The sequence below is a fragment of the Lepidothrix coronata genome, unplaced genomic scaffold (genome assembly GCF_001604755.1).
Source record: "Lepidothrix coronata isolate B3197 unplaced genomic scaffold, Lepidothrix_coronata-1.0 Scaffold101, whole genome shotgun sequence".
Taxonomy (NCBI): Eukaryota; Metazoa; Chordata; class Aves; order Passeriformes; family Pipridae; genus Lepidothrix; species Lepidothrix coronata.
The window spans coordinates 2,371,080-2,507,483 of NW_016690281.1; the positions used below are offsets into that span (position 1 = coordinate 2,371,080).

General features: G+C 53.5%; 11 protein-coding genes across 29 annotated transcripts in view; 5 read left to right on the top strand and 6 right to left on the bottom strand.

The window, feature by feature from the left end:
- EPN2 (epsin 2) overlaps nucleotides 1-10,412 on the bottom strand; it is a 42,649-nt gene extending 32,237 nt beyond the window's left edge. For 3 of the 5 annotated variants that reach the window (XM_017823199.1, XM_017823200.1, XM_017823193.1), the window contains exon 1: nucleotides 10,303-10,412. The gene's annotated coding sequence lies outside the window, so the exon portion shown is untranslated. Of the gene's footprint in view, nucleotides 1-6,350; nucleotides 6,373-10,302 lie in introns of those variants that run through there. The other 2 variants (XM_017823198.1, XM_017823197.1) reach the window with 2 other exon arrangements.
- Nucleotides 10,413-27,896: 17,484 nt separating this feature from the next.
- Nucleotides 27,897-33,127, top strand: GRAP (GRB2-related adaptor protein). Its single transcript, XM_017823256.1, has 5 exons — nucleotides 27,897-28,059; nucleotides 29,232-29,329; nucleotides 30,414-30,536; nucleotides 31,766-31,934; nucleotides 32,923-33,127. The coding sequence occupies exons 1-5, from the start codon at nucleotides 27,982-27,984 to the stop codon at nucleotides 33,106-33,108; spliced, it is 654 nt and encodes a 217-aa protein (XP_017678745.1). The 5' UTR covers nucleotides 27,897-27,981; the 3' UTR covers nucleotides 33,109-33,127.
- Nucleotides 33,128-33,736: 609 nt separating this feature from the next.
- On the bottom strand, nucleotides 33,737-73,485 carry SLC5A10 (solute carrier family 5 member 10). 3 transcript variants are annotated; one of them, XM_017823254.1, is made up of 15 exons: nucleotides 73,341-73,485; nucleotides 72,255-72,326; nucleotides 71,343-71,447; nucleotides 70,684-70,743; nucleotides 70,410-70,514; nucleotides 65,219-65,324; nucleotides 63,498-63,578; nucleotides 59,883-60,088; nucleotides 57,507-57,642; nucleotides 38,150-38,257; nucleotides 37,642-37,792; nucleotides 35,086-35,254; nucleotides 34,423-34,638; nucleotides 34,144-34,267; nucleotides 33,737-34,110 (listed from the first exon to the last, which is right to left on the bottom strand). In XM_017823254.1, exons 1-15 carry the CDS (start codon nucleotides 73,452-73,454, stop codon nucleotides 33,863-33,865), a joined length of 2,001 nt encoding a protein of 666 aa, XP_017678743.1. In that variant the 5' UTR covers nucleotides 73,455-73,485; the 3' UTR covers nucleotides 33,737-33,862. The 3 variants fall into 3 exon arrangements, with proteins under 3 accessions (XP_017678743.1, XP_017678744.1, XP_017678742.1); XM_017823255.1 differs by having other exon boundaries at nucleotides 33,737-34,029; nucleotides 34,186-34,267; nucleotides 70,410-70,517; XM_017823253.1 differs by having other exon boundaries at nucleotides 70,410-70,517.
- On the top strand, nucleotides 41,850-59,955 carry FAM83G (family with sequence similarity 83 member G). Of its 2 annotated transcripts, none has more exons than XM_017823251.1 (5): nucleotides 41,850-42,792; nucleotides 49,653-49,820; nucleotides 53,471-53,595; nucleotides 54,424-55,870; nucleotides 59,357-59,955. In XM_017823251.1, exons 1-5 carry the CDS (start codon nucleotides 42,298-42,300, stop codon nucleotides 59,774-59,776), a joined length of 2,655 nt encoding a protein of 884 aa, XP_017678740.1. In that variant the 5' UTR covers nucleotides 41,850-42,297; the 3' UTR covers nucleotides 59,777-59,955. The 2 variants fall into 2 exon arrangements, with proteins under 2 accessions (XP_017678740.1, XP_017678741.1); XM_017823252.1 differs by lacking the exon at nucleotides 41,850-42,792 and adding an exon at nucleotides 44,372-44,589.
- A 1,874-nt stretch (nucleotides 73,486-75,359) lies between the features above and the next one.
- PRPSAP2 (phosphoribosyl pyrophosphate synthetase associated protein 2) lies at nucleotides 75,360-91,147 on the bottom strand. Of its 9 annotated transcripts, none has more exons than XM_017823228.1 (12): nucleotides 91,025-91,147; nucleotides 87,944-88,063; nucleotides 87,371-87,521; nucleotides 86,248-86,300; nucleotides 86,058-86,124; nucleotides 84,967-85,139; nucleotides 83,938-84,053; nucleotides 80,405-80,460; nucleotides 77,947-78,095; nucleotides 77,508-77,578; nucleotides 76,429-76,575; nucleotides 75,360-76,039 (listed from the first exon to the last, which is right to left on the bottom strand). In XM_017823228.1, exons 3-12 carry the CDS (start codon nucleotides 87,487-87,489, stop codon nucleotides 75,881-75,883), a joined length of 1,110 nt encoding a protein of 369 aa, XP_017678717.1. In that variant the 5' UTR covers nucleotides 87,490-87,521; nucleotides 87,944-88,063; nucleotides 91,025-91,147; the 3' UTR covers nucleotides 75,360-75,880. The 9 variants fall into 9 exon arrangements, with proteins under 9 accessions (XP_017678717.1, XP_017678719.1, XP_017678715.1 ...); XM_017823230.1 differs by having other exon boundaries at nucleotides 90,863-91,147; XM_017823226.1 differs by having other exon boundaries at nucleotides 90,787-91,147.
- Nucleotides 91,148-97,392: 6,245 nt separating this feature from the next.
- On the bottom strand, nucleotides 97,393-100,171 carry LOC108501281 (chemokine-like receptor 1). Of its 2 annotated transcripts, none has more exons than XM_017823016.1 (2): nucleotides 99,505-100,171; nucleotides 97,393-98,955 (listed from the first exon to the last, which is right to left on the bottom strand). In XM_017823016.1, the coding sequence occupies exon 2, from the start codon at nucleotides 98,937-98,939 to the stop codon at nucleotides 97,854-97,856; it is 1,086 nt and encodes a 361-aa protein (XP_017678505.1). In that variant the 5' UTR covers nucleotides 98,940-98,955; nucleotides 99,505-100,171; the 3' UTR covers nucleotides 97,393-97,853. The 2 variants fall into 2 exon arrangements, with proteins under 2 accessions (XP_017678505.1, XP_017678506.1); XM_017823017.1 differs by lacking the exon at nucleotides 99,505-100,171 and adding an exon at nucleotides 99,340-99,482.
- Nucleotides 100,172-100,375: 204 nt separating this feature from the next.
- SHMT1 (serine hydroxymethyltransferase 1) lies at nucleotides 100,376-105,866 on the top strand. Of its 2 annotated transcripts, none has more exons than XM_017823204.1 (12): nucleotides 100,376-100,467; nucleotides 101,346-101,460; nucleotides 101,744-101,889; nucleotides 102,182-102,297; nucleotides 102,386-102,546; nucleotides 102,708-102,789; nucleotides 103,009-103,221; nucleotides 103,489-103,605; nucleotides 103,872-103,994; nucleotides 104,250-104,366; nucleotides 104,551-104,661; nucleotides 105,015-105,866. In XM_017823204.1, exons 2-12 carry the CDS (start codon nucleotides 101,368-101,370, stop codon nucleotides 105,182-105,184), a joined length of 1,449 nt encoding a protein of 482 aa, XP_017678693.1. In that variant the 5' UTR covers nucleotides 100,376-100,467; nucleotides 101,346-101,367; the 3' UTR covers nucleotides 105,185-105,866. The 2 variants fall into 2 exon arrangements, with proteins under 2 accessions (XP_017678693.1, XP_017678694.1); XM_017823205.1 differs by lacking the exon at nucleotides 100,376-100,467 and adding an exon at nucleotides 100,581-101,209.
- Nucleotides 105,737-114,894, bottom strand: SMCR8 (Smith-Magenis syndrome chromosome region, candidate 8). Its single transcript, XM_017823203.1, has 2 exons — nucleotides 112,509-114,894; nucleotides 105,737-110,495 (listed from the first exon to the last, which is right to left on the bottom strand). The coding sequence occupies exons 1-2, from the start codon at nucleotides 114,854-114,856 to the stop codon at nucleotides 110,042-110,044; spliced, it is 2,802 nt and encodes a 933-aa protein (XP_017678692.1). The 5' UTR covers nucleotides 114,857-114,894; the 3' UTR covers nucleotides 105,737-110,041.
- Nucleotides 114,895-115,101: 207 nt separating this feature from the next.
- TOP3A (topoisomerase (DNA) III alpha) lies at nucleotides 115,102-127,512 on the top strand. Of its 2 annotated transcripts, none has more exons than XM_017823294.1 (20): nucleotides 115,102-115,326; nucleotides 115,828-116,062; nucleotides 117,708-117,767; nucleotides 118,299-118,372; nucleotides 118,860-118,935; nucleotides 119,470-119,578; nucleotides 119,860-120,003; nucleotides 120,525-120,695; nucleotides 120,894-120,994; nucleotides 121,118-121,192; nucleotides 121,310-121,392; nucleotides 121,512-121,719; nucleotides 121,869-122,054; nucleotides 122,455-122,584; nucleotides 122,907-123,020; nucleotides 123,101-123,266; nucleotides 123,681-123,824; nucleotides 124,097-124,219; nucleotides 124,509-125,212; nucleotides 126,626-127,512. In XM_017823294.1, the coding sequence occupies exons 2-20, from the start codon at nucleotides 115,883-115,885 to the stop codon at nucleotides 126,802-126,804; spliced, it is 3,027 nt and encodes a 1,008-aa protein (XP_017678783.1). In that variant the 5' UTR covers nucleotides 115,102-115,326; nucleotides 115,828-115,882; the 3' UTR covers nucleotides 126,805-127,512. The 2 variants fall into 2 exon arrangements, with proteins under 2 accessions (XP_017678783.1, XP_017678782.1); XM_017823293.1 differs by having other exon boundaries at nucleotides 115,324-115,366.
- Nucleotides 127,513-129,783: 2,271 nt separating this feature from the next.
- MIEF2 (mitochondrial elongation factor 2) lies at nucleotides 129,784-132,516 on the bottom strand. Its single transcript, XM_017823276.1, has 3 exons — nucleotides 132,349-132,516; nucleotides 131,708-131,885; nucleotides 129,784-130,962 (listed from the first exon to the last, which is right to left on the bottom strand). The coding sequence occupies exons 1-3, from the start codon at nucleotides 132,514-132,516 to the stop codon at nucleotides 129,914-129,916; spliced, it is 1,395 nt and encodes a 464-aa protein (XP_017678765.1). The 3' UTR covers nucleotides 129,784-129,913.
- Nucleotides 132,517-133,296: 780 nt separating this feature from the next.
- FLII (FLII, actin remodeling protein) overlaps nucleotides 133,297-136,404 on the top strand; it is a 9,817-nt gene continuing 6,709 nt past the window's right edge. The window contains exons 1-6 of the mRNA XM_017823261.1: nucleotides 133,297-133,420; nucleotides 134,283-134,393; nucleotides 135,509-135,580; nucleotides 135,709-135,789; nucleotides 136,067-136,152; nucleotides 136,297-136,404. The exon at nucleotides 136,297-136,404 is cut by the window's right edge and continues 54 nt beyond it. Of these exons, the coding sequence (XP_017678750.1) occupies nucleotides 133,358-133,420; nucleotides 134,283-134,393; nucleotides 135,509-135,580; nucleotides 135,709-135,789; nucleotides 136,067-136,152; nucleotides 136,297-136,404 (521 nt within the window). The 5' untranslated portion in view covers nucleotides 133,297-133,357. The remainder of the gene's footprint in view (nucleotides 133,421-134,282; nucleotides 134,394-135,508; nucleotides 135,581-135,708; nucleotides 135,790-136,066; nucleotides 136,153-136,296) is intronic.

Sequence of the window (136,404 nt, forward strand, 5' to 3'; positions counted from 1 at the left end):
TCCTACCTACTCTTTTATCTATTTTGGATTTTTAGACGGAAAATTATTTGAGTGGGAGTCAACTTGCTCGTTTCCCAGAGGATGACAAAGACTTGTTACTCAAAAGCATCTGTGCCTGTTCCATCATTAAAGGTCATTTTCTCCCAGTCAGCTCTGGCAGAGAACATGTTATACCCTCTTAGCTTTGCTGCTCTGCAACCAGCAGCTCTGCCCATGGCCTTGGGACTCCAGATATCTTGTCAGGAGTCCGCATGGAGAAGACAATACCTACCTCTGGCGTTTCCAAAACAGCTGAGATGGCTTGGGACACATCAAACAAAATGCAAGTAAATGCCCTGGGTAGTGCTACTCCTCCCTGTACCTCCCAGAGCTGCCTGGTATCTCTGCTCTGGTGATTGTTCCTTTAACCACAGTTTTCGTGCAAGTCACTGAAAACCATTCTCTCTTCAGATTTAGAAACAGAACACAAAAGTGGCTTAAAAACTCACTCACTCCATTTTCTAACCTTTTTTTTTTTTTCCATCTAGTCCAAATGCACCGAAGCAATCCCAGCCCATTAACATCCATCAGGGAACAGCAATGAATTCATCAGTACTCTACAACACACCGTGCTGAATCATTTAGGAGCTGCATCTGCAGCCAGGAGGGCTCACCCAACCCTCCTCACACCGGCAGCAACCACCTCCCTGAAGAAGGAAAAATGGATGTATTAAGATGACCCTCAATTTTGTTATCCCTCCTGAGGGGCTTGGTGGTGTCTCTCCACACCGGTATTTCCACAGCAATCAAATCCTGCCTGGTGCTGCTCCCCCCTGGACATCACCTTCCTTTGCCAAGCCATGCTTGCAAGAAGCTTTGATTACTCTTTTTTTCTACAAATGGTTTTTCCCTGCTTGTGAATGTCCAGGGCAAATATATTAAGCCTTAAAATGAGTTTTTAATCTGCAAAGAAAAAAAAAAAAAAACAACAACAAAACCCCCTCAACACCAGGCTACTGCAATTGTTACAGTGTCACACACTTGAATCTGATTTTTCTTTGTTGTCTATTTACAGAGCTATGGAAGGGACAAACTTCTTCCTAAACAGTGGTTAAGTTCTACCAAAATCAGCCACTCCTGAGAGAAAATAATTATGAAGTGACATGAAAGTTTAGCCACCAGTAAAAAAGCCCAAACCCGAAAAGGGATGGGGAGAAACCTTACCATGGAGTCCAACGGTATTAAATTACTGCTCTCACAACACAGAAAGGAAAAGGAATTTAATCTTTAAAGAAAATAAATCAGCCTTAATAATATAAACAAAATTATCCCTAAATGTAGATTGGAAACTCCTCTGCTGGCTTTGCCTTGCCCAGGTACACCAAGGCTGGTTGGCTGCAGTTTCCCAAGGCTGGAAGTACCTTGTCCTGGTGTTTACACTCTCAGTTCTAATGGATTCTACCCTAATTAACTCCCAGAATAAAGAGGTTTTTTGTTAAGGTGGCCCTTCTAAACCAAGTACAGTTAATTCAACCCTCAATACCTTTGCTGCCTTAACACAGATGATGTCTCAGAACACATACACATGTGTCTACATATCCTCAACTCCCACAGCTTAATTCAATTAATACTATTAAATCTTTAATGCTTGGCTTCAAAGGCCTTTTTTTTTTTTAATTTTTAATAGCTCTCATAGGTTAGCACGAACGTTTTAAGTCTTCCTCCTATATTTTAAATAAACTCCTCTTTTCTTGCCACTTTGATCTTCGCCTTTCTGACAACCCCACGCTCTGCGGAGAAGCCGCTGGAACTTTTGTTTTCAGCGGAACCGTGACATTACAAGCTCCAAAAGATGCGTTAATCACCGAGCTGGAATCGGGGAGGTTTTTTTTTTTCTTCCTCTCACCTGCCCTCTGGGCTGGGAGTTGGCACCAGAACCCGCTTTCATCAAAACAATGTAGAAACCCGCGAGGAGAGAGGATGCAACTGGAGGGAGGGGGGTTGATTTGCATCTGTTTAGCACGGAAGGGCAGGCGGGGCTTAATTCTCTTTACTCTGGTTTCCCATGAAAGGAGAAAATGCCAAAATCACCATATTTTATTAAAATACTTGTTTTGACAACAGACTAGCTGGGCTTGATGGCAGCACAAGCCTCATGGCCTCTAAAGGCACATCTGTCCCACAGGTTGGATGGGCACTGGATGTTTCTTTTAACTCCTCCCTTCTCTTACTTCAACTCCAAGACCCTCCCCACCTTCCCCGGCTCACTTTCTAAGTTTTGAATTGGTGAGATGAGAGACAAAGCTTTGACAGCACATTTCAGGCCTTTCTATAAAGCATAAACTAAAACAAGAAAAGAAAATAACAACAAACAAGCACAAATTTTCCTCCTCTCTTAAAGTTTATTTTTCTTCGGAATAATAAGAAATCCCTTCTTAAAAATAAAACTAAAAACCAGCATTTCCAGGGACAGGAAAGGCACTATAGTATTATATACACTATCCAAGCTGACACACACAATAAAAAAAAAAAAAAAAAAAAGAAAAATATTAAAAATCTGGCTGTAAGCCAAAGCATCCAGACACAACTTTGTGTGGCACATAAAGAACAAAAGTATTCCTGCATTCAGGATGTTCCAGCGTGTTTCCTGCATTTACACCTGGAAAGGCAACAGTACTGAACAACCAGGTGCTGTGTTTGGCATCAACTGCCAGTCCCAGATCAACAAATCCCTCACACCTTCAAAGTCCACACACTTTGCTTGATCCAGAACACCACCTGTGGAACAGAAACCAACCCCTCACAGAGCAAATTAAAAAAGGAATAATGAAGAGAACCTACAAAACTCTCCTGCTGTTCTTCACCTCCTCAACATTTCAGCAGCCTGCAAGGAAAGCAGAGCTCCCTGCAGAGCACCCCCCAATATTGGACACCTTCAGCTGGTCATGTTCTGACTTTTAAAGCCCATGTAAATACTCTTAGAGGCATCATAAGTCTGTATTATTATGAAATTAAATATACACAGACGCTGTTGGCTGGCAGACAAGACACCAAAATGCCAGCTGAGTGTGTTTAAAGCAGCAGGCTGGGCAAAAGGAGATTATTCTCTAGGTAGTCAAATGTAAAGAAGAGCCAGACATTTCAGTCTGTCTCAGTGTTCCACAAAGGGGGCAGCGATTTGTAAATTTTAAATACAACACTTAAGCAGTTTGGAGACTAAAAATCCTTTGATGATCTACCTCAGTGCTTCTCTGCAATAAACCAGTTTAAAAGTGATTTTGCTGGACTCAAGCTTTTATACTTCAGCTTCTCTAGAAGTTAAGAATTCTGAAAGCCAAGTAAAACCAATTGTAAACATCCCTGTATTTTACTTCCTTATTAAATCTTCCCAAGAGAACCAGTAAACATATAAACACAAATATCTTTCAGAGGAATCATCCAACTACCAATAAAATCTTCAGAAAGCAGCTGTTTGGCTGAAAAAGTATAAAAAACATGGGCTGCATAACCACGGCTCAGTGCAAGTTTTCCTGTTCTTCTGAGCAGCAAGTAGAAATTTCTGCCTTTAAAATATATGTAAGTTGTAGAGATTCTCAAAAATTACAATATTAAATATTGATTTCTGCTCTGCATTTGCTCACATTAAGGAAAGCACTCGGTGTCACCTTTGCTGTTTATCTAAGAACATTCCAACAGAGGCATTATCTTTACTTTCTGAGAAACTCTTCTAAATTGGTAGACGAAGTTTAACTTAATGAACTCTGCTCAACAACAGCAGCAAAAATATAGTAACACTTCTCACTGGCAATAAGCATCCCAAGCCCTTAAAAATAAAAAAAAAAACATCACTGCAAGCAGCAGAACATTACAAGAAGCAATCAAACCCCTGCAACAAGGCAGGATGGGCTCAGAAGGCAAATATTTTATTAAATAACAGAACAGAGGCAAGTTTATGCTTTCAAATGGCCATGAGAGAAAGAGGTTTTTATCAAATAATTAAAGTACATGGGCAGAGGCATTTTAAAGATGCACCAGATCTTCCCTGGATCTGAATATTGCTGATGATGCACAATTCAGGAATCTCTGAACAGACATCACCAGTCACATTCCAGCAATGTCACCAAATGGTAGGGTGTTTCACTGATTAATTAGCTAAGTGAATAATTAAAAGCTTTAAAGTCCTGTTTTTCAAATAATAATTGAAGTGCTTTCCTTTCCATGCACCATGTGGCAGAGCACATTCTGCATCAAGGAACAGGCATGTTAAAACAGTTCTAAATGGAACTGCAGGATGAGGATTAATTAATGATCTTGAATTCTGGCTGATTTCATAGGTTAGAACAAACATCTCTGCCTTACTGCTGTTGTCACAAGGCTCATCCCTGTCCAAACAGAGCTGAAAGTCAGTAGAAAAGCAGCTTCAGCAGCAATTGGGTCAACAGATTTGGCTGAAGAAATCCTCATTACTAAAAGGAACAATAAATAAATAAAAATCAGGAGAACGACAAAACTAAGATGCTCACCCAGCCAGAAACACACACCAGGAACCTCCTGGGAACAGAATTCCTACAGGGAAACCTGTTTGAGGGGCTCACTCACGTCCGTGCCTCAGGAGAGGAAGTTACACCTTTACAAACACTTAGGTTTGCCTCTCCTTGAGGAACATCAGAACTGTCTCTACCAGTTATTTCAGGGAGCTTTGTCCCACAAAGGTCTTGTTTGTGGACTGCAGAACCCTCACACCGGTGAGCAATTCGCTCCTGGGATCAGTCCCCACGGAGCCAGAAGAACTGCTTGAGAAAGGAGGAGCTCTGCCAACCTGAGGGTTGCACAATCAGGGGGGAAAAAAAGCTCAACAAAAACCAGGGAGGGGGATAAACTGCGACTGACAAAAGCTACAAGCAAGAAAGAGCTGGTGACAGATTGCTATTTAAGTACAAGGAAGTGATTTAAACAGGAGCAGTTGTAATAAGATTATACGATTCTCTATTAAGATTCTTAAAATGTCTTTGTTCTGGCAAAGCTCTGAAAAGACCATTGCCCTTGCAAAGGTTCAGAAACTACTAAATTGATGTTAAGTCTAGAAATTAATATGATTTCAGAGAATAAAGAAAAAATTGCAAAAGAACATCCCAGACATCATTAGTGCCTCGCTGCCCCTGCCGACAGCTTTTTCTAGCAGGGGTACAACGTGTATTGTAACATTTCTTGGTAGCAAAACTCAAACCCAACTAGAAGCAGGGAGCTCACTCTGCCTGGGTTTCTGCTTTTCAATAATGAAAACTCCCAGGCTGATTTTAGAAGACATCACATTATGTAAGTGACATCTCCAGAAGGGCAGGAAAAGTCTCTATGAGGTTACACAGGAGGAAGATTAAATCAATGTCTGGCTGTTGAATTTCAGCCTTGACCCCCAGACTCCACCAGAGATCTTTAAGGAGATACCCTAAAACAGCAGCCCCCAAAATTAGCCATTACTCCTGCAACACTGAAAAGCAAACAAGGCAAGTGAGTCTTCAGATTCCTGTAGGGTGGACAGAAAACACCTCTAGGTAAGGTGTCTGGCCTAGTTTTAAACTAATAAGCAGCTTTGAACTTGCAAAAAAAAATTTTATGACTTAATTTGTTGAAGTATTGTTCGCTGAGTGCTGCACTATGAGCATAAAAGAGCAAATGATTCACAGATTAATATTTTACTGTAAGGGATAAGAACAGGAGTTCCTGCTGAAAAGAACATCCACCAAGACTTTGGGTCTAAAGGTGATCAAATCCATGTCATAGGAAACACAGCCAGGAGGAGGAACCAGGACTGCTATTCAAATAAACACTGAACAGATGCACACACCTGCAAAGGACAAGTAGTGATGAGTCAAGAAAGGAGGAGGAGAGAGAGGAAAGTCTTCTCCTGCCTGGGTCACCCTCCAAAACTCTCCTGCTCCTCATGACCTGTACCTTTAGTACTTATTATACAGCGACACGACAAGACTCAGCAACTGCAGACAACATGAATAAAACAGCACTGGGAGGAGAGGCAGGAGCTGCAGAAATGTGGAAGGGAACTGCAGAGGTCTCATGCACAAATTTCAACTAATTACTTGAGACAGCTCCGGGAACTCGACTCCTGATTGTGGAAGGAGAATTATTACTTGCAAACAACTTGTATGTCTGAGGACAACAAAACATACTGTGTTTGAGATTCCTTAAAGCTCTACCCAGCCACCTCCACCATAAACACAGATAAGTGGAGCCTCCAAGGCGGAGCTGCATCCAGGCCTGGGCTGGGACTGGTTTTACCCAGTCCCAGAGGTAGAACCAGCTGCACTCCCACTGCCAGTGGGGACCTGTTCATGCCTGAGCTCCGGTTTCCCCACCTGGAAAGAGCTGGATTTTGCAAGCCAAGGCACAGGCAGCGTGAACAGCCCAGGCCTGACCTTGGACACGAGCTCCAGGCACTCGTTAGAGGCATTTCTGTTAACAGCTCTGAGTGACACAAAACACAGAGACACACTATTAACAATTAATGCAATCCAGGGGACTGGTTCTGAGATCAGTTCAAGTTCAGTTTTTGTAACAATACCAAAAAATGAGCTAAAAATTACATACACAGAAGAAAAGCATCTCACTAGCATAATGAGTCAAAGTTGTATCTCTGCGTAAAAATGCTCAACAGCGAATTACAAACCAAATTCTGCAAACACCCCCAGTGTCCAGGGACACTGCAACCAACAGACACAAAATACTTTTATATTTTGTTATTAGTATAATCATTCATACAAACTCTACTGTCAGATATTTACAAGCATTTATCTTCTTGTGGGTAACTGAACATGTGTACTACAGTTTGAAGGAACTCAAGCTTGGTCCTTTAAGCTACTCTCTCCTTAGAAGCTGCCTACAACCCCTAGTTACCTACCAAACACACCTTACAAGTGTCTGAGGCAACTGTTTTGCTTTTATCAATGGTTTGGAGCATTGTCATAAAATCAGGCAAACGCCAAATTTGGAAACCAAAGACAAAACTGTTATTGGCAGAATGATAAATAAGGAATACCAGTTCTTCTGGAGCTCTCTACCTGTTGCTGCACTCACCGAGAGGCTCAGCCACCGAGGTCCAGATCCACCCTGGAGCTCATGGTCTCCGAAGTCACCTGCTCTGACATTCAACCAATCCTGAATCCTTTTCCCTCACAGAACAGGAAAACAACCCTGTAACAGCCACCTAAACCAACTCGGACTTTTCATGGTCCGTTATCCAGCGCACACCAGCCTGGAACCAGCCCGGGGCACGCCAACGGCCCCACAGTGAGCCCCGGCAGGTTTTATTCCAGAGGGCAGCATCCATGTTGTTCTCCTCCATGGAGTCTCCTGCCTTCCTAATGAGCAGCCAGGCTACTGAAAAACACAAAAACCCGCTGTTCTTTGAAGCACTTAAGCCAGCAGGGTACTGGTACGTCTCGATATTTTCCCTGCACAGATCAGAGCGAGGCAAAGTGGAAAAAGAACATTACAGGCGTTCCTACAAACCAGGCACATTTCATTTTCTATTAGTGCCATTCCCAAGGGACAATTTAGAGCTCTGCAAATATGGCACTGGAAGACTGGAAAGTTGCTTCCTGAGTACCAGTCATTAAATAAAGATATTAGAGAGACTTATATTCTTGTAGACCAAACAAAACCGACAGTCATTTCCCCATCCTACGTATGAGACCTAAGAAAAGCACGATCAGGAATATCATAACTGCTCTGTAATGTATTTCTCCTAAAACTGATTATCATTTAATGATTTCTCTCTCTAAAAAGAAAAAAAAAACCAAAACAACACAACAAACCCCAACCACAGAAGCAAAACACTAATTTCTGTATCAAGAGAGACTATCAGCATTTTATGAAGTAACAAATTAGGCCTTTGGCATTTCCCAGCAGTGATCCAAGATTTGAGGCTTCTTAAAAGCTCCAAGTTTGAAAGCAATCAAATGGCTGACAGCTGGAACAAAATTAGCATGATTAACCAGTTATGTAAATAATGAGGTGGTCAGGCCAAGCTGAATCCATTTCTGCTCCCTGCATTACACTGGACATCAGATGTTTGTCAACTCTTCATTAAAAGTGACTGTAGGAATAATGGAGGTGAAAACCAACCTGAACATCACCGGCCAGGCCACCTGACAGCCAGGGATCTCTCCTCTGGTCCTCACAGGACCACCAGGGAATTCACAGCCTAAATATTACCCAACATACTTGTCTCCTACCTAGGGAAGGGGGCAATTATTTTTTTTCTAAGGAGAGAAGTCCATGAAAAGATGGAGAAAGATGGAGAGAGGCTATTTGCAAGAGCATGGTGTGACAGGACAAGGGGAATGGCTCCCACTGCCAGAGGGCAGGGATAGATGGGATATTGGGAAGGAATTGTGAGGGTAGGGAGGCCCTGGCACAGGTTGCCCAGAGAAGCTGTGGCTGCCCCATCCCTGGAAGTGTCCAAGGTCGGGTTGGACGGGGCTTGGAGCAACCTGGTCCAGTGGAAGGTGTCCCTGCCCATGGCAGGGGGTGGCACTGGATGGGCTTTAATGCCCCTTTCAACGCAAACCATTCCATGATTCTATGATCCTGTTAGCATTATATTTCATTTCCTAAAGGCTGATATTAATTTTCATCCCTCAGTGCATGTAAAAGTCAAGCTGCCCTGCAGGAGAACCCTCGTGATGTCGCAGAGTTACTCCATGGCAAGGAGGAAGTTACAATCAGCACCCCCAAGTCAAACTTCCTCAAATGTAACCCACAATCAATTCAGCCTTATCAGCATCTGCCTCCAGGAATGCACACTCATGGGTCATTTGTACTTGATAAATTTTGATAACTTAGTTAAATATTTAATATAGGCAACATTATCTCTGAAATTCGGTCAAGCTAGTTTACCATTACTTCGAGTTTATAAAGGAAAATTTATCAAAAGTTTTGATTCTTCCCAATAAAACACTGTATTTGAGTTTGCTCAAAAATAACATATCTGAGAATCAGCCAAGACAAACATATTTAGAAGCAATTCCTAAATAGGCTACATTTTGCTAATAATATCACTACAATATATTTATATTTCTAATCAAAAATCATTCCAACATCCCACATTCTACATCCCCAACAATACAATTTCCTATGACCTTGTGTCTCACAAAACACAGCAACACACTGGAATTATGCAAGAGTTCTGTATTACCATAAAACATGTATTTCAGTGGAGAGAATAATAAAACTTAATCTCATGGCCTGATTTACATTCTGAACTCCTAAAGTCAGACTCCACAGCCCGTAACATCTGCAACGCCTTCCCAAGCTGAACTACTCTTCAGACCTCCTGTTGAAAATGGACGTGCACGTAGATAATTCAGAGTATTTTCTTAGTAGGCAAGAACAAGAAATATGTCCAATTGCTGTAAATTTTAAATCTCACTTGGCTTTTCAGCTCAGCGACGATGCCACGCTTGAGAAGGGGGAGGGGGAAGCATTACACACCCATAAAACTGAGACCAAACGCTACCAATGTTAAAGCCCCATGGCTCGAAATTCTCGTATTTTAATGTTTCAATATTTATATTAAAGCCTTATGGCTTTCAAACAGGGAGCTTCCATAGCGGGCAGGCTGCGATAATTACTGTTCAATACATTTCCCAGCAATAATGCTCAATGTAATACAGCTGGCTGACTACCCAACCCCAATCTGTAGCATCACAGGTACTGCAGGTAATTAAAAAAAAATAAATATATATATATATGTGTAGATAGACAGATAGATAGACAGAGATATATCACAGACCCCTTGTTAGGGTTGGAAGGCACCTCCGGAGACCATCTAGTCCAACACCCCTGTATAAAGCAGACCTTTTAAAATTATTAAAAGCACTAATACACACCTTCCAAATGGCGATATTACTGGAAACAGAATAAAATGACCCCCGCCCCGCCGCGATCGAGGCGAACAGCGCCGGGGCGGGGGGTCGGGCAGGGCGGACCGGAGCCCCCTCCCCGCCCCGGGGCCGCCGCCGGGAGCCCCCCGAGCCCGCAGGCCCCGCCATCCTCCCCCGCAGCCCCGGGAGGCCCATCGGGAGCCAGGCCCAAACTTCGGGCCGCGGGGGCCCAGCCCGTCCCCGCCGCCACCCGCCTGCCCACCGGCGACAACAAAGGGCCACCGCGGCCCCGCCGCCCGCCCCGCGGGGACCCCCGGGGGCCCTTCCCGCGCCCACCCCGCGCCCACCGCGCCCAGGGGATGGCGGGGGGGCCCCGCCCGTCCCCCCCACACCCAGCCCCGCACCCCGCGGGGGCCGCGCTGACCTGCGGGCGCGGGGCGGGCGCGGTGTCCCGGTGTCCCGGTGCCCGGCGGCCGCGGGCTGCGCTTGACACCCACACGCACCATCCAACATGGCGGCGGCGGCCGCGGGGAGGCGGCGGAGGAGGCGGAACCGGCGGCCGCGCGCGGCCCCGAGGCGCGGCCGCGCTGAGGGCGGGGGGGGGAACGCGGCGGTGCCCGTGCCCTCCTTCCCTCGTTCCCTCGCTGCCTCCCCTCCTTCCTTCCTTCCCTCTTTCCGACCTCCGCCGGGGCTCCTCGCAGCCAGACCCGGCGCCAGGGAGGAGCAAGGCGGGATCGCCCGCGGGGCAGAACCCCGGGAGAGGGTCCCTGGCCGCCTCCGAGGGAAGAAGGGTTGGGAACCCCCTCGGGGCTCCCCGGATTTCAGGGCCGGGGATCCCCCCTAAAAAACAGAGTCAAATAATACAAAATAGCGTCTGTCAGTACAAAATAACCACAGTTACGGATCAGGGAATGCTTTAGAGAGGTTCCGTGACTGCCTCTGATGGAAGGAGAAGTCTTGGGGAGCCCCCTCAGGGCTCCCTGGATTTCAGGGCTAGGAATCCCTCAAAAAATAGGGTCAAGTAATACAAAATGACGTCTATCTGTACAAAATAACCACAGTTATGGGTCAGGGAACACTTTAGAGAGCGCCCGTGGCTGCCTCCGATGGAAGGAGAAGGCTTGGGGAGACCCCTCTGTGCTCACAGCTCCCAGGGGAAACATTTCAAAGCCAAGGATCCCCCAAAAATCAGGGTCCAAGGTGGGCTGGCAGCTCCCGAAGCAGAATCACAGAATCAATTAGGTTAGAAAGGACCTCCAAGACCACCACGTCCAACCTGTGACCGATCACCACCTTACCAACTAGACCAGAGCACTGAGTGCCACACCTCGTCTTTCCTTAACCACTTCCAGGTGACTCCACCACCTCCCTGGGCAGCCCATTCCGATGTTTCATCACCCTTCCTGTGAAGAAATTCCTCCTACTGTCCAACCTGAGCCTACCCTGGCACAGCTCCCATTTCCTCACACAGCGCGGTTACTGCACTTTCCCCCTCCTGCCGAAGACAGCAGTACAAAATAACCACGTTTATGGATCAAGGGACACTTTATGGGCATATCTATGGATCAGGGATGGAGCTCTTGGGTCGCCACACTGGGCGATGAAGGGGAGCTTGGTGGGGACACAGAGGCACAAACGCAGCAGGAGGAGCCGGACGGCCTGGGTGGGTCGGAGCACACGTCCTTCCCCTCTGGGGATAATGACTAAACCTGTGTCCGGCATCGCAAGCTAGAGGAGGTTGGTGGACCCATTGTAATGCTCCCTGAATATATTTGTTCCCTTCGTAAAACTGTGAGACAATTCAAGGAAACGGGACATCGCTGCTTGGGACACGGTCGGGGCTGGCGTGGGTCAGGGGAGAAGCTGGCTCTGTTCGGATCACAGCTGGCTCCGGGCAGTGCTGCTGGTTATTTAAAACCCAAATTCCTGAGGAGTCTTGCCTTACTGAAGCATGACAAAACAATGGAAAGGTGGAGCAAACTCCAGTTTATGAGGTATTGCTTAAAAGTGAAAGCAGGGTCCAGCCGAGCACTGCAAACTTTGTTGAATCCCAGAATGGTTTAGATTGGAAGGGACCTTAAAGTCCATCTCATTCCAACCCCCTGCCATGGGCAGGGACACCTTCCACTAGACCAGGTTGCTCCAAGCCCCATCCAGCCTGGCCTTGAACACTTCCAGGGATGAAGCACCCACCAGCCCAGCCCTTTTTCCCATGGAGTCAGTATCAAATCTGCCATAGATTTGAGGTTTAAATACAGAAGAGCAGGGACTGCAGTGAAACACGGAGTGAGCTGCAGTAAAAGCAACTTGTTAAGAAATGCTGCAAGTTCCGATGCCTTGAACACCATCTGGGAGCTGGGAAGCTCCAACCCTTCTGCAGCAAGCTGCAATGCTGGCTTAGCTCTTAACCTTGAGCTAGGAGAGGTAGGCAGAATTAAATTCTGGGTGAAAAATATGAGGGATCAGCACACATCTGATGCTATCAGCGGGAGCTGAAAGAATCCTTCCCCTTTTTCTTCTTTAGAAGGAAACGGCAACGATGGAAGCCCAATGTTTCTGTGCACATTCATTAATCCTAATGATCAGGTGCTGACAGCTCTAAAGAAGGAGAAGAAAGCTCTTGGTTAAAATAAAATGGGAAGAACAGGATTGTTCCTGCTGCCTTCTCTCCTGCCTGTCTTCCTTCCAGGTCTGGGCAGACAGCTCTCTGGAGCAGGAGGCGGCTTCCTCATCATTCCCAGCTCCATCCCAGGTGTCTTTCTACAGTCTAAGTGTGCAAATCAGCAAACCCAGCAAAAAGCTCCTGCAGCTGGAACATCTCTGACAAAAAAAATCTGTTTTCTATCAACCAGATCGAGCCACTTAGTGTGCGCAAAACAAGCCAGTCAAGTAAAATTACACTTTTTTATTACTATTATTTACATGTTAATGCCTTAAATTGCAGTGTTCCTGCTATAGTGGGCAGGTATCAGAGTGACACAGCTGCACCACCAGAGATTTGCCCAGGCTGCAAAGGGATGGTCCCTTGAGGGGAGAAAGGACTCGTGGCAGTGCATCCATGGCCCTTGTTTTGCATTAGCAACAGGAGGTCACTGCATTTGTCCTGTGATTTTAAACCCAGGACCTGGTGCTGAAAACTTCCCACCCCAGCCCTGCCCTATCCCTCTTTGGAATGGGCTGTACCACACCTTGGACATCGACCCAAGCCACTCTCAAATCCTTCCCAGCCCACGAAGTTTCAGCTGCGTTGGCAGAAGCAGAGTTCAAGGCCATGATTTGCAGTGGGAGTTGGGCACCAGGAGCTGACTGCTGCGGCACCGCCCTCACAACCACCCGGGCAGCAGAGCAATCCACGGGGAGACAGCAGATCCCAGAATCATAGAATAGCCTGAGCTGGAAGTGACCCACAAGGATTGTCGAGTCCAGCTCCTGGCCCTGCACAGGACAACCTCAAGAATCACAGACACCTTTCACCAGACCAAGTTGCCCAGAGAAGCTGTGGCTGCCCTGTCCCTGGAACCATTCAAGGCCTGGTTGGATGGGGCTTGGAGCAACCTGATCTAGTGGAAGGTGCCCTTGCCCCCAGCAGGGGAGTTGGAACAAGATGGTCTTTAAGATCCCTTCCAACCCAAACCATTCTGTGATTCTACAAATCCCATCATGTTCCTGAGTGTGTTGTCCAAACCCTCCTTGAGCTCTAGTTGGTGCTGTGACCACTGCCACGGGGAGCCTGTTCAGTGCCTGCCCACCCTCTGAGGGAAGAACCTTCTCCTAATATCCAGCCTAAACCTGCCCTGACGTAGTTTCATGCCATTGCCTCAGGTCCTGTCACTGGTCACCAGGGATAAGACGGTGGCATTGAACCCAGCGAGTGGGTGTAGAGGGGCTGTAGCATGGCAAGGAAAAGCAGGATAAGGAACAGGAGGATAAGGAGCAGTGCTGCAGTGGGATGCCTGCTGTGCAGGAGGCTCTCCCAGTGAAGATGAGGAAGGCACATCCTCCCCCAGCTCCGCCCAGCCACCACTGCCCTCCCAACCAACCTAGGGAAGAGCAGCTGCCAGGAAGCCACGGGAGGGCCTGTTCCACAGCCATAATGGGAATATCGCCCACACAGCGACTACGGCCACGTGGGGCTGAGCACACCACTAATTAGCTAAAGAGTTTGTTCCAAATGTCTGGCCACGGTGCGAGTGACAACAGGGACAGCACTTGAAAAGCACCAAACAATGACAAGTGTGTCCGTCCCTCCTCGCTGACCCCAGCCCCGCATTAACAAATAGGTCACAAACGACGGTGCTTTACAGTGATCTAATCCTCCAGCCATATGGCGGCTGCCCGAAAAAACACTGGGAAAACGCTGCACCGAGGACGCCCGAAAAGCTCTGCAAAAAAAAAAAAAATCCTAAGGAAAACTTGATAAATATATCCCTGCAGTTTGAAATTTGATTTCCTCGCCCTATTGTTTCTCATTTCCTGAGAGCTGGTTTGGTGGATCGCGTTTTCTGCCTCTGTCTCCAGTGCTTGTAAGCAAACAAGACTGAATCTCATTATCCTGATGCATGGCTCTGGCTTTGTGCAATCCGATCTCTAAATCACAGTCATTTTGCTCCATTACTGATTTTCCTTCCCACTCCTAACCTACAGGTCTTCGGAGCAATCAATTCAAAAATAGAGACGAGCATCATCTAATGAAGGTGTGCTTAGTGTTCAGCGCTTCAGTCTGTATTGAACAGCCAAGTAAGAACCTGCCTCCTGTCTTGGGAGGTTGGGCACCCTCCACTCACACCAACTCCAGTGGGAGCTGGAGTTTCTCAGCCTTCCTGGGAAGCCACATGCTTTCGCATGGGGTAAATGGGGACTTAAGTCCTTAAGTGCCCAATTTGGGAAAATCTGCTAATTAAATAGTCTGGGCAAACACAATCATTATTGTCCTTAGAGCCAAAGCAGTGAGATGTTTCTCAACAAGCACAGACCCTCCTCGATATTTTCTGAGCTGTCTGCACATTGCTGACAGTGATAGAGAATATATTCAGATTATACAACTTGATGTTCACCCCGGGTTATTCCCTCCTGGATTCATGAATATTTCATTGAAATATGCAAAGTCTGAGTTACAGTCTTGTCTGCTTCAATTAGACACATGGATCCACAGGGTCTGCAGCCCTACCACATCGAGAGGCTTCATCTACAAGGCAAGGAGAACCAAAATAACAGTTGAGGTCCCATCACATTTAGCCTGGTTCCTTCAAACATCTTTAAATAATTGTAGCGAGCAGAGAGAAGTCAGAAAGGTGCTGAGTGAGGGAGAGTAGAGCCCAGTGAACCTGTGCCTGAGTTCAGCTGGAATCAACCCAAGCTGAATCAGAACAGAGCGGGAGGGGTTTCGTTTCATTGGTGATGCAGACAAACTTGTAGAACTGTTTCCAATGCAAATGTTCCTTTTGACAAGTTCAAAATTAATACACCTCTAATATGGGTATTCAAAACAGACCTTTTCTGAACACGTTTGCAGATTCATGAAAAGAGGAGAGGGAATGCAAGCCCAGCACATTCTGGTTTTCTCAAAATGAATGTGCTCTGACACGGCAAGAGGCAGTGACGTTGGAAATGTGCTTAGTTCTAGTAATTACCAAGTGTTGTGTTTCTTTAGAAGCCGGAGCTGTTCTCATCTGTGGGCACCTTCCCTCATTCCTTTCTCCTTACTGCTCCGTAGGTGCAGTTTCTCCCATACCACAGCAAGGAGCCAAGGCTACTGCACTGCTTACATTAAATCCCACTAAAGCCTCAGGGTGAAATTCCACAAGCTTTAATTGACCTAAGTCAGGGTGTTGTGGTTCCTGCCCTTCCTCCAGCACCCCTTCCCATTCCCTCCCTACCACCAACACCAGCTTATACCACCTGTGGTGAAGACTAATCACTTTTTTTTGGAGGGGGGAGTTGCTTCTCAGGCAATTCAGCTCCCTGAACCAGAGGGCCAGATGAGCACCACATGAGCAGAAAAGAAGGGGATGGGGCCATACAAGGCCTCACTGACTGGTGAGGGGGTATTTTTCTTGTTTTACAGGATACAATGAGCACATTTGACCTGAAGAGCCTGGATTTGCTGCTTGTTTCCAGGCTGGGATTACTCACCCATTAGGACCATCTGCACAGCTTTGAGTGGCAGATTCAGGCCCAGCAAAGTTGGGCTCATTTAGTGTCACCATCTGGCTCCCCAAAACAAGCCACTAAGTCAGAGCCTGTAAGTTCATGCTGGAGGACAAGTATTCCATCACACTTGGTACAGTTTGTTCTATCCCTCTTGGCTTTCTCCTTGTCATGACAAGAGGACTTCCTGCCAGGATGGAGCTGATGGACAGTGTCATCCAGAGTTCCTCCCCATCATTCCTGCAGCCACCCAAAGAATGTCACCAGAAGAGTCAGACCCTCCCTTTTGCCCCAGGCCCATCCTCAGACCGATAGAGGCTTCACAATAACAGCCAAACTGCAGGATGACCTGTGTTGTTGCACAAGGATCTCACGTGGCATGGGATTATCCTCACTCCTCCTGGCTGATCCTTGAGGGAAACCGCCCTGTGGGGTTCACCATGAGGAGAGTGTCAGGAGAGCTGTGCTCCTGGCTCTGTAGCATCCTCAGAAATTTGGGTCTCCTCTCCTCCTGGTGGGACAGGAATTTTGGCTGGAGAAGGTGGCAAAAGACTTTGTCCACTCATAGGAAGGGTGGGAAGTGATGTGTACCTACAACCAAGCACCCAGCCACTGCTCCCAGAGGACAGGGTACACTCCAGCACAAGGTGTTTCCCATTTAAGCACAAAAATCCAGAAAAGCACCTCCTTGGCCATGGGAAGCAGGTGCAGCAATTCATCCACCACTTACCCGGGGTCAACCAGGGGTACCAAGGCTGAAATCTGCACTATCACACCACAGTTATGGTGCTCACAACTGGAAGCTGAGCTGCACAGCTACACCCACTCTTAGCACAAATTTCACAGCACTGCTCTCAGACAGAGACAAAGATGGGCCCCCAAAGCAGATCAAGGACTGGAAGCTGCAGTTATTTGGGGTTCACTCTTTTAAACCAACACATTGAACAGCAGTGCCACATCCCTGGATTACAGCTGGATGCCCATCAATGATTATCCCAGCTGAAAAGCTGGTAGTTTTCCCCCTTGACAGATGAAAACTAATGGCTGTCCATTTGGTTTGTGTTTGCACAGCACCCAGCCGGTCCTTAATTACTTGGCCCAATTTCTAGGTTTCGGATTCCCACTTCTGCAAGTAACTTCCTCCATTCCCAGGCTCACAGAGCCAGTTGAAACTTTCATATCTGTCTTCACGGCAGTGACTCCAAATGTGTCTCTGCTGCCCCATCACAAAGAGCATCTCATCCTCGACAGGGCTTCCCAGGAATTTTCATAATGTAAAAACCACTAAACAGCAGTGCAGAGCTGTAAGTACATGGTCCCTGTGTGATCAAAAAGCAGATTAAAAAATTCACCAGCTGGGCTGGAAGAGATTCACAACAAGCCATCAGGACCCTGCAAAGCAAACGAACTGCACAGCACTGCAGGCAAGAATTTCCATCTTAACAGTATCTGACCAGGCTGCTCCACAGCCCTGCTCTGAGCATCTCAAAACCAGAAGGTTTCCTTAGTTGGGGAAAAATGTCCATCTTCAACAACAGCAGGTCTCAGGAACCATTTGAGCATCTTACCTAGTCAAGCAGGTTATAATGGGCTGTAATTAATACTCCTACGAGCTTCCACATTCTTATGGACTGAGATGAAGAAATACAGGATTGCTCCCTGACCCTGTGAACATTAGAGGAAGTCAAACGAACCTGTTTCCCTTCTGATCTTTAGAAATCAAACATCTCTGATCAGAGAAGGCAAGAGTTTCCAGCACTGCTGGGAACTGCCTGTGCACAGCCCAGCATCTTCTGGGGCACAAACCACAACAACCTCAATCAAAAATAACTGCAGAGCAAGTTGCTACAGACAGCAAGTTTCCTCTGTCCCTCAAGAAGCCTCGTTTATGCTTACACATCACTCAGAGCACGTTGAGGGGGGCAGGGGGTGCAAACCATGATGCAGCCACAGATTTTTAGCGGTACTGAAAGTGGCCTTCGGTGAAACGCGTCAGCTGAACAACCCAAACCAGGAGGGTGAAAGCCAAAGAAGCCCAAACTGCCTGATGTCATGAAACCCCCACATCTGTCACCAGTGGGCCGGAAGGAGAGTTTGTGACACTTGCACAGTTCAGCTGAGAAGTGCTTTGCACTCAGCAGGATCTCACCCACTTGGAGAGGAAGGGCTGTGCCGTGCAGATGGTTTCCTCCAAAAAGCCACCAACTGACCCTCTAATGAAAGCTGACAGGCACTTCCACCCAAACAGCCTGTGTGCCTTGCTCTTCATTACAGCCGTGTTTCAAAGTGTGTCTGCATCAGCTTTTCCAGCCTGCACTTGAGAAAGAAACGTGACACTCCAGTGTTTTCCCTCCAGGCAGGGCAGGACCTCTTGTTTTGCTCTGAGATCAGAGCCTGGGGGGAGGCAGGAAACTGGAGATGCTGTCACTCAATGAGTGCCTCTTTCAAGATGCATCTTGCAGACACAGCTCTGGTTAGGGAGGTGTCCAAGCCCTGTCTTGCTGCATCCTAGGAGAACACAACAAGGAATTCTGTCTGCTCACCTACTTTCAATACTTAACATAAAATCACAGGATGGTTTGGGTTGGAAAGGACCTTAAATATCATCCAGCTCCAACCCCCTGCCATAGGCAGGGACACTTTCCACTAGACCAGGCTACTCAGAGCCCCATCCAGACTGGTCTGGAACACATCCCTGGGATGGTGAGTCCACAACCTCTCTGGGCAGCCTATACCAGTGCCTCTATACCCTTATATTAGGGAGTTTCTTCCCAGTCTAACCTAACTCCACCCTCCTTCGGCTTAGGGCCATTCCCCCTTGTCCCCTATCACTACCTGCCCTTGTGACAAGTCCCCCTCCAACTATGTCCTCCCAATAACCTCCAAAATTCACTATAAACCACTACTGGTGTTCAGTTTCTGGACTGGACACCTTTGGTTTTAAGCAGGATGGATGCTCTTATCTTCCCACACGTTGGCTCCCAGCTCCAAACCTTCATGTTTATCATCCTGGAGAGCAGAGGCCGAGTGCAGCACACCCACATGCTGTTTTTCTCTCAAACAGCTCTCCCAAACAGGCTGTCCTGGGTTTCTCCCAAAAGCCCCATCCCTGTATGCCTCTCCCTAGACTCTCCATTCCCTGGCATGTTCTCCATCCTCAAGGCTAAAGCCTCCGCTGAGCCTTGTAGGCAGGTGGCACCTTTCCTAAGCCCTCAGCACCCAGGGGTGCTCAGAGGCCGTCCTACACAGGTAGATTTAAACATATGCTAAAATAATTTACAGAACCAGTAGCTGTCTCTGCCCTGGGGAGCCAAGAACAGCACAGCTGCAAACCACTGGAGGCTGCATTCCTGATCCCAGCTGAGGGAGCAGCAAGCAGGTATCAGCTTGGGATGTAGAACCTGAGCTGTTCTCCTGGTCTCCAGAGGGAGAAGACACAGGTGCCCACACTGGAGAGGGGCTGTAACCCTTTCCCAAGGTATTTTTGAGGGTCTCCCAGAAGCAACTCCAGTCCTTTTTGCTCAGTGTGCTCAGTCCAGCCTGTTCCTGTTACTCCACAGGTTCCCTGAGCTCCTCCAGCCACCTCATCCTCCACATCACTGCCAGCCCTGCTTTCCTGCACACAGCCCGATCCACTTGGAACTGGAGCTTTCTCACAATCAAACTCTTGTCCTAATTATTCATCTGAGCCCTTGCAAGGCATCCAGTGCCTTGTGGTGCCTCCAACTCTCTGCTGCCAGGCAATACCAGAGACTGAGTCACGGAGTGTCCTGAGTTGGAAGGGACCCACAAGGACCATCCAGTCCAACTCCAGGCCCTGTACAGGACACCCCAACAATCCCCCCCTGTCCCTGAGAGCGTTGTCCAAACACTCCTTGAGCTCTGGCAGCCTTGGGGCCGTGCCCACTGCCCTGGGGAGCCTGTTCAGTGCCAACCACCCTCTGGGGGAAGAACCCTTTCCTAATATCAAACCTAAGCCTCCCCTGACACCACTTCATGCCATGAAATAACACTGAAATCCCAGTTTCTGCAGCAGGGATGACCAGCAGGGCTATTCAGTGTGATGCACTGGAGACTCCCCTCCCAAATACTTCTCCAGTGAGAAGTGAGGCTTTAGTAGGATTTAATGTAACATTAATATGACAAGTAGACATAACATGTCCTGCTGCTGCAGAGGTGCTCAGCCTGCAGTGACCATCAACCAGCCACAGCTGCCCAGCAAAGCCCCCAAACCCAGCAAAACCCAAACCCAGTTCCTCTTTCAGCCTGAGAAAGAGAGGGGAGGGAGGAAGGAAGATGGCAAATCTGCATTTCAGATGCTTGCTAAAAGGAACACTGTGTATAAACACAGATATGTAACATTTTGCTAAGTGCTTTTCTCGCTGTTGCAAGTGCATCTCTGCGTGTGTGTACCATACACACACCTACATGGGAAGGGTTTTTATTACCTGTGCTAATGTTAGTGCCTTACATCACTCAACCCACGAGCCCTGCTGGAGCCACACTGTTCCTTTGCCATCAGCCTCACAGGGAGATGGCCCAGGTCCCCATTTTCCTGGGGATCTCAAACTCTTCCATTGAAGCAAATGCTGTTTCCAGCTCTACAGGAATATTTTGAGAGAAAGCAGTGCCTTGGCTTTCCATTTAAGATGAAGAATTGCCTCCTAGGAGTGCTTTTGCTAAGAGAGCAGAAAGCAAGAACACACATCTCAGAGCAAACCCCTGGGCAGTGTTCCTTTAACACAGGCCACATCCTGGGCTCATTTACACAGACAGGTATCCAGAGAGGCTTCAGTGAAATTACCCTGGATTTCCACAGCTGCTGTGTCAGAAATCACAACCCAACACAGCCCCAGGCAGGAATCCATCAGTTTTATTGCGGCCTCTCAAAAAAGTCTGCACTCACTCTTTCCTCTTGCTTTGCACAGGCAAAAGCACCACTCAGGGAAAGTGGCACGAGAGTGGCAGCTTTATTCAGCTTGGTTTTCCAAAGGGCAGCGGATGCAGCAGCACAGTGTGGGTTGGGACAGGCAAGGCTACACGTGTGGATTCTTTCATGTAACCTTTGAGGCTGTTTGCTCATTCCAGACTCGGCAGATGACAAGGCTAGGCAGAGTCTTCACAGCTACCTAATTACTAAACATTTCCTGCAGATAGTCAGCTGAGGAGGGGAGCGAGGTCACAGAGATGAGGAACAGCCCAACCCTGTGTCAGACTTCAGGGAATCCACACAGACCTGCCTCCCCAGGGCCCGGCTCTAGAGGGAAAAAGGCTGCACCAGACACTGTGGCAACAGGAATAAATCAGAGTGAAAGCAGAGCCGGGGACACTCCTGAGTTTCCCCGCAGGAAAGGGCAGTGTGGAGCATCCTGGGAATCCACAGCTGCACCTGCATCCAGACACAGAGGGCTTCAGTGCTCCATCTTCCCTCCGCTTCCTCCCTCTTGTCTTGCCCATCTCTGCCCTGAATAGGCAGTTTCAGGAGGAGCACAGTGCCCGGATTCTCTGGGGTCTCACAGTGCATCCGGCACTGGGAGCATTATCCCGGTGGGCCCTGCTCCAGGCCCTGCCTGCCTCCTCCCACCGCCCGGCGCATCGCCAGCGTGGCCGGGATGTGGCATCACACACATCCTCAGCCTTAGGAAGTGGCCAGCAAAGGAGTCTCCTCCCTCTGGCCATTGGCCCTCAGCCCTGGGCTGTCCCCAAGGCCGGCACCACCTGCTCTGGCACTGCCCAAACACCAGGAGCTCAGCCAAACGCACGGTGGCCAAATCCCAAGTTGCCTCTGTGCTGGTGGTCCCCCACAGCCCTGGGAAGTGTCACCTGGGCATGCCCCCCCCGCCATGAAGGGACACCTGCCCAAATCTCCCCTCAGAGCAGCAGGGTGGGGTACAGTGCCGAAGGAGGAACCGTGGCTGCTCTTGCCACACTGCCAGAGGAAGGCATGACGTGAGCTCTGGCTTAATTGGTTATTAATAACTTCTTTGTTAACAAGCCAGCCCTAAGGAGGAACCGAAATTTGACTACTTCCCTGGTGGAGAGCTCAGCACCCTCTGCCAGCAATCATTCACAATTTCCCCCTGCGTTTTTTTTTTGTTCCCAGGAATCACAGCCCTCCCCGGTGAGTCACGGCGGTGACAGCGCGGTCCCCTCACCTACGCACGCGGCACAGCCTTCTCGGCTGGGTTTTTCTTCCTAAATCCTAGAAAAATAACAGATGCTGTTGTTGAGGGGGAGCTTCTCAGAATCTGTTCAGGCACCAGGCTGTGTCTGGATGTGACCAAATCCACAGTTCCCCTAAAACAAGCCCCGTGGGAGCCTCGGAGCTCCCCTGCCCATGGGTGGTTACTCCTGCCACCCCATGCTGAGGGCGAGGAGCCTTCCCCCATGGCAAACACAGACAGCAAACAGCCTCCACACCCAAATCCCACACCTCCCTGCCTGCTCTCTTTGGAACTTCCAGTTAAAGGGACCCTTCTAATTTCTCCCCCATGCAAAGATGTGACCCTTTCCACCTCTATGCTGTGCTTGCAGCATGAAGCACAGTGGGTTCCAGCCTCAGCTGTCTGGGAATGGCTTCTGAGGACCCACAAGAGAGGGCAGAGAATTCCCCACTCCCATCCATGCTGCAGCACCAGTCCATCCAGGAAATTTTGGTATGGGGACCTTGCCTTCCCCATAACCTGCACAGGCAGCCCAACACCAACAATGAATATTGGACACTAGACATTACAGCAGTTGCTGCCCCCAGAAACCTCCATCAGACATCCCAAGAGCAGGATTCAGCAGAAAACATTCCTCACACAGCTTTAAGCAGAGCCTGACCTGGACAAGGGCACCCAGCAGGCCTCAGAGTTACCCACAGGTGTGTCAGGGACCACAGCAAGATCCCAGGACAGAGCCAAGGACTAGACATGGAGCACACAAGAGCTCCTGCCAGCTGAACACCAAGTACCCGTCCAGGCAGACCTGAACAGCTCCATCTTCTCCAGGTCACACACAGGGAAACCAAGGCCAGCTGGAGGGAGAACACTGTACAGAGGGACAACCCACCTTCTACTCTGGGTGTGCCAGGCTGCCAAGGGGAACCATCTCAGGGAGCAGCAGGATCCCAGAAGCATCTTCAAGACATTGCCAGAACACCTTCGGCTCACCAGCCCAAGCACAGCTGTGGCCTCCATCTCCTTTTTATAGGGCCCAGGGAGGCCAATGTGCTTCAGCTGATGCTGGTCCTGGTGATTAACTCATTAATTGTTTACACTTCTGTAACCTGATCCTGGTCCCTGATGGGTTCCCCTCCCAGTCATGCCCTGGACCAAAACAGAGGCATCACCTGTCCCAAGAGCCAGGTACCAGCACTGCTCATGTCCATCAGTCCAAAACTGAGCTCTGGGAGCCCCTCAGGAAGCACCCAATGTTTGTTCCCCAAAGGCTGCTCTGTCTGGGCTTTCCCTCCTCACCTAAACAGTGTTTGGCCCTTTACCAGGAGGCTGATCCCAGCCACTCTCCAAGGCTGCAACCCTCTTAAGGAGGCTCTTTGGGATGAGCTGCCCTCTCAGTGACCCTTTACAGCAAGTTTGAGGTTGAATTCCACACCTCAGAGTTCATGACTTCCAGTCCTTTTCCAGATCCATCCTCAGGCCCAAGTGCTGAAAGTGAGTTCCCATTGCCAGCCTCCTGCCCTCGGGCTTCCCCCAGGAGAGCACAGTCCTGCTTTCCATCCCACCTGTACCACAAGCAAGCGAGACCCGCTCTGATTTACCAGCCCAAAAACCCTAATACCAGCCCCAAACACCCATGTTGACCCCAGGGAGATGTAGCTCCATATCTGGAGGCCACCAGCACCTCAAGGGGCCTCTCACGGCCACACTGGGCCAAGCGTGGCCAACTGGCCTTGGGTCTGCGGGCTGCCCCTCCTGTGAATGTTTTTCTACAGATCCTCTGGGATGATGAGAGTTTCAGAGGGCTCTGATCCTCTCTACTCAGTTACACCAGGGCGTAAATGGTGACACAAGTTCCTCGGTGTGGGCTGGGCTTTGCAGAGAAATAGGGTTCCGTGGAAGATCTGGTGATCAGGAGTTACCGACGTGGCCTCTGCTCCAGGGGGAAAGTGCTGACTCTGAAATGCTGTTTACAGGCACTGACGTGGCATTTTCTAGCCCAGGATGTTGCTTCCCCTCCGTGTGGGGCCTCAGTGGGGCACCCACTTCCTCGAGGGACATCCGGATCGCCCTCGACAGACATCCGGATCCCCATCCCAAGGGCTGATCCCATCGCCAGGCACACAGACAGCAACATGAGTGACACCTCTGCTGACCTGCGTGCCTGGGTTTATCCACATGCAGCATCCAGGCAAGAGCTTAAATCCAGGCTGTGCTGCATTCCCAACCCCCTGTCACACTGCTGTGGGACGGGGCAGGACCTGTCCCTCTCCCTGCTCACTCCCGGGAGCAAAGCCTCCCGTGCACTCCAGGGGCTGCGGAAGGAGGCAGCTCACCTTGCCCAGCCCTGCACCATCCAGGCCCAGCTCACAGCCCCTCGGGAGGCAAAGCCAGGCTGGAGACACCCCCTGCTCTCCCGTCCTCCCCAGACAGCACCAAGGGCCATGGCACAGCACGGAGCACAGGGGCACTGGCCAGAGAGGAGCCGGGGGAGCCCGGGGTGGCTCCACAACAAAGCTCCCCAGGCCCCCAGAGGAAGGGGAAGAGGCTCCCCTCCCTCCTCTTCCTCCCTCTCGAGTGGGGATTTTTCAGCCAGGTAAACACAGGATGTTGATGAAACAGGGGCTGGGCAGATTGGGCAACCCGGGAGTCAGCAGGAGCTCCAGGCAGTTCCCAGTGCCCAGAGCAGCCATAGAGCTGGGAAAGGACAATGCCAGAGCCCTCAGCACCTCCTACTGCCTGTCCCCAAGGTCATGGAATTTCCCTGCATGGAGGGAGAGGCTACATGGGCTGGTGGTTAAACCCAGGGCAAGGTGGGCTCCCACCCACTGCTGCGTGCTCTCAGGTGATGCACTGCAGCTCCCTGGGATCCCTTGGCATCTCTTGCAGGCTAGGCTGATGCTCAACACCTTGCTCCAGGCTGCAGGCTTTGACACCCGACCAGTGACAACCATGTGGCACCTCCTGGGTCCCTCTGAACACGGGGGACATGCAGGGCACAGGGACATGGGGGCACAGATGCCCCCACATCCCAGGCACCAGATCAGGGACAGGCTCTGCCCTGCTCTGCTCCAGGGTGTGCTGCACAAAGTGTGGCTGCTTGGCAAAGCACAAGAAGAGAGATGGTGGGAAAAAAACCCTTGTTTTGATATTTCTTGGACGTCTCAGGCCCGTGGTTAGTCAACCATTGGCTCCAGGTTGGAGCCTGCAGGGCTCAGCAGCACAGCCTCATGGCCGGGCATCTCCGGGATCCAGGCTTCTCCCGAGGGCTGGTAAGCATGGCATGGGGCAGATTTGGAGCAGGCACAAGGGTTTTGCCAGGGAATGACACAGCTGGACAACAGGATGTGACAGGCATCTCATGTTTTGCAGTACCAGGATAAGGGGTTCCCTAGAGGGGTTCCCTGGAGGCAGCAGATGCTGCACAGGTACCAAACACCCCACTGGGCACTGCTCCCCTCCTGGCATCAGGGAATCCTGTCCTGCTCCCTGGCAGCAAGTTGGGATGAGGCACCCAGAAACCAGCTGGACATGGGAGTGTTTCACTCCCAACCCAGAAAAGGGGCTACAGACTGCTCTGGCATCACTCCTGAGGTCGGGGGGCTGCTGTCACCCCCACAGTGACCACGTGTGCTCAGGCAGCAGCCGGGGACAGTGAGCCAGGACTGGGACACCAGTGAGCAGGAGGGACACGGACCCAGCACAGGGACCACAAGCAGGGCAGCAGGAAGGATGGAGCAAGGGAAGGGGGTCAGGGAGGGGCTGTGATATAGAAGGTGGCAGGACAGACATGACAGAGGGGCTGCCTGCTTCCTTTAGAGCAGGAGTGGAGGAGCAGGTGGCCTGTCCCCAGTGTCCCCAGTGTCCCCAGTGTCCCTCTGGGATCTGCTGCCATCTGCTGGCAGGATCCCATCCTGCTGCGGTCCTGAGTCCAACACTGTGCCAAGGCCTGGGGACCCCTCTGTGACCCCACTGTCCTGTGCCCCACACCCACAGCTCCAGCCCGGACACCCCGGGGTGCCCCCCAAGCCTCCCTGCTCCCAGCCCCAGGAAGCTGAGCCCCCAGACTGCTCCCAGTCTCTACCTACAGCACGGAGATTGTCACCCCAAAAACCCTCTCCCTTGGCTGCAGGTTTCTCCCACACCAACCCTCCCAGTGCCCAGTCATCCCCCCAACTGCCCTATTATTCCTTACCAGGGAAATGGAATTCCATTCCTCCACCCTGGAATGGACTTCCTATCATCCAGTTTGGGCTGATGGACACAGGGACAGGATCAGGCCCTTGGTCACAGCAGGGTTGGAACAGTGGCTCTGCTGGGCTGGTTTCCCCATGGAACATCCAGCTCCATCCTCGTCAAGGCTGCCAAGGGGTAGGGGAAGCTCTAGAGAGCTGTCTTCCTGCAGCATTCCCATCCCCTGGATCTCTTCCTGCTGCATTCCCATCCCCTGGGTCTCTTCCTGCTGCATTCCCATCCCCTGCGTCTCTCCGGGACATGGGGATCCACCGAGTCCAGTCCTCCATGTGACAGGCGAGCTTACATGGAGCCTCTTCCCACAGCCTCCCTGACCTTCTGGGACTTCCCAGTGTCTCCGCTTCCCCTGGGACCAGCAGATCCCAGGGATAACCACTGGGGACAGGGGCCTCACTGGGTGTGGGGACACCCAGGGCCACCCTACACATCCCTCTCCTCTTCCCATGGGCGTGAGAGCCTGAAAACGGCCTCAGTGGGGTCTTATATGGGGTTTGCTTTTTGGATGCAGTCAGGAATTGGGATTAAGGTTTGGAGGAGGTGAATCACCGAGCCCGTGTCCCCACAGTGGCCCTGCAAGCACCACAGCTCATCCCACCCTGGGCAGATGGCAGCGGCATCCTGCTCCTCGCTGGAAAGTGCCCAAATCCATGGGCAGGGCCTGAGCTGCAGCTGTCCCTGCTTTAATTCCTCACAGCAAAGCAAGCCAGTGTCTGGCGGATTTTCCACACTCTTCGTGCCCCAGCCCACACACAGGAAGGCTGCACAGCATCGGAGACCTTCCCGCTGGGAACGATACCCGGCGGGCGAGCCCTGCACACTCAGTGCCTGACTCCCATGAGAGCTGCAGGAAGTCGTTTCAGTCTAAAAGGGATTTTCATTCCCTAGCCCTGCAAAAGAAAGCTGGGAAAAAATCAACCCACCAAAGGGACACAACCCAAAAAGCTAATGACAGTTGTGCTGAGATCTGACTGTTCGGAGCTGGGACACGGAGTGTTCAATCTGAATTCCAAAGAATCCAGGTGTGTGCATCCGCCCACCGCCCTCCGCCTCCGCCATTCCCACCCTCCGTGGTTTTTTTTCTTCTGGAGCAACCATTCCCACCAAGCCACCTTTTGGCAGCTCAGCCTTTACAAGACATCAGAGACTCCCCCCCACCAGCACTGCCAGCCTGCCCATGCCCTCCAAACACACTTCCCAACATCCTCAACCCATGTCCAGCCCATCACCGTCCTGTTTCCATCCAAATCCCCACTGCTGCCCACCATCCACCGCAGAGGGGATGCACCCGGGTCCCTTGGGAGATCCCTTTGTTCCCCTGGCACCCAGGGGGGCTGGCACAGCTCCCCACCCCTCTGAGCACATCTGGGCAGCTGTGCCCTCTGGCAGCGCCCGCGTGGTGCTCCGGCAGTGCCGTGACATCAGCGCGGTTTCCTGCCCGCCGGCACTGCCGCGCCGTGTGCTCGGCCCGGAGCCCAGAGCCCCGCGGGGTGCTGAGCCCCAGGCAGCCCCCTGGCACCCCTCCAGACCCACTGGTGACAGCCATGGAGTCAGTGGCTCTCTACAGCTTCCAGACGACGGAGAAGGACGAGCTGCCCTTCCAGAAAGGGGACACCCTGAAGGTACCGAGGGCAGGGGGTCACCAGCCGCAGGGGGGGTTGGATGCTGTTGCTTTTGGGGGACAGGGTGGGCACAGGGCACAGGGTGACACCGGTGCTTTCACTGCCCCTGGCTTTGTTGCCTCTTTGGGGCCCTCTGTGGGGTATAAGGAGCCAACTTGAGGATTTTGGGGTGCAGAGCAGCATTCCCAGCAGTGGGTACCGCTTGTCTGTGCCACCAAGCACATCTCCAGAGAGGGACGTGCCCAGCTGGGACATGGCATGTGGCCCCCATGGCCATTGGTGCCACCAGCTGTGCTCTGCAGCAGCCCCGCAGGGCTGGAACACACTTTTCCTGCCCCACTGAGGCACTGGGGGCTGCAGGGATCCAGCAGCTGGGAGCATGTGCCCAAACACCCACCCAGGCACTGGCATCAGGACAGGCTCTTAAATGCCCCCTGGGAATCCCAAAAAGCATCGGGGGGGCTCAGAATATCCCGGGGGGGCTGCAGCCCTGTGACAGGGTAAGAGCACCCACACCCTCCCCTGCTGTCCTGTCCATGGGGCTGATGCTGCAATGCTGGCAACTCCTCCTGGTCCCCCAGCACCCTGTAGCCCCCCATGGGTGCAGCCACCCCCAGGAGGGGCGAGGGCATGGCCTGGCTGTAACTCAGGGCCCCAAACCCCCCGTGCCCGTCCCTGGCTCCCGGCGTGTTTTCCCCGTGGCCCCAGACCGTGACCCGGGGTTTCAGATCCTGTTTGCACAGCTGTGCCACCCTCGGGCCCCTGCGTGGGACGCTGGAAAATGGTGTCACACACAAGTAAGTGTCAGCACCCTGCTCTCACTGGGGCACTTCCTCCCAAGGGGCACCCACTGCCACCATCCTGGGGGGACGTGAGGCCTGGCTGATGTCCCGGCTACTCCAGGGACAGATTTTGCCCTCTTCCCTCAACAGGGGTTTGGGACAATGCTGGGCACCTCCCAGCTGTTGGCATCCATGGCAAGCCAAGGAGGGCTGGGAGGAGCATCCAGATGCCCCCAAACCCCCCAGACCGTGTCACTGTTGGCAGAGCCCCCTTTCCCCAGGTTTTGGTGGGTGATGTCAGGTCTGGGGCAGCAATGGGGGTCCCACTCGGCCCCTGTCCCAGGGGAGCAGCAGCCAGGCTGATGCCTCCCTGTTCCTCTCCCACCTTAGATCCTCAACATGGAAGATGACCAGAACTGGTACAAGGCTGAGCTGTTTGGCTGCGAGGGCTTCGTCCCCAAAAACTACATCAAGGTCAAGCCACACCCGTAAGTGCCAAACCACCGTGTGGGGAAGGGGGGCTCAAGCACCCACCACCCAGGCAGCGATTCCAGCGGTGCATCCCAATTCCCAAAGGTCTACCAGGAGCCAGGGTAGTCCCACACTTGGGGAAACTGAGTCACAGAGATGGGGTCTGACTGCTCTATCAGTCTGCCATTGCCACCACAGCCCCAGGGGACAGGAGGCAGAGGAACACCCACGTACCCCCAACACACCAAAATCCAACCCTCACACCGGGCTGCCACTAAATAAATGATAATTGGGGAACAACAAAGCGTAATGGGATTACAACTGCATCAGACACAATCCTATTACCGTGTTATTAAAGCCCACTGTAATCCATCTCTGATTTAACCTGTGTTTTATGTATCATTAGCCCCCGGTAAATCACATTTAAATGCCAGAGCAAACGTGTGGGCTGGAGGCAGCCTGGGGCACATCCCGCTGCCTCTCCAGCTTCGGGGTGGCTGAGGTGCAGCCTCTTCCATGCAGCACCTGGAGGGTTGACTCTGTGCTGAAATCCGTGGCTGATCATTCATGGGACAGGTAGCAGAGGGTCTCCACGGCCTGAGGGTCCGAAATGCCCGGACACGGCCGTGGCAGGGATGGGAGATGGGGACTCTGCTCCTCCACCTCCTTTTGGCAGCTGCCACCGAAGCAGGCAGGAGGGTTTTATCCTGGCATGGAGGGTTTTCTGCTCTACACCTGGAAGGGGCCAAGGGACACGGAGGAGGGGACAGGCAGCAAAGTGGGGGACGAGGCACGTGATGTGAGCGGGCAGGTGACAGGATGCGGTCGCGGCTGTCAGCGATGCTGCGCTCACCCTGCACGTGGGAACACCTCTGCACCCACAGCACCCTGTGGTGCCTCACCCCACGATAAATCGGGAGGGGGAGGGAAGGGAGTGACTGCTGTGGGGGGCTCCCAGCCCTGTGTGGAGCCCTATGGAGACCCCTCTCCTGCCGGCAGCGGAGCTCTCGCTGCCTCCATCCTGCAGGGTGGGGACGTGGCACTGGGGTGTCCCCGGGTGTCCAGGGCTGCCCGTGTGGCTCAGCCCGGTGTCCCTCCCAGGTGGTACGCGGGCAGGATCTCCCGGCAGCTGGCAGAGAAGCAGCTCCTCAAACGCAATCACGTGGGAGCCTTCCTGATCCGCGACAGCGAGAGCACCCCGGGGGAATTCTCCATCTCCGTCAAGTGAGTGGCCCTGGGACACGTGGCAGGATGGGGGTCCCTGCAGCTCCCGCTCTGGGGACTGAGGCATCAGGCCACCCTTGCGTGGGGTCCCTGTGACAGTGCTGGGGAAGGGGCGAGCACCCTGCCCGGCCCCTGCCACCTCGAAGGGGTTGGGGGCTGCGGAGCCATGTCCCGGCACATCCAGGCACAGCCTCGCACACAGGGCTTTCCTTTCCTTCCTCTCCTTCCTCCCCCCTACATCCCCGCGCTCCGCCTTCAGCCCCGCTGCTTCCTGCTGCCTGCACCGCTGCCTCGCCCGGGGTCCCTCCCAGGGACAGCCCTAAACACAGCCCTGTGGGTGAGGATGGAGCTGGGGACAACCTGCAAGCACAGCCCAGGGGACACGGCCTGCGGGAACAAGCTGCCCGGAGCATCCCCAGGGATGAAGGGCTGCAGCATCCCGATGCCTTTGGCATCGACAGCCAGGGCAGAGCCTATCTCCGGGCATCTCATCCCATCCCATCCCTGCCCCTTCCCTGCCCCAGCTGGGGGAGCAGGAGCCGGCCCCAGGCCAGGCAGGCACTTTCTCACACTGCTAATCCCTAATGAAATGTTTCGGGAGGTTCTTGCCCATAATGAAAGGGAGCCGTGCTCTGCTGTGCGTCACCAGCGTGGCAGGTCCTGCCCCTGCCTGGGGCTCTGGCAGAGGCAGGTCCCTGCAGTGTAGACACCCCAACCTGGCACCCCCAGGTACACTCCAAGGGGTGCCAGCATGGGGGGCTGCGAGGGAAATCCTGGCCTGTCCCATCCTCCTGAAGCTTGGGGGTCCCCAGGAGTGCAGGGAAGCTGGGAGCCCAATCCCAACATTTTCAACCTCCTCTCCTGTACGTGCTGAGCTGAGACCTGCAGCTCTCACCACACGTTCCTCAGATGTGGCCCTGGACAAAGCCACCTGCCCTACACATGTCTGGCACACTGCCCTCCCTGAGCCCACGGGCATCCCGCTGTGCCAGGGCCGGGACTGAGCTTCAGCTGCCTGTGGGATGAGTTGTAGCACGTCTCAGCTGTGAGCCCTTGTTGCAGGACTAGGAGTGACCCCAGTCATCCCCACCATGGCAGGATGGGTATAATGAGACCCCTGGGCTCCTTCCAACCTCCTCAGCACCTCCAGGTTTTCCTACCTTGCCAGAAGAGTGTCTGGGTGCTGCCAGCGTCCCAAGGCCAGGATAACATCCATCCTCCTTCCACAGCTACGGGAAGCATGTCCAGCATTTCAAGGTGCTCAGGGAGAGGAACGGCAAGTATTTCCTCTGGGAGGAAAAGTTCAACTCCCTCAACGAGCTGGTGGATTTCTACAGGATGACCACGATCGCCAAAGAGCAGCAGATCTTCCTCCGGGACGAGGACCAGAGCCAGGAGGTACAGCCATGGAAGGGGCCATGGGGACATGCAGAGCTGGGGTGTGGGGTGATGGCACAGCTGCTCCCAAACCCCTGCATAAGGCCCCTCGAGCCTCAGCATCCCCACAGAGGGGGGACAGGGACATCCTTGGGACACCTGGCCCTCGGCTCTCCAGTGTGGAGCAGGAGAGGGTGCAGCAGCACTGCAGGGAGGAAAAGCCCCCAGAGCAGCTCAGCAGGGCAGAAGAGGGCAGGGCAAGGCAGGTCACCCCGGGCACTTGCCACCATCTCTTGGGCCAGGGATGCTGCCCAGGGCGGGTGGCAGAGCCTGACCAGCCCAGGACAGGGCACAGCCTGGGGCAAACTCTAGCAAAGCCAAGCCCTGGGGCAGTGGCTGTGGAGGCAGCAAAACTGGACCTTGGGAGCTGGGATGGGAGAGGCTCCAGCACCCAGAAGGGCCTGGGAAGGACCTGGGAAGGATAGGAGTGCCAGCTGCCTCCAAAGGGAAGGGGTCCCCTGAGCACCCATCTTGGCTCTCCCAGCAGCAGGAACAGGGAGTTTCCTGGGCTCTGGGGTGCTCCCCTGCACCCCAGGCTCTTCCCTGCATCCCACGCTGCTCCTCTGCACCCCAGGCTGTGTCCTGCACCCCAGGGTGTTTCCCTGCACCCCAAGGTGCTGCTCTGCATCCCTGGCCCTGCCCTGAGCCCCAGGCTCTGGCTGCATCCCAGGATGTTCCCCTGCACCCCAGGGTGCTCCCCTGCACTCCAGGCTCTTCCCTGCACTCAGGGCCATCCCCAGCATTCCGTTCTTCCCACGGCAGAATTTCCCTAGCTTCCCTCTCTCCCCTCAAAATAGGCACCCCAAGCCCTCCCAGGGCTGGTTCTTGTCCCACAGTGGCACAATGTCCCTGTCACTCTGGGGACCCAAACAGTGCAACGTGGTGCGGAGGGGCTGGTGGATGGGGACCCCTCTCCCCCCGCCAACCCCTGCTCTCAACTTCCCTCCAGGTGGGCAGACCCCGATTCGTGCAAGCCCAGTTCGACTTCCCAGCCCACGAGGGCTCCCAGCTGCCCTTCCTCCGCGGGGACATCATCGAGGTCCTGGACTGCCCTGACCCCAACTGGTGGCAGGGGAAGATCTACGGACGGGTCGGCTTCTTCCCTCGGAATTACGTCCACCCCATCCGCAAGTGACCCCCCCCCCGGCCCCGCGGGCGCGGCAGGACCCGCCCCACTGCCCCCACCCACCGGAGCCGCTTCGAGCCCACACACGGGCTGTGTGTCCCTTCATCCCCACAGCCATGAAAACTTTTCCAGGGCCACAGTCCAGTGGGATGACAGCAACAGAGGGGGAGAGCAAGTGACCCCCAAACCTTAGCTCCTCTCCGGGCCCTGTAAGCGAAGAACCCACCTCCAGGGAGGGCTGCAGGCAGCCAGGATGCAGCTGGGCTCCGTGACCCCGTGGAGGGATGCCAGGACTCCAGGTGCCAGGGGAGGCTGATCCAGGGGGGATTCAGTCCTGTGGGTGCTGTTCATAGCTGCAAATTGTGGCTTTATAGTATTTTTTTTTTATTTAGAGCTAGTAAAATTTGTTTGGGTGACAACCCACGAGTGTGACTGCTCTTTTCCCACCACTGCCACAGTGGTCCTGTCCTGAATTCATGCCCCCGCTACTTTGGTGTGGATTTGTTCCAAGTGAAGCCCCCATTTTCCCACCCAAATCCCTGTCCCAAACCCCTCCCAGGGACTTGCTGCCCTCACAAGTGCCCCCCACACCTCACACCCTCTGGGATGCACTCAGGGTCCACAGTGCTGAGGATGCCCAGCTCACTGCACCAGTGGATTTAAACATCACGTGTCCCAAGTGTGACAAATAAAAGCTATCACATAAATCCCCATTTTCCCCCCCTCCCAGCAGCTTTCCCCCTCTCCAGGGGCTGGCTGGGCACTAGGCAAAATAGGCATAACAGAAAATATTGACACACATCAGGACAACAGCGTTGATGCTGCAGACACGGGCCCAGAATGGAGGTTCTGTGGTGTCCTCGAGGGCCACAGCTGGGGGTCCCACAACCTTGGATGGCTGCTGGATGTCTGGGTTGGATGAGCAGGAACCTGGCACAGAAATACAGTGAGTGTGGGGGACAGACAGCCCTGGGGACCAGCCACCTCCTGGCAGGAGATATCTGTGCCATCCTGCTGCCCGTTACAGGCAGGGAGTGGGGGCACTGCTGTGCCTCCCCTGCCAGACACCCCCAAGGACACACTCACCATCGGGGGGTCCCTGGGATGTGCCACACACAGAGGGCTGGGGGGGCTCCTGCGAGAGGGTCCACCAGGTGAGATCCTTCAGCTGGAAACCAGAGTGAGATTTACTGAGAAACCCCCCCAGGCCAGACCCCTGTGGGACCCCCTGGCTGAGCTCAGGGTGCACAGGGTGACACTGATGTCTCCATCCAAGGAGATCTGGTGGGGGGAGAGGGTGAGGGGTCTGGGTGCCCCACTCACCTGGGCTGGGGGCGGTGGGGGGGTCAGCAGGCTGCCCCCTACCACGACAGCAGCTGTGGCAGTGGCCAGGAGCACAGCAAAGTGCAGGTAGTGGATGTCAGTGAGCAGCCAGGGCCGCTGGTCGGGGACCCCACAGCGGGGTGTGGGGTGTGCCAGCTCCAGCCCCAGCCTGGCCAGTCCCAGCACCAGCCCTGCCATCAGGCCCCAGAAAGCTCCCTGCAAAGCCAAGGTCTGTGGGGGGGTGGCTGGAGCAGGATGGTCACCCCACAGCAGGGACAAACCCCCTGGGAGCTGCTCCTTCCAGCCAGCCCTGGGAGAAGGTCCAGTGCCCCCTGCGTGTTGGGGCACGGCTGAGCCCTGGCCCCCCTTCTGCAGGGGATGTCCCCTGCCTCCCCCATTTGCCATGCCACACTTGGTGGCCATGCATGGCAGCACCTCCCACCTCCTCCTCCTCTTTTTCGCACCGGACACCCACCAGCTCCCAGGGGAACACCAGCCAGGCTCGGTTCCTCTCACCAGCCCCTCCAGCATCGCCCCCTCCCTTCCTCCTCCTTCCACCCCACAACCCCCCAGGCCCTGCTGGGTTCCTGGGAGCAGGGCAGACGGGGATGTTGGTACCACCCATGTCCCCAGGCTGTCCCCAGGGCCACCCCAGCTGTGTACCTGCTCGTTAGCTCGGGGCCAGAAGACAGCCAGGACGAAGACAGCAGTGACGGGAGGAGCCAGGTAGCTGGTGACAGCCTGGATGTAGACGTAGAGCTGGCCACCACTGGAGCTCTGCAGGATGGGGATCCAGACCACGCTGAGGGCCACCAGCACCACTGTGACCACCCTGTGAGCAGCAGGGAGGTGGTGAAGGTGATGTTCCTGTCCCACCTGCACTTCTTGGCACCTGCAGCGTCACCGTGGCAATGGGGGTCCCCAAAATCAGGGTCCCAGTGCCGGTGCAGAAGATGCAGTTGGGTCAGCAGCAGGACACATGCTGCTGGGTGACATCCTCAGGGCCACAGAGGGTGCTAATGATTCCTGTGCTGGTTCCATTCCGGGCAGGTGAGCACTCCCCAGGCCCCTGCCCAGTCCCAGGGGGCTGCTAAACTGGACCCCCCATGGGGAAACTCCAGGCAAAGGGCACTTTCACTATGAAAAGCCACCAGCTGCAGGTGTTGGGTGCTTTGGCCAAACTTGCTCTCAGCATCCCCATGTCCAGTCAAGGCACCCAGCTGAGAACTGGGGACCTGGGCTGAGCTGCCCCGTGCTCAGCTGCCCTGGCCAGGCTCTGACAGAGGGGTGTGTTAGTCCCCAACATCACCCTGACCTCATCCTCGCCCAAATCCCAGCCACACCCCACAGCATCACCCTCCTCCGAAGCACGAGGGGTTGGCCAGACCCCAGATTTTGGGCCCAAGCCCAAAATGGGCAGGACCCATCCCAAAAGCTGCCATATTTATAGCTCAGCCCGGTTTATTTACAGCTTCACAGAATTTCCTACATCTCCATCTGCTCATCTCGAAAAGCAGAAGTAGGAAAAAATAAGAGAAAAAATAAGCCATGAAAGCAGCTCTAGCCAGAGCCCCCATTGCTGCCAGGTGCTGGGGAAAAGGGAACCAGCCTGAGCGTAAAATACACACCCTGACCCACGGGATGGGAGAAATCCCTCTGTTCAGAATGTTTGTGAGCCACAGAGGAGAAAATCAGAGAATGATGGAACGGTTTGGCTGGGAAGGGACCTTAAAGCCCTTCTCATTCCAGCCCCTGCCACAGTCAGGGACACTTCCCACTAGACCAGCTTGCTCCAAGCCCTGTCCAACCTGGTCTTGATGCTAAAGGACCATGGAAAACCACAGGAGTTCTGAGTGTGGCAGGAGCTGGGAGTGCCAAGTGTCCGTGCCCTGCTCCACATGCAGCCCGAGGTGGGTGTCTGGGCAGGGAATGGGGAGCAGCAGCAGGCACAGCCTGCTGCAGGGCACTGGGGGAATTTGGGAAGGATCGGGTGTTCCAACCACCACGCCACCGCCTGGGCATGGAGCACACATCAAACACCAGCGGGGATTTCCAGCCAGGCACCAAGGCCCAGCAGGAGCTCAAACGCCCAAGTCCAGGAACTGGGAGCTCTTTCTGATCCTACAATCAAAGCCCTTTCCTCCCTGTGCTGGGAAGGGCTTGGAACGAGATGTGATCTCCAAGGACCCTTCCAACCCAAACCATTCTGTGATTCCACGATCCCTGGATGGGGCATCCCCACCCCGCTGGGTCCGGGGGGTGGGCGATTGGCCTCCCTGGCAGCTGCTCAGGAATAACCCCAGGCTGCCTGTCTCTATCTATGCTGGCAGGTAGGAAAACATCAAACTTGCAGCTTAAACAGCTTTTTTCCCTCTCCAAAGCGCTTATCGTTGGCTCTGTCCCCGCGATCCGCAGCGTCCTGCTCGCACTAATCACCCGACACGCTAATGAAGCGCCGGGATCCACCGCAGCACCGACTCCCGCCCCGGGCGGGCAAAGCCCTTTGCAAACACTCATTATCCATCCTCGGGAAAGCTGTCCTGCGTTGTCACACCCTTGTCACCGGCAGCGAAGCCAGTGCCAGGGAGGGGCGAGGCAGGCCCTGAAGCAAGAGCCCCTCTTCCCATGAGGGAACACGCGAGACCACCGTTCCCCAGCATCACTGCCCATCCCCTTCCCACCCTCCGGAGGTGGAGGATGCCCAGAAACAGCTGCTCCTGCAGCCGCTGGACCAGCCAGCCCTCCCCGCAGCCCCAGCACAGCCCAGCCAAAGCCCTGACCCAGATTCCCTCCTTGTTATTGTCTGCCCCGCGCCGAGGACGCTCCCGGCCCCGTGGCACCGTGCCGGGCATTCCGCAGCGCTGACTCCGCCGCCCCGAGCGCGGCACCGCGGGCGGGTTCCCGGGCTGCCCGCGGGCACCCGCCGTCCCACGGGAGCAGCCGGGGCGTGTGTGGGCAGCGCTGCCCTTCGCCACGCGGCCAAGTTCCCCCGTGTGCTTCGTGTGCGACCTCAGCCCCGGGAGCGGCCGCGGCTTCCTGGGGGGAACGGGCAGGAGGCGGCGGGGAGAGGCTTCACACCGGCCAAACCGTCTGCATTTCCTGGGCTTTCATACATAAAATAACACAAGGGCTTGTTTTCCTTGCATAAACCAGGCTGAGCACAGGCATTTTTCAGGCTGGACTGGCCCCACCAGTCTCCCCGAAACCCCCGGTCACTACCTGCCCACGAGGAGCAGCTCCCGGTCACCGGCCCCCGGCCGCAGCTTCCTCCAGATGTCCATGGTGAAGAGGGTGCTGCTGCTGTTGAATATGGAGGTCAGGGATGACATGAGTGCTGCCATCATCACCGCGATCATCAGACCCCGCAGCCCTGGGGAGGAGAGGAAGTGTCAGGGAGTGGCTGAACCGGGAGAGATGGCATGGGACAACCCCAGGATAATGCCTAACCCTCTGCAGGCACGCTCTGGGGTCTCCCCTGGGGCAAGGATGGGTTTTGGGAACCCCCAGCTGCACCACAGGAAGCCGAGACCCTGCTGTCACCCACAGGGTCACCCCCATCCCCTGACCTCACTTTTGGAGCCGCCCTCGGAGGGGCTGCGTGGGCTGTCCCATGCACAAACCCACCCAGACCATCCATGGGGTCCCCCCCAACAGTCAAGCCATGGCAGCAGCCCCAGGGTGCAGCAGAGCCCGATGAAGATGGGGTGACCCCCTCCCACCCACCTACCGCTGGGCATCAGCTCCACCACCAGCTTGGGGTAGGCGATGTTGGAACAGCCCACGGCGGCCCCGCAGACACGGGTGCACTCCTCGGGGTCCACACAGGCCACGGAATCTGGGGGACAGAAGCAGTGACATGTTGAGACCCCTCACAGGGCAGGGGCCAGCCCTGCACCCCCTCTCACCCGCTCCCACTGTGGCAGATGTTGACCCTTCACCATGGCCATGGTGCCCAGACCTTTGCAGGGGATGGGGTGGAGAAACAGGGAGCACACCCTGTGTGGAAATCCACCTCTGCATCCCCACCTTATTATCTCATCAGCCTCAACGCCATCTCTCTCCATCAGCGAGATCCATCCCAGCAGCATCCCCTCACCTCCTGCTGCTCTTACCTGGCTCAGCACCAGTTGGATCTACCACCACATTAAATCCAGTGACAGCTGCCCTGGGGGGACCTCCAGAGCCCCACCAGGACCTGGGGCCACAGCCAGAGGTCACAGAGCCCCAGGGCAGGCACTGTCCATCCCCATACACATGGGGCCATCCAGGTTCCTGCACTGTTGTGGCAATTTCTCAGGCATGGGCAGCACCAGCAACTCCCAGGACACGCGTGGCACCGCGCCAGGGCCATCAACACCCAATTATTTCTATGGCTCAACGAGCACTGAACCCTTTCTTTTTTTTTATTGTTATGCTCATAAAATATTGAAATGGATGGAAATTAACGTCAGGCATAAATATGGATGGGCTGCCTGGCTCCCCAGTCCACACCCGCCCTCCCAGGAGCACGGGGACGAGCACGGGTGATCCCTGTGATGACAGGGAGCATCATCCTGGTTCTCTCACGTGGTGACCCCCAACCCAAGCAGGGGGCAGCCCTCACCCCTGGTTCGCCTGAAACCCCAGCTGGTGACACCTTGGGGCTTTCCATAAAGGAGAGTGGGTGCACTGGGAGCGGGACACGGTGGGGGCAGACCACAGGCAATGCTCAGCACATCCCAGGGATGTCAAAAACTCCCAGCCTGGGCCGCCTTTCCCCAAGGTGAGAGCCAGCGCCGGGGCTCCGGTGACTCTGTCCCCCAGGAGCTGTGAGTAAAGCTGCCATCACCGTCCCTGCCTCAGTTTCCCCTCCAAACCACCACCTTGTGCTTGGCTCCATGCAAATGGTTGGTGGCTGGAGGGTGGAAGGCGCTCCAGAGGGCAAGGAGTTGTCTGGGTGTTATATTCCTGCTGAAACACCCATCCCAGGGCTCAGCTCAGCCATGGAACCCCTCGGTGGGACCCTGGAGCATGGGGGAAGCAGAAGCCAAGCCCAACGGAGCAGCCAGAGCCCTCAGGCCAGGAGCAGAGCCCAGTGCTGGGCCCCACTGCATCTTTTAGGTCCTCTGCTAGAAATGGAAAATTAATTAGGAGCTTGTAATGACTGCTCCCCTCTGCAGCCAGGAGGAGCTGGCTGCAGGAGAGGGGCTGTGTCTGCGCCAGGCGCTGCTTGTCTGGCTGGATCAGCCCAGGGACACTGGGAATGGGGAGGACTGACCTGCTCAGGCACAGCAACCTGTCCCTGCAAACAGAGGCTGAATTTGGGCGCTTAATTCACTGTGTGGGGCAAAGACTCCTGGGTGAACAAGCCCCCAGGAACTGGGGATGGGGGATCCAGGTGTCTTCGCCCCATACAGGGATCAGGTGATGCTCCAGGTGTGGAGCTCTGCCATCCCAATTCGCCCCCACCAGCTGTCTCCAGGAGCCAGTGCATCACACGATGGATGGGATGCAGCACTTACACCACAGGCAATAAATCATTAGCGCACACACCCCGCAAAAGAGCCCATAAATCTCCCGGCACAATAAAAACAGCCGGAGCGGGTGGCAGTGGCTGAGGTGGGGACAACCACAGCACACTCCAGCCACGCCACACACACCCACGCTCCATGCACCGAGCCAGGGCATCTCCCAACCTACCCAAGGGGGGGACAACAACTGGAATGAGGCCCTGGAGCCCTCCATGGGTGCTGGCTCAGTGCTTGTCTTTGTCACATTTACTGTCCTCTGCTCATCAGGGCTGGAATTTCACCTAAAACATCCAGTTTTGGCTCCAGCGCCCTCAGTATCTGCTGTACCACTCACTGGCCAGGCCACAGCATGGAAGTGACATCCCACCACCGGAAAATCCCTAAGGGGTCAGCACAGCCTTTCCATAAATTCATCAGGTCCACCTGAAGCACCCGCTGAGCTGCTATTTGGTGGGAGCCAAATGCTTAATTCCCCCCTACACTGTAGACATGGCACTTGGGGACATGGTTTAGTGTTGGACCTGGCAGTGCTGGGTTGGACTTGATGATCTTAGAGGGCTTCCCCAGCCTAAATGATTCTATGATCCCAACAGACAGCTGAAACATCCCTGTGTCCCCCAGCCCCGCTGCCGCCTCCTGCACAGGACAAAGCCGGGCTGGGCACAACCCCTCACCTGACTTGTCACCCTGGGATGAGCAGGGTCACTGTGCCTGCAGAGAGGAGCACTTTGATGGCCGAGCAGCCGGGCAGACGGGCAGCTTCGCCTCGGGAGCCTGACTCAAGCAGGGCCCTCATTTATCCGGCTGCAGATCCAGATGAGCCGCACCAACGCGAGGGAGGGAGCGAGACACAGCCCATGGCACTTTCCTTTTTTGCATTGGCGCAAGAATCTGACCCCAATTCCTGAAATTCGTCTTCATCTGAGCTTCCAGGAGAAAGGTCCACATTTCTGGCTTGTGAGCACCAACTGGTGTATCCAGGGTGGGTTTTTTTGTCCATCTCCCAGTTGTGAATGAAATCTGCCATAGCGAGGTCTGGTGACGTGACCGTGTCCATGTCCATGCTGCAAACCTTATAGAGGAAGGGACTGGACAGGACAGGACAGAATAGAATATTTTCAGTTGGAAGAGCCCTACAATGATCTGGTCCCACTGCCTGACCAATTCAGGGCTGATAAAAAAATTAAGGGTATTGTCTAAATGCCTCTTAAACACTGACAGGTTTGGGGCATTGACCACTTCTCTAGGAAGCCTGTTCCAGGACTGAACCACCCTCTTCCTAAAGAAATGCTTCCTACTATCCTGTCTAAATCTGCCTTCGAGCAGCTCCAACCCGGTGCCGCCCCTTGGGACCCACCTGGGCTCTGAGCTCCCACACCAGCACAGGAGGGGTTAACCACAGGACAGAGCTGTTTTCCTGGAAAATATTGACTTACCAGCTGGCACACCGGAGAGGGAGGGATTTCAGGAGAGAGGCGCGCTTTTCTTTTTTTTTTTTTTAAGACGAACACCCAAAGCCCTCCCCAGCCTCCCACCACCCTCCGGCACCCACAGCTCCGGGGGGTTCCCAGGCTCCGGGTCTGAGGCGTGAGGACACATCAGCCGAAAGAGTTAATCGGGGCAGGGCAGGGAATGTGTGAAGGCAACATGTGACTGCAGGTGGGGCAGGGCGGAGGGATGAATCACTCTTTTCCTTTTCCTCTTTTCACTTCTTGCTGTTACCTGTCCGGCCCCGGCACTGCGCGCTGGCAGGAGCCCCGAGCCATCGACCTGCCAGCCAGGGCGATGCACAGGAGGCTGACGGGGAGCGTTCGCCGCCGCCAGACCCACGGGCTGACCCGCTGCTCCAGGGGGGATAACCAGGGACGGCGTCTCGGCCGAGAAATCCTGCTTCTCGCTGCCCTTCATTAAGCCAGTTTTCTCTTTGTTTCTTTTTTTTTTCTCCACTTTTTATTTCGTCGGGTGCGTTATCGTTGTCTTGGGAGAGCGGAGGATGAGGAGAGCGTGGACTCGGAGGTGAAGGACCTTCCTGGTGGTGCTCATACACCTGGGGCTGTCTCTGCCCCGTCACACAGCCCCGGCCGTGGGAAGCTCCGTGTTTATCTTGCCTGGAGCCCTCTCACCCCGTGGAGCCGGGAGCAAGCCAGAAACCAAATCCTCCTCCCCGGCAGAGAAGAGCTCCGGCGTGGCAGGAGCCATTGGAAAAGGGAGCACTGCCTTTCCCAAGCTGCCCGTCGAGCCAGGGAGGGCAAAGCAAAGGGGATCGTGTGTTTAAAGACTGGAGAATAATTAATTCCTTATTTATTGCCGACATCCGGCGCTCGCTGGGGGCACAGAGCTCCCCCGGGAGAGGCGCGCGGTCACCATGGCTTTCTCCCAGGTGCAGTGCCTGGACGACAGCCACGTCAACTGGAGGTCCAGCGAGTCCAAGCCTGAGTTCTTCTACAGCGAGGAGCAACGCCTGGCCCTGGAGGCACTGGCCTCCCGTGGCCGCGACGCCTTCTACGAGGTCCTGAAGAGGGAGAACATCAGGGACTTCCTCTCCGAGCTGGAGCTCAAGAAGATCCTGGACACGCTGGAGACGTACGACCCCGGCTCCGAGTACATCCCGCGCCACGGCGGCAGCACGGGGGGGAGCGAAGGGGATGGCAACAGCCAAGGGGACGAGCAGGACATGGCTCCTTCCCTGGAGTACTGGCCCCAGAGGTCCGACCGCTCCATCCCGCAGCTGGACCTGGGCTGGCCCGAGACCATCGCCTACCGCGGGGTCACCCGCGCCACCGTCTACATGCAGCCGCCCATCGAGGGGCAGGCGCACATCAAGGAGGTGGTGAGGAAGATGATCTGCCAGGCTCAGAAGGTGAGGCGTGCCGCGGGGACGGGGCAGGATGTGCCCCAGGGCGTCCTGCTGGAAGTCCTGCTCTGCCAGGCAGTGCCTGTCCCGCGGGAAGCTGTGCCCAAGCAAAGGCAGCGCGGGCAAGCGTTCGGGTTTTTCCGTGGGACCAATATTTGGGGGTCGGGTCTCGCTGAGGATGCTGTTCGCCTGGTCCAGCGCTCCCTGGGAGGAATACAACCCTTCCCATGGTCCATATGGCCGCGTTGTTAATCCCAGGGTCCCTACAGGGCTGTGGGGGAAACCGCTGCGGAGAAAAATGGGTTGAGCTGCTTCCCAGCTGCGAGGCCGCAGTGCCGGGCACCCCACAGTTGTTGTTCCCAGTGTGACAGCACGTGGCAGCACGCAGGAACCTGGGGTCACGATCTGGCCTTGGGTCCACCAGCTGTTTGGCACGTGACCCAAGGGTCATGGTCTGGCCTCCGTCCTTGTGTCCACTGTCTGCCCAGTGCGTGGCCCCGAGACCCAGTGCAGCCCTGGGGCAAAGTAGCCAAAGCCTCTGGTCTGGCACTGACACACGAGGGTCAAGTTTTGCCCAAGATAACTGTGGTGCTCCGAACTGGCCTCATCATGGCTTTCAGAGGAAAAGGATGAGCCGGTGAGCAGGACAAGGCTGGGCAGATGCTGAAGGGATTTGGGTTGAGACTTGTCCTCCCTGTGTCATCCAACCAAGGAGCAGGGAATGGGGGTGCATGAGCAATGGGTTCAGGCTGGTGTCACGGGCAGGAGGACCAGGGAAGGAGGGAGATGATGGCATGTGTTGAAGGCCGGTGGTGGTGGGCAGAGGTTGTTGGTGTTTCCCAGTGATCTAATCCCAGCTGGGAAGTGCAGGAGGGGTCAGTACCTGCTGGTTTCTCAGTGCTTTGAAGCTCTTTGAGTTCTGTGCGTCCAATACCGTGAGCACTCCAAAGAAGGAGTATCCCAATCTGGAGGATGCTTCAGCAGGAAAACAGGGAGACACTGCCAGGGTGGCTATGGAGCAGAGAGAGACAGGCTGGGATGCATCAGGTCTGCCTGGCTCCTCCAGGGACAGGGCTGGGGTTTGCAGATCCTGTCAGAAGAGAGGGAAACCTGGTGACATGCAGCCATCAGAGCTTCTCCAGGACCATGGGACCAGAGTTCTGAGCATGAATAGCCCCAGCTCAGGCAGGAAAACTAATCTCCCAACACATCCAAGGCTTACAGGAAAGGCTGATGTGGGTGTCAGGGCTGCCCACTGTGGGCAGGAGCCATCTCTGGCCGCTGTCACCTCACGAAAGTCAAAGTGACCTGTCCTTACCTGTGACATTTTCCCCGCCAGAGCACTTTGCAGTGAGGGCAAAGGGAAGGGAGGGCTGCAGTCCCGTGGGCTGGAGGATGGGAGAATTATCCCACAACAAATAATGTCTCATCCCTGGGTCTTTCCTGCTGCCTCTGACTCGGGCTTGCAGCTCCTGTCTGGCTTTGCCTACTCACCACTTCCCACCTGCCCCACGCAAACGGCATCTCCTGAGTCATCCCACACCTCCTCCTGCTCCAGAGCCGGTGGCTGAGTCAGGCAGCTGCACATCCCCACCTCCCCTTGGAGCCTCTCCAAGCCACAGGGCCATGGCTGATGCTGCTGTGATCATCACCAGGACCTTGATGCCCCCTGAGCAGGGCTGGGCAGCAGAGCTGCCTCCTGGTCCAGGCAGTCCCTGCCAGTGGAATGAGACGTGGTGACACCACTGGTGACATGCAGAAGCCTCCTTGATGCTTATGGCACCCCAGCAAACATAGAAGAGGGTGAGTGCTTCATCCTGCAGGATGGCAGGAGTTAGGGGATCTGGCAAGAGGGTTCTTCCGTGGTCTCCCACCCCGTCTTCAAGGATCACAGTCACTGCAGCTGAATGTGCTGTCATGCTTCAGAGCCTGGGTGACCATCTGTGGGTGCTCCTAAGGGTGGGGACACTGGGATAGACCACCCTCCTCTGTGCCTGCTGATTTTAGCCAAGGCTTGAGGTCTTCACGGCAGTTCAGAGGTGGAAGAGTTTGGCTGAGGAAGCTGAGGGTGGACAGAGGGACTGTCCTGCTGCCACCCCATCAGATGTCACATAGGCTGGCCATGCACTCTGTCCTCCCTGGGGCGATCCCCCCGAATTGTCCCATCCCTCCAGACACCAGCAGTGCTCTTCATCCACCTGCAAAGGGGCACAGGCTTGGGAGAAGTTCACTTGCATCCTAGGGGATGACCCTTGCTCCTGACATTGTCTCAGATCCTTGGTCTGAAATGCTCCCAGGTGCCGAACCCCAAACCCCACCACAGGATTTGCTGTCCCGTGGCCAGGAGATCAAAGTCCCCTGACAGGCCCCAGCTGAGGAAAGTTCAGAGCCCACGTGAGAGCTGCTGGTGCTGGGAAGGTCGTGCAGGCAGAGCTGGGGTGAGGAAGCAGAGAACTGGCATGTGGGGCTGCTCTGAGGGTGCAGATGAACCCTGTTGCTTGCAGGAATGAGACCAAGCGCTGCTGAGTTCAGAGCCTCAAATCCAGGCGTGCCGGGCAGGGAGATGCAAATGATCCTCTCCTCTTTCTGGGATTCCTCTTTCTGGGAATAAATGAGAGAGAAGAGAGGCAGGATCCTGTGGCCACATCCCTGCTCTCCCTGAAAATCCCCGTCTTTGTGGCCAACAAGCAGAGGTGGTCAGGGATGTGGTGCACCCACCAGGCTTCACCCTGGAGACCTTCACCAGGTCCAGCCATGGCATGGCCATCTCTTCCTCGCTCCGGATCCCCTCAGTCTGCAAAGCTCACAGGATGGACATCAGGAAGAATTTCTTCATGGAAAGGGTTGTCAGGCATTGGAAGTGGCTGTCCAGGGAGGTGGTGGAGTTCCCACCCTTGGAGGTGTCCAGGGAAGGACTGGACGTGGCACTCAGTGCTCTGGGCTGAGGGACAAAGTGGAGATCAGGCACAGGCTGGACTCGATGATCTTTTCCAATCTCAAATGATTCTGTGATGGGCAGGAAGGCAGATTTCCCTCCTCTTCTCTAAATTTTGGCTCTGTCTGACCAGAAATTGGAGCAGGCTGAAAACACTGACCTTGGCCCAAAGCCACCGGAGGGAGCAGCGACTCTGACCTCCTCTCTGCACTTGAGGTTCCAGGTTGGGATTGTGGTGATACAATTACCCTGAGCAACTTCCAGTGAAGGTTGGGAGGCCCTATTAATTACTGTTTACAAAACCTTCCTCCATTCCTGGATGAAAGGGTCGACAGGGGAGAGCAATTATTAATGTTACTTGTCCCACCTCTCCTCCATCCCAACACGCTTCCTCTAATTGTGCCTTGGTGCCTGCCTAATTTATTAAATGCTCACGTGGTGTGCCCCAAAACTCATTATCTGATGATTCAGAGTGAGCTAATAAAGAGCTGCAACTTCCTCTATAAGACATGGTCCTGCAGTGCTCATCAAAGCTGTTCCAAAGGATCCCAGCAGCGTTTGCCCGGTGTCTGGGGGGATGTCGTGCTCACCACTCCTTGTGGTTTTGGAACCTGGCACCTGCACATCTGCTGTATCCAGTGGATCCTGGCAGCTTCTGGGACCCAGAGAAGAAAAGTATTGCCCTCGTGGGCACGGGGAGCATCCAGCTGTAGATTTGGGGCTGATTTCCTCTGCATCTTCCATATGAATGGCAAAGCTTCCTGGGATGCCCTTGGCAAAGGGGCTTTGGGAAAGGAGATGTCCTTGCAAGGAGTGCTGCCCTGGTAGAGGTGACAGGCACAAGGGTGCCAAGCTCGCTTCCCACAGCTGGATGGCACAGACAGTTCTATTCCCCAAGCTGGAACACAAATAGCACAGAGGATTTCCCTGCTCTGGAGCAGACAGACCTCCATCCTTTGCCGATTGCCCCCATGCCTGGGTTTGGCACAGACCCAGCGGTCCCAGCCCTGGTTCAAGCACAGGCAGCCCAGCAGCAGATTTCACCTCAGACAGTCTCCACCTGGGGAGCGCTGCCAGGACCATCCTCACTCTCCCAGCCCACTCCATGCCAGGGCAGTGTTGGCACACGGGCGTGAGATCCCGGAGACAAACCGAGGCCAAGCCTGTCCTGCAGGCGAGACGTGGCGGGGAGGGAAGCGGGAGCTGAGCAGTGACAGGATGCACCAGCCGAGCAGGAGGACTCGGGTTGAAAATGTGGGCAAGAGGGCGAGAGCCAGGCTGCCTCCCTGTGCCAGAGCCAGCCACCCTGGGCCACTGCCTGCAGTGCACGGCTCTCTCACCACCCCTGTGGGAGCGGGGCTTGGCATGGGGGGTGTAATCATCCCCTGCTCGCACCCCTACAAAGCTCCTTCACATCTTCAGAGCCACAGCAGCAAGCCAAGGCCTTGGGAATGCTGGGGCCACAGTGAGAAAATTCTCTTTTCCTCCCCAAATAAAGGTCAGTGCTATTGTCATCTCCATTTTATGAGCCCTCAGCTTCCTCTGGAGAAAACACAGGGCACAGGCAGAGTGACATGACCACAGCCATGTGGATCAGCGGTGTCAGAGAGAGAAGCAAACCATCTGCCACCAAACCCACCTTCTTAAACCAGGCACACACCATCCCACCACAGGAGTGGTGAGTGCCCCTCACCCAGGACTCGCAGCAGACAGCACAGCTCCTCCCCAGTTAGTTGCTGTACACAGCAAATCCAAGCCCAGAGCTCCCAGAGCAGCTTTGAACCCATCCCACTTTACATCCATGCAAAGCAGGCACCCGGTTTCCTTCCTCAGTTTCCCCACCAGGACAGTGAGGACGAGCAAAACACAAGAGCAGAGGCACAAGGGAGTGAGGATTTAGCCTTTCACAGCAAAACCTGGTGAGAGGCTCTCGGGTGAGGATAAATGGGAATTCAGCTAAAATCGAGTGGCAGAGCCATAAATCCTCCCTTGGCACTTCCCAAAACACTCGTATGTAGCCAGGGCTGGGGAGGCCAAGGCAGCATCAGAGACAGCAGGGCTGGGGCTCCACACACAGCCTCGCTCCTCACCCCATCGCCTGCAGAAAAGGAAGAGGCAGCAATGTCATAACGCGCCATCCTCTGCTTAATTAAAGCTCTCCAGGTTGTCCTGTGGCACAAACCTAATTAAAAGGCAGCTTGGTGCTTTGAGAGCTCCAGACTGGACGTGTTTGACTGTGCAAGTGCCCAGCACCATCCCGGTCCCTTCCTTCCTGAAGGAGGAGTATCCCAGGGTCTCCCTGTGTCCCCTCACACTCCTATGCTGGAGGAATATCCCAGGGTCTCCCTGTGTCCCCTCACACTCCTATGCTGGTGTCCTCCCCAGCTCAGCCTCGTGCCACTGCCAGCAGAGCCATCCTGGAAGAGCAGAGGGCTGAGAGCACCCATCTTCCCAACCCAGGGCACCTTCCAGGAACAGCCACAGAGATGGGAGCACTGACACCTTTCCAACCACAGGACAATGACGTGCCAGCACCCTGATGACAAGCTGCTCCCCCAGGATGAGGGGAGGCAGCCATCCCTGTGGAGCTCCCCCAGGATGCTCAGCTGGGCTGCAGGCAGCTGCCTCCAGCCCCTTTTCCTGCCATATCTCATACACCACCACTGCTGCTCACTGCCACCAGCAAGGCCACCTCCAGAAAGTACAAATCCACAGGCACAGAGTGACCTTTGGTGCTCAGCCATTCCATGAAATCCCAGTGCAGAACAGATCCACTTTCCTATCACCTGTGGGACTCATCCTGGCCGTGCCAGGGCAGCAAACGCCCTGGGTACAAAGGCAGCTCCAGCTTGGGAATATCAGTGACGTTGCGTGTGACAAACCCAGCTGGCACTGGCACGGCCATCCCGGCTCTGCTCCGCTCTTTACAGCCCAGGAGGGAGGAGGGATGTTGTGCAGCTGGAGCAGCACCCCAGGCTGGGCACTGAGACCAGGAGGGGTGTCAGCAGCCCCAAACACTGCCCCAGTGCTCTGCCTTGACCCCACAGCGTGGAGCTGGCTCTGGATCCAACCAGAGCAGCAGCCTCTGGAACAGCCGGGTGCGGGAACTGGGAGCTGCAAACTCCTGGCTGCTCTTAAGGAACCTTGTCAGCTCACACCCAGGTCTGGTTTTAAAGGGGATTAAAAGTCACTTTAGCTCCTGAGAGCACCTCAGAAGTATCTCAATACTCTCTGCCAAGCTTCAAGTCACTTTTAGCTGTTTTTTATGGTGTTTCTCTCAACACCAGCATGTGATTCTGTATGATAACTCCAGAGGCAGCAACCACCCCACACAACATGCCCTTGGACAGACAGACCCATCATTTAATGGTTGGACTCGATGATCCTAGAGATCTTTTTCTACCCTATGCTCATTAAATCAGAGGTCTCCCCTTCTGGTGCTCCCTGCAATGCTGATAGCAAAGGGACACCAAACTTCTCAGCCAGAAACTGGATTCTGAAATTTGTGGAGCTCGTTAAAGGCAGGAAAGTTGGATTCACCCTCAGCAAACAATTTTTCCTGAGTATATTGTGCTGAGGGCCACCACTGCAATCACAGGATCGTTATGGTTGGAAAAACATATAAGACCATTGAGCCCAACCACTAATCCAGCACTGCCATGTTCACACTAACTGTGTCCCCAAGTGCCACATCTACACATTTTGTGGAGATGAAACCTCCCACAGTGACAGCAAAGGAATGGGACTGGGGACTCCTGCTTTCCACCCTCAGGCTGGCTGGAGCCGGAGGAGATCCTGGGCTCCCCCACATTGAATCCCAGCCTCCTACAGAGATGACATTGCCTTGCCTCTCACAAAACAAGCACCGACCCTACCTTTGGGTTGTCCCCGGCCCTGCTGCCCAGACTCATCTCTCCTCTCCCCTCTCCAGGTCATCGCGGTGGTCATGGATATGTTCACTGATGTAGACATCTTCAAGGACCTCCTGGACGCAGGCTTCAAGAGGAAAGTGGGGGTCTACATCATTTTGGATGAGACCAACGTGAAGCACTTCCTGCAGATGTGCGAGCGAGCCCATATGCACACCGGGCACCTGAAGGTGAGGATGGTCCGAGGGGTCCGAGCTGGGGAACCTCTCCAATGCAGGGATGTAACCAGAGTTATCCACTCTGCTCCATCCTGTCCTGGGGAATCACAGCCCCCGAACTTTGGGCAGTGCCAGATGAGTTTAGTCCATTTCTCCTGTAGCAAAAGCTGAAGGTGATGCCCTAATCCGGGAGCAGCAGGATGGAGGGGAATGGATGAGAGACAGGGACGTGGATTTTCCACCCAGCAAAGCTCAGTGCAGAAATCCCAGGGGGCTGCTGGTACCCAGCCAGTGCTGGAATTGGGGCAGAGGGATGTCTGGGGAGATGCAGCCCCGCAAGAGCGGGCACAGGTCACACAGGGCACTGCAAAGCTCACGGCAAACCTGCGAGCTCAGCATGTCCTGGTGGGTTGAGGGAACAAGCTGGCAAGAGGGAAGGAGCAGCAGATGCCATGCCAGGGCCGGATCTGTGCCATTGCCAGCCCCATTCCTGCTGCTGCCCCAGGGGCAGGACCGGCAGGAGCAACCGCCGGCTGGTTCTCTCGCTTTCGGGCTTTCCCGCAAGCCAGAGGCTGGAATTAAAAAACTTGATTTTCCCCTTTTCCGGAGCCTCCGCCCCAGCACAGGGCCGGGAGCAGAGCAGGGAGGCACCCACGCTTCCTGCGGCCCCGGCAGCTGCCAAGGATGCCCTCACTGCTCCCATCTGTGCAGGGCAGCACACACTGGTGGGACTGATCTGCCCACACACACCGTGCTCACCAGCCCTGGAGTGCTGGGGGATGCACATGGAATAGCTCCTGTGCACAAATTCTGTGTAAAACCAGGGATGACAAAGCAGAAGGGGGGATGTCTGGCAGCACAGGGGTCGGTCCTCAGCCCAAAGTGCCCCAAACCCAAGGGGACGGGTTGGATGTGGCTTGGAGCAATTTGGTGTAGTAGAAAGTGTCCCTGCCCACAGCAGGGAGTTGGAATGAGATGAGCTTTAAGGTCTCTTCCAACCCAAACAGTTATGGGATTCTAGGATTCTCCTTACACCTCCCTGTGTGTGCAGGGGTTGCAGAGAAAAATCACCTATCAGGGTGTTCTCGTGCAAAGGCAGAGGAAGATGAAGGGGCAGAGGAGAGGATGGGGGGAGTGTATCAGCCTCAGGAGCAGCACCCAGAGTGGGGACCCTCACTCCAGCTACAGGACAAAGTCCCAGGTTCCAGCCACAGGACACAGAGTTCCAGGCTTTCCTCTGGGCACAACACTCCCCTTGCCAGCACCAGATGCAAACACAGCGGAGCAGCCCAGCAGTGTCACTCGGGGCCTGCAGACACCCCTCTCCAGCCGTGAGTCGCTCGGCCTCGCCCGTTGCTTGGCAGAAAAGTGATGTTTCTGCTGCTGACGTCACCGGGCCATGCACTGGCTGCCAAATGGCTGCTGGGAAGGCCCGTGCCTGGGCAGGCTCCCCAGATTTGCTTATGGTGAGGGCAAACCCACAGCTGAGCAGGAACACGTCGGAGCCACGACACCCTCGCACCTGGCTGGAATGAGGTGGGACATGCTGGGGCTCAGGGACCCCCACGCAGGGAGCCGAGAGCACCGGCCGGCCAAGCCTCACCATGCCCGCCAGCCCAGCTTAATTGCTGCTCCCAACAATTAAAGCAAACTCAGCCGAGCTTTTACCTGCGTCCAAACTCCCTGGAGAGTCTGGGATCCCGCAGGCTGCTGCCGCTCCGAGACCAGAAAAGCCAGCGCTGACGCACTCCGGTGTTTTCCTACATTAGCAGCCCGGTGGCAGGACTGGAAAAGCAGGAGAACATCTGCAGAGCTCGGCAAATGTCTGGAAGTTGGGATTTGCCGCACACTGCAGCCGGTTTGCTGGCACGGGAGGCAGCAGGGCAAGGAGGGGGCGAGGAAAGTAGGGCAGAGTCTGGGAGCTGCTTCCTAAGCCCCGAGATGATAACGAAACATCCCTCATTATCTCGGTGCCTTTGCTTGGCAATTAGTAACTGGCTTGGGCAAGGAGGTCGCTCCGTTGAGCAAGGGGAGTGATTCACCCAGCCCGGCACCCGGCCATCCCGCCGGGCACCCGCCTTGGCACAGGCCAGACAAGCAGAGGTACACCAGGAGCTGGGAGGAAAGGGGACTGGCACCAGGGAGGGTTGATCCCTGGGTGTTATCCGAGAAAAGCCCACGGCTGCTCCCTGAGTTTGGGCACAGGGGCAGCTCCAAGAGGGAGGGATCGACACCCAGGCTGGCGATGGGCAGAGAGCAAAGCCTTGGGTGTAAAGTTTGTGCACCCTGGGCACTACCAATCTCAGCAGCACCATGTGTAGGGATAACACAGGACAGGGATGAGAATTCCTACCCCGGCCTGCTTTCCAGCCAGCCCCCAGCACCACCAGTGCTGCTGCACACCCACAGAAACTGGGATGTCCCCCCAGACACACCAGGCAAAAAGGCAAATGTTAAGAAAAAAAACAAACGCAACAAAAAACCCCATAAACTTCTCTGCTCAGTATGTGAATCTTCCCTGGAAACACGGCCAGAAAAGCCTTTCTTTTCACATCATGCTAAAATCAATGCTGAGTCATTGTCCCTCCTGCCAGACACGGGGGAGTGGGGACCAGGGGGGCCCCTGGGCTATTCCTGATTGTGGTCTACAGGGAGAGAAGAGAGTCCAGAGAAGCAGATGAGAAAGGCTGGAGGAGGGGAAGACCAATATTATTTGTGCTTTTCTTTAAAAAAGACAAACCAAACCAAAACAAAAAGCACACAAAAACAGCCGTGGAGGGCATGACCCAGTGATAACACTGAGCCTTTAGCAATGGCATGACCAACATCCCGGCAGGAACAGGAGGAATGCAGATGCTTTCACAAGAAAATATTTGCTCCCCACCCAAGGGAGCCCTTTTGCTGTGGAAGATGCTATCTGGTGACTTTGGAATGTGCCAGTGCCCTCCACAGAGACGCTGGAGCCAGAAGCCAGACTGGAGATAGAGAAGTATTTTGGCAGAGCCAGGGCTGCCCCTCCATCCCTGGGCTCCCTTGGGGAGGACACCCCATCCCTCCACAGGGACCTGCTCCCTCATCACCAGGTTTCACTTCCTGGGGGTGAAAAGATGTTGCCCCACTGCCTTTTTTTCCCCCCTCCACTCACCCCTAAAACCAGGCAGGACTAAACACTCAGATTTTAGGAGCACAGAAAAGGGGGAGTGTGGTGGAAAGCAAACCCACTGCCACCAGATCCACGTGTGCTGTCCTGGGGTCACCAGCTCCCCCTAAAGCCCTTGTACATCTCCCGCTGGGGAGGAGGAGTGGGATCTCCTCTCCCAGGGTGGCATTTCCATAGATCACAGGGGATGGAGAGTGCTTGGCAGCACCATCACACACTGCTCACCCACGGACACAGGCAGCACGGAGTTCAAGAGGTGGAAAACAGGGCCCAGCACATGGGCAAAGCAGGAAATTCTCCAGGCTGAGTGCAGAGTTCACCCCGTGGCCTTGGGTGAGTTATTTTATCTCCCCATCGCTGTGGCCTCCTCTGAGCCGGCCATGAAGAGCGTTCTGTTCCTCGAAGGGGCTGTGGAGCATCCAGGGGGACGTTGATGGAGGGATGGATGATGCTCTCAGAGCAGCCCTTTGCTCCTGCTCACACCTCTGCCTTTGCTCTGCAGAACCTGCGCGTCCGCAGCACCGGGGGGACGGAGTTCTTCACGCGCTCGGCCACCAAGTTCAAGGGGGCTTTGGCCCAGAAGTTCATGTTCGTGGATGGGGATCGAGCCATGTGTGGGTCCTACAGGTAATCAGCACTCTCCTCCTGCCCTTTTGCCTCCCCCCATGGAGGTGTTGGTTAAAGGATCATCACAAACCCACGTGGCCTAAATCCTGGTCCCCGCCCAGCATGGCCCCAAGACCCCATCCCAGACTTGCTTCCCTGCTCCTAAACTGCTCCTAAACTTTGCAAGGAGATTTGGAATGGGCGACAAGGAGTCCCCACCACCTCCTGAAACCAACAGGTCGAGGACACCTGCCATTCTCAGAGGTGGTGTGACACACCAGTTTTTTCTGCCACTTGATGCAATAAGCACAAGGAAGGACCAAAGCACTGAACCACACCACAGCCAGTCCCAGCTCTCACACTAACCTCAGCTTTTCCAGCTAAACATTTCCTACACAAAGTATTTTCCAGGTTGTCCAAATGAAAACTTACTTTGGTAGAAACAGATCACCCCCAGTCAGCTTCTGAGCTCTAAAAGATAAGTTTTATAAACATGGAGCTGAAACATTTCCTACTTTCTGGCCACAACAAATAACACATCCATTTGTGAGTTGCTTTTCTTAACTAACCCAAGCTGAGAAAGGAAAAGCAGCCAACACTAAAATGAAAAACTAACTGACCCACTGCAAGTACCTTTTACTTCAAGTCCACTGTGCTCAAGACTTCAGCCCTTCACTCTAATTTGTGATGAGAGCTATTTCATCAATCCTATTATTATTATTATTAATGTTTACAACGAGATCATGTCCCTGCTGGCACCATCAATCCCCCAGGGAATGCCAGGGTTGGGGAGAGGAGTGTTATTTACCAGCGAGTGCTCAGAGAGTTTCCAACGTGTTTCTGTTCCAGTTTCACCTGGTCTGCGGCGAGGACGGACCGAAATGTCATCACAGTCCTCTCGGGCCAAGTGGTGGAGGCGTTTGACAAGCAGTTCCAGGAGCTCTACCTCATGTCCAAGGGGGTGAGCCTCAAGTCCATCTCCATGGGTGAAGAGCCCGAACCCGAGCCCGTAACGCTGCCCTCGGTCGTGCCGGTGACCCCCGCCAACGCCGTGGTGAAGAAGCTGATAAACCCTAAATACGCCCTGGTGAAGGCCAAGAGCGCTGACCAGATCAGCAAGACTTCGTCTGAGAACCAGGACAAGAACCAGAAGGCAGACAACAAAGGCAAAGTCGTGCCCGAGGGCCCGGGGGGCGACCGGCATGGGGACGTGGCAGACCTCTCCCTGCTCATCCACCCCGGCCTCCTGAATCTGGAGAAAGCCAACATGTTTGACTATCTGCCCACCTGGGTGGAGCCTGACCCCGAGCCCGGGAGCGAAGTCTTGGGCTACATCAACATCATTGACCCCAAGGTCAAGAACGTGAAGCTCTCGCAGATGAACCGCATCAAAGTGTGCGACGTCTCCCAGGCCAGCGCCCAGCACCGGCAGATGCTGAAGAACAGGGAGATGGAGGCCAAGAAAAACTCAGACCAAGAGCCACCTCTGCTGTCCCCCTGCCAGAGACAGATCCCACAGCCCCCCATGGAAGCCCCTACAGCGCCCACTACCAGCCACATGGAAGGCATCAGCTGGACAACGAAGCAAGCAGGAACATTTGCCTCTTCACCATTGGGCCACCACTTGAAGCCACAGGAGGAGACACTAGAGACCATCAAACCACCAGTTCCAAAGCCAAGGACCGTCCCCGTTGGTGTCCTCGTGACCAAAGTTGTTACAACCTGTGACAGCAGCACTGCCCTGGAGGGTGACACACAACCACCGCTGGCCGACCATAAGGGTGTGAAGCAGGAGCGGGAGGAGAAACCCAACGGAGCTTCCATGGAGACCTGCCACCTCCAGCCAGACCGGCCCGTGGCAGGGCCACAAGAGGACAAAGGGCCTCCCTGCTCCCACAACGGGCTGGGAGAAGAGGAGGAGGAGGAGGAAGAGGAGTACATCACTCTCAGTGACCAGGAGAGCTACTCCAGCAGCTCTGCTGACCACAGCTACCGCCGCTCCAACGCCTCCTCCATCTCAGACGAGTACTTCGAGGTGAGGGATCGCTACGGGCCGCTCCGGAGAACCAACTCGGACGTCACCCACAATGGGGAGATCCTTCCCATGCAGAGGAAGCTCAGTGACCCCCACATCAGCCGGGGCACCTTCCTCAGCCCCCTGGGCAGCCTCCCATCCCTGAAGCACGTCCGCGTGGAGGACGTGACGAAGAGGAGGAGCAACGCCGTGGAGATCAGGCGTGTGCTGCCCCGCACCATCCTGGATGGCAACAGCTCCTACCCCAGCAGTGCCACCCAGGTAGGACTTTTTGCCATGACCTTATGTTCTCCACCCTACAGAGGTTGCAAACCCAGAGGTGACCCAGCCAGCTCAGCCAAGGCGTGGTGTCATCCCGAGCTTTGGTGTCAGGTCCCAGATGCCGAGATAAGACTTCCCATATAGAATAACACCCTACACGTGGCGATGGTAGGAGTTACCCAAGAGGTTCTCCTGGTTGGGAAGGTGGTGGCTGTGCCACAGGTCTTGGTGTCTAGCAATGGGAACAGCTGGTAAAGGGGAGGCTTTTGGGAATTAAAGATTATCCCACAGCATTGGGCTGGGGATGGAGCTGAGTGGCTCCGGGCACAGCTGTACAGATGTGCCTGGACTCGCTGAGCCCCATCCACAGCCCATCAGCAGCGGCACCGTGCCCAGCCAGGGACAGACTGTGCGTGCAGGCGTGTCCTTCTCAGGCTTGTTTTCCAGCACCTTGCCAGGGCGATTAGCATCAAAGGAGAAGCGCTCGGACACATAATTAGGCAGAGCAAGACAGCGGAGAAACAGGGACGGCAACCTCTGTGGGCGAGTGCCACAGTCAGCAGCTTTGTGGCTGATCCAGCGGTGACGCCAGACCCCGTCACCGCACGGGTGCTGCAATTCCATGGGGTGCATGCCCAGATCCCGCTGCTGGAGCACGGGGTGCACGGCAGCATCCCCACCGGGGCCGGAGCATCACCCTCTCCAGGCAGGGGGATCACAGGGGCAACCCCCTGTTTCCACCCAAGCGCTGCAGCCTCTTGCACCACTGCCAAGCATTTTGGTTTCTCAAGGCTCCCCACCCGCTGTTTTTGGGGCATTCAAACCCCCAGGGCTAAATCAGCAGGTGAAGTCACTGAAACTGCCTGAGGGTACCCTGGCTGAGCATCTAATCTGTATTTACAGGGAATTAAATTTACTATCCCAGAGTCCACTTGCTTCTCCCTTCCCAGCCAGTGACAGGGAGCTCAGAGCTTTAATCCTCACACATCAAATACCCCCTGGTCCTGCAGGGCAAGGAGCACAGAGCCCTTTGATGCTGTGACCCAGGTCCCAGGTGCCACCCTGCTCAGGGTGGCCGGGTACGCTGGTGTTCCTGCAGTAACTTGTTCTGGCCCTTTGATGAGAGGCAGATAATTAACACAGCATCAGGGTTAGGAAAGCCAGTGCTCAGCTGGTGGAGGGAAGAGTTTCTCCCATATGTAAAAACAATAAACCAAAGCAACCCTTGACTAACTCTAGAAAACCTGAATCCAACAGGAATCACCATCAACCCCCACAAGCACCTTTTTCTGGGGTCCACATTTCTCATGTGCTGGCCCATGGCCCAGCATAGCCCAAAACACAGGTGGGGGCTCACTCAGGGCAAACACCATGTTTTCCATTCCATGGAGAACGTGGCACTCAAGTTCTCCCTGGAACATCACCTTCCCTAAATACACAACCCTATTCACACCTGGATGCACAGCAGGCTCAAGGAGGGCACTGGGGACACCCGTGTCTTCTCCTGCCCCTCTCCCACCCACAGAGCCCCCAGGTCTGTGCAGAGCAGAGGTTTCCAGACAACCCCCCCCTCATCCCTTAGTGACAGGGAAAATCCACATCCCACAGGCTCCACAGCTGCGTGGGGGGCCATTACCTGGGTACAGGACCCTGCTGATCATCCCTGGCATGATGATGACAAACAGGGGCAGCATCTTCAGGTAGCTGGCCAGGATGGAGCCGGCCTTGGCGTGACTGAGGCTCTTCGCAGAGAGCGAGCGCTGGACGATGACCTGTGGAGGGCCAGGCAGGAGGGATGAGCAGCACCAACACCACAGCAGCCTCCTCCTTACCAAAGTGCATCCCAAATGTTGGAGCCACTGGGCACAGGGCCCAAGCACAGCTCCCAAAAGCAGCATAGATGTGTTCCCAGCCCACAGCGAGGTTTCTCTCCAGACCAGTAACGGGCTGGTGTTACACCACAGCAGCACGTCCCTCCTGACAGTATCAACCATTCCCCACCACTATTCTCCCCACTCTTGCCCCTTCAATTCAATCTTCTCCCCAAAGAGTGCCCACAGTGACAAGGAAACCGAGTCCAGCCTCCTCCTCCCACAACTCCACTGCTCAGACCATCACACCTCAAAGCTCTGGCCAAGCTGTATCCATCCACAGCACAGCCAGCCCCGGGGTTTTGAGGCAATCCCTCTTAAATAGGCAACATCTGTAGGAATTGCTGATTTAAAAGAGCTCAGGGCCTCCACAAAGGCTTATAGAGAATGCTCAGCACCCAGCAGGATTCAGCCACTCCTGAGCAAGAACTGGCTCAATTCCCCCGATGGATAGGAGGGATGGGGTGCCAAATCCTAGGGTGGAATGCTTGGGGAAGCCATAGTTTAACTTCTTTCCAAGAGCCAGAGCATGTCAGGAGCTGCAGGACCCACCACCCGAGCTCAGGCACTGTGTGCACCAGATCAGGTACATGATGAGCTCAGAGGGAGAGGAGCTAAATCACCCTTAGTCCTTCCCACCTGAAGCCATCTCAGACCTTAACACTGATTTTAAGCATCTAATAAAATCAATCCAGAACCACCTAAGGTGAACTGCTTTAACACAGCCCTCATGGTCAGCACAGGAGGTGCCTGCTCCAGGACCAAAGAGGCCTTTGAGATATTGGGACTAACTGGCTGAACCCTGAGCTGATGCCAACAGCTCGGTGGAGATGTGGCACTGGCAGCATGGCAAGGGTCATGGCAGAGGCTGAGCAGGTTGGCACAGCCAGCTCTGCAGCCTCCTGGCCCCAGCTCATCCTGCCATCAGCACCTGCACTCACCAGATCCCATCTCACCTGGTGCATCTGCAGTCACACCCAAAGAGGAGATCACTATCTGGTGACCACAGCCATGTGTTACAGCCTTACCCAGTCCAGAATTAAGATTAGTCGTGCTCAGATCTGATCCAAACATGTGTCTCAACCCAGCTAATCAGAGCCACCCCCACAGTGCTGTTGCAGCTCACTGTTCTCTCCTCATCCCACCTCCTCCCCCAGCCCTCCATCCTTTCATCTGATCTTGGCAGTCACCTAATCCCACAGCTCAGGTCTGGATGACTGGATGCTCTTTGTGCCTGATATGAGGGCTTAGATGATTAAGACGGGTGTTGAGGCTGCTGCTGGAGAGAAGGTGTTGAGATGCCTTATCCTGGATCTCCAGGCAGCAGGGACTTGGCTCGGGACAGCCTCCAGGCTGCTTGGGAAGTGGCTGCTGAAGCACTGCATGTGCAGGACTGTGTGTTATCACAGTAAGAAATCAGAGCAGCAGCCACGGTTAAGACTTGAGGTAGTTTTGAGCTGCCACCGGTCTCAGAAGAATTTGGGCAAGGGACTACACCAAGTGCCAGAGGGATTTGTCCATGAGGACCAAGCCCATGTCACAGAGGTGTCCTTGCAGGGAGCAGCATCCTCACGACAGCCACAGCTCACCTCTTTCTCTGCTCTGTCACGAACAGGGGACGCACATCTATCGCTACCGACCCAGGACCCCCGCGGGCAGAGAGCAAGGCAAGGAGGTCTCCTGCTCCCCAACGCACGAGAAACCCCTCGGGGCCACCAAGTACAGAGGGGATGGAGCAGAACCCAAAAAGACCATTGCAGGCAGCCAGCCCTACTGGCAGAGCAAAGCCTTCAGCCCCAGCAAGCCCACGGCGCCCGGCCACCTCTCCCCGAGCAACCCCAGAGCGTCGGGCAAACGCTTCACCTCCCTGCCCGAGGGCCAGAAGCCAACCGAGGAGATGAGGACACCCCTCGGCATCCCGCTCTCCAAACTGTCCCAGTCCAAGCACCTCAAGAACAGGGTTGCGGGAGCCCCGGGTGCTTCCGTGGACTCCAAAAAGCAGCCCCCCGAGAGCACGGGCCAGAAGGAGCACTAGGGGCTGGTGAAGGTGGTCCCTGCAGGGCGAGAGCAGTGGTAGAGCGTTGCCTGGAGCCCAGGCCACGCCGCGTTACACGGGGCAGGGGGTTCTTGTTTACATTTACCTGGTCGGTGCACCAGTACCACGTGGCCATGATGGACAGCCCAAAAGTCATCCCGGTCCAGGGCAGGTCTCCGGAGACCGGGTCTCGGAAGAGGTGCATGGCATCCGCTCTGGGCAGGTGGCAGGTAGTGTTGGGAACGATCTTGGACGGCACCGCTTTTCCATAGGCCTCTTCCAGGTTGGGGTAACCTCCGATCTCATTAAAAGCTGGAAAGCACCATTGGGGGAGGTGGTCAGAGTGCAGTAAAACCCAGTGGTCTGTGAGATCAGCTGGCAGAGCACTCACCAGCTCGTTAACCCAGAAGTGCTGCCCAGAGAGGGAGGGCTCGTCCGTGATCGTGTTTTCTTCTAGTTATTTAAGAGACTCTTCTATTACCATTTTGCACAGCAGGTCCCATTGCAGCCCACTCTCCCTTTGGAGGGTGACCCGAGTCCTGGGACAAAGGCTCCTCAAGGGACCCACCTCTTTTAACCTTGTACTGTAAAAGCAACCTGTTCATTAAAGCTCCCTGGTCCCAGGGCAGGGGAACCTTGCCCAGGACTATTGAAATGCAAGATGAGGTGGCCTTCCACTCGATAAACTGCAGCTCAAGGTGCCTTGGCACAAGTGTCCAGCCAAACGTTTTGTACTCCCCTGAGCATTTCCCCAGCATCCCCCATGTGCCCCCACCCCCAAACCTCCAGAAACCAGTAAAAAAAAAAAAAAAAAGGAAAAAAAGACCCTTTTCACTGCATTTTTCCTAGGAAATGGGATCCAAGGTCTGAGCCTGAGCCTTGATGAGGAGTATGTGCCATGAACAAGCCCTAGCAAGTGAGCCTCCAAGCCCTTGGCAGATGCCCCGTGCTCCTCCTGCCTGCAGCCACTGCCAACCAGCCCTGGGCTCTGCCCTGGCCCCCCCCCACCTTCCTGCTCCTGGGGAGCACAGAATGAATGCAGCTTCCCCAGGACCTCCAGTGGGAGAATTTTGGAGCCAGAGGCATCACTTTTTGGAGGAGGGTGGGAGGGGAGGCACCCGCCCCGCTCCCCCCACACACCACGGCCACCCACACAGCAGCCTGGGGGAGACAGGCAGGGAGGGGCACTGGCACCCCCATACCCACGGCAGCTGCTGGTGCTCGGGAGCAGAGAGGAGGCTCCAGAGGTTTCATGGAGGGGAGGAGACTCCAAGCAAGACCCACGAGCATCCCTCGCTGGGTTTCTCCAGATCTGGTCCAGCTGTCACATCCCGTATCCCTTCTGCCTCTGCAGTTCAGACCCTCAGCTTGGGCCCCTCCAGTGCAGCAGCAGGAGGTGGGAATGTGCTCCTGAGCAGTTTCCCTCCCACAGGACCGTGTCCACAAGCCCTGCTGTCTTTAGACCAAATCCCTCAGGCATCAGATGCTGGGCACTAGGATCACCATCAACGCCAGCTTGAACAAATCCCAGTTTCCAAGCCACCCATCCTGCTCCATTGTCCCTTCCTGCCAGAGGACAGCCCTCCCCCTCCAGTCCTCCCATTTCCATTACCAACCTACAGCCCCCTGACCTGAGGCTTTTAGGGAGCTGGCAAAGGGGCATCACCCACCGTGTCCCCCCCTTGCAATCCATCCTCCCGAGTTTCACAGGGAGTCAGCATTTGTGAACTCCTCCTGCTCTTGCACAAGCAGCCCTGGCCCCCCTCCAGCGCTTGGTTTATCCAGGCGCCGGCTACTCCCAAGCTTTGCATGGGCGTTGGGCACCAACAAAGGCTCTCCAGAGGCAGAGGCCGAGTACTGAAAGCAGAGATTGGTGCCCGGGGGTGAGAGCCTGCTCCCTTCCCAAAGGTGCTCACCAGCAAGTCACGGCACCCACACCTGCCAAGAAGGAAGAGCGGAGCAAAATCCTCCAGGCAGCGGGAGCTCAGCCTGCAGATGTCAGGATGCAGCCCATGGGCTCTGCTGGGATTAACATTCCCGTGCTGAATGGCAGGATGGCACAGTCTGCCAGAGCTAAGCAGAGCCACCAATGGCACTGCCAAGGTTTCTGTTCAGCAAAGTGAAAAAACTCTTCCCTGTGAGGGTGGGGAGACCCTGGCACAGGTTGCCCAGAGAAGCTCTGGCTGCCCCATCCCTGGAAGTGTCCAGGGCCAGGTTGGACGGGGCTTGGAGCAACCTGATCTAGTGGAAGGTGTTCCTGCCCATGGCAGGAGATGGAATAAGATGAGCTTTAAGTCGCTTCCAGCCCAAACCATTCCATGACTCTATTGAAAGTGTCCTTTATTAGCTGAGCTTTACAGGATCTGGAGAAAACCGAACACCTTTGGGGCACACCCACCTCCAGGTCCTGAGGTCTCCTGAGACCTGAGGAAAAACCTGTGCAACCAGCAGCTTCATCTTCTGGCTCCCCTGGCTCAGTCCCTCTGCCAAGCCCCCTCACCCCCCTGCACACACCGTGCCACACTTGCAGGCAGCAAAGCCAAAACAAGCCGGGCTCTGCCGCTGCCGGAGGGGATTTTCCAGGCTTTGCCTACCTGCCCTCCTCCTCTGGCTCTGTGCAGCTGCACCAGCCAAGCCTGGCAGAGACAAGCCTCAGAGAGCCCCACGGCCAAGGACAGCTCCAGACAACGATCCACAACATCCAGGCACCACGTCTAAGGCACAGGCTGCAGCCACTGCTCTGTTCTGCCTCGACAGGCAACGAGCTCCTCTGCCCGGAGCAGCTCCGTGCCACTGCAGGGGTACTTAATTGTTGTTGTCCCTTCTCCAGGAAGTCTCTGTCCTTTCATTTGTTTCTTGTAAATACACCTTACTGTGTCCAAGGGCTCGCCCAGGAGCGAGCTCTGCTCTGGCACAGGGGAGCAGCCACGGGACTGGGCTGGTCACAGCTCTGGGGCTGCTCCCACCTCCACAGCTCTGGGTCAGAGCCTTTCCTACCCACCTGCCTAAGCTGCCTTCTCCAGGAGATGGTGGAAATCATCTCAGGAGTGCCCCTGGAAATCATCCTCTGTAGTTAAACACCTGCCTTTGAAGCTGGGACTTAACTTTTTGCTTCCTGCTCCTCGGGGCCAAGAGCCCCGATGGCAGAGCCAGGCTGATGAAAGCTCCCGTCCTCACAAGGATGCTCTGAGGCTGAATTTAGGGAGACACAACAGTGCTGGGGGTTCAGGAAGGGCTGGTGATGAACTATAATCACTCCAACCCGGAGCAGGGCATGGCACCACGCTCCACATCCCACCCCTGCAGCCGTGCCTTGTTCCAGTACCAACCTTCTGCTGTGCACATCCCCGGGCAGCAGGATCCTGTCTGAAGACCCCACCAAAACACCCGGAGCAGAACTGGGAATGCTGCTTTGCTGTCAAATACTTGAGCAGTCTCTCGGAGTGAGAGGCAAATGTGGAGCAATCATGTCCACAGGAATGTCACCACTGCTGGGGACAGTCCCACGTGGAGCACCAGGGGGATGCTCCACGGCATCTGCACCTGCAGGAATGGCACACGGGGGAAGCAGGGGGGACACAGGGGCACCACATTGAGGTGATTGCCACAGACCGAATTCCTACTGGGCATCTTGGCCAACGAATGGCTCAGACTGAGTGTTTTTATTTACCTCCACGACCACCTGAGTGAGGAGGGAAGGTCCCCCTGGAGCAGCTCTTACCTCTCACCGCCAGCACGACGGCTCCCAGGACCATGATGAGCGTCTGCAGCGCGTCGGTGTAGATGACGGCCGCCAGCCCCCCTGTATGACAGCAAGGCAGGAGGTTGGGAATACTGCTGGATTCCAGCTTGGAACAGTCAGAATGTCCCAATAAAGCTTCCCATGGGGATGTACCTGTCACCAGCCTCAACCTGCTGACACTGTGGTGGGGGGGGCTGCAGTGGGAAGGGGGAACAGCTCCTCGGTGGCTCTGGTGTTGAGGGGGGCACAGCACCCCCAAAGGTGAGGTGGAGGGAGCAGCCAAAAGCCACAGGGGCTGCAGCCTCACCGGGGGCAGGGAGGGGATCCAAGGGATTGCTGGACAGGCAGGGAAGAGGAGCCAAGGGATGGCAGGAGGGATGCAGCCCCACATCTCCACACAATCAGGAGGATGCCAGCCAGCCCCAGTGCTGGCTCTTTGGGTGCTCCAGCAGCAGATCAGACTCAGGACATTGATCTCATCATCCATCAATCTCTGCCTAACACCAGGTTTCCCCTTTGTACACCCTCAGCTCTCCTCCAAACCCTACAGTTTTATTTTTCCAGCACATGGTGCTTAGTGGGGTCCCCTTGGCCATACAGCCAGCAGCATTTCTCCCTCCCCATCCCAAGCTCTCCCTCCAGACCTGCTGCAAACCCAGCACCTGCTTACCCAGCCAGAAATCAATCACTCAGCACATCAGCAAAAGCATTAAAAAGTAGCAGAGCTAAGGAAAATGGGTCAAAAATTGAATGAGTTTCAACCCCAGTCACTGAATCACATCCTGGGAATTCAGGGCTGCACCATCCCTGGCCTTGCCTGGGATTTGGAGGGATGTTCTCAGGATCAAGGTGATGCAATGATCACACCTGCCTGAGCTCACACTGAGGTGCCTCACATCATAACAAGCCTTGTGGGCAGGAAAAACCCGAGACGGGATTTGCTTAAAACCAAAGTCTTGCAAAATCCACCCTGTTATGGATACACTTAAACTGTTTCCCCTTTTGATGGCCGGGGTGAGATAACGAGGGAATTTACTGCCGAGTGTCTCCACTGCCACTACCAGGGGAGGGAATGTCCCAGCAAACATAATAACCCAAAGGGCTGGCAGGGATACAGAGTCCCACGGTCTGAGCGGGGCTGGGAGCCAAGAACCCACGATTTCCAGCTCCAGCTCCAAACCCTCATCACCTCTGGATCACAGAAGAAACATTATTTGTTGACCCTGCACAAAAATAGCTGGTCCCACAACGGGGAAGCACGGGCAAGAAATATTCCTGAAAGCTTAGTGGAGGGCAGCAGGTTGCACTGAGGGCAGGGCAAGAGGGAGGGAAAGGAGCTGGGTCAAGGGCTCTCCGGTTGTAGATTCCATAATAATAGTCCTGTAATGGGAGAAGCCCTGATTATTGCTGTTACAAATAGGTACACACACAAGAAAGTGCTTAAGTACACGGTGGGGGAGGAGTTATTACAAATGAAAAGATGTAAAGACAAAGGAGAGGTCATGGGCTGAGTCATCACCTGAGCTGACTCTCCAGGAGGCTGCTCAGATGCTGGCTGGGGCAGGGATGTGAACCCCACTGGTATAAACCCCAGGGAACCCTCAAAGAACAACAATAGTGAAATAAAAGCAGGAGGGTAAGTGGTGTGGCTCAATAAAAGAAGCAGAAAAACTGAGGCCAGTGGATGATGAGCGACCTACCTGCGATGGTGTAGAGCCCAGTGACCACCAGCATGAGCACAGTGGAGAGGTAGAGGTCCCAGCCCAGGCAGACTTGCACGAAAAGGGCCCCCGAATACAGGTCTGTCTGTGAGTGGAAGAAGGAACAGGAGGTCTGGGACAGGTGACATCCACCACCCAAGGGCTGTTGCAAGAGCAGCACAGCAGGGAAACAGCCAGCTCTGTGGGATCAGGGAGGACACAGAACCCTGGAATGGTCTGGGTTGGAAGGGACATTAAAGCCCATCTCATTCCAATCCCCTTCTATGGGCAGGGACACCTTCCCCATCCCATCCAACCCGGCCTTGGACACTTCCAGGGATGGGGCAGCCACAGCTTCTCTGGGCAACCTGTGCCAGGGCCTCCCCACCCTCACAGGGAAGAATTTCTCCCTAATATCCAACCACTCCTCTTTTAATTTAAAACCATTCCCCTTGGTCCTATCACTATCTGCCCACATAAAAAGTCACTCTCCCTCTTTTTTATAAGCCCCTTTAAGTACTGGAAGGCCACAACGAGGTGTCCATGGGGCCTTCTCTGACATCACACGGCACATTCCAGGAGGACACTCCTGAAGCCGAGGGTCCCAGGTGGGTGGCCCTGTCACTGCTGCAGATGGGTGTCACAGCCCCAGAGGAGCAGAGCAGGCAGCTCCAGCTGTCATTGTACACACATGGGGGTTGTCATGGTTTGGAGGAAATGAGATTAAAGTGGAGACTCGGAGCTGGGGCAGCTCCTCCAACAAAAGCAGCGATGCCCGTGGCAGGACCAGGCACAGTGGCAGTGGCAGTGCCACCACCACGCCTCCACCCAGAGCTGAGCTCAGCCATCCCCACGCTCAGCTGGGCCATCTTCACAAAAACCTTGTTTGGAGAAGGGAATGAGGCCAGAAGGGGCAGGAAGAGGCAAGACAAGCCGACTCCACACCCTCGCCCGGGGCCGCGATGGGTTCCCACAGCCAAGATATCAGCTCTGATTTGACATCTCTCTTCACACACCTCCCAAAAACCATCCCCCAGCAGCAGGGCTGCCTTGCCCAATCATGCAGGAGCAGTCTCTTGGGATTAGTAAGGTGTAGGACTGGTGTTATTTCCCATATCACACCTCCTTGCCCCAACTCTGCCCTCCCTCCTCCCAGCACTGCTCCAGGATGCTCCCACACAGGAGCTGAGGACCATCCTCCAGTGATGGAGAGGGGCTATGCTGGATCATGCAGTGCAAAAGCCAAGGTGTGTGTTGGCTCCATCAGCCCAAAACCCAGTAGGTGAGCCCATGTCCAGCTTCAGCACAGCACAAAAGCCATTCCCCAGCAGGTGAGCCCACAGCATTGGGCATAACCTTGGTTAAATCAAGTCAAACCAACCAGAAGGGCACTTACATCACCATCTTGAGGATCCTAACTCAGGGACTCTTCCATGACATCTGAACTAGCCTTTACACCACAGTCATGCCTGGCATTCCCAAGGGAGGTACTACGTGTCCTCAGCTGCACCTGGGATTGGCCACGTGTCTGGGAGAGTCCTTGTGAGCACCAAGAGGGAATTCAGCCCTGCAATGACCTCTTGAAGAGGAACCAACTAATGGGCAACCATGCCATAACCTCTACCAGTGGCTCCTTGATACTTTTCCTCCACAAATGCAATCCAACCACAGCTTGATACCACCAAGAACCCTACAAAAGGACACCTAAACCATTCACACGGCACAAGCTTCAGCGACATGAGGCAGAAAAGCCTCAATCAAGGGCCCTCAGCCACCTCCTCACAACACAACCTGAAGTGGGAACACAAAATATTTTAAATCTTCCTAGCACAGGGCCAGCCAAGCATCCTTGGTGTCTTCCAGAGCTCCTCACGTCCCTTGGAGGGATCCATCACTTGTCACGTCAGCGCCCAGCCAGGAAGTTTTTCTCCCCTGTGACTTCCTGCTTCTCCAGCAACCCTTCCCCACAGCCCAGCTGGAAGATTCATCCCTGGACAAGATATTTCATAATTGCTTCTCCTGGCTTTCCCAATGCTTAATCATTTTTGCAGTCGTCTGCAAATGAGTCGAAGGCTTTGCTATGAGGAAGCAGAGGTACCTCCACCTCCCTTCCTGGTAATTCTGCAAGGGTGGGAAAAAATAAAAGCACATGTGACCGAGCTGTTAATAAGACATCCCAAACACAAAAACAAGCTAATTAAAACCAGGCATGACCTATTCATAAAATAAGTCCTTTCAACCTTAAAAGGAGGGGAGAAGCCTTTGAAGTCAGGCTTCATAATCCAGAGAGGTCCCTGCCTCCACCGGTGACCTCACTTGGAAACTCGTTCTTACCCAACGTTGTTAATGCCTTCCCAATGAAAATGGGCTTTGGAGACAGCTTGGGATTAACAATTGGTGAAGCCAAAGCCTCGGTAGAACGAGTTACCCAGGGTACAGAGGAGTCTCCAGGGGCTCTTCGCCAGGGCTGGGGCTCCTCCCGTGTTCCTACCTGAGGGTGTGACATCTCTCAGCGGGATTTTGGGCTGCCCTGCTGCAGCCTGCCATGAAACCTGGAAAGATGGGGTCCAACAAAGGGGGGATTCCAGTAGAGGAGGGACTGTCATCCCCCCTGTCCCGAAAGAGGAGCCAAGGGAGCAGCACTGGTGCCGTGTCTCAGCTCGGGAGAACGTGGAGCAGAGATCCATCCATAAATGCAACATCTGCAGGGAGAGAGGGCAGGAAAAGCCCAGCTAATCCTGGGCTTTGAGGCAGCCCCCAGCAAGGACCAAAGGAACCTCCCCAGGAGACAGCCCTGCCTAATTGCTCGAAGCTTCATACTCCCCTCCCACACTCCCCACTGCGGCCACCACCGGGGACAGGGACACGGGGACACTGGGCCAGTTTGGCAACGCCCCTGTGTCTGCAGACATTCATCCCAACCCACTGCTGGAAACAGCCATTGTCTGTGGGCTTTGCTGTGAATGGAGCCAGATGCCAAGATAATCCCCTTATTAGGCTGATTCCTCTTCTGTTGCATCCTGCCTGACTCAGAGATCACAGAAAGCTCAGCAGACCAAAGAAACTACAGCACTGGCTGAGGAAAGGCTTGGGAAGAGGAGCTTGGGAGTGTCCACCGGGCTCCAAACAAAAGGTTATGCTGAGAAGGGCCCAGAGAACAGCAGAGGTTCCCACTGGAGCAGGCACTGCCCAGGGGTCATCTACAGGGTCATCTGGTGTTAGGCAAGGGTTGACACCACAACCATCTCCCAAGGTAAGGATGAGTTTGTAGGACATCCATCCCCCTGGGCAAAGCCACAGAGAGACTGGAAACCAAAGGGACCAAGCACAGCCCCCTGCACCATCTGATAAGAGAAGAGGGGACATGGGTGATAGTCCAGAAAGAGACTCCAAGACAACTTCAAAACTACCAATGGTCTCTTCTTCAGACCATCAAGAACAAACTATCCCAGCAGAAATCCTACCCATGGTTCCAACTTTTCCTTTTAAACACCAGCAGGGATCTGTGTGAATCCCACAGATTCCCTGCAGATCACAGAACCAGGGTCCAGCACCACAGAAAAACGTGCTCCACAGAAAAACATCTCCCCCAGGCTCCTCCTGGGTCTTTGTTGGGAGCAGGGGAGAGATGTGACACAGGAGAGGAATCAGGGACAAGAGTTTACTGGACATCAGGGAATATTCAGAGCATCACTGCCCACACTTGGAAACTGAACTGGTGCTCCAGGAGCAAAGATGATTTCAGGAATGATGCTGTAGGATTTTCAACAGTATATATGATTAGGATATAAAGAATATTAGTTTTATGGGAAGAACACCCTTCAGCAAGACAGGGCATGGTTTTGTGGGGGAAATACAGGTGGCAGCTGCACCAATGGAGTCACCAGCATCACCTCTGCCACTCTGGAAGCCCTGAGCCAGCAGGGATGGGGAAAGGGCTGCCACCTCCCCTGCAACTTGTCTGTTAAATGCAAAACATAACTCCTTGCCCGAGGTCAGAGAGCAGCTTGGGAAGGAGACAGGGGTCTCCTGGAGCCGGGGACATCCCCTCAGTGCAGGGCTCTGCCCGAGGGGGACACAGCCCCTCCCTTTGCACTAAGTGCTGATGGGTGTGCACAGCGAGCCCTGTCTGTGGGCTGCTCCAGCCCCCACATCCCTCGGAGGGGGACCCGGAGGATCCCCCCACAGCTCAGCCCAGGGCCTGGGGCTGCAGAGACACCGTGCAGGGAGGGATGCTGCATCCAGCCGGGCTGATGGAGCTGCCAAGCGCAGAGGCAGGCGCTGAGCGCCTCGACGTGGGGAGACACACACCAGCAGTGCCCCTCCTGCCTCAGCCAGCCTCTGCTCACAGCCAGCCTCATGCAAAAGCACTTCTCTTGCAGCCAGACACCTGCAAAAGCACTTTTCTTTCAGCCCCAGCAGAGCCCAGGTCGGATCCACCTGCTCCATCAGAGCTCGGTTGCTCCCTCCGGCAGGTTTTCTCTCCAGGTTTTCTGAGCTGTTTGCTCTTGATCTCTGCCTCGCTGTCTCCAGCCCCCCAGGGCTGTCTGTGCCCGGCTCTCTCCTGCTTGCCCTAGACCTGGTATCACAGGCTCTTTGGCTGTTTTACCTCGGATAAACTCTTCCCATGGTTACCAGCGAGCGGAGGCTGCACACGGGGAGTTGTGAACGAGGTCAAAATGAGGGGAAAACATCCCTGTGGAAAAGTGCCTGGAAATCAGGCACTATCTGTACAGGCTTGAATATCTTACAGCTGCAGCAAGGCTTCCTTTCCTCAGAAAACCCACCCACGCTCCCTAAAGCAATGAATGCATTCCCAATTCAGTGCCTGGCTCTGCTGGGTCCTTTGGGGATGTTGGAAAGCGTCACTGCCAGAGCACGGAGACAAATCCAGACCTCAGAGCACATTTCACCCACAACCTCTGCTACAAGGCAAATTTGGGAATCCTGACATGCCCTGTCTGGGCCACAACGACATGGACATCACTGCTGGATCTGCCTAAGAACTCATGGGGTGTCACAGAGAGCACCTGCCCACAAATTCCCACTTTTTGTCCCACTGCCTCCTGGAGCATCCTGCAGCAGCTGCTCTCCCCTGATTTGGCTACACAAGGTTTGAGCCCAAAAATAACGTTTTGATAGCTGGAAATCAGCTGTGGATTTGTGACAGAGTTAAGGGGGAGCTACTCACTGAGATTTTGGTGAAGATGGAGAGCAGGAGCGACAGGCTGGAAAGGTACATCCTGATCCTCTCCCCTCCAAACCTCCGCTGGAGATACTCGGGCACTGTGACAATCTGCTGGGGGGGAGAGAGAGATCACTGCCCTGTCCAGGGCCCACCCTCCAGGGATGGGGCAAGGGGACAGCAGTGTTCCAGGGCAGGACTCAGGAGTCCCACGGGACAGTGGTGACAGTCCTCCTGGGAGCAGAGGTCCCCACAGCAGGCTCAGGACAGCTGTACATACCCCAGATGAGATGTAAACTGGCACGAACACCCAGGCGAGTGCCAGAAGAGCATAAGTGGCCTGTTGGGAAAGAGGAACATGGCACAGAGGGAAAAAAACATGGATCCTGCTGCAGCTCGACACTGACTGCATTCCTAGACCCTGTCCCTGCTCCTGACCCGGTCCTGGATTACCCCTGAGGGCACATTTACAGTCCCAAATGGCTTCAGACTGCAGGCATGGGGTTCTGGTGGAGATCCCCCAGCACCCCTGCCAGCAGGAACCTGCTCCCCTCAGCCCTTCAGCTGGGGGGACTGACTGGACATTTCCCACCAACTCCTTGAGCACCACACAAGCCAAATGCCTTTTTTTTTTTTGCTGCAGAACCCAAGGATTTTGGATTAAACGTGCAGGGAAGCAGGGAATGGGTGACCTATTCAGTCATTTCCCTGTCAGGGTCTGCGGGGACTGGATTAGGAAATGGGATCCAAAATGTCCTTTTCCCTGAGCACGTGGAGCTGAGCTGGCTGCGAACTCACCCTACACGAGCCGGAGGAGCTGAGTTAGCAGGGTTGTGCTAATTACCCCCCTGCACGGCTCCTCCTAAACCTTTCGAGAGGGTGAAATGGGCCATCTGCTGCGACAAACTCATTTCCTTAATGACACGACACATTTCTTACATTCCACTCGAAGCCGGCGACAGCGATTCCCCCGGCGGCGCCGCTCCCGGCCAGGCCGATGAAGAGCCCGGAGCCCTCGCTGCTGGCAAAGAGCGAGGCCCCGATCTGCGGGAGCAGAGGAGGGGCTGCAGGTGCCCAAACGCTGGATCCCCACGGCTCTGCACGGACCAGCTTTGGTGCTTCCCCACCAGCGCAGCCCCGAGGGGATAATTCAGGAAAAGGAGGCAGGGAAAAATAATGCCTGAACGGGAGCAACAGGGCACAGACCTCCCTTCCACTTCTGAAACGAAGCGTGGCCAAAAGGGCCCCCACGTGGGATTTCTTTTTTGCAAGAAAATCCCTTAATAGGTAAAACTCAGGTGGCTGTGAGTCCTAGGAACCAGCATGCCCATGGATCCAGCTCATCTGGACATCCCTGATGGGTTTGGGATGGACTTTCTTGCCTTCAGGAGGATGAGGAGGAGCCACGTGTTGCTGCATTTGCCATGGTGGCCACTCACCCTGCCCGGATGGTGGCCACGTGCAAGGAGCCAGTACCAGACATGGGAAGGACCTACAGCCAAGTTTGTCAAGATTGTACCAAAATGAGAAGGAAAAACCAAACTTGGGACACCCATGATTTGTTGGAGCCACCAGGAGCACGCAGGGAGAGTGGAGATGGATGTTGGACTCCAAGGATCCCTCCCCAGGCTCAGGGAAGCCCGACAAGCCCAGTGGGCTCCAGTACCCTTTGTGCAATGAGAAGGGAAATGCAGCTCCAAGGACATAAATCCTGGCAGGAGGAGGTGGGGAGGGTGGGGGAAAGCGTGGGCAGTGGAGAAAGCAGGGAAGGGATTTGGTGGGAGGGACAGTGGTGCACAGAATGTCCCTGTGCCCAGGGTGCCACAGAGGGACAGAGAGGTCTCTACTTACTGGCCACCAGGCCATGTCTCTGCCAGCAAGGAAATAGCCACTGACCGTGTTCCTGTTCACCCTGCAGGAAGACTGGGAGGAGGAAAGATCAGCACAGAGCACCCTTTCCCTAAAAACCCAGACCAGACACCAAGACCCAAGTCTCCCAGACGAGAAGCCAAGAGACAGGAGACTCGATAATTAATGGGAGCTCTGCAACTCGAGCTTAATTACACGAAAGGGTGGCTGCACCCCAGGAACCATGGAGCCATGAATGGCAAAGGGAGCTCCCTGAGAGGGGAAGCACGGAGGATGTGCCTGTCCTTGTGCCATCCCGAGCAGACAGGTTGGCTAATAGGGCCCAGCTTTGGCCAGGATTTTTCCGCAAGGCAGAATAAATGGGTTTGGAGAGTCTTTGTCTGAAACTGCTGTAGCTGAGGGTTGTTTGTGTTATCAGGGCATCTGGCTCAACACCCTGTAATAGGCAAGGGGCAGAGCTGCTCACACCCAGCACACAGAGGCCAGGGGAGAGGTTTGTGCCATGGCTGATTCCACCTTGTTCCCAAGCTATAGGAGCCTTTCTATAGGGGGTGAAAGGGGCAGAGGGTTTGCACAAAACAGAGCAAATCACAGAATCCCAGAACGGTTTGGGTTGGAAGGGACCTTAAAGGTCATCTTATTCCATCCCCTTCCTAGACCAGGTTGCTCCAAGCCCCGTCCAGCCTGGCCTTGGACACTTCCAGGGATGGGGCAGCCACAGCTTCTCTGGGCAACCTGTGCCAGGGCCTCACCCCCTTTCAGGGATGAATTTCTTCCCAATATCCCATCTAACCCTGCCGTTTGTCAGTTTGAAGCTGTTCCCTTCATCCAAAGTCCCTCCCCAGCTCTCTTGGAGCCCCTTTAGGCTCTCTAAGGTCTCCCTGGAGCCTTCTCTTCTCCAGGTGAACACCCCCAGCTCTCCCAGCCTGGCTCCCCCCAGCACAACACACAAAATACCCAAGTGAAAACTACAAGAAAATAATGGAGGCTTTCACCAAAAAGCCAGCCCTGAAAAAACCCCACCATTCAAACAAAAAAGCAGAAACGAACAAGAGAAAAGACTCTTACCCATATTCCCACGCCAACGTTCAAGGAAAAATAAGCCACTACCACAACAAGGTCAGCAACGCTGAACTGCTGCGAGGGGAGAACGGCCCCAGCAGTGGAATTGCTCTCCATCATCCTCTGCCTCCTTCTTCATCCTCAGCCTCACAAGGACAGTCACTCAATCAGTAACTCATTAGCAGCCCGAGGGCATTTATCATTAAACAACCTGGCAGCTGGAATTGCACTTCCAAAGGTGCCTGGGTGGGCAGTGTGGCCTCTGCTGCCTCCCACCCCTCCGCTCCCCAGGGAGCTGAAACACCTCAATTTTGGTGCCTCACAAATGAACAGGTACAGAAAATGTCCCAGTGACACTGTATACGCTTCAATCCTTCTCCACCACTCCAATGAAAAGCTAAAGGACCAGAAATCCAGCCCCATGGATGAAATCTGTCCCCAAATTCTTGAGCCCTCATCAATACCATAATTGCTTTGCATGAAACAGGGCAAGGCTGGGGGTTTTGTGTTAAAGGAATGATTGAACACAGGAGTTGGGTGAATGCCCGAGGTGGAGCCTCAGCATGGCAGCAAAGGGCTGACCAGGAGAAACCCTCACAGAAGGGATCATAAATCCTGGAATCATTTAGGTTGGGAAAGCCCTCCAAGATCATCCAGTCCAACCGTTAACCCAGCACTCCCATGTCACCACCAAAACCACGTCCCCAAGTGTCACATCTACACGGCTTCTAAATCCCTCCACCACTGCCCTGGGCAGCCTGTTCCAACGCTTGACAACCCTTTCCATGAACAAATTTTTCCCAATACCCAACCTAAACCTCCCCTGGTGCAACTTGAGGCCGTTTCCTCTTGTCCTGTCACTTGTTACCTGGGAGAAGAGACCACTAACTGGCTGCACTCTCCTTTCAGGGAGCTGTTGAGAAAGGAAGACATTGTTATTCCTTAAAGGCCAACACGAAACAGACACAGGAAACCTTTGAATTCCACATTTTTGGGTATTTAGCCAACAGTTTGCTGCGCTGGAGGCTTGGCTGGCTCCTTCCCAAGTGGCAGCACGCTTCCACAAGGTCTCACTAATAAAATAAACACAGTGCAACTAATATGCCCATCACCGAGTCAGGTCAGCGTTCCTCCTCCCTTTGAAGGAGCCGCGGCAGCAGCGGGAGCAGCTCCACACATCCCTGAGAGGAGCCGACCTTCCCCCTCGCTGCCCCGCTGGAATTTGACCCGCATTAACACATCCAAAGTACTGACAAGTGTGAATACATCAGCCTAGTGTACCCATTAACGTTAAGGAAAACACCTGCTTTTATCCTCAGAAGTCAATGAACCCTCCAAAGCCCTTGGAAGTTCGTCTCAAGCAGAGAATTGGTGTCGACAAAGGTCAAATTTCCCTTCTGAACGTGCCAAAAGTTTTATACTCATTTGTAGGACACGACAGGGAGATTAAACCAAACCACCTCTAAATGCTCATCAATTCCAGCGCTGTTTTCTCTGCAACAGGTGAGGAACTTCAAGTCTCCAGGACCGGAAGCTGTCTGGCAGCTGTCTGGCCATTCCACCCACACCTGCCCAGGGATGCTTGGGAAAACAAACCCGAACAAGTTCAGCTCTGCACTGCAGAGTATTTTTTAACTCATCCACACTTTCAGGCCAGGCAAGAAACCTCAGAAAAGCCCAGCTTACCTGTGATGAGCTGAGATGGATTTTACCAGCTTGAATTTCCACCCCCCACAATATTCCTGAGTCACAGAATCACAGAATGGTTTGGGATGGAAGGGACCTTAAAGCTCATCCCATTCCACCCCCTGCCATGGGCAGGGACACCTCCCACTAGCCCAGGTTGCTCCAAGCCCTGTCCAACCTGGGCTTGGACACTTGCAGGGATGGGGCAGCCACAGCTTCTCTGGGCAACCTGTGCCAGTTTCTAAGTCCCTGTTGCTCTCTGATATCCACCTGTAACACCTGCCAATATTTAAGAGGACAGAGTCTGGAAGACAAGGGACCAGCACATGAACATTTTTAGAAAGCTCACACAAAACAAGTCTTTATTCTTTTGTTGCAGAAAATAAATACAGGTGCATATTCCATATGCTTTTCTATAAAAGCACTCCTACAAAATCACTGAACTGCATACAACAGTACAACCTTTTTGGTTTTTAAAATGCAAATATTATACAGTCACTTCAGTTTGTTATCATTTAAAGCACTTGTAGCAAGCAGCTTTGGAAAAGGAATGCTTAATTTAGAAGCCAATTTCTTGCCTCAAGTGTTTTGTGGGATTTTTCCATCGTGTATAGTGCAACTAACCTAAAAGCAACTAGAACAGTTTTTTGTAAAATGTTTATTCCCACCCACCCCCCCCCAAAAAAAAAAAACCTGCAAAGAAAAAAAAAAGCTCTCAAAAACTGTTCTACCTCCATACTTAAACCAAGAGAAAACAAGAAGTGGCTCAAGGGAAAGATTAAGGTAAAGCACGATGCTTCACAGCTCATTCTCTGTTCACTTCCAGTTTGGCCCGGGGTGTTTCTTTAGAGTAAGAAGCATTAATCATCCAGTCCTATATTCCTGAAAAGGTACGACATGGACTCCCCGTTGTGGATCCTGCGAATGGCTTCCGAGAGGATCATGCTGATATCCACAGTCTTGATTTTAGGGCACTGGAGTTTCTGTATTTCATGTGGAATTGTGTTTGTAACAACCACCTACGGGAAGAAAAAATGATCAGGAGGACATAGCACCGTTATGTTTTCCACCTTCCCTATTGGAAGTGTGAAAGGGAGTTTCACAGATCCTATCAAGCCACCACTGCTGATAAGATTTTATGTTATTGTCAGGGTCAAAATCCTAGGAAAAGCTGCACATTGCCATGGATACTAATGGCACTGTCCTTCTTTCATTCATTCTGCCACCTGAATGAGCCAGAGGAAGGTACAAAATATCCCCAACACTGAGGGGAAAGCTCCACTGACACTGGCAGTCCAGCACCTCACCACTTCCCACGTTTCCCTCTCCTGCTGTGGCTTAAGGACAGGTAGATGTTTCCTTAAAGAAAAAACCAATAATTTGATCAGGATTCAGAATCCACACTTACCTCATCGATGGCAGACTCCTCGATGAGCCGGGGAGCGTCTGAAGACAAGAGGCCGTGGGTGGCCATGACAAAGATCTTGTAAGCCCCCCTCTCCTTGAGGGTCTCGGCCGCAGCCAGGAAGCTGTCGACATCATCGATGATGTCATCCTGCCAAAACACCACCGAGTCACCCACGAGTCACCACGGCCTCACACACAGCACTCAGACTGACAGGGCAGCTTTAGCAAGTACAGCAGAACCCAAACTATCAGAAGATTGCCCTTTTTTATGACAAGCCCAGAGATAACACCCTGCTTTAGAGAAACCATGACTGAATCACACAATTATGGAATGGTCTGGGTTGGAAGGGATCTTAAAGATCATCTCATTCCACCCCCTGCCATGGGCAGGGACACCTTCCACTAGCCCAAGCCCCGTCCAACCTGGCTTTGGACACTTCCAGGGATGGGGCAGCCACAGCTTCTCTGGGCAACCTGTGCCAGGGCCTCACCACCCTCACAGGGAAGAATTTTTTCCTAATATCTAATCTAACCCCACTCTCTGTCATCTTAAAGCCATTCCCCCTTGTCCTGTCACTCCAGGCCCTTGTACATAGTCCCTCTCCATCTTTCCTGTCGGCCCCTTCAGGCCCTGGAAGGCCACAGTTAGGTCACCCCGAGCCTTCTCCTCTCCAGGCTGAACAATCCCAATTCTCTCAGCCTTTCCTCACAGCAGAGGAGCTCTATCCCTCTAATCAACCTGGTGGCCTCCTCCAGACTTGCTCCAACAGGTCCATGTCCATCATCTCAGCTTCACTAAAACTCCTGGACAGAAGCACAGTGATTTTCCCCTGCTCTGATGTGCACCTGAAACCCCTCTCCTTCAGGTAAGCACTGAACACATTTTCACCTGCCCTACTCATGGAAACAAGGTCCAAACTCTGCTTTTCAGCATGGATCACTTCACAGTGTGCTCAGTCCTGCCCCATGGAATCAAAAGTCCACCAGCAACCCAAGTTTAGTGGCTGATACAGAATGTTTACTTGATTTCTTCAACTTTAACATGTTTAATATCATTGATGAGAAGTGAGGACATCTTACCACGATGATAGCTATTCTTCCTCCCACATCTCCAACAACTGTGATGGGTGGCTTTTCCTTGGGAATCAGCACTGATTAGGGGCAAATTGGTTTAGAGAGATAGAAAGGAGAAAGAAAAGAGAAAGTTTATATAATTTACTTTAATAATGTCTGCTGGGTCACCACAGTTAAGAGAGAGACATGGATCAACAACTGTTTCAACGGCATTACTGGGAAAACCAGCAGGACTTTAATACATAAATGATCTTTTTAAGCTTAGTTAAAATATTAACTACATTCATTTACACTCAAATTGTGAACCAGTTCAACGAATTCTTAATTTTAGCACAGAAACACATTGGCTGGCAGACACAACCAGTTCCTTTTTGCTGGCCCATCACTGCCAGCCCCACTCCCCAAGAAAAGAACAGGTAACACTTTCCCACACACACTTACTTACTGGGGATCTCCAAACTGGGGTGAATAGCAGCGACATATTTGGCTGTAGGTGGGGAGTGCCGACCATCCACCATGTCAGACTCGGCATCCTGAGCTTCCCCGTGGATCACAGCGATCCCCAACCGCAGGCGCTCAGCAAACGACTGTGCCCTGCAGGGAAAGGATTAAAGAACACCGGGAACGTGTTAAATTTAAAATAATTCACCTACATACAATCCTAACCTATTCCCATTTTATTTCTACCGTTTCAGAGGAAAACGAAATGATCCTAAAATTTTAGGAGAACACATGGAAGGAACCACTTGCCCCTTAATATCTTGATTCCACCAGGTTTGTGAGTCAGCATAACCCTGAAAGTGCCCACATGGGCCTTGAAGCAACAGGATAAATGTTGCAAGTCACATAATTGTGATTACTCCCTTCTGCTTTGCCCAACAGCCAAAAACCATTCCCTAGCCTTCGGCATCCTTGGGATTCCAATGCTTTAGGAATCTCATCTAACAGTAACCAAGAATAGTCTTGATGTCTAGATTGTCTACATTTCATAGGAAAAAATATATATTCACATGAAAAAAAAGTGTTCACCTATTTATCTTTAGCACTAAATAAAGACAATATCCCTGACCTGCTGACACAATCTGAGATGCCCTGTGGAAAAGGGGGTCCAGATGATCATTCTGCCTGGCAAACCACACTTCAAGCTGAACAGCCTGGATTTTATTATTAGCTGACATAAAGTTCCTTCACAGCGCGGTATTTCTTTGACTAAAATTAGAAATTTCTGGAAAGAAGTGTGAGGTTAGCTGGGGGAGTGGGCAAAGCAGAGAGCCAGGAAAATGGGAATTTCACAGACAGTGCTTGTATCCCAGATACTGGAAGCAGCAAGTGTAAATTAGCACACCTATCCCACCTTACCTTGCACACCCAAAGTTTGGGACCCTGCCCAAACCACCCCATCTCACCTCCTCTGGTCCAAGGGAATCCAGCACATCTAAAGTGAGTCACCCTGCTCTAACATCAGCACCTCAGACCTGTGCCTGAATCATCTCCTCTATCCTTAAGCCTTGTTTCACTATCCAAACAATCCAGAGTCCAGAGAATAATTTGCCCATCGTGATACTCAGTTAATTAAAAATGAAGAATCTTCCACCCTGTGGTTATCATACAGTTACAATATTCTTGCGAGTAGTTAATTACAGGTAATTATTATTCCAAACATTAAGAGTTAGGACTTAGCAGGCATAATCCTATCAATAAAACCATAATAATTACGTTAAAATGCAATATTAAACTGAACAAAGTTCAAAGTAAGAGCAAAATGATTTATTAATTTTCCAGTGAGCTCAGAAACCGCAGAAACATTCTGAACTCCACCAAGCACGGGTTCTTTTTCACAAGTAGGCATTCCTCACAAGTATTTTCCTGGATTGTTTTCAGCCTGGATTAGGCTGAGACATCCAATCACCCTTTCCCCAATACAATGTGCCTCTTCAAATAGTGCCCTTCAATGCTCGTAGGTCCACACGAAGAAGTTTAACAATACAGCTCTGGGAACCTCTCCTCCCCAAATCCCTGTGTGTGCAACTCATCTGTCTGGTCAGTTTGAACAGACTATTTGCTGGCATTGACAATTACTGGATGAGTGTTAAAATGCTTCAACAAAAGCCTGTCTACACCCAAGTGGCAACACTGACACGGTGGAAAAGAAATGGGAGAGAAACAAATGGAAAATGACTGGCCAAAACAAAAGAAATCACAAAAAGTACTGCTGGAGAACAAAGATGACACAAGTTGAATTGTTACATAAAATAACAAAAACACAAAGTATCACAAATTCCTTGGCATGAATGTCTAAATAACTCTTCAACAAACTCTTGGTTTGTCACCACAGCAAATACAGCATCTCTTAAACCATTGTCCAGCTCTTACAGCACCTGCTGACAGCAGTGTAATTCCAAAGCATCTGGGAACAGTCAACTAAAAAGCTTCATGGATTAAGAACAGTCATTCAACCACAAGGACTTCACAATAAAAATCTTCTCAAATATCAAATCCTGTTTCACCATCTGTATTTAGGATCTGATCAACCATGTTCTTATAGTTAAGCCCACATTAAGCAATTCCCTTGGATGAATGGCATTACATTTCCAGCCATTTTTCTTCATTTACAGCAGGAAATTTAAAATGTAAATGCACACAAATAGAACATGATTAAAAACCTTCTTTATCATAAGCACTGCACTGATTTACCTCATCCTTTTGTTTGTTTTTTTCAAGTCTCCTTAGATTTATTGTGATTACAGAGATGATGTAAAAACTACACAGCTGACAAGGCAGAACTGGGAGGGGTTTGAAGGCTGCATCTTCTAATTACTGGATATCTGTCCTTCACTTGATCCTAAGAACAAAATCCCGACAGAGATTTCCTGCTCTAAGGCAAGAGAGCAGATCTTACCCACCTCTTTGCAGACGCAGGAGATTTGGCCACAATTACAGCATTCCTGTAGTCTGGTATCTGTAGTAAATAACAGATAGCAATGTCCACTTCATATCTTTAGACAAATTTAAACTCAGTAAGAATCAGAGAACTTTATTTTGCCAGAAGAACTTTAAGCATCGAACATTTTCACCTAAGAAAGCAACCTCAGGAATCCATGGTAAATGATCAGAGTTGACAGCTCAGTAAAAACAGGTATTTAGAAAATTCAGATATTGGAACTGTACCTTTCATATACCCCATGTTATAGGAGAGATTACAGAAAAGTAACTGCTTTAGAACATCAGGGCTAGGCAGACAAGTGTTGAAAGAAACAGGAAACCATCAAAATTAAAGTTTCCTGTTCAACTTTAATTGTCTTTCATCACTTGAAAACAGCATTTCACCCATTTCCTATTGCTTTAGAGAGCACACCGAGAAAAGTCACACCTCTCCATCGCATAACACCAACTATTTCTATGGACAATCAGAAGGGATAGAAGTTCCATGTTCACTGCCCTCTCCTGGAGTCACAGTCTCACAGTGCTGCAAACTGTCCTCCACACTGACCAGCACGAGGAGATGCTGCTGCAAACAGCAGCAGAGGGGTAAGGCCAGGAAGTCTGGATTTCCTTTTGAGGTTTGACAGAGACTTCAGTCACGTTTCACAAACACGATCTACTCCTCAGTTTGCTGCCCCTGACCCATTTTCACACTGGTTTTTCACTCCAGACTCCTGCTCTCTGTTTAACCACCATTTTAGTCCCCATCACTCAGAAGTTTCTTATCCTCATCTCCATTTTCCCTGCAAACAGCGACTCCACATCAGACTCATCTTGCCTTGTCCATAACTTCTCAAGCATTCCACTATTCACACTTCCAGCCCTCCTTTCCACAGCAACCTACGCTCCCTCTCATATCTCATCTTACCCCATTCCTTGCAAACTCAGTAGTTTCTTTCACTGTGTTTCCCTGGGATGATCCATCTCTATGGAGAGCAGCTGAAAGAGAACCTGGCTGGCCCTCTCTCCATTGCCACAGTTCTCAGCCAAGCAAAGTCCTACAGAGCAGGTCCATCCTCAGACTCCCAGAGTTAAGGGACCTGCAAATTGATCTGTTACAGATGTAATTGCACAAATTTGGGGGGCTGACACCCTGTCATGCTGCTCACCACCTTGCTGTCAAGATGTCAAATACTCATCCCAGGGCACAGAAACAAGCAGGTTTTCTGCAAACGCAGGCAAGGCAAGTTCTTCCACAATCTTTTCCTCAAACACACAAACTGCGCTGGCTGAGTATTTCCAAAAGCTCTCCCTGAAACGAGCACGGGAAAGAAAAAAATTTGGGCAAGGACCTAATCAACTGAAAACAAGAACTTTTCCGAGGACGTTGTCGGGCAACGTTAATAACCCACAATGTTACTAACTCCACCTATAACACTGGGAATTCAGCATGTTCTGTCCTTTACAAACACTTAGTTATACAAGAGGCTACAAAGATTAACATGACGGAAGGTATGGACAAGGCAGGGCCTGTCACTTGACATAACAGAGGCTTTGATCTTGTTCAGACACCATTGCCTCATTTCTCCCCTGCCAAATTACCAAATTTGTTCTCAGCTCTTCAAAAATGAAGTCGGAAAGCCAGAAGTGTCATCCACAAAGCAGTAAGGTATCAACAACTCCTCAAAACAGAGAGCTGCATCACTCTGGGATTAACTTGTACGCACAGGAAAGAGAAGACACCAAGTAGCCAACGTTTTCTAAGCAATACAGAGGAAACCCAACAAAATTATTTTCATATCACATGAGTTTCACTGATTGGACTGTCTTCATCCCACAACACTGAGTAATTCTCTTCACACCTATGCATAAATTCCCAACAGGGAACAACTACAAGCCCTCGTCCTCTCACCTTTCAGTTAAATGCTTTTTAAATGGCCTCCACTCTTACGAAGCTGGACTCCATTTCATGCTACTCAATACATCCCATCATGACTCCAACTGCTTTGAAAGCTCTGGCATTCCCAATGAAGGATATCCAGCAAGTTGTGGCCACCAGGAACTTGGGATGAATACTAAATTCCTCCTGAGCAGCGCTGGATCACAGTTTTAAGATACTATAAATGACCTGGCTGGTCAAGGTACTTGCCAATGTAGATCCCAAGTGATCAGATCCAGTGAGTCAACTCTAGTTTTAACAAGTCCCCTCATGGACGAGCAGAGGAATGAAGACATAAAGAACTGAAAGTATCTTCTAAGACTTCTCTACACGTACTTCAGATCCCTCTGTAAATGTTCATTTGTTAGACTGCACAGCAGTGCCAGACTCAAAGGTGAAACAATTCTTTGTAAGCCATTAAAAGCTCATGATTCAAGAAGTGCTTCAAGACCAAACCAGGACCATGATCTTGCTATCGACTATAAATCACACACTGTAGCAATATATAAAGGCACAACCTCTCTTGTGTCTGCATACTTGGTTTTCCACTTTTTTTTCCTTTTTTCTAACTTAGGAAGTCCTTACAATGTGCAATACTTCTCTCCTGGAACACAGGATGAATGACTGTGGCAAAGCCAAAGCCCAGGGTTTTGTTCTGCCACCCTCTTTGATTCTATTACCAAATGAAATGATAAAGAGAGCTTCAAATGGTAACTGACTCCCCAAACAGATTTTAACACTGTCATAACAAAATCATGTGGGTTTGGGTTTTCTTAGGGGGGTGGGGTGGGGCGTGTTTCATTTTGGTTTTTAAATTGGGGCATTCATAACCCTATAAAAAGAAATAGCTTGGAACTAAAAGTAAGAGTGAACCCAGCCTTTTCTCTCACCAGGAAGAAAGCATTTGCTTTATTCCAAATTATCATTAGTCAGAGGCTTAACATGTATCTTATACCTACAATTATCATTTGCACAATTTGCATGGATGAATCTACCAGTAGCCCTTCTCAAAGCACTTGTAAAAATAAGATGGAGAAATGGAAGCTCAGAACGCCCCAAGTTAAGCTGCTCAAGTCAAGACATGCTGAACAAACAGTGGGTGAGATTTCCACACAAGAAATCAGCTGGGCTTGCTTTCAGAGCATGATCAATAGGCTCCCTCATAGTTTACAGTTCCCAAAGTGGCTTTTATCATGAGACATTAATTACACCCACACAAGCACTCCATCCTATAAACGTCAAGGAAACTGGAAACAGGAAAGGAAGAGGACATCAAGAGCACAGAAATCCTAACTTTTGTTTTTTTTCCAATATTAGGGGAATATATCTAAGAAGATAGAGCAGCGTTGCTGCACAGGTAAGAAAACACCAGCTCTCCATGGAAGTAAAAGTTAAGCACGTGGGGAGGAAAATAATCAACTGCCCCAACACCATTCCCTGCCACAAACTGGTCCTTTCCCCTTAAAATTCTGTTTGAAGAGTTAATCTTTTCAGAGGAATTTGTTTCAGATGCCTTGAGACATGACAAAAAAGGTAATGTAAAAAAAAGTAACTGTAACAGCAGGCCTTCCTCACCTCTTCTTGGATGTACTGTAGTAAAAACGGGGATGCTCTCAAGTTATCAACTGGAATGTTGAAGAAGCCCTGAATTTCCTTCTGATGTAGATCCATGGTAATAAGATGAGTTAGTCCTTAAAAAAAAAAAAGGAACAAGACATAGAGAGAAGCACATCAAGAAAAGGAAGAGAGAACAAGACAAGACAGTCTTTATTTTTCTAAGTTTCACTGAAGCTTGTCCAGAAAATCTCCAAGCTGCACGAGAACAACATTACACTCAGTGAAAGTACATAACAAATTAACTACGTCCCTCTTAAGCACACGGGCATTAACATGTTTTGAGACTTCTACAGTGTCTTTTTAAAAGAACCTCAGAACACTCCACATAACTGACTCAGTAGTGCCACACTGAGGCAGGTAAGATCCTTCTCCACGGGACAAAATGGAAGCACTAATTTGTCCTATGTCACAGACCCCGGCACACTCACCGTAGCCCTGAACTCCTGAAAAAGGGGCCCAACTCCTAAACTCCTGTTTGGTATGAATGCCTGTTTTTTCCCAGCAGTGGGAATGAAAGGAAAGGAGCAGAAAATGTGCTGAGGGCTGTGGAAATGAATAGTCTCATTCTCCCACGTCATCTCAAATGTAAAGGACAAAGTGCATTCATCCAACAGGTAAAAAGCAGGCCAGAAATGACAATGCACAACTGTTCAAGAGTGTTAAAAACATAAAGAATGGTATTAAGAGATGGATACCATGGCAGCTGAGCCCAGCAGACCCATTTTGCCAACTCAGTAGGACTCAGTGTAAAATGGCTGCTTCAAGTCTGGGTTTTTTTACAAACTCATCGTTCAGAAACGTTTCTAACTAGAAACAATCTCTAATGAGAGAATTTCTAATTCTCCTTTTTATGTGGGTTTTAAACACATGAAAGACTCAGCAGTTATTTTTAAAGAGTCCCAATTTGTGCACAGACCTCTCTAAACCTGGAAGCTGACAGCAGGAGCCCCCTTGCCCTGATAATTTCAGAACAGCCCACACTCTTACCAGCTTTGCACATCATTGAGGCCAGTAACTTAGAGACAATGGAGCCCCTTTTCCTCATCTTGCACTGTTTGCTGTATGGGAAGTAAGGGATCACTCCAATAATGCTTTTGGCACAGGAAGTTTTACACGCATACACCATGATCAGGAGCTCCATGATCGTAGTATTCACATCCCTGCAACGACAAACATCCAGTTCTGTATCCCGGGCACAAAAATCCTGTATTCAGCACAGGATTTATACCCACTCCAGGGTAGCTCAAAGTATGGAGACTGAGCAAACTTCACTAAGCTTCCAGCTCTGGACTTCAGGATGGCAAGTGCCCTGGGCCCAGCATTTGAATTCTTCACCAGGATTACACTTCTTTACTGTTTTCACTCTGCCATTTTGGACAATTCAGCTGTCTTTGTTGGACGGTGTTGCTATAAAAAAGTAGCCCATAAGTTATCCCCAATATCACTTCCTGTTGTCCACAAAATATATGTATTTTCCCATATAGATATGCTTTTTTTAAAAAATACTTTGTATATACAACAAATTCTTCTCTAGTTAAGCCAAGAGCAAGCTAAATACTTAACAGTTAGCATCTGTTCTCTAAGAGAAGTGATCATCAACTAAGACCTATTATTTCTGTTGCCATTAAAAAAATAGCCTTAGCATTTGTAAAGTTCACTTAAAATAAAAGATGCTGTTTTCTGAATCATGGGACACATTGCCCAGGAAATTTTCCTCCTATATTTACAGCTCTGTGATGGAGTTAGAGATGGGCAGCTGAAAAGGGAAAAATTTAAAGAGAATGACATAAGGAAAAGAATACACTTAGGGAAAGAATGCAGGGACCCAGGGGAATATTTCACTGATATATTCACTGAAAATTAAAATAAGAGAAGTTTGCTTATGCCAAAGTCGGCTTTGTGCACATATTAAAAGAAAAACCCAAGACAAATAACAACAAAGAAAAGACTCTATCTAGTTAATCTGAGCTTATTGCACTGTATCACATACACAAGAGATGACTAAAATTAAAACCAGAAGCATTCCTATGGACAGCCCATGTCAAATGCTAGCACAGGGTCTTTAAACAGTTACTCACTTTGAAACTGTTTGGATGATAAATACATCCTTTCCTCTCACAGACTCCTGAATCTGCACTCTTGTTTCTGCCAAGAAGAAAAATATGTAATATTTGCAATAGCAAAAATCAACAGAGTCTCAGAAAAGGGGAGCCAACACATGCACATCAGTGTTGGGTACAATTCCAGTTTTGCTAATTAAATGCTCACCTCTGTTTGGCTCCTGATAAACCTGAACCTTCCCCATCTCAACTCCCAGGCGCCTGCAGGAGCAGAAAACAAGGAGAAGTCAATATGGGGAAAGGAAGGACAAAACAAATGCAAATCCCACAATGCAATAGTTACTGAAAATGCTGTATTCCACGGCAGAAAACCAAGGAAAGAAAGTCCCAAACCATAAAACCAATAATTACAGTGGACATCTCTTTAAAAAGCACCTACAGCTTCCATAAGCTGCACTGCAGACTAAGCCAAATTCATTTTCAAGTCAAGCTCAGAAGAACAAGCAGCAGAAAAAAAAAATGCTTGAATACTAAATCATGCAACAATTTCTAATTTTTAATATGTATTTCCTGCCCTATATATATGTATATACACATGGCAACATACAACTTTTAAGTTGTTCTCCTCTATAGAAAACAGTCAATGTAGAGTGAAGAAGAAATACAGCAAGCACTATTCTGTGGATAATGAAGACTAATGCCTGCTGTATTTATTCCATGCCAGGATCAGCACAGATCCCCATCACTACAAAAAGGAGACAGTTAACAGAATATGACACAGACTCATGCCCAAATTCTTGCCACACGTAACCTGAGTTCCTTTGCACCCCCTTTCTCCTCCCGTCCACACCTAACTTTGGGCACATAAGTCTTGGGAAGAAATCCATCATGTGAAATATTCCCAGTAATGTTATGCATCCTAATTAGCACGGTGAAAATTTACTTAAGCCATAAAAGTTCTGCTGAAGCTATTCATGGATTTAAGCTAAAGGAATGTTCCCATCCAAAATATACAGCGAGCAGGAGAGATGTAGTTTTGCTGCCTAAGAAAACCCCACTACAAGGAGTAGGAAAATGATAAAGAAACTTCTGCCACGATTATTTAACACTATCCAAACATTAATTTTGCCCACGTATTTCCTAATATGTGCTGCAGCCAATCCCAGCCTGCCACGGAACAATTCCAACACAAATTATTCTCCTTCTACTCCAGCTGTTGAAATACACTGTGCAATAGAGCACACACCACGTTCTTGCAAACCATGGCAGTTTTCCCACGTAATTTTCCTTAAAGAGAGAAATCAGAATTAATAAAATAAGACTGTACTTACTCAGCAATCCTCTTGGACAGTTCCATGCACGACGAATTGGAATTAGCTGAAAACAGCACCAGCCCACCCTTGGTGATATTCATGATGGCCCCAATTTCAGTTGATGACACACAAAACATCAACCCTAAGTTGTTTTTCCACTTCTAAAAGACTGCAAGAGATCAAAAGTCAGTTAGAGCCACAATGTTAAAAACAAGAAACAAATTTTCCCCGTTTCGAAAGTGAAGAATTTCCTATAAGCCTGTATTTTCCAGCATCCTCAGTACTTGTTTTCCCCACTTCAACAGCTTCCCTAGAGCTCTCCAAAGATCCCCCTGAAAATCTCCTAACTTAACAGGTTTTTTCCTATTTTGAACTGTTTTCCTCAGGCTATCATCTAGTAACAGAGATCCTCTTTTCCATCAGCTTGTCCAGTTCATTTAACAGAACTGAGCGACATTTATTGACTTTTCCAAGATCACAAAGCCAGTCAGGGGCAGAATGGAGCTGAACAGAGCTCCTGGGTCCTGGCTAGAAGAGTCTGTTTCCATACTGTGTCTCTTTTCATCACTTTGCAATAAATGATAAACTTACAAATAGGGATGAAACGTAAGGAAGAGTTCAATAAAGCTGGCAGCTGTAAATAATGACCTCTTGCACAGTGAATCCACTTGCTGAAGCAGCTGCTGTCATTCTTTGAGATTAATAATTCTCCTGTGAAAACAGGAGAAAAATATCATGAGGAATTCGATACAATTTTTTTTTTGTTTCAAATAAAGGCACAAACCACTAATCCCACCAAGGATTTGATGGGCTTCCATCTTTTTATTACTCTTTATAAATTACATTTTCCTGACTTCTTCTGCTGTAATATTTTAGTCAAATAAAAGAAAAAAAAAATCACATTGTCCAGCAGCCCCTGACAGACCAAAGTAGAATTCAACTCAAAAAGTCCTAGGCTACTGCACTTCACTCACTTCTGTCTAAGAAATGTAATGCTTCATCATCCGTTTCAGAATTATGTAGAGGACTGGAAATATTAAATATGAATGGCTTAAATTATGAAAGAAGTAACTTCTTTCCTGATAAACATCTCTCTGCTGAGACACATAATTATCGAATAGTCACAGGTAATTAATTAGAAAAAGCTGATGGTTTATCAACTGTTAAATACTCCAAAACAGCAACAAAAAGAAAAAAACAACCATTTTTGTATTAGAGGGATAGCTGGCTGGCTCTATAAAGAAACTCTTCACCTCGTCTTTGCAACTAGACATTCTCTTGGTCAGGTTGATTTTGTCACAGAGGAACCCGATTCACTCTCATGAAGAGCCAAAGTCAAGCCAGGAATTTCCTAACAACAAATCTCTTGATGCCCAGTCTGAGCTCTGCTTAACTGCTGTGAATGAAAACCTGCCTGTCATCAGAACCTCCAAAATGTGCAGAGAGTGAGCACAAACAGCAACAATTTCAGCCTCAGAACCTCTGGATCTGGATGTTTCACTCTACTAGAACCAGGTGAACCCCCCACACCTCAAAAGCCAGACCTGTATCCCTGCCAAACGAAGTGCCCAACAATTTAAGGATAAACCTAATTCTAGGCTAGTGTTTGTTCTGCTGCTCAGCTACTCTCTGCAACTCCCAGCTGTTAACTAATGGCCATCAGCCATCAAATATTCATAACAGTGCTCAAGATCCATCTCAGCTCCAAAGAGGGCATGGACTAGAAATGCTGTTAGGTCTCAGAACACCACCTGAGAGCTTGTGTGGCTGGATGGGAACAACGTGGATACAATTTTCCCTGTTACTAAAAGCATTCATACAGAAGGCACTCTTCCCCCCCTCTTCCAGTTGTGTGTCTTCTTCCTTCCATGGATTAGGGAAATGAGAAGCATTAAGAGATCTGCTGAAAGACAAAATTGTTGTTCCCCATTATTGCTCAAGGTGCATTTTATACCACCATAAGATATTGATGTATTCAGCAACACTAAACACTGCTCTTCACATCACAGGTCAAGGACTTCTTTGTGGTCACACTTCAGCAGCTACAAGTGGGCCACGGCGTGTGTGGGGAGGGAAGGTGCATTTAAAGAGTAATCAACCTTGAAACGGGTGTTGGGATGAGAGCAAGGTGGCAGAACTTTATTAGATGTGCAAAGACGTGACTCCACATGGGTACCTGGAACCAAAACCCTCTGGTTTGAGGTGGGCAAGGTCTGGGACAACACAGGCACCACAGAGGCTGAAGCACCAACTCCTGCCCTGCCTTTTGGGCTGCACACAGTTACACAGACATGCCACGATGAACACAACAATTACTGGGTACACATGGCTTTACATCTCCATAAACTGAGCATGTCCGCACAGAAAGCAACAGAGGCAGGAATAACTGTATGGGATAACCATGGTACTAAGCAATGGATCCTCGTGGGACGGAGGGAATCTGCACCCTCTCACCCATCTCCCCACAGGGAATTTTCCCGGCCCTCCACACTCATCTATCCCCCTGGGCTAAGGGACCCTTCCAGCCCACGCCTCCCTACAATCCTTCAGCTGCTCCAGGTGGGTTACACAGGCCCTGTGGTCCCTGCGGATCCCATCCCTCCTATCCTGGAGCGGCCAGTGCACATCGCAGCCCCACGCCGCTCCTCCTCACCTGTGGGGCTGCCGGGGAGCCCGAGAAGCCCTGCAAAGGGCCCGCCCAGGAGAGAGTCCCCATCCCCTGAGGGGAGGGCGACGCAGCCCCTTCCTCAGGCGGCAGAACCCCGTGTGTGGGGAAGGGGGGATGTCCTGCCCACACAGCCAGCTGCAGCGGGCTGAGCGGGCGGGAGTGCCCCTCGCTGAAGGCCTTACCTGCCGGCTCCGGCCCCCCGGCCCCGGGAGAAGGCGGCCCGGCCGGAGGGGAAGGAGGGGGTGAGGCAGAGGGAGAGGCAGAGGCGGCGGCGGAGCTCAGCCCCTCCAGTTCTCCGCGGGCAAGATGGCGGCGGGGCGTGAGGGAGGGAGCGCGGGCGGGAGGGGCGGGCCCGGGGCGACGCCCCCCCCCCCTCCCGCCACGGGCTCGCGCCGCGCTGAGGGGACCCGGCGCCATCTTCCCCCTGAGCCCCGCAGTGAGGGGGAGACACCGGGACAGGGGTCATAGAATCACAGAACCATCAGGGTTGGGAGAGACCTTGAAGATCCTCCAGTCCGACCGCCTGCCCAGCACTGCCACTATAGCCCCTAAAGCATCTCACCCATCGCCAGATCCAGACGCCTCTGGAAAACACCCTCCAGATACGGCGACTCCGCCACCTCTCCCTGGACAGCCCGTTCCAATGCCTGACCACCTGAACAGTGAAAAAAAATTTCTGGTATCTGATCTGAACTTCCCCTGTCGCAGCTTAAGGCCGTTTCCTCTAGTCCTCACTGCATGCACGGTAGAAGATACCAGTCCCCACCTCACTGCAACCTCCTTTCAGGTTGTTGTGGAGAGCGATGATGTCTCCCATGAGCCTCCTCCAGGCTCAAACAAACCTTTTCCAGGTAAACAAACTCAGCTCCCTCAGAAAACACATCTTCTAGACCCCTTCACCAGCCTCGTTGCCCTTCTCTGCCAAAGAGAAGGGCACTTCTGGGTCCCCGTCTGGCATGATGTGGGAACCAGGACACCAACGCCGCAGTTCAGCTCCCACCCACCAAAAAAGACCCTTGCCAGGGTTGGGAGAGCCCCGGTGCAAAGTCCATGTGGAATAAAAGCTGTGGATGTCCGCAGGGTGTCCGCGTTTCGGAGCTCCTACGCCTGCAGCCCTGTCAGAGGGATGGACGGACGGGCGGCTGCCACACTGCTCCGGGCACCTCCATCGCTGTGGCTGATCCTCTCCATCTCCGCTGGTCCCCGTGGTACCATCTGGCCTTTGCCAGCAGACCCAGCAGTGTTTGTAGGGAAAGGGGCACCTCTGGAAAGTAAATTAGGAAAAGAAACAATCAGTGATGTCTCAGTTCCCTGTCACCAGCACACATGATTAATCCACAGTCCCCTGTCAGGACTCCCCTTGCCATGTACATTGATTAAACTGCATGAAGATTCTTTTGACATCTGCAGTGAGACTCTTATTTTAAACACCCTGTTTAAAAAAAAAAACAACAAAAAAACCCAAACAAAACACCAACAAAACATCAACAAACCACCGGCTTTATCCCAGGACACCCATGACAAAACTGTTCTTTCACTGCTTTGAGGAAGTTACAGTCATCCCACACAGACATAGGAGAATAAAGGTCCCTGCTTTAAATAAAAACCCAAACATTGTGGTTTTCCCCCTAACTGCATGGCTAGAACCTGTTTTAAATTATGCTTCTCAGTATGCCCAAGATGAACAGTGTTTTATGGATCAGAATTTTAGCATTTAGTATAAAGGTACAAATTAGGTACTTTTGCTGCAGCTTTTCTCACAAAAAGCAATTAAACTTGATTATTCTTGGCCTGTAGGGTGCACTGGAGCAAAGCCTAGCATCCCAGCAGGTATTTCTGTCCACGCTGGCCTTGATGTGAAAGAGGAGGAAAAGCCATTGAACGCCTCACTTAAACATGCCTGTGAAAGGACAATGTTAAATTCATAGTTTGAAACCATTATGAGCTGCATTTTCCACCTTAAATACTCATGGACGAGTGTTTTCCCTGTGTTTCACATTTCCTTCTTGCTTCACTCATTCCAAGGCTTCATCAATTGTCTCCTCTTTTTGCTTTTTTCAGCAGACTGGGAGCTGGGGAAGGAGAAGCCATTTAACCAGGAGCAGCTGCCAGATGTCGAGCACTCCACTTGCAGGCTCACACAAAGCCAAGACATCTGTTTGAAATATGTGAGCAGAGAGGCCATCAGCCTCTTTATACCCTCAGAGATACAGCACTGATCCTCTGACTTTCCTACAGCCTCTTCCAAATTACAGTGGGGGGGAAGAGAATAGACCTCTCCCAGCACCTCGCCACCCCCACTGTTCCCAGTCTGTGTTTTCCTGTTTCCAGGCTGGTGCTTCCACAATTGATTCGGGGTCGTTGACCCCAGTAGGTTCTTGTTTTGTTTCAGGGCTTTTAGGACAAAAGGGAAGGGGTTTTGAGCTTTTTGTTGGCCTCTTCACAGAGCAGAGGAGATTTCTCTTGGCATCAGTCTCTGTCGCAGGATTTCGCTGCAGCCTGGTGGGGCAGAGCAGTTTGATGCAGAACAACTAGAAACGACACTTGGTGAAGCACTGACCCGTAATGCAATTAGCAGCCTTCCCCAGAAGCATTTTTCAATACCCCAGGGCACCCAGAACTTGCTGACTGTTTGATTTGTGCTGCCCCAAATTCCTGACATTGCTCAAGCAAGCCACAGGACCAGGAACTAAGAGATCCTGCCTTCCAGATCCCTTTTATAACGGCACTGCCTTTGTTTTCTTAGGGGAAAAAAAAAATCAATTTCTCAATTTCTCACCTCTGTTTTCCTGATCAGAGGAATGTGAGTTTAAATCTCAGCTCCCAAGGGAGAGGGATTTGTTAATCTGACAATATGCTATCCAAACACTAAGAGTTTAACAAACAGTTGCTCCAAGATGAGGGCACGGATTTTATTTCATTTACAATGATTCAGTTAGCAGTCATCTAAGGAATGCTGAAAATTTGCTGGGTGTGAATACACTGGCTCACAGAGATTTGTTGTCCTTAATCCAGATGTGACCCTGGCAAGCAGAGATGTGCAAAAAAAAACCCTCCATACACACCTAGTCCAGCCAAGGTGAGGGGCACTGCTCATCCAGCACTTGGCTGGACAACAGCCTGCATCCATCACCTGAGAGAAGATAAATGCTGCTGTCATCCAGGCTCCTGTGCTCCATCCATCACTGCTCAGGCAGGTTGGCTTTTTTTTTTATTTGTTTGTTTGGGGTTGTTTTTGTTTAAAAAAAGGATGGATATTAAAACTCACCTACCAAACCACCTGACAGTGAGAACTATCAGACATGGCACGCCAAAGAAGCACTCTGATTTGATCCTGACAGAGTCCTGTGAATAGGTTTGGTCTCCCCCAACAGAAAGAGGATCCTACAAGGCATCCCAAAAGCATCCTTTACCCTACACAGTCCCTCTGAGCCTGCAGGGAGGTTCTGCAGCACAGACACCTCCACACTGAGTGCAGCCCAAAGGCCACCACCTCCCTGCTCCCCTGCCCTTGGCTTTTCTGCCTGGGGAACAACTGAGTTCTGTTTCCAGAAGATTCTGCCTTGGATATTACCCAGCTAGAGAGGCAGAACTCAAAGTGGCTATAAAATGCATTTCAGAACAGAGGGAAGGAGGAGTAATTTTATCATGTCTTTGGAGTGATTTGGAAATAGCATCCCCCACGTCTGGGAAGCAAAGTGCCTTAAAAAAGGCCCTGGAGCAGAGAACACGTCTTCTCTGTGTGAAGGGCTGTGGCAGTAGATAGCACTCATTGCTTTATCAAATATTACTGCTTGGCTATCTGCAGAAAACAGGCACCCACTCATTTGTCACAGTCTTGTTCTCCCTGAGTCACAGAACTTTGACTGAAGGACTCCCTGAGCTCAGTGTGTTTTCCTGTTTCCAACTGTGCTCCCAGTTCCGGGTCAGTCTGTAATGTTTAACAGATCTGCTACACCAGCTCTGGCACGGACACAGGGTTCTCTCCAGCCAGCCTCCCAACAAAGAGACGAGACGTTTGTGGGAATACTCGTTGTGGAACAGGTCCTGCAGACACACAGCTCGAGCTGGGTGCAAGGGTTTGGACAAACACTGCCCTGAAACAAGAGCCGGTGGTAGCCGCTCTTGCTTGGTTCCCAGACTGTCTTTGCTTTGCTGTGTGTGGGCAGCTCTGTCCTGCAAAGTCTGCATCACATCCTGCTCACATCCATCACCTCATGTTTGTGGCTGTGGTTTGCCCTTTGATTCGCATTTAGACAAAAGTGGTTGAACTGGGCAGTGAAGTCACGTCATTTTAGGCAATTTGAACAGCTGCTCACTTCGTGCCAAACACTAGTTAGTGCTCTGTTCCTCCCTGTCCTACCCACTGGGTCCTAGCATGGTTTGCCATTTACCTCACTAAGCTACAGCTCCTCTACAGAGAGCACCCAGGCACCGTGCCCTGTGCAGGCATTTCGTGAGCACACAGGAAGGACTCAGGTTGGTCACTGCAGAGCAACTTTGCAAATTAAAGCAGAATTCAGTGCAGGAGAGCAGGTCCTGTGCCCTGGGTGTACAACTTGGGGGTGTAAAGAAAGATTTGGTACCAGCCCTGCCCTGTACACTGAGCAGGAGCTGGGAGAGGTGCAGGGAAGGAGCAAAGTGCAACCAGCAAAGAGCACCCTGTGTCTGCCCCAGTTCAGTGCCAACCAGGACCAGCCCTGGATCAGGAAGAGCAGGTTAACCCCCTTGCTGGGAGCAGGACCCTCACCCGTTGGCTATGCCAAGAAAGGCTGAGGAGACCTGGGTAAGGCCCAGCCTATATCACTTATTCACACTATTACCAACATCTCTCCTGCACAGAGAAGCTTTTGACCAATACAGGTCCTCTAATTTGCCATCTTATTTCCTGCCTGATTTCAGCAAGCTGTGGAAGAGGTTCTGCTCTCAGACCACTGTGCACTGTCTTTCCTTAACCTTATCTAACAAATCAATTCCCCAAGCTCAAGAGTGAGACACTTAAAGATTTTACTCACCAGGAAAGTCTCACCAGAGGAGAGGCAGGGGGACCGTTAGGCTTCCCAGAGGCTTTTATTGTCTCATTAAGCTCTCCTTAATGAGAACTTCCTCACCTGCTGCAGTCTCCCTCCCATTCATTTGTATTCACTGTCCTGCTGCTGGTACTTTCGAGGCTGTCTTAGTTCCCACTCCTTCCTCTCTCTTTTCTCTGAACTATTATGAGCCCAGTTTCTATCTCCATGCTCCCATCCAGGTCCCAGGGAGAAAACACTTTCTCCTCTTGAGTTACTGCTTGCCATGTCCTCCTCGGCTGGTTTCCTCCCTGATACCTCTGCAGCTTCTCCCAGCTCCAGAGTCACCTGCAATAGTCTCTCCTCCAAAGCAAGGCAGCAACTGCTCCTGGTGAAATCCCTGGCTTAGATGCTTGCTAAAAACTTGCTTGTTCTCCCAGCTAAGGCTCTCCATGCACAGCTTGAACCCCCACACCTCAGTGGCTCTGCCCGAACCCCGCGCGCTCCAGTGGCTCCGCACGTCCCAGCCCACTGTTTGTAGGAGCGGGGCTGTCGGATCAGCCCCTCCGTGGGACCAATGAGGGCCTCACACCAGCAGGGCAGCGGGTTCAGCACCTTTCTCAATGACTGCAAATACTGGGGGGGTTCAGGCTGTTCCACCCACCCCGTGGCATCTGAAAGAGCCTTGAGAGCAAAGCTGCGTCAGAAGGGGGCACAGCTGCCAAAGCAGCCGCTCAGCCTCCTTGGATTGCTGGTTGGAGAATTCCTCCCCCTTTTATTTCATTCAGGCTTTTCTAGATAAGCATATGGCAAATGCGAGTATCAGAGAGAATGAACAGCCTGCCTCCTAGTTGGGAATGAGGGACTACCACAATTATCCCTGTGATAAAGAGGTAGTCTGAACATGAGGGAACTCGATACAACAGGAGATTTATCTTGAAAGAAGTCCCTTGGCAGCCTGGCCCATATTCTGTCAGCACGGTTTCCCATTGCACAAAGGGCAGGGATCAGACCGGGGATGACAGATCCACCTATATGTCAAGCACATCCTGCTCCATAGCTTAGTTACCTACTGCTATTCCAGTGGCAATTCCTTGGATCACCCAGACACTTTCCTTCATTCAAATCATGTTGTCCCTTGGGAAACTTCACACACCTTAGATTTCTAAATGACCCAGAAAATTGCTTTCTTCCCTACCACAGACCAGGTCAACACTTTAAAACCTGACTCTCGAGGCTGCCAGGATGAGGAGAGAGGCATGACAGGAGTCTGAGGTCCTGGTCCAGCACTCGTGGAGTCTCTTGTCACAAGGAATTACGTGGGATCTGCAAACAGATAAGGAAAACCAGAAAGAGCAAACGCAGGTCTGCACAACCTTGACACAGCAATCGATGCTGTAGTTCACCACAGGAGCAAGTAAATAGCCCTGGAGTTACGTGCTGCATAGCAAACATTGCAGTTTTATCTGGATGACAGGCAGCAATTTGTGGCAAAGGGTAAATCTCTCTGTTCACTCAAGCTTGACATATGGATGGTCATGTTACATTCCCTGTTCTCAGCGGGTTTGTGCATGAATTTAAGGTTAAGTACATGTGTGCCTTTAGGATCACGACCTTCATTCAATATTGCATGGCCCAGCAGACCCATAATTAATCCCCAGCATGTCCAAGTGACAGCTCTCACTCGGTAACGTCATCCATGCAGAACAGTGAGGCACATGTAAATTCATATATTCCGGCTGGGAGTCAGAGATTTTCCAGCCATCAGAGCAGCAAGGCTCCAAGGCAGATTTCTGACAGGATGAACAGGACAATTGGTGGCTTGGGCTGTTTTACAGGTGAATTGGGCACAGCAGGAGAGGGGGGTGTGATACCCTGAGGAGGGTGGGCTGGGAATGACAACACCTCAACACTACCGTTCCTTGTTACGTGACCAACATTTTCTACTCACAAAAATTTAAGAGTTTCAGAAGCTGATGAAGCCTGGGAAGAAAACCTCCACCATCTTCCTCCAGGGAAGTTTGCAAATGTGAAATTTGACCTGACTCAGCTCCGCTACTTGCTCTTCTTTCTCCTCCAAGTCACTGTTTTTCAAATGTACCCAAAGGTCTGAAGCCCAACAATAAGCCATAAGCAGGGTCTGGCAATCAGATCCATGTAGTCCAAGTGCCCCAGGCAAGTCCTCACACCCAGGTCGTGTCCTGCCTGCTTCACTCAAGACAGCTGCTGCTAATGCCAGTGGTTTGTTTCCAAATTCTGGGTATTTAATTTTTTTTTATCTAGTTGTTCTATTACCAAAGATAAACCTGCTCAGTCAGGTTGGATCAACACGTTTTATCCCACAGGCAACACAACAGGCTGGGTAAGTTTTACAGAAATTTATTGGGGTTTAATGTTCATTCACCAACAGCACAAAATATCAGATCCCCGCTATTTAAGGGCTGGAAACATGTCAAACACAAACACAAACCATCATTGCTCAGAAATAGTTATGCTGTACTTCAAACCTGAGTAACAGGAGCACAACCACTGATTTGTCCTTCCTGGGGAGAGAAAAGATGAGTGTCTTACACAAAATACACAGAGACATTGCATTTAACCCTGTTTCTTTGAAAGATGCATGAACAAGAGTCAAAAGGCACAAGGAGTAAAATGCTGCTACTTTCACCCACCTTGCTGCAGCTCCAGAGAGTTCTTTCACTTCCATTGTGTCACAGTATGTTTGAGATACCCCCAAGACACCAAATTATACCTTGCACAGCCCTTCACAGCCCCCAGTCCTGCCATTAGAGCTCTGAAATAAGGGAAAACTGCAGAGAAACACTCAGAGCCTCGGGACCTCCGCTTCCGAAGCAGACCTGGACTTCCTCCGGCTGCTCAGGCTGCCCAGGACCGACTCCTCGCTGAAGGCCCCTTCGAAGGTGGACAGGATGGACTGGCGAAACTTCTCCTTGAAATCCGGCCCCACGAAGACATACAGGATGGGGTTGATGCAGCTGTTGAAGAAAGCAAGGCTGGAAACCAAGGGGATCCCTATGAAAAGGGCCAGTTTCATCTCATGGCTGGAAGAGTTTTTGGATATCTCCAGTAAGGAGAAGACGTGATAGGGGAAATAACAGAGGAAAAATGAGACTGTGACAGCAATGATGATTCTGTAGGGTTTTGCAGAGCTGGCCAACTGCCTTCTTTTCAGCCTGACAGCAACGACGCTGTAGCAGATGAGAATCACCAGGAAAGGGATGAGGAACCCACACAGGAAGCGCGTTACGATCATGGCTTTGTGCCGCACCCTCCACAGCCTCCGCGTTGCCTCGGACGAGTAGTCGTCGGACAGCGCGAAGTTGTTATAGCAGCTGGTGACATTCCTGGAACTGACCACAGTGTCCCGAAAGACCAGGTACGGGGAGCTGAGAAGCAGAGCCAGGACCCACGTTCCCAGTGCGATCCTGGCCGCCAGCTCTGGGCTCCGGTGGTTGTGAGACCAGATGGGAAAGGCCACGGAAACGCAGCGGTCGATGCTGATGACAGTCAGGAGGAAGACGCTGGCAAACATGTTGAGGAAGGCGATGGTGCTGTTCAGCTTGCACAGCAGCTTCCCAAACGGCCAGTGGAAGCCCAGGGCAGTGTAGGCGATGCTGAGGGGCAGGAAAAAGGTGAAGATGAAGTCAGCAATGGCCAGGTTGAGGAACCAGACGGAGTTCACCGTCTTCTTCATCTTGAAGCCTGTGATCCAGATGACAAGGCCATTCCCTGTCACCCCCAGCACACAGGCGATGCCGTACACCACCATGGACAGCATGTGCATGGGCTTCTGGAGCCCGGAGTAGTAGTCCTGGTCAGTGGCATTCTCAGGCAGCTCGGTGGGGCAGCTGGCAGGGAAGGGGGAAGGGGAAGAGGAGACGCTGTCCATTGCTCCAAACCAAGACCTGAAATCACAACAGCACACGGCGCTGTTATCTGTGGCTCCTGCAGTGCAGGAGAGGTGGAAATCTTTGTGAGCAATCCTGCACAAAATGTGTGTGCAGAGCCAGGTTAGATAAATTAATATATCATTAATATAAAGTCCTTCTCTATAGCATCTGCAGCTGCATCTCACACAAACCACCACAACCAGAGAAACAACCCCGGTTTTGGTGTTGGTGCTCTCAGAGGAACACCTCCATCAACAGCCCACAGCAGCAATCCACATGGGATTGTTGGAATCCCATGGAAACCCAGATCCCCCTGCCTTGACAAGTTGTCTTTGGATGACCAGTGACAAATCAAGACAGCAAAACCCATCTAGACTGGCAACAATTATGTTAACAGACCACTTCTTCACCAAGTGCCCGCCAAGGAGGTGCACTCTGAGAGCACACCCCCACCCGAGCTGTATCCAGGTGTAATCCTCAACCAACCAACACCCTCTCAGTGAGCTCCCCCATTCTCCTCGCCCCTCCTGCTCACCCAGCTCGGCAGGTCCTGGCAGGACTCACCCTGGTGCTGTGTTCCTTGGCCGCTCTGCCCACAGCGGGTGGTCTCACCTCCTGGCTGACTCCCCTTCTGCTGCTCCTCTCCAGAGTGACTCACACTGCCTTCCCATAGCTTGGGATCACGAGGAATTTAGTAGGATCACTTATTCCCTAATCTTGTTCCTCAATTTGTGGTGTGTTGATTTAACTCCTGAATCCCCAGCAGCCACACATTCCCTCGGGCTGGTTGGCCAAGCCCACCCAACTAACTTGGACGAAGAACGAAGGAAGCACAGCCCCTCTCCTGCCTGTGCCACTCATCCCCCTGGCAGCTCCCTCCCTCCCGAGCACCTGGATATCACTCCGGGCACCGGGGCTGCCCTGCCACGGTGGGGGGACAGGGCCAGCTCTGCTACCCACGACAGTGGCCCCATGCCCAACCCCTGCCGTGGCCTGGCACACCGGCTTGGTCTCCAGGAGGGGGGCTTTGGGGGTGGCCGGAACTGCTCCCTGCCCGGTGCAGGGTGGGGGGAGCTCCCGTCTTATGGGGGAAGCGAGAGGCATCCCTGGATCGCGGGACACCCCAGGGCTGAGGGAGAGGCACCTCAGGGTGCACGGCAGGCAGGGCTGGAGCTGGGGGTGACAGGAGGGGTGACAGGAGCGGTGACCCCCGCGCTCCCCCGCCCGTCCCGCCCCGTCCCTCCCAAGGTCACCCGCGCCCCGGGCGCCACGTGTGGACCCCCCGCTGGTCCCCGCCCCCGGCGCGGGCCAATCGGGCGCGGGGAGGGGGAGGAGCGCGGCGCTGATTGGCCCAGACGCATCCGGAGCGCCGCCGTGCCTGGCGGAGGGCGGCGCTGATTGGCCCAGGCGCGGGGGGGGCGGGGCCGGGCGGGCTATGGTAGCGAGCGCGCGGGCTCTAGTGCGGCAGGGATCGGGATCGGGACTGGGTTCGGGATAGGAACCGGGATCGGGATCGGTGCGGCGGCGGTAGGAGCCGTGTGGGGCAGGGGAGGGAGGGCAAGGGTGAGAGCCGGGCAGGCAGCGCCGGTCTCCGGGTCAGGGCAAGGTGGGCGCGTCACCGGGAGCCGCTCGGGGATGTGGGAGGAGATAGAGCGGGGATGCAGGAGGTGCAGAGCCAGGTGGGGATGGAGCTTCAGGGCTGGGGTTCGCCCCTGCAGCAGCTGAGCTGCCAGGGCTGGACTGGTGTCCACCACGAGGGTGGGCATGGGGCTCTTATCCTGACTGGGGAATAGGAGCTCTGTGCCCCTCGAGCCTTCTATGGGTTTGCCAAAAGCAGGGGGTGCTGTAACATGCACTTGGGGGACAGGCAGGACCCAGCCATCCTGCTCGGGGCCAGAGCAGTGCACTCTGCCCTTCCCTTCGCAGCCCTTTCCCCAACAAAGCCCCTCTGGCAGTGGGGATTCCCACCCTGCCAGTGCAGCCCCGGGCTGGATCGAAGCCGAGCATCCCTGCCCAGTGAGGGCAGCACAGCAGGCCCACAGCGAATGGACTTCGGCAGCTTGGCACAAGGAAACCATGTGGAATTGCTTAATAACCTGCTCACGGTCCTTCGATGTCCTTGCGGGGTTAATGAGTAAAAGGATCCATTGTTTTCTGCCAAGGCAGCAGCTGGGCTGTTATTCCTCCCTGGGAGCAGCAGTGGCATCGACCAGGCCAGAGGGCTGCCAGGCCTGGGCATCACGTGGAGCCAAGCAGAGGCAGAGCTCATGTGTTTCCTTCACCCAACAGCCCATGGCTGGTCCCTCTGGGTTCCTGGGGAAGATGTGGGATGGGAGCAGGCAGGACATGGGGACCAGCCCCACTGCCATCCCACAGATTCCACAGACTCCCCTCTCCACTGGCAGGTGACTCAGCCCCAGCAGGAACATGGCAAACTCAACACAGGGCCTCCCCACCACCGAGCTCTGGGCCTCCCATAACAAGATGGTGATGGAGCCACTTGACACCAACGACCCGGAGGTGAGACCCCCTTCTGGAGCCTGCCCAGCCAGGGATGCTGGGGATGCTGAACTCCTTGGGCCAGGGACTTGCCAAGGTCCAAGGCTGAGCTGCTGGAACCCATCCATCCTCTGTGCCCTGTCTATGGGATCAGCTGCACCAAGAAGGGATCTTGTCTCCCTTCAGCACCTTTCCAGGCCCCTCTCCATGCCCTGTCCCCTCCAAGGGTGCAGATTCTATGGTGGAGCACCCATGTCTCCATGAGAGCTGTCAGGGGTGAAGCTGTTTCTCCCCTCTCCCAAAGGTGCACAGCATCATCAAGAAGGAGAAGCAGCGGCAGAGGCTGGGGCTGGAGTTGATTGCGTCGGAGAACTTTGCGAGCCGAGCGGTCCTGGAGGCCCTGGGATCCTGCATGAACAACAAATACTCCGAGGGTTACCCGGGACAGAGGTACAGGGCTGGGCCAACTCCCGCCAACCTGACAGGGAGGGGGAGGGACCACCCAGCCTGCCAGGCCTCTCCTCTGAGAAGGAGGTGATGTCTGTGTGCTGGCAGCCAAGCTCTTCCAGGGCAGGATCTGACCCTCTTGGCTTCTATCCTTGGCCACATGTGGGACAATCTCAGCAGGGTCAAGAGTGCTGTGGCTGCCACAAACAGGGCACCACCCCCTCCCCATCTTGGTCACAGGGACTGTTCTGGGTAAGGAGTTTGGTTTTACTCCCTGCCCCGTCCTTCACCACAGGTACTATGGCGGGACGGAGTTCGTGGATGAGCTGGAAAGTCTGTGCCAGAAGCGAGCCCTGGAGGCCTACCGGCTCGACCCCCAGAAGTGGGGTGTTAATGTCCAGCCCTACTCAGGTAACAGGGTGCTCAGCAGAGCCAGGACAGTTGCCCTGGTCTCTGTGTGCCCCAGCACTCACAGCCACGTGGTGGGCTCTCGCTGCAGGGTCACCCGCAAACTTTGCGGTGTACACGGCCCTGGTGGAGCCCCACGGCAGGATCATGGGGCTGGACCTGCCCGATGGAGGCCACCTCACCCACGGGTTCATGACAGACAAGAAGAAGATCTCTGCCACCTCTGTCTTCTTTGAGTCCATGCCCTACAAGGTACAGGGAGCTGCTCCAGCTGCAGCCAGGATGTGGCCATCATAAGTGTTGGTGCCCCTTAAACATTCTGGCATGGGGCTCCCAGCACTGCGTCCTGCAGGACAGCGCTGCAGCCGGTCTTCACCACACCAAGGGGGCTGAACCCTCCTCTTCTCTCCCAGGTCAACCCCAAGACTGGTTACATCGACTACGACCAGCTGGAGAATAATGCCCGGCTCTTCCACCCCAAGCTGATCATAGCAGGTAAGGGCACACCTGTACCGACCTCCCTGCTGACACACCTGGCTGGGGGTGGCTCCCAGAATCCAGTAGCACTCCAGTAATCCCACGGATGCTGCAGCGCCAGGAGGAGACCTCCAACACATCCACCCTGCGTGCTGTCCCAGCTGCAGGGCTGGAGCCGGGGCTGTCCCATTCCTGGTGCATCTGCTCCTGCCTCCTCCTCATCCCATCCCCCTGCAGGTGTCAGCTGCTACTCCCGAAACCTGGACTACGCCCGCATGCGGAAGATTGCAGATGCCAACGGCGCCTACCTGATGGCCGACATGGCCCACATCAGCGGGCTGGTGGCCGCTGGCGTGGTGCCCTCGCCCTTCGACCACTGCGACGTCGTCTCCACCACCACCCACAAGACCCTGCGAGGCTGCAGGGCCGGCATGATCTTCTACCGCAAAGGTGCCCGGCCCGGCTGCGCTGCGGGGAGAAACGCTGCCCTCAGGCTGGGGGGTGCAAGTTAACGCTCCTTCCCGCTCTAGGTGGGAAGGAGGGAGGGAAGAAAGATCCTGGGAACATCTGGGGAGCTTCCCTGGGCCGACCCTGGCTCAGATTTGAAGAGGAGCAGCCACCATACCCGCTCTTAGTGGCTGGGGGTGAAAGCAGCTCGTGGGAGGGAGAAGGGTGGCCGTGCTGCCTGATGAGTGACCCTGCCTTCCTCTCCCGCAGGCACCCGCAGCGTGGACCCCAAGACGGGCAAGGAGACACTCTACAACCTGGAGAGCCTCATCAACCAGGCGGTCTTCCCGGGGCTGCAGGGAGGCCCACACAACCACGCCATTGCAGGTATGCACACAGCTCCAGCGTGGCAAAGGTGTCCTGGCAGGGCTCTGACCCCCGGCAACAGCCTGGACATACCACGGCAAAGGGCAGCCGGGTGATCTGTCATTGCCCGAGGAGTGACCAGGCTTGTCCGTCCTCCATTTTGGCTCCTGGCGATGTCACCAGCCTGGATATGGGGAAGGAAGGGACTGTCCATCAGTTTGCTCAGCTTCCGGGATGACTTGTGCTGGCATCCCCCAAAAGCTCACTCCAGCCTCCTCCCACCGCAGGGATTGCCGTGGCGCTGCGCCAGGCCATGACCCCGGAGTTCAAGGCTTACCAGCAGCAGGTGGTGGCCAATTGCAAGGCCCTCTCGTCGGCGCTGATGGAGATGGGCTACGACATTGTCACAGGTGAGGAGGGGTCTCGGCAGTGGGATGGGGTCCGAGCCAGGCCAGGAGGGCACAATGGGCAGAGCTCTGCCAGCATGATTCCTCAGGACATCCACAAACCTGTTCTGAAGCAGCCCCAGTTCCCAAGGTCAGGCCCCCTTTAGCCCCCCACACTGGGGGCAGGCCCTGGTGCAATCCCAAGCCTCTTAGCTGATGTTTCCTGTGGGAGCAGCATTTCCCCAATCCCACATCCCCACCAAACCCCTCTCCTTGCAGGGGGCTCTGACAACCACCTGATCCTCCTGGACCTGCGCAACAGAGGCACAGACGGCGGCCGGGCCGAGCGGGTGCTGGAGATCTGCTCCATCGCCTGCAACAAGAACACCTGCCCCGGTGAGGGATCCCACCAGCTCTGCCGTGTCCTGCCCCACATGCTGGGGATCTCCCGTGGCCTGTGCAGAGCTTCCCACAGAGCTCCCAGCTCTCAGTCCACCCCGGACGCTGGGAACGAGGCTGAAATGCCACACCTGGTGGTTTCGGTGCGGGGTTTGGTCACGTGTGCCCTGTCCTGGTGCAGGTGATGTCAGTGCCCTGCGCCCCAGCGGGCTGCGGTTCGGGACACCCGCTCTCACCTCCCGCGGCTTCCGGCAGGACGATTTCCGCAAGGTGGCTCAGTACATCCACAGAGGTGAGCAGGGCTGGGATTCAGCTCCAGCAGCATCCTGGGCCAGGGCAGCTCCCCTGGATGAGGAGGCACTGGCTGGCAAGGGAGCACACCCACAAGTGAGGAATAACCATCCCACCTGCACATCTAGATGTGGGAGAGGACATGTGGCCACAGCTGGGACCGGCCAAACCCTTCCCTGTCCCTCGCAGTCTTGTCCCAGTTGTCCTCAGGCATCCCACACTGGTTTCCCAGGGCAGCAAGTCCCTCACACGGGAGGGAGGGAGCAGGGCTGTGTCCTGGGGAGCAGCAGGGCTGGGAGAGCCGTGGGATGCAGCAGCTGCGAGGGCTGACCAAGGCACCTCCCACGCTGGCAGGGATCGAGCTGACGCTGCGCGTGCAGAAGGACATGAGCCCCAAGGCCACACTGAAGGAATTCAAGGAGAAACTGGAGGAGGACAAATACCGTGCAGAGCTGAAGGCACTGAAGGAAGAGGTGGAAGCCTTTGCAGCCACCTTCCCACTCCCAGGGCTGCCTGTCCTGTAAGGGGAGACACCTGTGCTCTGCTCCCGGAACCTCGGGAGGACCCGGGATCACGGCACGCTCACACCTCAACACCCCAGTGCCTTCTCCCAGCACCTCCCTGCTGGAACTGCAGCAGCAGCTCATCCTTTGCCTCTTACTCCCCCCTCCCTCCCGTGTGGGGCACAAGGACCCCCTGAGCACAGCCCCTGTAGGGACACCAGCTCTACACCACTCAGTGTCACCACTGGGACCGAGCACCAGGTCACCCTCACCTCACAGCCAGGTGCCACCCAGCTCCCGCTGCCTGTGGGAGCAGCACATGAGGCTCGTCTGTCCACATTCTCTGGACACACTGCCCACAGCAGCCAGAAGGACGGAGGGTCCAGCTGCACAAGAGAACTCACAGCCACTAAAAGCCCTCCTGGTTTCAGCCTCAAGGATTCCCCTTCATCCTATGTGCCTTCCCACCTCCTCTGCAGGCTCTGACAAGGCCAGGCCTTGTCCCTAACATCGCTCCTGGGATTACCCTAGCCAGAGCCTCTGGTATTTTTCTCAGACCTCTGAGCACAAAGCTTAGGTTGAACCATTTTTTAATAAGCACGGTAAAATTAAGAATTTAACCACAATGTATGACAAGAATTATAAGCTTTAAAAAATACGACCGATTTTTTTTTTTTTTTTGTATTTCAAAAATATCTGAACCCAAATAAATAATTTTTTTTTTTTAAAAGTACATTTCTCAGACTAGTCATTTGGTGTTATTAACATCTGTTAAAGTCTTGTGCAGTAACACTTACAGCACGACACTAAGACATGCTTCTTGGATTTCTCCCGCTCACACTCGCTCTAACTACGGACGCAAGCATTCGGCACGCACAGGCACACACACGGAACTCAACATGCAGGAATAGGATACAGTGCTTTAAAACAAGATGAGAATTCATCACAGCCTCCTGGCAGCCCTCAGAGGCAGCTCCGAGCCCAGCCCCATCCCCGTGCCAGCGGCGGTGCCGCCGGCAGGGCCAGGTACCCTGTTTCTGCCTTCCAGTTAAATCCATGTTGGGGAGCAGCAGGCAGGCAGTGGGTTTGTGGCCCCTCCGCTACTGGGTGCAATCTGGGGCTCTGACATTGTGCTCTGGGGCAGGTGTTCTCCTGCAGCCTGGGCAGCTCCCTGAATTCCCATCACACCCTGTTACAGGAGCCTTCTCACAGCGCTGCTACGAGCCCGGGGCCTGCCCAGCTCCCCGGAATCCGCAGCGTGGGGTGTCACCCACCACCAGACCGGGGGGCTCTGGGACCCCCCCAGTCAATGAAAACCAAAGAACTGGCCTGAGGGCACAGAGCCATCAGCTCCCACCCCTGGAGTGCCTCTCCTACCCCTCCCAACACGGTGAATATTGCTAGAGTATAGGCAGCACCTCCCTGCCAAGGCAAGGCGGCTGTGGAGCTGCCCTGAAGGGATTGCTACCGGATGAAAGGAGATCTGAGCACTGTTCTCTGAGAAATGAAACCTGTGTAGGGTTAAGATCACCTACAGCTATGGCTGACCCTCCTCGGGTGGGAGCTGGAAGCGGCAGGTTAGTGGAGAGCAGAGCAGGGGCTGGCAATCGGGAGGAGCAGGGAACAGGAGCCCTTCCTCCTGCCCCGGGGGGACTTTGCTCTGATGAATTCTCGGTCAGGTTTAACACCTCCTCTCCCTGGCATCGAGGAGGGAGGAGGGAGCCGGCATGGCCGTGCGGGAGGAGGGGACATGCTGGGCTGGCAGCACTCACGGAAGCAGGCGAGGGCCACGCCAGGGCACCGCTGGCTCTGGCAGCTGAAAGGCTGGTGAGGATGGCAGTGCCAGGAACCTGCCCTGCTCCTCGTGGAAGGATGGCTCAGGCAAGCCGACGACACATGTGCCAGGACTCATGGCAGGGGCTGTCAGTGCAAAGGTGGTGACTTGTTGTAAGTCTGTGAATATCAGAAACGGGCGAGGTACCACAGCGAGATGGGGAAAAGTCCTAAAGTGCCGATACAGGGATCTGTACTGTACAGGAGCAGAAGGTCAGGCAGAGGAATCACTGAGGAAAGAGGAATTCAGCCCCAAGCATCAGTTGCACTCAGAATCCCCCCCATTTCTGCCACCACAAGCAGTGAGGGCAGGCTGGGCTCTGGCTGCACCGAGGTGCCACAGCCAGGTGTAACTCCCACTTTTCCAGTCCAAGCTCAGAGGTTACACCGCCAAGAGGAGGACAAGCACTCCAGGGCATGTTTCTCCACAGCTCCCAGTTGCAGATAACCACTGAGCTCCCATTTGGAATGGGATGATGTCCCAGCCAAGCCCCTGGGGCATCCTCCCAAATCAGAGCTGCTTTGTGGTGCAGAGGTGAAGCAGGTCAGACATGTGGTAGTGCAAGTATTGCTCAACACAGCCTTGAAAATCAGATACTACAGGTTTGACAGAGGGAGCAATGAGAAGTGAGTTATTTATCAATTTGTGAGCACAGCTGAACACCAGAGGTCGAGACCACTGTGACTAAGAGATGAGCCACCACTAATCATCCTCCCGCTCTGCACTGTCAGCCTGGAGGAAGATGGTGAGTGAGTCAACAGGAAAAAAGTTCCTCCCTCCCTCCCTCCTCAAACCCAAACAGCACCAGGTTGTTTTTCATCAGGAAACAAGCTCCTGTTCTGACCATAGCTCCAGAGCAGGACGCTGGGAGCTTTCATCTGCCTGGTGGCACCTTGCATTACTCATTTGCTGAGATGCCTCTCCCCCAGGGAGTTTGGGTGCACATGGATCAACAACTTGTCACTTCAGGAAGCAGACAATTTGATGGACACAGAGGCCTTTCACCAGCAGACCCAGTTCACATGCGACAGGAGGGCAAAGGTAGGACAGAAAAAGGCTTTAAACGTGCTTTAAAGGTGAGCAGCCCCACGAGAGACACACAGCTCACCTTAAGCAAAGGCCACACCACACTGCTTCCAATTCTGACCTTAAAATACCATCACAAACAACCTCTGGCCTGGGAAATCCCTTTGGAGAGTACCACAAGCTCAACTGGCTCAGCTGAGCCACCAGAAACAGCAATAACCTTAAAACCAGCCTTTTTGCACTGTTGGCCTATACCCCAGAGAGCCCTTTCCAGGGGAGAGGAAGAGGTGGCAGCAGTACTGTAGAGCTGGTTCCAGACAACAGCCTCCCCAGGGAGCCTCCCTGCCTTTGGGACACGGGTTTTGGAGCAGTGCAGGTCTCACAGCAAGTCTCAGCCACACTGGGGAACCCCAGGCTGTACACAGAAACTTCCCAGGCTCAGAAGGAAGATCACATTCATTTCCAGCGCTGCCTCAAATCGTCACCAAACAGAGGTTTAAAAAAAAGCAACAAACCAAACAACGCATCGGCTCTTGTACAATCTCAGCTGTTCTTGCCCCAAAATCAGTGTTAAAAAGAAATAAAACCAAGATTATCTTTCCTAGCAAGGCTTTTCTGGCTCAGAAGGACCACGGGGGCTGCTACTGCCACATGGCACCGGGCAGAGCAGCCCGGGCTCAGCATCTCCGATGAGACTCCGGAGGGAAGCGCTGTGCCCGGGCACAAAGCTTTCGGCACTGACGGGAACAATCTGCGAGTGTCACCACGCTGGTGGCACATCCTTTATGGCACAGAAGCTTTAAAAGGAGAAGTTCTCAGTATCCAGGCTCAGAGAGCAGTAGTTCTGCCCTGTCCAGAGCCATCCAGGAGCCCCAGGAGAGGTAGTTGTGACACGGCAACGGCTCAGCCAGGAGCGGCACGCAGCAACGCCAGCCTTGTTTTACCACAAAGCACAAACGTCAACTACCCAACAAACAAAAAAAAATAAACTATTACAGATACAACGTGGAATCCAGTACATTCATCCCTGATCTCTCCTGAGCACTAGTACCTCACCAGCCAGGCAGCCTGTGCTAACAGCCTGCTGTTTCACAACATAGCTCCAGCTGAATCGCATCACTTCCCCATCACAAAAAGCACCTAAAAATGAGGGCACTCACCCTCATTCAGTTCCCTTCTCTCCTTTGAAAGCCACCCCTGACATCACATGCTTTGGGGAATCCCAGTCTCCCTCCAGCCTTCTCAGAGGTCGCCCAGCAAATAGGACGTGACAAATGAACAAGGCACAGTGCTCTACATTCACGGCAGCCGGCGCCTCGGGGCCCAGCGTTAGGGAGTGCTTCCGCCTTCCTGATTTTAACAGAGCTGGGGAAACTGGCAAACACTTCCTGGAAAGATGCACGTGTGCCTTCACTGTGCTCCCACCCACCCAGGAACAACCTGTCCTGGGAAGTGCCAGGAAACTCAGAAAATGCAGGAAGGGACACCGTCCGCACGGCTGCGCACAGACCTGCAAGCTGCCACTCTGACAGGGAGCTCCGAGCTACACTCACATGACACACCACTGGATTAAAAACTTCACGTGGCCTTGACATCTCCCTTCTGGTCTCTGCCCTGTCTCCAAGGAAGGGACTGGCAGGGCTCAGGGCTCTGGCAGAAGCATGCGGAGCACTGTGTTATTTCGGGGGCTGCACACTAATAAGTGTTGATCCCCGAGACAGCCCACCTCTCTCCATGCCACAATCCCCCCGGGATGCTGCCAGGATCCTCTTTAAAAGTTAACAGTGCCCCTTCTAACGTTTACAGAGTGCCCGATGGTTTATGCGATGGAACACGTACGCTCTTGGCCACAGGGAACACCCAGGAATCGGCTCCCGCAGACACGGATTTCTGCGGAGCAGAGACACAAACCCCTCGGCCCCTTCCCGGCGCGTGAGAGCTACTGCAGACAGCGGCAATGTCAAGCACGGATGAGCTCTGTCAGACTCCGAGCACGCAGGCACACGGCCTGGGCAAGGCTAGATTTTGTACAAAAAGCTGGGGACATAGTCAAATCTGAGCAGGGGGCTCCCCCCCCGCCCCGGTTCCTGAATGTAGTGCAGCTTCAGCAGCTCGGCCAAATACTGCACGATTTTGACATCTTCATTGGCGAGGCCCAGCTGAAGCTTCAGGAAGTTCATCCTGCGGTTCACGACGGATTCCTCCGGTTCCCTTTCGCTGATGGGAAGGTGCAAATGATGGCAGAAGGTGAAGAGGAAGGCTTTAGAGCACAGCTGGGTGAGGATGCTTTGGACGTGCATGTAGTAGGTGCTGCCCCGCTTGATCTGGGTGCGGTGGTCGGCCAGCCGGGCCACCACGGTGCCCTTGTAGAGGGGGCAGCGCAGAGTCTTGCTGTCGGCGTCCAGGATGCTCAGGTAGCGGCTGTACCGGCTCAGGGCGTGCAGAACATTCACCCCCGCGGGGGACACCGTCCTGGAACAGCAAGGAGAGAGGTCACGGCTGGAGGGAGACGTGTCTGTGCCCTGCATCCCATGAGCTTTCCCTCTAGTTCATGAGCTGGTGTGAGAGCCTTTGTGGGAGAATGAAGTCTAGCATGGAAGAGAGGGGACAAACAGCCTCTCCAGCCTGCCAGATCCCAAACAAACCTCGATTCCCTGGCCCCCACATGCCCTGATCTGCACTGTGTGTGTGCTACTGCATAAACTGCCCCACTTAGGGTCAGCTTCCTTCCTCAGCAACACAGACAGGGAGTGATAGGACATCTATGGTGAATAGACACAAACCCTGCAGCAGCTGGAAGCTTCTGGATGTGACAACAGGGACTCAGAAACCCAAACCAGCCCCCTCTTTCCATGAGCTCCTCTTTCCCCCGTATCACTTTGGGATGGAGCTGCTCTGAGGTGGTCGAAGACCTGAGTTGAGCAGAACCTTCCACCTTTCCTTTACAAAAGAGAATAAAACCAGAATATTCCCTGGCAGATCCTGTCCATTTGTGACTCAGGTGCAAACCCACAACACACAATTACCCACCAAGCTTAGCCTGATGTTATTTAAATGCAAATCACGAGCCTACGCAAACCTTCAGCTCCTCCATTCTCTGTCTCTGTGGTGACAGTCGCTGGGCTGAGACAGCTCCCAGCCCCCAGTTGGGAGCCCCAACTGGTGTAAGGGCTGCCCCCATGCCCAGGCAGCACCTGGCTTTAGGAGAGGCAGGATCCTTACCAGAATAAATTATTTAGCCTGTAAGTTCCTTCCCAGAGCCCTCGTACAAATGGTTTGCTGAGAGCACCCACATTAAACCCAACACTTAATTAACATTCCACGGAGGAGAGCTGAAATGACTGATACACGTTACAGGCAGTGCTTAAAAAAAGATTTCTGTTTATAAAAATTGCATCTAACCACAAACATTGAGCAACAAGTAAACACTCGTGGCTTTTAAAAACCTCACTGACAGACAGAGAGCTCGTGAGCAGCTGTTGCAGAGCTGTCATCCCGCCTCACGAGCACAGAAATGAGGGTAAACTCACAGCTTTGGGTAATTTCACCATCCACAACCCCCAGCAATGCAATACTCTGCAGCCCAGAAAGCAGCTTTCTGGGGCTTAAGTTCCACACTGCTCAGAACACTTTCAGGAGCTATTCCAGCCCGGCTCTGAGCACTGGGCTGCCACTCTGACTCATGTTTTCCACACTGGTAACAGCAATGGCCATTCCCTGTCACACCTGCACCCAAACACGTCCTGCTAAAACACGAAAAAATCCTTTTCATAACAGCAACAAAGGCAGGGCTGAAATCTTGAGCTGAGCAATCACTGTTTGCTAATAATGAGCTGTGAAGCCACAGTTCAGGACTGGGTGTTGGGAAGAGGTGCTTGGTTTTGGGATGGTCCTCGCCCCAAGCAGAGGTTTCCTGCAATCCCAACATTGCACCTGCACAGCTCTGAGGGCCTTTTTTACTCACCAGCACAGCCCAAGGGGCTGCACTCCAATTTCTGACCTACAGATCTCAGCACTCTTCATTAGGGTCCACAAGGAAAAACTCTCCCCCACAGCAAAGCACCATTTAAACCCCAAAAGTCCAGCTAGAAACATCAGAAGGGTTCCAGCAGGAAATGGGAAAGCAGAGCACACAAAGGACTCCGGGAATACTTGTATCAGGTTGACCAGGAACCCAGCAGGACTCAGGTGTTTGTTCTCCACTTTGCCAGGCAAAGACCTAAACCAGAAGGAAACCTCCTGGCCAAATAACTCACCTGAGGCAGGCAGCAAACACCCAGCAGACTTTTAAATATTAACTTTCAAGTGAGGCTGGACATAAAGAGACAAATCTACCCCTTTTCCAAAATAAATCCCACAAGCAGAAATTCGTGGCAGCCGTGTAGGTTAATTAGAGACCTCCCCTGCACACCCCTTCCTCTTTGAGATGGGAGTTCTTACCACACACCTCGACACCACTAAAGCAAACAGATCCTTGGATTTTACCTCTGGAGTCCGATCAACTTCCACTTCTGGAAATCCACCAGGTGCAGAGGGGAGGTGACCCAGTGCTTGACAGGCTTGGCGTACACGCCGCAGTTGGGCACGAAGATGGAAAGCGCCGTCACCAGCTTCTTGACCATGGCCTCGTCCTCCCCCAGCACCACCAGGGTCCTCCCGCTGAGCAGGGAGTAGATGGCGGGGTGGGCGAAGGGGTACTGCCGGATGAACCGCAGCGCGTTCTGCCCGGCCCTCTTCCTGTGCCTCTCTCCGGCCTGGCAGGCGGGATGGGCGGGAGAAGGGGTCCTGTCGGAGCACGTGGAGGCGGCGCTGCTGATGTAGCTCGTGGAGTCCGAGCACTCGTCCAGGCTGCTCTTGCTGACCTCCCTGCTGCCCGACAGGTAGCGTGAGTCGAGCTCGTAGGGCAGGAGCCCCCCGGGGACGCTGTCGTGGGCGGGGAAGCCCCCGCGCAGCCCCTGCTCGGCCGCCCGGTACGGCTGCGGTGGGATCCGCACCACGCCGTCCTCCTCGCACGGCTTCTGCCCCAGCTCGGGCAGAGGCTCCAGGAAGTTGGGGCTCTCCTTTCCAATACAACAGGCAGCATCGACCTGCACCAAGCTCTCCTGCTTTGAGACGTCGTCCTGCTCGTCGGCGATGCCCGGGCTCAGTCTGGGGGCGAAGCGAAGGCCGCGCTCGTCGTCGTTGTCCGCGTAGGGCTCCTCGTTAATGGCACTTGGGTAGCTCGCCTTGAAATCCTCCGGGATGAGGGACTCGGAGGGACACGTGCTGAGCACCTCAATGCTGTCCTCGCTGACCGTGCGCCGGCTGCCCACCTTGCTCCGGCCTGCCTGGGGGCTGGGCATGACAGGCAGGCTGGCCTGGCTCTCTGACTTGGTCAGCCCCGACCCTGACTTCTCCGTGCCCAGCACCTCGATGCTCTCCCCGCTGCTGATGCTGCCTTTGATGTCTGCATCCAGATAGTCCAGGTTCTCCTGGGGCTCGGACGTCACAGACTCGGACATTTTGGGTTCTTCGGAGTCCTCCATCTCCTGCTCCATCTTGATGGGCACACACTCCACACTGGACTTGTAGGAGCCCAGGCTGACGACCACTTTAGGGGTGAGTGACTCTTCCAAACACTTTCCATCCATGGCATCTTGGCCAAGCCCCTGGCAGCCTCTGTACTGTTTTTCAGGAGGTTTTTCATCCAGAAAAGACACATCCTCGAAGAGGAAGTTGGTGACACTCTGCTGTTTCAGGAGTGCCCGGCTAATCTGCTCTGTCAGGAGGTAACACACGTCACCTCGGAAAGTCCTCTCGATATGGTGCAACTGGTCAAGGGTTTGGGTGAAAAAATAAACATCACAGAGCTCCTCCAGCGTCTTCAGCTTCTTGTCAAAGCACTTGGCAGACTTGGCTTTGATGAGCTTGGGGGTGTAGGATGGGATGTGGGTGTAAAGGTGCGTTTCACCGGGCTCTGCAGGGTCAGAGGGAGCCAGGTCCTGATCACAGCCCGCGTCAGCCCGATCCAGTGCACACTCCGGCTCATAGGGGTGGAACTCTGACTCCTTCAGCTTCCTGTAGGGATAGGACCGGATCTGTCTCAGCAGGTCTTGGTGCTCGATGATGGACTTTTCCACACTGGCCAGCTCGTTGGCCTTCTCGATGGCCTGGGTCGTGTAATACCCCTTGTCGTTGGCTTTCTTCTGCGCCTCGGTCTCGTTGTGCAGGACAGTCCTGGTGTAGTCGAGGTCTTTCAGTTTCTTTTCCAACTCGTTGGCAAAAGCTTTCCGGTTCCCTGTCTTGAGGCATTCGGAGGCTTTGGAGAACTCAGCAGAGAGTTCCTGAAACTGCTGCATGATTTTGTGCTCGTCAGCAGAGATGTAGGCCATGCAGAAGGGCCTCACGAAGCCACGGGCTTCCAGGTCATACAGGGTCAGGTGGTGGACATAGGCAAAGGCCCCTTCCTTGGAGTCCCCCAGCACCACCTTGGAATCCTCCACGAAGTTCAGCTTTGGGTAGGCAGAGCCAGGGGGGTGCCCCACGAAGGACGCCTGGTAATCCACAGACATGATCCGCAGGGAGAAATAGTTGAGATCGAAGGTGCCCGACACCTTGGCGTCATCGGGGATGGTCAGGAGGGGCTGGGGCCCCACTTGCTCCGAGAACTCGGAGATGAGGATGAAGTCCCGGGTGAACTTGGAGCCGGCGACCTTGGCCCAGGGGTTGGCGCCGTGGCCGGCGAAAGGGAACAGCGGCACCGAGTACTCCTCGGGCAGGGGCGGCTCGCGGTACAGATCATCCTCCAGCTCCTCCTCCTTGGTGAAGGCCACCACGTCAGGGGCGCTGATCATATTTCCCGCAGGACGGGGCCGACATGGAGCGGCGCCGCGCCCCCGGTCCCCTCCCGCCGCGGGAGGCGCCGCCGCAACCCCGTGTCGCCCTCAGGCCGCCACCCCGGCCCGGCCCCGCCGCCGCCGCAGCCCCGTGTCCCGCTCACGCCGCCGCCATGGCCGGAGCCGCCTCCTCACGGCCCCGCAGCCATCTTGGGGTCACATGACGCGCGGCCTCCGACCCCGCCGGCAGAAAGCGACAGCATCGCCACCTCCCCCTCGCCCGCGGCTGTGGCTGATATTTCTACCGTGGTCGTCCTTTGTCGTTACCGATCCAGGGACGGGTCCGGCGGCGGGAAAGGGGAAAAACCGAGGCGGGGCGGCGGCGGGAGGACACTGAGGATGAGGCGCGGGGGATCTCGGGAGTTGTAGTTCCCTGGCGCCGCGCGGCATCCCGGGAGTTGTAGTTCTCTTTGCGGCAGGACGTGACGGTGAGGAGAGAGCGACCGGGAGAGCGCGGGAGGGAGGGAGGTGAGGGAGAATGCGGGAAAAGGGGGAAAGGGGCAAAAAAGGGAAAAAGAGCAGAGCCGAGGGGAAGAGGGGAGGGCAGGGGCTGCCCTGGGTGAGGGGGAGCCCGGGGCGGGCCGAGGAGGGGCTGCCCCGGGTGAGGGAAAGCCTGGCCTTAGGGGGAAACAGAGCGGGGGAACCGCGAAAAACTGGTGGGAAGAGGAGGGGAACCGGGGAGGGAAAGTGCTGCCCCAGGTGAGGGAGAGCCCGGGGAGTATCGGGGGGGGCTGCGCTGCCGCGGGTGCGGGAGGCGAGGGTAGGAGAGGCCCGAGGCCCCGCCGGTGCCCGGGGGATGCGGGACCCCCGGCAGCGGTGTCTGGAGGGGGTGACACCTTCCCCAGCCCCATGCGGCCCCCGGGGGGCTGCCCTGGACCCTCCCGGCGTGGCTGAGCGGGGACATCAGCGATCTCTCTCCATGCCCGCAGGGACGCGGAGCAGCACCATGCCCTGTCCCCGCGGGAGCCGCCCCTGCCCCCCGTGATGATCCTGCAGGTGAGGCTGTTGGCCAGGGGCAGGATGCTGCCCCAGCCCTGGCGCCTGTTCTCCCGCGCCGCCGAGGACCGGGCTCTCCAGAGGATCCGGAAGGTGCTGTGCGTGGCCGAGAAGAACGACGCTGCCCGAGGGATCGCCGATCTGCTCTCCAACAGCAGGATGCGGCGGGTAGGGACATGCCACATCCCACTGCTCCCTGGGACATGTGGAGACACACCACATCCCACTGCTCCCTGGGGCACCTAGGGACTCATATCCCATTGTTTCCTGAGACACCAACAGGTGGGGCTCAGCTGGCTGGGGAGGGGCAGCAGCACAACCCTGGGCTCAGCTGTGCTCTGTGTCCTGTGTGGGAGCCTCAGGTCCTCCCACCTTGCTGAGGCTTGTGGAAGTTTCTAGGTTGTGCCTTTGTTGCTTTTTTTCTACAGGAGCAGGATGGTTTCTTCCTTGATCGGGACTGTCAGCGCTCAGGTTCTCAATAACACCTTGCAGTCAAATAAAGGAGGTTGTATGAGGTGGGGGGGTTGCCCTCTTTTCCCAGGTAACAAGTGACAGGACAAGAGGAAACGACTTCAGGCTGATTTTTGTCTCTGGACGCTTATGACCACGTGAGGGTACAAGAATGGCCTTCCTTGTTCTGTGGACAAACCCCACTTGGCCAAATGTTTTTGGGAGTCTCAGATCCCTTTTCCTTGCACTTTAAGTGCTGTTGGAACTCAGCTCCCTCTGCCCAGACTACCTTTCCCAGGCACTGATCTCCGTGGGAGGGCTCCTTTTGTCATTCCTGGATTTGTGCCAAAGGCTTCAGGAACTGAAACCATCTGTTGGCATTTCCCAGTCAAAAAGCACCACTTTTGCAGCATCAGCAAGTGTCAGGGGTTTACTGGAGCTCACAGAATAAAGCAAAGACGACCTGTGGTTTGGAGAAGAGGAATTCAAAGATCTGTCCTCTCTGCTGGTCTGTTTTGTGACCTCTAGCAGTTTGCATAATCACTTAGTTTCCAAACTAAGGAACTAGAAGGTGATTCTAGACCAGAATCAGAGAATCATTAAGGTTGGAAAAGACCTCCAAGATCAAGTCCAACCTGTGACCAATGCCCACCTTGTCACCCAGCCCAGAGCACTGAGTGCCACATCCAGTTTTTCCTTGAAAACCTCCAGGGATGGTAACTCCACCACCTCCCTGGACAGCCTCTTCCAATGCCTGACCACTCTTTCCAGGAAGAAATTCTTCCTGATGTGCAACCTGAACCTCCCCTGGCACAGCCTGAGGCTGTTTCCTCTTACATGAGAGAAGAGCCCAACCTCATAGAACCTCCTTTATGTTATTGAGAACCTGAGCACTGACAGTCCCAGTCAAGGAAGAAATCATCCTGCTTCTGTAGCAAAAAGCAGCAAATACACAACTAGAACATTCTGCTAGTCTCAGGTTGGAGGTAGCCTTGGGGACCCGGAGCTGGGACACTACTTATCATTTGGAGCAGGACAGGTGTTTGTCAGGAATTTCTGTGATTCTATGGTCACTGGCCAGCACTGTTAAACAAATCAGTTCTTCATTATCCATGGGGTGATAACCCTGGAATCACCTTCAGGGATGGTTTAAAATACCCTTACCTTGAAAATCACCATTTCAGCGTCTCCATAAATGATAACAGGCAATTTCCATTCCTCTGCTGTAATTCCCATTAGCCCCAGGTCCTGGTTCTCCATTGCCCTGTATCCTGTGCTCCATCACAGCGTGTACAAAGCGAGGCAGGATGGATTTGTTTTCTGTTAAAGAACCAAAACTCAGGAACTCTCCTTTTCCTTCTAGAGAGAAGGGTTTTCCAAGTTCAACAAGATCTACGAATACGATTACCAGATGTTTGGCCAGGTAAGAGTTTCCTTTCAATCTGCTGCTGGATTAATGAAATGCAAATACTAATTAATAAAAGCCATTTGTCAGGAGTTGTGAAACACATCTCCAGTGCTGGAGATGTTCTGCCCAAAGATGAGGAAATGTCAGATGTTGTTTTCTTGGCTCAACCACCTATTTTGTTGCTTTAGGTCTTTGAACTTTCTGGTTTTATATCCATTAAAAATACATTGTAGTTGTTTAGAATTGGGAGCTTCCTGTAAAAATTGAGGATAAGGCTGTGGACTTACCTGTCAGTAGAGAGGAGAGCTTGTTATGATGTATTAGTTGTGGATGTCCCATCCCTGGAAGTGTTCAAGGCCACGCTGGCAGGGGATGGAACAAGATGAGCTTCAAGGTCCCTGCCAGCCCAAACCCATTCTGGGATTCTGTCATTAACAGGAGAGAGGTGTCACTGGTGGTGTCAATTGAGAACTGGAGGAAGATTTTGGGGCTGTGGGTAGTTTTTAGTGAACATGGGCACTAATTACCTTGCTCTGTCTCTTGCAGAACGTTACCATGGTGATGACATCCGTGTCAGGACACTTACTGACTCATGAATTCAGGATGCCCTTTCGCAAATGGTTGGTACCTCGTGCCCTTGGCAGGGAAGGGTCTGTCACCTCCTGCTCCTCACAGGAAAGGGTCTGTCACCTCCTGCCCCCCACAGGAAAGGGTCTGTCACCTCCTGCCCCTCACAGGAAGGGGTCTGTCACCTCCTGCCCCTCACAGGAAGGGTCTGTCACCTCCTGCTCTTGGCCCTGAGCCAAGCGGGGCACTGCGAGCTCAAAGACAAGGGGGCACAGAGGGACTCTGACACAGAGCAAGATGATGACATCCAAATTTTATGGAGAATACAAAAATATTGTTTCAAATTCCTGTTTTCAGAGCGCTGTTTTTTGATTCTGTTGCTTTTAAGTGTTACTCAGCATTTCACATGAACTCTGTGTTGTCTCAGATAGGCCTGTAATAAAATACATTATTAATTCCAGTACTTAGGCAGCACTAATTATGTCTCACAATATATGTTTCAGGTTTTGTAATGCACACTGTTTATCCTGTGTTTCCCAGGCATAGCTGCAACCCTTTAGCTCTTTTTGATGCTGAAGTTGAGAAGTATTGCCCTGAAAATTACCTGGATATCAAGGTATGTTGTGGTCAAGAGTTGCCCTGAAACTGAGTTCGGGGGTTGGTTCAACAAATACTGTCCCAGGCAGAAGGATGATTGCACCTTTGTCCTTAACATCCAGATTTCTAGTTTAGCAGATTCCTCCTGCATTTCCTAGGTCTACTAATGCTGTTTGTTTGAACATTGAAACTCTCCTGCTTGTGCACAAGTAGTGCAGTAAATGAACAACTACTTTGCTAAAGATAGAAATGTTTTTTTCCAACAAGGTGGGATTGGCGATTGTGTCTCAGTTTTACAAAAAATTACATTTTTAGAAAACAGATTGTGGTACAACCCGCTCCTGGCCAAGCTTTTTAACGGAATTAGATATAAATAAATGACTCAATTCTTTTGAAAGCTGCCTAATCTCATGAGACACACAATTACTGAATGTTATTGCAACAGTCCATCTCCATGGATACACGCTGCATTTCGTGTGCAGTGAGTCATTCCAAAATTAAATGACAAAGCGAGTGGCCTGGAATGTCTCCCTGTGTTGTTTTCTCCTCTCAGAAAACCCTTGAACGAGAAATCCAGCAGTGCCAAGCCCTGGTGATCTGGACTGACTGCGATCGGGAAGGGGAGAACATCGGCTTCGAGATCATCCACGTGTGCAAAGCTGGTGTGTAGAGTGTCTTCATCAGTCTGAGTTCCATCAAAGGTTTAACAGCCCCTCAGGGATCTTTTAGCAGAGGCATATTGTCAGTCTTCCTGTGCCCAGGTTGAATGCTGACTGTAGTTCTGATAAATAAATGTGGCTCTGATAAACCAGAAACACATTCAGCTGTTGGAAAGCTGTAGAGCAGGTTGGCAGCACAGTCTTTTGAAGGCAGCTGTTTATTAGTTGCTCCTCTCCATTGGTGTTTGAGTCAGTCTGATTTCTTTTTCCTGTGTATCTGGCAGTAAAGCCAAACCTCCAGGTTTTCCGAGCCCGTTTCTCGGAGATCACCCTTCATGCCGTCAGATCAGCCTGCGAGAACCTCACCCAGCCGGACCAAAGAACCAGCGACGCCGTTGACGTCAGGCAGGAGCTGGACCTCAGGATAGGTCTGTAAACATCTCTTCCTGTGTGCTCAACACGAGGCAGAAACACCCTCTGTAGTGTCACATACCTGATTTTTTGATCAGATACAACTTAATGACATCTCATATTTTGCTGGAAAACGTGCTCTTTGAATCAGAGAATCACTTAGGTTGGAAAAGACCTTCATGATCATCGAGTCCAACCTGTGACCAATGCCCACCTTGTTACCCAGCCCAGAGCACTGAGTGCCACATCCAGTCCTTTCTTGAACACCTCCAGGGATGGTGACTCCACCCCTCCCTGGGCAGCCCATTCCACTGTTTAACAACCCTTTCTGAAGAGTTTGTTTCCCTCCCAAAAGGAGGAAATTGCTCCTTGAAGCAAATATTAAGTTCATAGGCCACACAGCACTGACAAGCCTCTGCAACTGAGTATTAAACAAAGTAAAATTAATACTCAGAGTATGAAAGAAAACCATCTCAAGTGCTGTGATTATCATTCAACATTGTTGTATTCAGTTCTGCTGCACATTTTGTTTTCCCAGGTGCTGCCTTCACCAGATTCCAGACGCTGAGGCTGCGGAAGATCTTCCCTGATATTTTAGCAGATCAGCTGATCAGCTATGGTAGCTGCCAGTTCCCAACGCTGGGATTTGTAGTTGAACGCTTTAAAGCCATTCAAGCCTTTGTTCCTGAAACCTTCTACAAAATTAAAGGTGTGTTTGGGGCTCCATCTCAGAGGGTTTGATGTGCATAGGAAGGAAAAACACTGGAGTAACAAGCATGCAATGCTGCAGAAGTGGTTTCCTCTTCCTCTGCTGTGACCACTGAGCAGAATTGGAAGGTTTCCAGGTGCTTTTGTGATGTTTCCATTTTGTGACTGCTCTATCAGCCAGCTCTGTTGTTCCCCACAGTGACCCACAACCACGAAGATGGCAGTGTGGTCTTCAACTGGAAGAGGAACCGGCTCTTCAACCACACGGCATGCCTGGTCCTTTACCAAATGTGTATGGAGGTAAGAAAGCTTGTAAATAGTTCTGTAATCCAGATTCAGCCAAACATTCCCTGTATCAAGACATTTAAAGAACAGTTTGTGCAAACTCCTAAAGGAGATTTGGGTTTTGCTTACTCTGTTCAGGATCCGGTGGCGACTGTTGTTGAGGTTGTGAGCAAGCCAAAGAGCAAATGGAGGCCCCTGCCCCTGGACACTGTGGTATGTCTGAACTTTGGAAAGGAATTCTCTGAAAGGAGCTGTGAACAGATGTTTTACTCACCACCCTGAATTATGCACTAATGCTTCTGGGTTTTTTTCTGGCCCTTCCCACCGCAGGAACTCGAGAAGTTGGCTTCCCGCAAACTGAAAATAAATGCAAAGGAAACCATGACAATAGCAGAAAAACTCTACACTAAAGGGTAAGAAAGCAAGACTTGGCTCGGTAAACTTCATTATTTTAAAAGTAAATGGCGTTTTGTCCAAACTGGGAAGCATTTTGGAGCACCCCTTTAAGTGCTCTCCTGTCTTTCTTCCTAAGGTTCATTAGCTACCCCCGAACTGAGACCAACATTTTCCCCAAGGAGCTGAACCTCTCTGCCTTGGTACAACAGCAAACACAGGACCCAAACTGGGGAGCATTTGCACAGAGAATTTTGGATCAGGGTGGGCCAACCCCTCGGAGTGGAACCAAGTCCGATCAGGCTCATCCTCCCATTCACCCCACCAAATACACCGCTAACCTGCAGGTGGGTGAAACCAGAGCTAACTCACTTATGTTGCTTGATAAATAAAGATAAAAGCCTTAATAACGTGGTCATTAGCACAGGATCCTCACCTGAGATCCCACTGATTTCTGGATGGGAGGACTCTGACTCTTTTCGCTGTTTGGTGTCAGGGCAATGAGCAGAGACTCTACGAGTTCATCGTGCGCCATTTCTTGGCTTGCTGCTCTCAAGATGCCAAGGGGCAGGAAACAACTGTGGAGATCGACATTGCCAACGAGCGATTCATTGCTCAAGGGCTAATGATCCTGGCCCGAAATTACCTGGAAGTCTATCCTTACGACAAGTGGAGTGATAAGGTAATCCCCTTGAATAACATAGGTGGGAGAGGCTAAAGTAGCATTTCACTGCCGACTTCAGACCCCTCTGCAAAACGTCCTTTGACCGTTTCTGGTTGTTTCACCGAGAGCTTTCTCTGCTGGAAACCTGTGCAGGTTTATTGTGCCAGCTCTGGGTAGATTCTCCCATGTCTGACACCACAGCAGAAACCATTCAGGTTGTAGGGTTGACTTTACCCACCAAGAGCAGCTGTCCCATGGTCTCTCTGGCAGCTCATTGCTGGCTGATCCCGAGGCCCCTGAGGCTGGATTCCCTCCAGAACAGGCTACTGCTCTCTGACTGCATTGGCTGTTGGTGTAGCATTTTGTCCTGAGTGAATGGACCAGGAAGCAGTTTCAAAGAGATTCTCTTTTCCTTCAGGTTATCCCAGTGTATCAGAAAGGGTCTCGCTTTCAGCCCACCACGGTGGAGATGGTGGATGGGGAAACCAGCCCTCCATTGCTCCTCACGGAAGCGGATCTCATTGCTCTCATGGAGAAACATGGCATTGGTCAGTACTGGCAGCGTGGCCTCTCACTCTTGGCAGAGGGAATTCTCTAAATGTCACTTCAGATAAGAAATCACTTTAAAAAGCAGAACAAAGGGTTATAGAGACCTGTGGGCAAAGTCCAAACATCCTACGGAGCCCGCAGAGTGCCTCCAGTGCCCAGGGAGATGGGTGATTTCAGGTCCAGGCCCCAGTGCCAGTGGGGGATGAGGGCAGTGCTCACCATAAGTTGTGTCCTTGTCCCTTTAGCCCCTTGCACTCTCCCCCAGGCACAGAGGAAGTAACTCCTTGGTACCTGCTCCCACTGACCCCTGTCTGTTTCCAGGGACCGACGCCACTCACGCCGAGCACATCGAGACGATCAAGACACGGATGTACGTGGGCCTTACAGCAGATCAGCGGTTCCTGCCCGGCCACCTGGGCATGGGGCTGGTGGAAGGTGAGGGCAGTGCCCACCAGCAAGGTGGCAAGTTCCTTATTTTCACCTTCCTTTCGCTTACCATTCCATGTATTCCTCAGGCTATGATTCCATGGGCTACGAAATGTCCAAGCCTGACCTTCGGGCTGAGCTGGAGGCTGATCTAAAACTGATCTGTGAGGGGAAGAAAGACAAATCTGTAGTGTTGCAGCAGCAGGTCCAAAAGTACAAAGAAGTCTTCATTGAAGCTGTGGCCAGAGCCAACAAGTGAGTCCTGTCTTTGCCCTTTTCCCTTTGCTTTGCTGTTCTGGGAGATGCTGGCTGCTCATCTGGGGCTCAGCCTGGAGTGGGGGATCCTGTCACACTGTTTCCCTGGAGCTCTGCCCGGTGTGTGTGGGCATTTGCACAGCAAGGGATGACTCGAAGCCTGGCACACTGTCATGAGTTCGTGCCAACTAAAGGTTTAAACCAAGATGAGCAGTTAAGTTTGGGGATGGCAACATGCACTGACCTCTTCGATGTTGTTCCCACATCTTCCCTGTTCCAGAAATGTGGTGCTGAATCAACGTGCACATGGAGAAGCTCGGAGGGGCTGTGTGGGGGGCAGCAGGTGCTGAGTCACTGCAGCACCTGATTGCTCCTTGCAGAGACACACAGGATGCTCTGCCTGTTTCATTACAGGCTGGATGAGGCCCTGGCTCAGTATTTTGGAGAAGCTGCAGAGATTCCAGCGCAGGATGAGGTGTACCCAGCAATGCCCGTTTCCGTTCGGAAGTGTCCACAGTGCAACAACGACATGGTCCTGAAGACCAGGAAGAACGGCGGGTTGGTGACCTTCTCTCTTGTAGCACCTTCTGTGCTGGTTTGTGTTTTCCCATTTACCTCCTTTGGTAAAAACTTGGAAGCCTTGGGCTGCAGCTCGCTGACTCCACCAGCCCCATAAGCTGTGTGGACTCAGCTGAACCTCTTCTCAAGTAGGTATTTGCCCTTAAAAACTGTGGGTTTGACAATTTCTGATGGCTCAGAAGATGGGAGAACGGATCACCAACTGTCTTGACTTTGCCTCTTCCTCATCTGGTGCCTTTGTCCCACGGCAGGTTCTACCTGAGCTGCATGGGCTATCCAACCTGTAAGACTGCAGTCTGGTTCCCTGATTTTGTGCTGGATGTGACCAGGGATGAGAGCATCTGTGATGTGTGTAAACCCCATCCGGTTCACAGGTAGGTCATACCAGTTATCCCTTGGGGAAACACAGCCCCTCAGGCATTACCTGAGGGTAATCAGACTTCCATGGGCTAGGCTGGGAACCATTTTCCATTCCAGTCTTGGAGAGCTGAAGCATGGTGTGTAATCCCCAGGGCCTGGGGATGGAAAGAAGAAAGAGGGGTTGGGGAAACTGGTCTGTGTATAGCAGAATTAAAAATATATGTAAAAGTTCAAGCCTAAATTGAGGTCTGCTGATGAGAAATGAGATGAACTGGGAGACTTTGACTCCTCCTTTCCCTGTAGACTGAAGTTTAAATTCAAGAGAGGCAGCGTTCCGCCCGTGATGCCCCTGGAGTTCGTTGGCTGCATTGGGGGCTGTGATGAGATGCTGAAGGAGCTCTTGGACCTCAAGTACTTACACAGACCATCCCAACCCGCGTCGTCAGCCGCCCAACCAGCGCAGCACCTGCAGGTCAACCACTCCTTGAACAGAGCCAACAGTGAGAACAGGCAGGGGAGGGGGACCACAAACCCAGCACGGGGACACGTGATCTCCAGCAGAACATCCAGGGATGCTCCTCCGGCCGCTGCGGAGGACGGGAGCAACGCCGTGGTGTGCAACTGCGGGAGCGAGGCGCTGCTGCTCACCGTGCGCAAGGACGGGCCCAACCACGGCCGGCAGTTCTACAAGTGCAGCTCCAGCTCCTGCAACTTCTTCCTCTGGGCCGACGAGCAGACAAAGGACAGAGGCACCGCGGCTCCACGGGGCTCTGTGCTCCCCCAGCCCACAGCAGGGAGGGGCCCGGGAGGAAGGAGAGGCCCGGAGCCGTTTGGGAGCGGCAGCTCCGGGCCTGGCGGTGGCACGGTGTGCAGGTGTGACCAGCCCGCCGTGACTCGCACCGTGCAGAAGGACGGGCCCAACAAGGGCAGGCAGTTCCACACCTGCCCCAAGCCCCGGGAGCAGCAGTGCGGCTTCTTCCAGTGGGCAGATGAGAACGTGGCACCAGGTAAGGCTGGGCTTGGGGTGGGACACAAAGGCTGGAGGATGTTCTTAAGCTGCTGGAGAGGGTCCAGCAGAAGCCAGGAAAATGATGAGGAGTCTGGAGCAGCTCTCTGATGAGGAGAGACTGCGGGAGCTGGGCCTGGTTAGTCTGAAGAAGACAGAGGGGGTCTCATTAATGCATATAAATATCTCAAAGGCAGGTGCCAAGAGGATGGTGCCAGACTTTTTTTGGCGGTGCCCAGCAACAGGACAAGGAGCAATGGCCATAAACTAAAACACAAAAAATTCTACCTCAACGTGATTTTACACTGAGGGTGGCAGAGCACTGGAACAGCTGCCCAGGGAGGGCATGGGGTCTCCCTCTCTGCAGACATTCCAAACCCACCTGGACATATCCCTGTGTCACCTGCTCTAGGTGACCCTGCCTTGACAGGAGGGTTGGGTGATCTCCAGAGGTCCCTTCCAACTGCAGCTATTCTGGGATTCTGTAAACTGAACACACCTCTCACACATGCTCGTGCTGCACAGATCTTGTGGCACCTCGTACATTTAAGGCGTCAGGTTTGTCTTCAGAACATCTGTCAGCAGCTTTATAGCACTGCAAATGTGGCTTTTAACAACAAAGTCTGGCTTACCTCTCCAAGTGCTGGCAGGATACATCCTCACAGCACACATCTGAGCTCTGAGCAGGATGCTTGGCTTCTGTGTGCAGTGAACTTGACCATCTGTCTGTCCATGACTCATTGGATAAAGCCCAGGACTCTTTCCAACAGTCTGATTGGGAATTTGTCCTCCCAAGTTACAGTGCTCAGCTTTGTGAGAGCTGTTACCGACTTGGTGCAGAGTTGAAGCAGTGGCACCACTTCTGGAGATCTTAAACCCCACCCTGGCATGCCAGGGAAACTCTGCTGCTCCCTCTGCCCTAGTTTAGGGGTGTAGGGAAAGGCCAAGTCATTCTGGAGCTTTGATCAGAGATCAAAGTGTGAGAAGATGCTGAAAACAAAAATAATGACAAAATGAGGATGCAAAAGAGAGAGCAGTGACAAAGGGACAGTAATGAAGTACAGAAGGGGAGATGTGGTCTGTGAGGGATCTTCAGCACTGACCTCCTCCTCCTCCTCCTTAGAACTGTGGGCCTAAAGGGGTAGAATAAAGTTTTCAAAACTACTTAAATCTCAGGTTTTCCTCTGGCATGTTTTGTTTCTGCTTTAGCTGTAGACCAGAGCAGCTTCCCCTGTTCTGTTCCCACATGTCTCTAATGCTGCAAGACAAATGGGTTACATTTAACTGTTCAAACAAGTCTGAAGCAAGTGCAGGTTCAGGAATAATCTGAGAATCCTGCTGTTTTGAACTTACCTTCTGTTTCTCACCTACTTATATTTTCAAAGATGCTTAAATTCAAGTCATTTCTCTCTAGGTCCTTCTGGAGATGTCTCTTTGAACAACTTTGGCAGCAGTGAATACTCAAGAGGGTTGGGAAGCAAAGCCAAGAGACCAGGCAGTTTCTCCTCAGGATCCACTGCCAAGAAACCACGGACCTGTAGCATTTGCCACCAGCCTGGGCACAATAGGAAAAACTGCCCTCAGGACCACTGAGCTGGGATGGACCCCTGAGAGCCTGAAAGGACCAGGGTTGTGAGCTCCTACAGGAGCAACTACTGCCACAGGGAACTGGAGTCTGGAAACAAGTCCCTTGAGTGTTTTTTGGAAGAGCTGGTTGCAGGCTGCTCCTGCCAAGGGATGCCATCCATTACAGCAAGGGTTCCACCAGCTTGCAAAAGTGGTTCTACTACCAGTGTCAGCTTTTGTTTTCAGCTGCTCTTCTGCTGAGCAGATTGGGATAGTCTAAACATTTCAAGGAAGCACTTGGATGCTGATTCTGCAGAGAGGACTGTGCTGAATCATCCCCCCTGCACCATCCCGGTGGTTGTACCAGCATTTCCACAAGGAAGAGCTGGACTGGGGCCATGAGGACAGACACCAGGGCTGCTGAGCTCTGCTCAGTCCCTGGCTTTCCACACTGTGGAATTTAAGTTCCCCTCTAAGTTGATGTTACCTGAGCACCATTCCCCTTTTTTGTCACCCTTACCTGGGGTTGTCCCTGCCAGTGAAGTAGGGCCAGGTGCTTGTCCTGAGGGAAGCTCAGCTGCAGTGCTCAGGAAAAGCTTTCATTTTAAATTTGAAACAGAGTTCTTCCTCAAACTTTGAGACATGCCTTTGTCATGCTGCTAGCTGATGTAAACTATTTTTGTCAAACAAGTTTCTTATTAAAATACTATTTAATTTTTAAATTTGATGTGGTGACACCTTAACTCGGCCTTGTTATTTCTTCCTTCTTAAAACAGTGAAGCTTTACTGCAAAAGCATCCACCCAAATCTTGCTCTTTCCACTCACTGGAACAATACAGGAGCTTTCTTGGCAGACACTCCCTGCAGTAATTTAGAAGTGAACTGCAGAGGGGTAGGAAAAGTGGTTTTATCTCAGCAGCTGCATCTGCTGCTGTGCTGCTGCCCCAGGACAGGCAGAGCTGGCTGAGCTGAAGGGAGGCTCTGTTTTCCTGCTTGGAGTTCAGGCTGAACTCCCTGGGAAGCCAGGATGTCTCTTCCCTCCCTGTTGGGGCTTCCTCTGCACATCAAAGGAAAGAGATCTGCAGGATTCCTGTGTGCTCTGCTGCTCAGGATCCTGCTCAGGACTTGGGCACAGGTCCCAGCAGTTCCCAGGGTCAATCCTTTGGGAACTGGCAGCACATGGGGTGGGCAGAAGGCTGGAGCACCTGGAGGGCAGCAGAGACGGCACCAGCACAGGTTCACTTGAAGGTCTGCACGAGACAAGAGAGCCTTAAACCCTGCAGCAGCTCATTGCTACCAGGCCTAAATCCAGGGAGTTACTCAGGAGAACTTAGGATGCATTTCCCTGAACCCCTCACTCCCACCACTAACAGCTGTGCCCTAAAAATACAGACCCGTGGGCTAAAATAACAGGATTACGAAGCTTTGGAATGTGATAAAGCACAGCAGCAACCACCTTGGAATGGCAACAGCAATGGGAAGCACTTGTGCAGGACCCAGGGAGCAGGTTAAACCTCGCTGGTGGCATCAGCCAGGACCAGCTTTACTGGTCTAACCCTGGCCAATGCTCAGCATCCAGACAGCTCACACACTGCAGCCAGGCACTCTGGGGGTCCAGGGGTTTGGAAGAGGAGGAGGAAAACCTTGCAGGAGGGGATTTGACCACCACCAAGCTCTCCACACAGCGAGGGGATGCCCTGGGTGGTTCCTGGGAAGGTCACCACAGCCAAGGAATCACTTCAGGCCTTACCACGGGAAAGGAGACAAACCAGAGCTGACACCATTGTGCACAGGGAAGGTTTATTCTCATCACTAACACCTGGGAAGTGGTTTGGAGGAACAAAGTAATCGTCAGACAGGGAGGAAAAGCAGGTTTTTTTCCTCCCATAAACAAGATGATAGTTATAAAGAAAATTAAACCACAACAGCCGCTCACGCTGAAGTCCACAGGATTTCTCCAGCTCCACCCTTGTGCAAAGCCAGCTCCTCCCATTAAATATAAGAATAAATTCCTTTGCCCTGGGACTAGAGCCAGACCAAACCCTACTAGCAGCCACTCAAAAAGAAAACCAAAAAACCCCAACAAAATACCCAAACAAAACACCCAAACAAAACATATTTTCTTAATAAAAAGCACAAACCACTTCAGTTCTTGCAAGCACTCTGCTTACAGCATCATTCCTGCCCTGCTTCCCCACCCCATATCGTGGGGCTCCAGGGAAAAAGGACCTCAAGACAGCAGCAATACATGTGTGAAAAGGTGACCAGCAGACTGGAAGTGACACTGTACCCACAGACAGACACTGGCAGCCACCTACCCACCGAGGAGGGGACACAGCCCTGCTGCAGCCTCCAAGGGACTGACACCAGGAGCCTCCCCAGAGCCAGCAGCTCTTTTTCAGGACATCTTCCAGCAAAACACTGCGTGGGAAAAGAGCCATGAAGCTCCAGCTCCGTGCTGGAAACAAACCCCTTCCTCGGGGGGAACAAAGAGGTAGAGCTGAGCTCACTCCTATTGGCAGCTGAAAAGGTTTCCAAGGAATAAACCCCCAGCCCCATTTGCTATGGCCGTACCACCCAGTGCCCAGACAACCACCCAGGTCATCCATAGGGCATATTTTGGATTGGCAATATCCTACAGGCAGGTGAGGCTCTGCCACCCTGTCCCAAGTGCTGGCACAGTAAGACCAAGTGCTGGTGAAAGGACCCACCCAGGGCGCTGCACCTGAGGGGCCTGCAGGACACAGCAGCAGGAAGGAGCTGCTCCCCTCCAGCTCCAGCTGGTCTGGGAGCACAAGGGGAGCCTGACAGCTGGGACAGGCAGAGGACACTGGGAACCAGAGAGTAAACATGCTTCCCTTGGCTCCCAGCACACGGGACTCACCTGTGGGTACTCCAGGTTTGGGCTGCCCTCGCCCCGGGTTTGGCAGAGCCTCCCAGCCAAAGGCTCCTTCTGCCAACACCCACCTCTGCTCAGGCCCGTTTTATTCACACAGGAACCATATTTTTTTTTTCTCATAAAGTGCAAGAACTTTGCCTCTTACTGACTAGTCAACTAGAAGCATGGCAGCCCTCACAGCAGGGAGCAGCAGGCGGGTGAGGAACATCCCACATCCGGGAGCTCCCGACGCACTGGTCACTCCAGCAGGAGCTCTGGCTCAGACATGGCCCTGTAGAGCACAAAGCCCATCTCATCGATTTCCTCCTCCAACAGCCCGGAGAACAGGTTGATTTTGGGGTTGAAATAGGAAGGCAGGACCCCTTTCTCCAGGTAGGCCACCAGCTCCTCGAGCACCTGCTGGAACCTGTCAGCCAGGCTTTCCTCTGCCCAGTCGGAGCCGGAGTCACTGAGGTGCAGGATGACGTGGGTCACGGGGCTGCCCCCCAGTTTGTGCAGGGTGGGGTGGCTCCTGCAGACACCGTTCAGGATGCGGAGGCAGCGCTGCCGAGCCCCGGAGTCGCCGGCATCCAGCTCCTTCACCTTCGAGACCTCTGCCCTGTAAAAGCTCTCGAGCCAGAGGTTTTCCACCAGTCCCTCAGGAGGAACAGCCAGAAGAACCTTGTCCTCCATTTCCACCACTGGGAGGAGGGTGATGCTCAGCTCGACCTGATCATGTTTGACCTCCAGCTTCAGCTCCCGGGAGGCCACGACGGGGTGGATGACACATCCCAGCAGGCCGCCGATGGCAGGCCAGTTGATGGAGGCCACCAGCATCTTGTGGAGGGTCTCGTTGAGCACGTTGGAGGAGAGGTACCGGCCCACCATAAACCTGTCCCAGGGGCTGCACCCACGGGGGAAATACCCCAGATCGACCCTCTTGATCATCCAGTACTGGGGGTTCCTCACCACGGTGTCCTCTCCTGGGATGAGGCTCCAGAGCCCGGTGTCGAGGACCACGGGCAGCATGAGGTGGATGTGGTCGGCTGCCAGGACCTCCAGGCCGTCCAGGAGGGCTCCGCTGAGGAAGAGGCGGCCGAAGGGCAGCTCTGGGCACTTGCTCCGCAGGAAGTTCTGCAGTTGGGTGCTGATGCTCCTGGCCAGCTGAGGGACGAGGGACACCTGGATCTCGGGCACGGCCAGACGGCTGCTGTGGTGTGAGAGGAGCTTCTCCTGCAGCGTGAGGCAGCGCAGAGGGCTGGACTTCACCCGAGGAGCCCCCACAGAGGCAGAGCATGCCCTGGGATCTGTGAGAAGGGAAGGGAGAAGTCACAGCTCTGGGCAGATCATCTGTGACCCACAGCAGCAGCTTCTGCTGCAGCCAAGGGTGCTCATCCCACCATGTCCCTGAGAGTGTTGCCCAAACACTCCTTGAGCTCTGTCAGCCCCAGGGCCCTGGGGAGCCTGTTCAGTGCCCCACCACCCTCTGGGGGAAGAAACTTTTCCTAATATCCTAAACCTCCCCTGACATAGCTCCAGCCATTTCCTCGGGTCCTGTCACTGGTTACCAGAGTGAAGAGATCTGTGCTGCCCCTCATGAGAGTCCTGCAAATGATCCTGCCCCAGGTCCGTATCTCAGGACCTGCCCTGCACTGAGCCAGGCCGCTTTCCCACTTGGAAAAATACCGTCTCTGTAGGCAGCTGGACAAGGCAGCCTTTGTCTGCAGCAGCTCCCGAGTGCACCTTCCTGCAGGCAGAGCTGACCCAGAAAACGAGGGCAGCCAACACCACTCCAGAGGAGACAAACCCCACCAGCCCCTGCCGTGCTGCACTGGCCAGGACACCCAGGGTGTTATCAGAGCTCCTGTCTCCACAGGCATTGCCTAAAAAGGGGCCATGGCTCAGGAGCCTCCCAGGAGGGCAGGCTCCATTGGGTCTGCTTCCCGGACACCGAGCTAAAAATAACACAGAGCTCCCAGAGTGGTGGAGCAAGGCACAGCCAGCCCAGAGCACAGCAAGGTGATCTTCCCAGCTGGACACCCTGAGCCTCACCTGGCACCAGTGGCCGAGCTGGGGAGAGCAGGGGCTCGCTGAGGTCTTCCCTTTTCTGCTTCTTGGGGGACTTTGGTGTAGTCTTGATCAAGGCCAAGTCCTGCCAGGTCTCCTCCAGGGTCTTCTGCTCGGCTTTGGGATCACCTTCATCCCGAGGGCTGGTGGCTCGGTCGATCAGCTGGAGAGAAGGAAAACCCACAAGGATAAGTCATTATCTTTGTTTCCTCTGAATTACAGGTGACAACAGCCCCTCTGGTGCACACAAGGGGGGACACAGCCCCATGTGAGGCTTCCACTTGGAAAAACACTGAGTTTGGGGGGCCACAAAAGTGCACATCTTCTTCCCGTGAATTTTAAGTGGAAAACAAATGCCCAAATATGCCTTAAGCCCCAGGTGCCTTTCTGGATGGGATACTGTATCCCAGGTGCATGCTGCTCCAGGCAAATGGAGCAAGGGGCTGTTCACGGTGGGAATGGGCAGCTCCACGCCCACAGCACTGCTGCCAGCACCGGTGGGCATTTGTGCCAAATGCAAGGGACCAGCTCGGGAGCAGCCAGCCAGGTTTGTGGCACATCTTTCCCCACCACACTGGAGACCCAGGCAGCAATCCTGACCCTGCTCCCGCGGGTGCCAGCCTTACCCTCTTGACGGCCAGCGTGGCGATGGCCAGCACGGCCGCGCCGCTGACGCCCAGCACCAGCCTGGCGTTGGCCAGCAGCACATCGAACACGCTGCCCAGCCCGTCGATGAGACCGCCCAGCCCGCCGTGCTCCTGCCGCCGGCCCCGCTGCTGCCAGAACGCCGCCATGGCCGCCCTGCGGGGAACAACGGGGGTCACCCGGGGCCGCGGAGGCACAGCCCGCGGGGAGGGAGGTTTTTTGGGGGAGCGGGAGGTTCCGCCGTCCCGCTTCCCTCCACCCCCGGGGCAAAGGCTCCTGTCGGCGGCGGGACGGCTGGGTGGGGCGGAGGGGCAAGGGTCACCCCGGGGAAGGGTCACCAGGGAAAATGGGCACCTCGGGGAAGGAAGGGGCACCCCAGGGAAAGAGGGGGCATCCCGGGGAAGTGACACCCTAGGGAAGGAAGGGACACCCCAAAGAAGGAAGGGGCGCCCCGGGAAACGGACACGCCAGGGAAGGAAGGGACACCCCGGAAAACGGGTATCCCGGGGAAGGGACACCCTAGGGAAGGAAAGGACATTTTAGGGAAGGAAGGGACACCGCGGGGAAAAACCGCTCATGCCGGGGAAGGGTCACCCGCTCCTCACCCGGCCCTGCCGCAGCCGCCCCGGAGGGCACCGGCGGCGCTGGGGCGGTACCGCGCGCTCCGGGAGGGACCGGGACGGAGACCCCCCCCGCTGCCCGGGGGGAGGCGGCCGGGCCGCGGCGCCGCCGGGAGCGGGAGCGGAACAGGGAGCGGGATCGGGCCCGGCCCCCCCGCACTTACTGCGCGCCCCCCGCGCGGCCTCAGCCAATGGGGGCGCGGCCAGGCGCGGCCCCGCCCACCCGCGCGCGGAAGTGGCTCCCGGCCCCGCCCAATCGCTTTCGCGCGTCACGGCCGGGGCGGGGCCAGGGGCGGGGCCTGTCAGGGCGCGGCTCCGCAGGGTCCCCCCGCCCCGCCCTTCCCGTCCCGTCCCGTCCAGTCCCTCCGCCATGGCGGCCACCGGCGTCCTGCCCTTCGTGCGCGGCGTCGACCTGAGCGGCAACGACTTCAAGGTGCGGGGGAGAGGGAACGGGAGTGGGAGCGGGGACGCCCCGGCCACAGGGATCGGCGAGCCCGGGCCCCGCGCGGCGCTGTCAGGCCCGGTCCGGCCCCCCGGGCTGGGGAATCCCGGTACAGCGGGGGTGATGTTCAGGGTGGGCGGTCCCTGAGCCCCCACCCTCTACGGCTGGGGAACCTGCGGGCCCCCATGGGGTCCCAGAGAGACATGTGGTCCCCGATCCTCTACTTCCCAATCCCATTGGACTGGGGGATTCTGGCCCCCAGCCCCATAGTGCTGGGGTATCCTAACCCCTCAGCTCCCCATCCCATAGAACTAGGTGATCCCGACCCTCTCCAGATCCTAGTCCCATGAAAGCAGGTGATCCCAAATCCCAGTTCCCAATTCCATGGGACTATGTGATCCCAGCTCCTAATCCCATAGGACTGGGCAGTCCTGGTCCCCCAGATCCCAATCCCATGTGACTGTGTGATCCAAGCTACCAATCCCATGGGATTGGGGAATCCTGGTCCCTCACCCCCAAAACCATAGTACTGGGTGCTTCCAGCTACCAATCCCATAGGACTGGGTCATCATGGCCCTGAGCTCCCAGTCCCACAGGACTGGGCGATCCCAACCCCCCCAAGGTCCCAATCCCATAGGACTAAGTGATCTCAGCCCCAAAGCCCCCAGTCCCATAGGACTGGGTGATCCCAGTCCCCCAGTTCCCAACCTTATGGGACTGGATGATCCCAGCCCCCCCCAACTCCTGATCCCATAGTAATGGACAATCCCAGCCACACAGGGCCGGTCAGAGCGAGGTCCCCAGTTCCCCACCCCACGGGGCAGGGGGTCTCCTCACCCTCCTCCTCCCGCAGGGCGGGTACTTCCCGGAGCACGTGAAGGCCATGACCAGCCTGCGCTGGCTGAAGCTGAACCGCACAGGGCTCTGTTACCTGCCCGAGGAGCTCGCTGCCCTCCAGAAGCTGGTGAGCCCCACGTTTCAGGAGGGAATGGGGCTCCACTGTCCCGCTGGAGCCATGGGATCCGATAGGAGCCTGCTCCCTGCCAGCCCTGTGGCTCGTTGGCGGATGCTCCAGTGTCTAATAATAGGGCTGAGCTACGACGTGTGGTTGAAATCAGATGCAGGAGCTGTCAGGAGTGGGGTTGAGACAGGCTGGTAGTTGGTTTCACCTTGTTTTCCTAGAAAACCAGATGAAAACCCGTGCTTAGATCCTATGCCCCTTAACAGATGGGAAGGGGGGTGGTTAGTGTGGAGAGGATTAAGGTTTTGGGGCTTTTTCTTCCTCTTCTTCTGCTGAAATATATAATAAGCAGGAGCTGGCAGCTGCCTGGCCTTGTTTTTTGGGCGGCTCTACCAGGCCCTTCCTTGGTGGAGCTCCTTGGTGAGCCCGTGGCTCAGCTTTGCTTTGGTGGTGTCCAGGAGCACCTCAGGAACCTCTTTCAGTTGGTTCAGTCAGACAAACACAACGCTTTAAACGCTGCCAGGAGTCCCCATCCCTTTGCCAGGTGCAGGGAATCCCTCCCTGCTGCTCGGAACCGCGCTCCCCCTGGCCCTGCCACATGCTCGGGGGACACGGCGAGACTTAAATCCTTAAATCCTGGCATCCCGCCCACAGCCTGCCAATTCCTTGTTTTCATGAGCAGGCAACAGCCTGGCTGGTGATACCCAGAGGAAAACGTTTCCCCTGGGAGATTCCTCCCACCCCCCACCTACCCCACGTCTGCCCATTTCCAGATCACCCTTTGAGAAGTGTTGATTTCCGTTTCCAAGGACTGGGATCTGTTTGCTCAGAGACTGTGTGGGACTGCCACAGGCCAGCCTGGTGGCATCCCAAAGCAGGGCTGGGGTATCCCAGCCAAGGCTACCCCAGGAATGAGGGATGTGAGGGCAGTGTGGGCACGCTGGGGCCAACCAACCAGTTTGAGACTGGGAGTGTCCCAGCAGCTCTGTGAGGGTCAGGGCTTCCAAGTCCCCAGTTCTGTTGGAATGGAGGAGCCCCCACATCCATGTGGGGTCCCAGCTGTTGCTCTGAGCAGCCCTGGCTCCTCTCACTGGGGCTTGTTTGGGGCTTCCCTGCAGGAACATCTCTCCGTGAGTCACAACAGCCTCACCACGCTCCATGGAGAGCTCTCTGGCCTGCCCTGCCTCAGGGTGAGTGTCCCCCTCCCGCACCAGGTGTCCCCAGGCACCTCTCGGATCTGGGGGCACACAAGGATCGTACCTGGCCGCCTTGGGATGCTCAGCAGGCAGCTGAATTCCTGCCTGTCTCCCCTTTCCAGGCCATCGTGGCTCGTGCAAACAGCCTAAAGAACTCAGGAGTCCCTGATGACATCTTCCAGCTGGATGACCTCTCAGTGCTGGTGGGTACAGAGTCTCCTCCTGAATCCCATTCCTGCACCTCAGTGTCCCCTTGTTCTTCTTGAGGAGCACCAGTCCCAAACCCATGCCTGAGCTCCAGGGAAGCTGCCTGTGGGTTGGAGGACCCTTTGGCAGTGCCTCCAGCCATAGCTGGATTCCCCATATGCTGATCCAGCTCCTGCTGCAGTGCCCCCAGAGATGCCCCTCCTCAGGTTTGGGAGGTGGTGGCTGGATGCAGGGCCGGGGGTGACACCTGCTTTGTGCTCCCGTATTTCTCAGGACCTGAGCTACAACCAGCTCACAGAGTGTCCCCGGGAGCTGGAGAATGCCAAGAACATGCTGGTCCTCAACCTCGGCCACAACAGGTGGGTCCAGACCTGGGGTGACCATCTCCCCCTGGCCATGGCCACCTCCATCTGCCACCGGGTGCTGCTCTCTGCCCCTCCTCGAAGGAGGCCCGGGGCTGGTGCAGCTCCCAGGCAGCCCTGCATATCCCCGTATTCCCACAGCATCGACACCATCCCCAACCAGCTCTTCATCAACCTGACGGACCTGCTCTACCTTGACCTGAGCGACAACAAGCTGGAGAGCCTCCCACCGCAGATGAGACGCCTGGT

Coding starts and splice junctions, on each gene's coding strand:
- GRAP (XM_017823256.1), top strand. CDS start 27,982: ATGGAGTCAGTGGCTCTCTACAGCTTCCAGACGACGGAGAAGGACGAG. Junction 28,060..29,231: donor AGAAAGGGGACACCCTGAAG/GTACCGAGGGCA, acceptor CTCCCACCTTAG/ATCCTCAACATGGAAGATGA. Junction 31,935..32,922: donor ACGAGGACCAGAGCCAGGAG/GTACAGCCATGG, acceptor ACTTCCCTCCAG/GTGGGCAGACCCCGATTCGT.
- FAM83G (XM_017823251.1), top strand. CDS start 42,298: ATGGCTTTCTCCCAGGTGCAGTGCCTGGACGACAGCCACGTCAACTGG. Junction 42,793..49,652: donor TGATCTGCCAGGCTCAGAAG/GTGAGGCGTGCC, acceptor TCCCCTCTCCAG/GTCATCGCGGTGGTCATGGA. Junction 55,871..59,356: donor ACCCCAGCAGTGCCACCCAG/GTAGGACTTTTT, acceptor TGTCACGAACAG/GGGACGCACATCTATCGCTA.
- SLC5A10 (XM_017823253.1), bottom strand. CDS start 73,454: ATGATGGAGAGCAATTCCACTGCTGGGGCCGTTCTCCCCTCGCAGCAG. Junction 72,327..73,340: donor ACGTTGGCGTGGGAATATGG/GTAAGAGTCTTT, acceptor TCCTCCTCCCAG/TCTTCCTGCAGGGTGAACAG. Junction 34,639..35,085: donor GGCCCCGAGCTAACGAGCAG/GTACACAGCTGG, acceptor TTGGCTTTGCAG/GGAGCTTTCTGGGGCCTGAT.
- PRPSAP2 (XM_017823228.1), bottom strand. CDS start 87,489: ATGTTTTGTGTGTCATCAACTGAAATTGGGGCCATCATGAATATCACC. Junction 80,461..83,937: donor TACAGTACATCCAAGAAGAG/GTGAGGAAGGCC, acceptor TATTTACTACAG/ATACCAGACTACAGGAATGC. Junction 76,040..76,428: donor AGGAGTCTGCCATCGATGAG/GTAAGTGTGGAT, acceptor TTCTTCCCGTAG/GTGGTTGTTACAAACACAAT.
- LOC108501281 (XM_017823016.1), bottom strand. CDS start 98,939: ATGGACAGCGTCTCCTCTTCCCCTTCCCCCTTCCCTGCCAGCTGCCCC.
- SHMT1 (XM_017823204.1), top strand. CDS start 101,368: ATGGCAAACTCAACACAGGGCCTCCCCACCACCGAGCTCTGGGCCTCC. Junction 104,367..104,550: donor CAACAAGAACACCTGCCCCG/GTGAGGGATCCC, acceptor GTCCTGGTGCAG/GTGATGTCAGTGCCCTGCGC. Junction 104,662..105,014: donor GGCTCAGTACATCCACAGAG/GTGAGCAGGGCT, acceptor CCACGCTGGCAG/GGATCGAGCTGACGCTGCGC.
- SMCR8 (XM_017823203.1), bottom strand. CDS start 114,856: ATGATCAGCGCCCCTGACGTGGTGGCCTTCACCAAGGAGGAGGAGCTG. Junction 110,496..112,508: donor AAGTTGATCGGACTCCAGAG/GTAAAATCCAAG, acceptor TTGCTGTTCCAG/GACGGTGTCCCCCGCGGGGG.
- TOP3A (XM_017823294.1), top strand. CDS start 115,883: ATGATCCTGCAGGTGAGGCTGTTGGCCAGGGGCAGGATGCTGCCCCAG. Junction 118,373..118,859: donor AGGATGCCCTTTCGCAAATG/GTTGGTACCTCG, acceptor TGTGTTTCCCAG/GCATAGCTGCAACCCTTTAG. Junction 120,004..120,524: donor GGAGCTGGACCTCAGGATAG/GTCTGTAAACAT, acceptor TTGTTTTCCCAG/GTGCTGCCTTCACCAGATTC.
- MIEF2 (XM_017823276.1), bottom strand. CDS start 132,516: ATGGCGGCGTTCTGGCAGCAGCGGGGCCGGCGGCAGGAGCACGGCGGG. Junction 131,886..132,348: donor CCACGCTGGCCGTCAAGAGG/GTAAGGCTGGCA, acceptor CCTTCTCTCCAG/CTGATCGACCGAGCCACCAG. Junction 130,963..131,707: donor AGCTCGGCCACTGGTGCCAG/GTGAGGCTCAGG, acceptor CCCTTCTCACAG/ATCCCAGGGCATGCTCTGCC.